Raw genomic sequence first — 144,179 nt, 5'->3', positions numbered from 1 at the left:
AGCTTGTACAGTTGTGCCCTTGGCGTGGATTGAAAGCGTACCAGCTGCAAATCTTGCAGCCGGCTCAGCTTATATGGATGGAGTGGCCTAGGGGACTTCACAGCAGTGCTGTCATGGCACAGTTGAGAGCTTTGCACTACCACTGCTTGTAACATTTCTGTTGCATGGATCAAAAAAGAGGATTTAAACACCGTGAAATTGGCACTTCCCATGAGCTCACAAACCCACACTGTTTTATTTCTGAAGTTAAGGTAAATATGCTGCCTGTGCTCAGTTTATTTTAAAATATTCATAACTAAAACTTAAAACTCAATTTCTTCAAATATAGAAAAGGAAGTACTTCTGATTCAGAATTATGTATTCTTGTTTATGATTTGGAGGCACAAAGTGGTGGTGATAGGGGAACCAAAATGAAGCCCCGGGGCAAATGAAAACACTGGCTGCTCTCATTTTTAGTATGCTGGTGTGACTTGAGGAATACTTCATGTCCCACATGGTTTGACTGGCAAGTCTAATAGTTTCTGCATTAAAGACAAGAGCGAGATGCTGCAATCTGTTCTCTTCTATGCAGAAAAGATGCAGCCTTCCACCTCCTTGCAAGTTGGCCTAAGTTTACTTAAGTTAGAGGAAAAATTCAAGGTACAGGAACAGAACATGTTCCATTAGTAAAAAACATACTTAGAACAGCGCTTGTGTTTCCATACAGAAAAATCTGATTCCCTCCTCAAACAGCAGACCTTGCAAGAACATCCAGTATGTTATGACACGTCAAAGATAAAATGTCTCAGCCACCCTTTGTTCATTCTTTAATATTCTACTGTCCAAGAAAACAAAAATCTGCACAATAGGCTAGTTTATTCTCTTTAAGATTGGAAGTGTTTTTTACTGCTTGGATCAAGCGTCAGGCACAGCAAGTCAAGGTGTAGAGGTTGTAGTTCAGACTCTGAAACTGCCTCAGGCTGTTTGCCCTTGGGCATGTCATGTCTCTGTGCCTCAATCTTCCCATCTGTAAAGTGGGCATCATAATACTTTCTCCACTTCACAGGGACGTTGTGGCTTAATGTTGGTTAAGTGCTTTTAGCTCGTGAGATTAAATGTACTATAGAAGTTATATTATCTTCTTGATTTGAGATTAAATGCTAGGTATAGCAAACTCAGGTCAGTGGCTACTTTACTAATCCAAGGGGATCTGCAAATCCATGAGGATCTGCGAACGGAAAACTGGAAAGTAGTGAAAAACAACATGCTCTATTAACATGTTCGAGGATCTCCTGGGTTTAGTACCTGGCCATTCATTGCAAGTAATACCACGTCCTTAGTGTTTTAACGAAAGAGACATCTGCAACCCACAGCTGTTTCTTGTTGTTTTATAGATTCATAGATACTAAGGTCAGAAGGGACTATTATGATCATCTAGTCCGACCTCCTGCACAACGCAGGCCACAGAACGTCACCCACCCACTCCTGCGAAAAACCTCTCACCTATGTCTGAGCTACTGAAGTCCTCAAATCGTGGTTTAAAGACTTCAAGGAGCAGAGAATCCTCCAGCAGGTGACCCGTGCCCCATGCTACAGAGGAAGGCGAAAAACCTCCAGGGCCTCTTCCAATCTGCCCTGGAGGAAAATTCCTTCCCGACCCCAAATATGGCGATCAGCTAAACCCTGAGCATATGGGCAAGATTCACCAGTCAGATACTACAGAAAATTCTTTCCTGGGTAACTCAGATCCCACCCCATCTAATATCCCATCATAGGCCATTGGGCCTATTTACCATAAATATTTAATTACCAAAATCATGTTATCCCATCATACCATCTCCTCCATAAACTTATCGAGTTTAATCTTAAAACCAGATAGATCTTTTGCCCCCACTGCTTCCCTTGGAAGGCTATTCCAAAACTTCACTCCTCTGATGGTTAGAAACCTTCGTCTAATTTCAAGACTAAACTTCCTGGTGACCAGTTTATATCCATTTGTTGCTGGGGGTGAGGTGTGGGGGGGGAGGGGGGGAAGCGGACAGGACTGGTTCATATTGTAAGGTTTACTGTTAACCGACACTGAGCCAGTTTACAAGGCTGAAAACAACACTTTCAGTGGTAGGATTATTTTTCCATTCCCATTTTAAGCACACTACGTACCAGATGTGCTTTTAGAATGAGCAAAGAGGTCAAAACAAAAACAGCAACTTATGGATGCTTGTTATCAGAGGTAGACACTGAACTTCAAGTCCATTTAGGCTTTCCACTTCCCAAAGGCAAGCAAAAACAACTGCAACAAATCATCTATAAAACGCAGTCAAAAAGGACTTCGTTTAATTAGTGATATGTAAAGACTTTTGCATAGAAAAAGGTTAACAAAGTAATGCACAAAAAAGCAACTAGGTACAGTATTTTAAAAACAAATATTTTAAAGTATATTTTGCATAATGTTTAACATTCTCCATGTTTATTGCTTTCTCCACACAGCAGAGAAATCAAGTGCATAATAATACATGCTGTGTTTTATTTTCTCATAAAATCTCTAGTTCTTGAGTCAATGTATTAAAATATTAGGCTATTTTAAGTCACTGTAATAAAAAAAAAGAAAGCAAAACCTTTAATGCAGCACTAGTTGTCTGGGTACTGACAAAATAATTTACTGATACGCCTTTAGTACATTCATTTTGGTTTGGAATCAAACCCACATTTACAATGTTGGCATGTAAAAAGCCAATTTAAAATAACACCCCCACAGTAACTTCATTCAGACCCAGAGAAATCGTTACCTCCAGAAGTTGACAGTGAAAAGAGCAGAGATCTTGCACGGAATCAGGAGGCTGCTAAAAATAAATGTCCAAATGCAACTAAATAAGTTAATCTGAACTCTTCACAAAATTGAGTCTCTTGTATTGGCATGGATCAACTGTCTTGACTTGTGCATGGTTTTAGTAGGCAGCTACTTCTGTGTGCACTATAAATTCATTGCTTGTACAGAGACAAGCAAGCACCATAGTCTAAGCCATTTAAAAAAAACACAAAGTGCCTCAAGGCTCACAGACAGTGCTGAAATGTTCATCAATCCAAGCGCTGATAAGATAATTGCTTTTACCAGTGCTATGCTAGATGTCACCATTTGGCAAGTCTGTACAAAGAAAGTCAACTAGGTGAGATAAAACTAGGCCTGTCAAGCTGAACATTCTTTCTCAGCAATCCTTTTGGCTAAATAAACCTGTTGGTGTAGAGTTCACTCTTTCCTGGAAATGTATCAAAATGTCTGTAGCTTAATGCAGGATCCTCCCCTTCCTGCTCCCCCCAATCTCTTTATTTCATACTTTCGCAGTGTGATTTGCTTTAGAAAAACGCATATGTATGTCAGGCACTTATGAAACTCAAACTTTTTGTCCAGCCTCAGGAGAAATTTAGATGTGCTATCCCCCATCTGTCTGCCAAATAATGATGCATGGCTAGAGGATTATTGGGTCTAGAGTCTACATATTTCCCAGTAAACTTTTAAATGGTCATGTGGGGTATGATGTTTCTGAACACCACTGTTGCTCACCAAGGGGTCTTAAGCAAAACAAAGAAAAATATACCCAATACTGCTATATGCCCTCTTTGAAGTCTGACACTAGAATAGCTTTACTGTTCCTTGACTGGCTTGCAGGCATCTATAAGGCTGTTTGCGTGGATACAGACCTTCAATCTGACTGAACAGGAAGGACATTGAGTTACTACGGCATGAAGTCCAAAGAAGGCTTGTGTGTATGTATGTGTGTGTGCGCCTTAAAAAGCTCCAACTTCAGTCCCCCAGGGTCGGTAGGGTTTACTATTTCCACCACTACTAGTTTGCTGAGGACTGGAAGCTGCCGATACACATAATGGTGGGCTGATTGCTGTTGCAGCTGCCACTGCTGCAGCTGCACTAGGTGGAAGCATTGGGAATGCTCCAGCAAAAGACAGAGGGAAGCTCTGAGCAGCTGCAGCAGCAGCAGCGTGTACAGTGGCAGAGAGCGAGAGAAGAGAGGTAGAAAGAGGTGGGACACAGGGAGCAACACTGCCAGCAGAGGGCACTCTGAGTGCGGAGTCAGCATGGGCAAAGGTGGCCGTGAGAAGAGCAGAGCCATGAGGAGGCACTTCTGACGCTGTTGAAAGTCTACAAGGAGTGGTGTCAGAGGAATGAAGTCCATTCTGCTGTAGCAAAGTGGCAGGGAGATGGTGAAATGCTGCTGTCCAGTGGTGAGGATGCAAGGGATGATGGTGATGAGCCATTGATGAGGTCATTGCAGCAGCTTCCCTTTGAGATGCACAAGAGCTGAGATGAGACACAAGTCTAACTCTTAGCGGATCAGATGTGTCCAGACCTTCCACTGAGCTCAGATATCTTGCAACTTCAGTTAAACATTCTCGGAATCCAATGCTCATGAAATCCATGGCCAGAGTATGAGCATCAAAATAACCTGAAAGGAAAGGTAAAAGATGCACTGAGTATCAGATGATTTCCTAGCATATCTTAGCTATGAGTCAGCTAGCATGATCCTGGCTAAATATCTGTATCTCCTATTTATGGTCTGAGATTTGGTGGGAGGAAAGTTTGCTTTGTAAATTGTGTGTGTGATTATCTCTGGTAATGTAATATGCTACAGTTGTTCTTGCAACCAAATATTACAATGGAGAAAAATTAAGACCATCAGTGTTTGAGGTTCTTCAAAAAGCTTTATGATGCCTCTCATCTTGTATTGTGGGAAACTGAAATTCCACAGCAAGCTTTTCCATGGTAACATTGACCCAGAGTCTCGGTGTGTGTCTCACGCACATACGCACAAAGTAAGGGTTGAAGATTAAAGGGCTTGTATATAATATCCTGCCTTTTCTCCCCTATGCTGGCATTTATAAAATACTTCTTAAAATCTACCACGTGACAGTTTGGAGACAGTCTTTACAAACTCTGCTAAGTAAATTCATAACGGCTTCATGACATGTGTTATTTAACAGCAAACTAAAAACATCTTGTCATTGCTTCTGCATAAAAAGGTTTTGAATAAAAAATGCTTTATATAAAATGTTGTAATCACTTATTTAAAGACATACTATGTAGGCACTATGGTCATCTGACCTCTGAGGCACTTCAGCAAATGATAGCTGAATCTGTAGCACATTGGATGGAGGGAAAGAATTAAATGGGTATCTTATTAGGTGCCCAAAACATGATAGTCACTTTCTAAACAGAGGAATTGACATTCTCCTTCCCAAAGAGTTTATCATCAAACTCAATTTATAGGCAACAGAATTTGTTTATTGAGAAAACTATTGCCCTTCAGATTCAAAGTAGCTGCCAGTGGGAAATAATGCCCTATGGCAGTAATGCCCATTCAGCATTATACCAGCATGGTATCCCATTGTCAGTCACTTTCAGTTCAAAGCGGGGTAGTTTTTCGCTATATATCTCAGTGGCTCTCAAACTTTTTTTACTGGTGACCCCTTTCACATAGCAAGTCTCTGAGTGCAACCCCCCTTTATATATTTAACACTATTATAAATGCTGGAGGCAAAGCGGGATTTGGGGTGGAGGTTGACAGCTCGCGATCCCCCATGTAATAACCTCATGACCCCCAGCGGGGTCCCAACACCCAGTTTAAGAACCCCTGATATATCTGAATTCGAGTCAGAGTATTTAAGGCAGTCCTCAGGGCCTTTTATTATCTCATGAAGGGTATGACTTCACTGCTGAGTCAACTTGGGCTTTTATTCTGAAGTTGCCTCAGACCCCTTTCCTGTCCACACATAACCCCCCGCCCCCTCCTTTCGTGGTGCTTCCAACCTGGGCTAGTTGGCTTGTCTGTGGCTGTACGCTAAAACCCACGTGAGCCTTTCACTCGGGCTGGTAACCCACCCACTGCGCAGCAAATACACAGGCTAAATCACTCAAGTACTGATAGTTCTCCAATGCCTTCCCACAATTCCCATTGTGCCCAGAAGAATAGACAAGTTCTCCCACAATTCACAAGGTAAGACTCAGAGCAACTCAGGGCTTACTTAAAGAAACACAGATAACCATAGGCTGTGCCCCCAGAAGTCCTAGCAACACACATGGGGGAGTGTAGCACCAGTGAGGACACAGTAACCCAGGAGGGGCTGCTCGGGAGTTCAGATCTGGGTGCAGATCACCTGGGTTAACTATGCAGTGAAGACATACCCAAAATTATGTTAAGGTTGAGCGGAGTTATAAATTGCTGGAAATTGCCATTTCCCGTTTCTTACTTTCCAGCTTCAACATCATTGCAGTGCTAGCTAATGAGGAATAACTGAACACCTTGCCGTGTGTTACTTCCTGCATAAAAGTCTGAGTCTAAATATGCATTATCTGTCTATCGTCTGATATCCAGAGGTTCATGTAACAAGATTAGATTTTGGTCTGGTGAATGACACAGTCTAATCTTGCATTTAAAATAGTCTTTCAGAACAAAATATATATATGAACCATAACGAAAGTTCCTCTGGATCCACTTCCTTTGGTATAGCTGCTGTATAGTGAGTTTTAACATTGGTTTTGTTCTGCACAATTGTTGCCACAAACCTCCTGTTTATATTTGGATGTTTGTGTATTTGTTTTGTCTCCCTGTGCAGATTTCAGTGCTCTTTGGAAACCCCAAACAAATCTCTGACTGGGCTGCCTGTGAATGAAGCCTTTACTCCCACAGTGTTATGAAAGCAAACACAAGCCCAGGGTCAAGTGCTTCTTTTGTCCCAGCAGTTCTTTCCCACGAGTTCAATCCTGACATTAGCATTGATTTCCACTCCTTTAATCTGGAATCGCCTATCATGGCTCGTCAAAGGACTGTTTGCTAAGATTTCCCCAAATATTAGGAAAAAAAGAGTCAACTCCTTACCTTTACCTCCTGTTGCCTGGAGCATCTTCAAATGATCCACTGTCATTTGCAGTATTTCTGCTTTTTCTAATTTTGCAGATCCCTTTGAGATAAGAGGCTCAAATAAATAAAGGCTTACAAGTACTGTAAGCTTTAATTTGGTATACTTTCCATTGAGTTCAGTCTTATGGTTTCAATTTTCCCTACCATTAGAACATTCTCAGCTTAATGCTTTCACTGAGCATCTGCATCCCAGACTTTATTTAAAGACAAATACCATATCACGTCTAGCAATGTGTATGTGTCTAACACATTAGTAAAGAAATAGTGATACTACAAAAAAAATTAACAGTTTAGGAGTTCACAGTCTATTTATGCAACAAAAGGGATCATTATTAAAGATGCATAAATAATAGAATTGCCTGACAAGGCGATTTGCCTTATGAAAGGTATAGCCTAATATATCTGTGGACTAGAAGTCAGTGTGGACATGTCAGATATTACACTGTTGTGCAATGGATTAAGTAGGTGGCTCTTCAGAGATTTGTTCCCACAGAGGCATGGAAATATAACAAATGGCAAGTAATGTGCAATTATTGACAGGACCCTAACACAGCATTGTTTTCCGCTTTTACCAGTAGGTGTCACCGTGTACACATACAAAATAGAATCCAGGAATCGTACAGGGACTTTTTTTTTTTTTTTTTTTTTTTTTAAAGATGACCCAACAATTTTTTGATCAGTCATTTGGATGACAGAAATTCTATTCTCATCCTTTATTGAAACATGGTCATTTCTGTGTATACACATACACTGTCCACATTTTTCTGGGTTAGGAAGAGGCCTTGTTTACAGGACCAGGAAAGACCATCACTGTTAACAGAGAGCACAATTTGCTGTGTCCATGAAACTTGGTTATGCTGGTTCATAAATATTGGAAAAATATAAAATTTAAGTTCTACAATACTGAGATAATTAATTTTGTTTGTAGATAAATTTATGAATATTCTTGTGGCTATTAGCATTTCCTTACACATCTGGAGGTTGCCCAAAGAGCCACCCTCTCTTTTAAATATTATGGGCCAGATCCTCAACTGGCATAAATCAGCAGAGCTATGTTGATTTATGCCACCTGAGAATCTGGCCACGTGAGCCAATTCTTCTCTCAGTTATATCCATGCAACCTTGTTGACTTCAGTAGGTATAAAAAAAATGCACTGATTTCACTGAGGTTGTATGGTGGAAATGAAGTCAGAAGTATATTTCTCTGTAACTAAGTTTTATGACCTACAAAACTGCACAACTGAATCTCCAAAGAACAGAGATTTTGATGTTGTTGTTGTTAAACTAAGACTAATGACCCTTTACAAGTATGGCAATTTCAGTGATCTGAACATCAAGAAGAATATTAAAAACTGATGTTTTGTGGACGATATATCATGGGAAAACTTTAAGAACCCACTATATGCTACTTTTTCCACTTATTAATATTTTTTACTAAGTTAATATGCTCAACACCTCAGTATACCAAAATTTGGTGAATTTGTGACTATTGTTTGTTAGAATTTTATATGGAATTATATCCTGTACTTTTCTCAGTCTTAATCTTTTCCATAGACAGAATACAAGCCGTCTCGATGAGAGAGTGACTAATAGCTCAAAACTGCATGTTGCTGGGTAATTTCCAAGGGCTTTATAGGACTTGTTTTATAATGTTTGTGGTTTTCAAGAAGTAAACAATGAAATGGGACAAACAATTGTTGTCTCTTGCCTGCTTTGCCTAGCTGAAAATGCCTTGGTCATGCCATGTTGCCAGAGTCTATGAAATGGCACTGTTCTGACTAGGAGCTATTAAAGGCATATTGCAGGTAGCACAAGTGCACGATTCCTTAAATGTTAGCTTTTGTTCAGTTCAGAAATAGTAGAAGGCCCAATCCTGGGAGTAGCTAAGCACTCAACTTCCACAGAAATCAATGGGAGTTGAGAGCAGTCAGCACCTTGCAGGATTTGGCTCAGTTTGCTTTTTTTAAAAAAAATGTATTTAAATTACTAAGGGCTTTGTTCTTAAATTTTAGTTGTTCCCTGCTTGTTGAAGCACACTGGTTTAAAGAATTACTTTTGCCATATTTTGAGTTTTGGTTTTATTCTAATATGCCCTAGCATTTCTGTTTTACTGAATATTGGGGTTTTATGGATGTTGACGTTGCATGAAATTATCAAAACAAGTAAGTTGTTGTTAGCTGGGAAGTTCAATACAGATAAAACCTAAGGACCTGACCCATAGCCTACTGAAGTCAAGGGGAATCTTTCGATTGAAGACTTTCTCATTGAAAGTCTTTGAAAATCTCTTTGACTTCATTAGGAGCAGGACCGTATTCCTACAATCTAATATACAGCTACTAACTAGATATTTAAAAACTGAGTAACCTAGGCAATCGGTTTACTTTTTAGGAAACAGGACTCATTACATTATTCTGGATTTGTGAATTTTGTTTATAAGAAAGCTATTTAAAGAGGTGGGAAAGGGGGATTTTGTTAGAAGATTTAGACAGACGGGTAACTGGCACACAATTTTTTAAAAGTATATGGAATAAAGCACATATTTAACAAAACCACTACTGGAAATCATTGAAAGAACACAGACAACATAAACACTGTGACCCTTTAGGGAAAAACAAGCCAAAGAATGGAAATGTTTTTCAGCTTTATGGTGGATTCTGTTTTTAATAGTTTTGCCACAACAAAGCATTTTATTGAAATGCCTGCTTTGTGCCAGATCAGGACACATACAATATTATTTTAATGAGCTTTATAAGAAAACCAACACTGCCAGATGAGATACAGGTATAAAAAAAAAAGAAAAGCTTACTTGTTTTTCAAAGGCAGTTGGCACAAGCCGCCTCAATTCAGATAAACTGTTATTTATACGATCACGGCGCCTTTTCTCTATAATCTATCCCCAAAAAAACAAAACAAAAACGAGTTTATAAAACCATGAAGGACAAAAATCAGAGGACACATGCAAATATTACATGGGAAATTAAAGAAATTCCATACCCCTCTTCTTTTTTTTCTGGCCATAATCTGAGATGTTGTTGTTGGGGAATTTGATCGAATCACAGAACCACTACTTTGCCTGTGAAATAGTAAAGGTATGTCAGGTGTTGCATTACATGACATTATTGTCTTATAAATACCTAGTTGTCACCACATTAAATATTCACAGCTATTTCTTTGTTGTTCTACATGTTTGGAAGAGGTGCTCTGTACAATGCGGTTAAGTCTTTCTTTCTTATCGAGGTTTCACTTTCTCCCTACCCTAGCACAGTGTTTGAACTGGCTGGCAGCTAACTTTGTTACAAGTATCCCTCCCAAAGACTCATCATGGTACCAGCTCAGTTGATTTGGCTTCCACCATGACAAATTCATGTATAACAGTCAGTCAAAAAAATTCAATAAAGAAAACATGCTAGATTCATATACTTGGCTAACACTTGTGATGAAAGATGCTTTAATATACCAACTATAAAACCACAGACTGTGTCTCTGTCGAGATTCTCACATTGGTGCCTATCGCAGCAGGATCCAATTGCCACCTACATAAATAGAAATATGTCCTAATTCCATTGCTTTGTCCAGCTCCAGAAAAAAACAGTTTAAAACATTTGTTTTTAAATCTGCCGCCACCACCACCAAATGTTAGACATTTCATTCTGTCACCAGTGAACAGAAACCATTATGATCTTTCAAAGATACATGAAGAGAGATTTTTCACATATCTGCAGACACAAATGGACTCTGGGACCTGCTTCTCAAAATTGGCAATATCTTTCAACTTTCAAATCCAGCCCTGTCTCTGCAAACCTTCAAATCCAGCCCTGTCTCTGCAAACTCTGGGAAACTTCATCCTCATTTTACACAGGGAGAGAGAGAGCAAGAGCGTGCTTGTAGTGTTCTCTCAGTGACTGGAATAATCACTTTCCAAAAGTAGTTTTCTATAGGTACTGAGGTATTTGAGACTACTTATACGGATCACTTTTCAGGATATATCGGTTATATTTTCAATCCAATCTTTACAAGTAATCATAACTAATTAATTAAAACAGTGCATTTTTCTTTTTTTTAAGTTCCAAAATCTTGGAAATAATTTTGAATCTCACAGGTGATATACAGCTATAGGTAAATCATGGAAACATTTGTGGGAATACAAATTAGATTAAATTATAACTTGACCTGCCTGGTCACTAAAATTCCTAGCAGAACTTGACTAGTCTTTTTTTAAATGGAGATACTAAGTCCAAGTTCATATTTGACATTGGTAGCACATGATTTCATGACTCCATATGTACTGATCATTCAGCTAGTAAAAAAATAATAATCCTGAAACAGATCCTTACAACAGAATACCACCGTCTTAATCAGATGGTGACGGTCATTCCTCAAAACACACAACAGTGGACCAAACACAGTGAGTTGATTTAATTTCTACAATTCAATATTAGCCCTTTTACCATTTCATTTTTCAGATGGTGGACTGTTCAAGTGTTTAAAATTAGATTAGTAGTGAAAAGAATGTACTGAACTTTATTGTCAGCGTGAAGCCTCTCTTGGCCTCCGCCCCCCTTCTATCCACCTATAGGGGTGTGACAGCTTGGGCTCAGGTGAGCAAACTGCTCCGAACATGGGATCGCAGGAAGGTTCTTAATTCTTACTTCAGCCATAATCCCCAACCCCAATCTTTCCCAGCTACTCCCCCCTCCCCACTGACCAGAGGCTGCCTCCAGGGGCCGCGATGCTCCACACCAGAACATTTTCCCCCACAGACAAAAAAAAAAAAAAGATCCCCAAGGCAAGCCCTGAGAAATGGGACACTGGAACTGCCAGCTCACAAGCCCCCACGTGTGCGACATCGCCTGCCTGGGTATTGGCAGACATCCATCCCCCCCAGCGCAGAGCGCCTAGGCGCTGCACCGTGCCAGCCCCTCGCCCAGGGGAGCTGAGAGCCACTCTACCAAAGGGCAAACCCCGTCTGTGCTGGGGACCCCGCCTAGCCAGGGGGTGCAGCAGCCCCCCTAGCCCCAGGTTCTCACCCCGAGTAATTATTCTCGCTCCCCACGTCTATGGTCTCGTCCATGTCGCTGTCGGAGCTAGTTTCCTCGCACGGCCGCTTCATTGCGGCGGCACGGCCCCTGCCACGGACGGGGAGCGAGCACCAAAGCGACGCGTGGCCCCCGGCGCGGCGCACTCCCTGCAGCGCCAGCAGCCCGTAGATCTTCTGAGGCGCTTTCCCACGCCGCCGCTCAGCCTCAAGCGCCCGGGCCCCGCCCCCCGCCTGCCGAAGCCGCGCCCCTTCGGGCGGGGGCCGCCGCCCATTGGAGGAGAAGGCGCGTGAGTGACGGCCTTGCCCCGCCCCGTTCGGGCTCGGGCCAGGCTGGAGCGCTGGGGGGCGGTCCGGCGGCCGCGGAGCGTGGGAAAGCTCGGCGTGCCGCGAGCGCGGTGCTGGTCTGGGCAGCCTGGCCGGGGCTGCACTGAGGCACGTGCCCAACCTGAGGCGGGCCGCTCCGTGCAGCCAGTCACTGAGAGTGTCTCGCTCTTTCCAGGTGCGCTGCTCGCCTAGCCCCCTCCTTCAGTGCAGCGGAGCGCGAGCCTCGCCCCTGGGCCTGGGCCAGAGCCAGAGCACCCAGACCCCGCTCACTGGCACAGCCCGCCTTTGCTTACGCACCAGCAAGGGGATTTGATCCCCCCCTTCCCCACACACAAAGGTGTTTCCGTTCCCGATGCATGATCCGCCTCACCCCGTGGTGCTGGATTAACGCACCCCTCTCTTCTCCCAAAATCACAAACGGATCTCGTGTTTTCCCTTTGCAGGTAGTTTGAAGGGAGGGTTAAAAAATGCAGTCACGGGTCCCGCCTGAACCCGTGTGACTTTGCTGCTTTTAGGCTGCTGTGAGCTGAGGAATTTTTATTGTGGGAAGCTCGATCCTGGTGTTGGGGATTATTTCATCTCTGGGGAGATTTCAGTCTGGGCTGGGCCTCCCCTGTCCTGCCCCTCCCTTCCTGGAAGTGGGGGTGGTGAATTGAGATGGCCAGTAGCTGCTCCTGGAGTGACCAATGTGTTTGTCGGTGTCTGGCATTTTAAAGGACTAGGGAGACAAAAATGGAAGGAATAAGCGTTGTACAGGATTTGGAGGAGGCTGTGAGGCGGTGGATTTACAACAGACGGGGTTTGCTAATACCGGGCACGCGGTTTGACTAGATTTATTACAACATATACCATTGGAAAAATCTGTTTTTCATAATAATTTCAAGCGTATTTTAAAAGTTTGGTGACTGTTTCTCCCCCCTCCCTCCCCCCCTTTTTCCTGAGATCATTGTTCTTCAGTCATTGTTTCGAGTCCCGTTTTCTCTTCGGGGAGAGATCTGGTCCAAACTGGGAGTCACTCAGCATGCTGGGGATTGTAGCGCTGCCAGGTTGAACTCTTTTGTGTCAGTTTTGCAGTGGACAGTTTGACAGCCGAAAGCTGCCTGCGTGAAGCCCAGGGGCACGAGAACTGGCTGCTTCGGATTGGACACACGGAGTCAGTTTAAGAAAAACTGCTTAAAACAGAAATAGCCTTATGCCCAGCCTGGCAAACCGAGGGGAGGGGCGGAAGGGGCTTGCTTTTTTCTGAGGGCGAGAAGAGAGGGAGAGGAAAAGAGGAGAGAAGAGTTGAGGTGGAAGAGAAGTGGGAAGCCGAAGGGAGCAGATGAAAGTGATGAGGGGGAGAGAGAGAAGTGGCTGAAGCTCAGGGGGCGAGTTAAGCTGTCTCAGGCAGCCCCATCCTCCCCCGGCGGCGGGGCTGGGCTGGCTCCTCGTGTGGACAGAAATCTGAAACTTGTCATCCTGGCTTTTGAAATGTAACCGGCGCCAATTACACAGTGTCAGGGCAGGCCGGGGCGGGGAGCGGGGCTGCGGAGTGTGGCGAGCTCCTGCTGAACTGTAACAGGCTCCCTACTAGCGGTAGGTTTTCATCTGTTCAGGGGTCCTAAGTGATCGGGATAGTTTTTAAGCACATCGGTCTTTGGCGGTCCTTGTGTGATAAGACGGGAAACCGCAGACAAGACCCGGATTTGTTGAGCTTCGATCTTGCTTTCCAAGAAGGCTGGAGCAGTTGTACTGATCAGGCTAAAAGAATTAACTGGCGATTAAACAAATATACACACGTTATTCACTAAAGTCTGAATACAGACGTTAAACTAAGTTATTGGTGAAGGGCAAAATCGATATTTTGATTTTATGTTTGTTTACCTCTATTTTAAAGCATAAGAATAACATTAGGCTAAAATATCCCATGGAATAAACGGATTGAAAAAACAGTCGTTTGCTTTTTTTTTTTAAAGTTTAGACTATCACCCGTGATAATCTAGAAAATGTAGTAATGTCTTCTGCATCCCTCCAAGCGTCTTAAAAAGAAGACTACAAAGGATGAAGCAAAGGAAAAGAGGGCCGAGTAATTGCGAAATGTTCTGTTACACCAAAGTGCTTTTTCAAATTAAAAACAAAAGTAAAACATTTAACAATAAGCTGTTTTTCTAATTAAAAATAAAAGTTTGTTTTCCTTGGAATATAAAGTTCCAGCACATACGTACTTATTAATCATTCTAAAGAGAAGCTATGCCGAAGGAGGTTTGTGAATCCTCAAATCAGAAGTCATTACCCCATTGTTTTCTAGAAGAGTGCTCTTTTGCTTTTCTGGGGTTTTTTATTTTAAGATCTGGAGCGGGTGGGGAATATATCCAACGAAAAGAAGAAACATTGAAGCAAATCATACTTGTCAGCAGTATTTAAGGATGTGTGAATAGACCAGGGGACATTGTTGGAGGATTTCCATTCGAAAGTGTACACTGTAATTATTAGATAATTAGAGCCCGTTCCTGTTGTTTTTACCCAAGCAAAATAACCACCCGAGTTTGCTTGGATTGCATGATTCGTCTTATTTAATATATGATTCTACAAACGACTAATTTCCACATTCAGCTAGTCCCCCTCCCCCCTGTACAGGTGATTTTAGGGTGTGTGTGTGTGAGAGAGAGAGAGAGAGAGGAATACACTGAAAGAGAAACCAGCCCCAGCTATTTTTTACTGACACTTCCAATACGTGTAACTGTATCTAGTGACATGGTGTTGCTATAGAGACTAACAAATTTATTTGAGCATAAGCTTTTGTGAGCTAGAGCTCACTTCATCGGTAGCTCAGGAAAGCTTCTGCTCAAATAAATTGGTTAGTCTCTAAGGTGCCACAAGTCCTCCTTTTCTTTTTGTGGATACAGACTGACACGGCTGCTACTCTGAAACCTGTCATGGTGTTGCTGGTCTTCCATGTGGATATTGTTATTGTGTAAAGGAGCTGCGAGATTTCATGCTTCATTGCCCTACAGGAGCATCTTTTTCATAATAATGTTCGACACGACAGAGGCAAGCACCGACAAGAAAAACAAATAGCAGTTCTCAGGGATTTAAAAAAAAACATTCTCTACAATGGGTTGATTTAAGGAAGTAGACAGAAAGGTATGATGGCCTTTCAGGAAAACTGAAATAGTAGGAAGGGTAACGTGTGGAGACTGTCTGAGCTCAATTGAAGGAGGCGACTTAGAAATCTTGGACAACGCTGTGCGTTTCTTCCCCAATGTGCAGTTTTCCAGATTGTTTTTTCCTTTACAGAGCTCTGACAGTTTGAATGTGATATATGTAGACCTGTAGGCATATGGTTTTATGCATTTTAAATCTCTCTGAAACACCGACAAAGAAAATAATGGTTCGTAGGAGTTAGAGCACTTTCAGAACTGCACGAAGCTGAAGAAGTCTCCCTCCAAATAAATGAGACTACTGTTGTTAGACACTCCTGTAGCTGCTTCAGGTGCTTGAGGAAATACTTACAAACTTGTTTTATGGGGGACAGTGTGTTTTTAATAGTTTCTGAAATATTGAGCACTTTCGGCTATTAATTAGTTTCCATTGTGCCCCAGAATTTTGTACATTTTTTTTATTTAATTGGTCAATGTCTCTGGATTTAGACATTTACTCTATTAATAATAGGTCCCTATTGTATTTTGAAAATTTCTATGGCAAAACTTTATTCCGCTGCGTATGTGGAAATCTGGATGAATTCCTTTTTATTTCCCAATGTTGATTAGTTCTATTTACTGTTTATGGGGCTTGTGAAAAAGATGGTATTTTGTTTGCAATTAATTCAAAAGTCTATTGCTGTTGTCCAGACTATTTAGCAAGTCTCTCATTCTGTCATCATTTAAATGGATTTACTCAAGTTTAAAATAGGATAGATTTAAAGAATTAACTTCAAATGCCCCCTTAAGAATAAAGTCCATGATTTAAACCAGCCTTTAAAAAATCGCATTTAAAAATCTAACAGCTCATTGAGAAAAAGTGTATCAGTTTCCCAAATTGCATTGCAGCTAGTTAAAATGGCAACTACCCCATTGCCAAGAGCAAAACTAAAGTGCTGGTTTTGTTTGCTACCGCAGGTATGTGTTCACTGGCATGACATACGCACCCTTGTGCTCATCACGCCGTCCCTCTGCACTACCAGCTGCCGAAGTCGTTGTGAGCAGGCAGGATATTGAAGTGTACAAATAACTCCACACTCTGCTACCAGAGTCCAAGGGCAGGATTCTTGTACATTTCATTGCCCTGCCTACTAGAAAGAATGGAGCCGACACAGGTCAGCATGACATGCGCTCTTATGCTACCAAAGCAAAGTGGGTAGGGTGTCATTTTAGGCCTGTCATTCCAAGGTAACGGTGTCTCTTTGACGGTTAGATCCTGCAGTCCTTATTGAGGGCATGGGAGTCAATCTGTTAGTCTGAGTAAGAACTGTAGAACCAGTCCCTAGAGAGGTGCAGGTCAAGGAATTGTATTAACAGCTCCATCTGTACAATGCATTACTTAACAATGTGTGCCTGTTAATTGCTCCTTCTGTTTCTCTTAGGTCTCAAGGGGAGAGAAATTTTAAGACACTAATCACCACTTTTCTCAGTTAAAAACTTGCTTCATCTCTGTTGTTAAAGATTTACTGCTCAGACCTTTTACTTTTATGTGGTTTCCACATAGTAAATGTACATTGATGGGAATTATTTTGAAATGCAGCAAATATTATCTTCCCAGGGTATTTTTTCCAAGTGGAAAAGTTGCACTGATGTACAAAAGTGTACCTTACTTATTCAATAATTATTTATTTTGCAATGTCAACATAGCTCTTTTGCCAATAACACTTATAATTGTATTAACATATATGGAACTAGAATGGAAAACTAGTTAAGAGATTACATCAGCATTAATGTCAAATGTGTTCTTCACGCTTCATGTTTTTTATATAAACTACATCATAATTACATAACAATATAACAGCCAGCAATGCCTATACAGCTGCCTATTCACAAACAAAAATGTTTAAAAAGATTAAGTTTGAAAATTTGTTTCTTTGGAGTCCTAGTAACACCAAACCAACCAAACAAACAAAACCCCCCAAACCCAGCCCCTCCCCCGCCAACATGACAATTTTTACAAAAATCTACACCTTTACAAATGTTTTAAAAGCTTGGAAATGAAGTGTTGCAAGCCTTAAATTAGCAATAGATTAGTTTATATTTCTAAACATTTACAGCAATTTGAGCATTACTCTTTATACTTGTATGGTTGTAATTTATCCATGCCCTGACCATAGCTACAGATACTAGGAAGAGATGGGGGGAGGTGCAGAGGGACAAAGAGAAAGAAAATATTGCACCCTGACACTTTAGGCATAAATACTCCCTGCTCAAGTGTTTCCCAATTCTGGCCCCAGGAACAGGGAGTTCTTCTACCTGTTTTTTAAACAAAAATGGTGGGGGAAGGAAGGGAAATGGATGTCTTGCTTCAACTATGTAAAAATCAAACTTTCCCCAGGGTGCAAAGTTTCTGGTAAGTAGTACAGACAGCTGTATTGTCTTTCCCCAGCTCCTCCTGATGCTTGGGCCTGGGAACTTCCTGACCAGAGTGGGCAGAGACAGAGTGAGAGAATGAACACCTGCAGGCGAGCTTCCCTCTGCCCCCTCTTTATATCCCTGCTCTCCTCAGCTTCTAGTGAAATAGTTCCCTACCTATTTCAGTGTAGTATGTGTTTGCTCTGTCATTCATGTTGACAATATTCTTGGGCCAGGAAAAGAGTGAGAATAACTCTACAGTCTGGTAGTTAGGGCATTTACTTAGGATGTGCAAGACCCAAATTCAAGGCTCTGTTCCAAGAGCTATTTAATTAGTTATAAAAAGTGGAACAGCTTGGAGAGCAGGACTGTGAAAGGGCTATACTACAATAGCCTGTAGCCTCATGTTAGGGCAGTCTTTTACAAGATGGGAGACATGAGTTCAAATCCTTTCTTCTACCATCAGGCAAAAAGGACTTGAACATGGGTCTCCTAAAGAGCAGGTGAGTACCCTAACTCCCAGGCTAAACCTTATGAGTGAGGTAGCAAAATCCTCTTACTTCTCCAGCCATTTTGTGAATCCTTTCCTTTGCTTTTGTCGAACTACCTGAAAATCTAAACAAACATTTTGGGGTCGACATGAAATGTTCCATTTTGACATTACCAAAACATTTTGAATTTTTTTGTTCACTTGAAACTTTGGTGAACTTGACAAGAATTCATGACAACCTAAAACTGTATTTTTTGGTGAATAAACTGTTTGAAAATTTTCACTCATTTCTACTGTGCACCTTGCAGTGCACCAGGCACACAATTAGATTATAATGGGCACATTTCAACCTCTCTCATGAAGGGGGTTAAGTGCACTATTTCCACAGCAATGCCAGCCAGTCCCTACTGACCCAGTGTGGGAGGGTCTGTACTCAGATTCAAGATCTCCCATTAGTGTCTCAGAGTGATGACCCTAGTAGGCACATAAATACATAAAAAATAATATTTCAGGGACAGTGTCTAGTTAAAAGAGCAAGAGAAACAGGAACAGGGGGAAAGCAATTTTATATAGACAATTGACAGATAAAAGGGGGAGGGAATCAAACAACCAGCCAACCCCCGTAAACACAGAAAGCCAATGGAAGGGAAACCAATAGAGAAGTCAGGTCCAGCATTCTCAAAAGGCGAGCCTATGTTACTTGCCAAATATTTTTATGTAGTTTCATGAGGAGAAATTTTTATTGGGTCTCCAAAAAGAGCTGTGCTGAAGACTTAGAATCCTTATCTTACAAAGCCAAATTCTGCCCTCTGATATGCACAAAAAGGTGAATGGGAGCCACGCATGCACAGCTGAGGCAGAATGTAGCTGTCATAACCATATAGCTAAGGGTAGCCTAGAATTTCTCTTTACCTGTAAGGGGTTAAGAAGCTCAAATAACCTGGTTGGCACCTGACCAAAAGGACCAATGGGGAAAGAAGATAGTCTCAAATCTTGGGGGGGAAGGCTTTGTTTTGTGTGTTGTCATGGGAAGCAGAGAAGCATCAGGTCAGAAAACTCCTTCTCCTATAAACCATTCTAAAAGTCTCTCATATTACAAAAACTGTAAGTAAAAGCCAGGCAAGGCATGTTAGATTTTCTTTTGTTCTGCTCGTGAATTTTTCCTTTGCTGGAGGGAGGTTTATTCCTGTTTTTTGTAACTTTGAAACTAAGCCTAGGGGAAGTTCTGCTGTGTTTTTGAATCTTTTGTTACCCTGTAAAGTTATTTTCCATCCTGATTTTACAGAGGTGATTTTTACCTTTTTTTAAAAATAAAATCCTTCTTTTAAGAAGAAAGAAAAGGAGTACTTGTGGCACCTTAGAGACTAACCAATTTATTTGAGCATGAGCTTTCGTGAGCTACAGCTCACTTCATCGGATGCGTACTGTGGAAAGTGTAGAAGATCTTTTTATACACACAAAGCATGAAAAAATACCTCCCCCTACCCCACTCTCCTGCTGGTAATAGCTTATCTAAAGTGATCACTCTCCTTACAATGTGTATGATAATCAAGTTGGGCCATTTCCAGCACAAATCCAGGTTTTCTCACACACACCCCCCCCCACCCCCCACACACAAACCCACTCTCCTGCTGGTAATAGCTTATCTAAAGTGACCACTCTCCTTACAATGTGTATGATAATCAAGATGGGCCATTTCCAGCACAAATCCAGGGTTTAACAAGAACATCTGAGGAGGGGGAGGGGGGTAGGAAAAAACAAGGGGAAATAGGTTACCTTGCATAATGACTTAGCCACTCCCAGTCTCTATTCAAGCCTAAGTTAATTGTATCCAATTTGCAAATGAATTCCAGTTCAACAGTTTCTCACTGGAGTCTGGATTTGAAGTTATCCCCGATAATGTCACGGCTAACCTGGTGGCTGAACTTTGTGACTTTGTCCTTACCCATAACTATTTTACATTTGGGGATAATGCATACCTTCAAATCAGCGGCACTGCTATGGGTACCCGCATGGCCCCACAGTATGCCAACATTTTTATGGCTGACTTAGAACAACGCTTCCTCAGCTCTCGTCCCCTAATGCCCCTACTCTACTTGCGCTATATTGATGACATCTTCATCATCTGGACCCATGGAAAAGAAGCCCTTGAGGAATTCCACCATGATTTCAACAATTTCCATCCCACCATCAACCTCAGCCTGGTCCAGTCCACACAAGAGATCCACTTCCTGGACACTACAGTGCTAATAAACGATGGTCACATAAACACCACCCTATACCGGAAACCTACTGACCGCTATTCCTACCTACATGCCTCCAGCTTTCACCCTGACCACACCACACAATCCATCGTCTACAGCCAAGCTCTGCGATACAACCGCATTTGCTCCAACCCCTCAGACAGAGACAAACACCTACAAGATCTCTATCAAGCATTCTTACAACTACAATACCCACCTGCTGAAGTGAAGAAACAGACTGATAGAGCCAGAAGAGTTCCCAGAAGTCACCTACGACAGGACAGGCCTAACAAAGAAAATAACAGAACGCCACTAGCCGTCACCTTCAGCCCCCAACTAAAACCCCTCCAACGCATTATTAAGGATCTACAACTTATCCTGAAGGATGACCCAACACTCTCACAAATCCTGGGAGACAGGCCAGTCCTTGCCTACAGACAGCCCCCCAACCTGAAGCAAATACTCACCAGCAACCACATACCACACAACAGAACCACTAACCCAGGAACCTATCCTTGCAACAAAGCCCGTTGCCAACTGTGCCCACATATCTATTCAGGGAACACCATCACAGGGCCTAATAACATCAGCCACACTATCAGAGGCTCGTTCACCCCCATATCCACCAATGTGATATATGCCATCATATGCCACTAATGCCCCTCTGCCATGTACATTGGTCAAACTGGACAGTCTCTACGTAAAAGAATAAATGGACACAAATCAGACGTCAAGAATTATAACGTTCATAAACCAGTCGGAGAACATTTCAATCTCTCTGGTCACGCGATTACAGACATGAAAGTTGCAATATTACAACAAAAAAACTTCAAATCCAGACTCCAGCGAGAAACTGTTGAATTGGAATTCATTTGCAAATTGGATACAATTAACTTCGGCTTGAATAGACACTGGGAGTGGCTAAGTCATTATGCAAGGTAACCTATTTCCCCTTGTTTTTTCCTACCCCCCGCCCCCAGACGTTCTTGCTAAACCCTGGATTTGTGCTGGAAATGGCCCACCTTGATTATCATACACATTGTAAGGAGAGTGGTCACTTTAGATAAGCTATTACCAGCTGGAGAGTGGGTTTGTGTGTGTGTGGGGGGGTGTGTGTGTGTGAGAAAACCTGGATTTGTGCTGGAAATGGCCCAACTTGATTATCATACACATTGTAAGGAGAGTGATCACTTTAGATAAGCTATTACCAGCAGGAGAGTCGGGTGGGGGGAGGTATTTTTTCATGCTTTGTGTGTATAAAAAGATCTTCTACACTTTCCACAGTATGCATCCAATGAAGTGAGCTGTAGCTCACGAAAGCTTATGCTCAAATAAATTGGTTAGTCTCTAAGGTGCCACAAGTACTTCTTTTCTTTTTGCGAATACAGACTAACACGGCTGTTACTCTGAAACCTGTCTTTTAAGAAGCTGACTGATTTCTCTATTGTCCTAAGACCCAGGGGTTTGGGTCTGTGATCACTTTGTAACCACTTGGTTAGGATATTATTCTCAAGCCTCCCCAGGAAAGGGGGTGTAAGGGCTTGGGGGGATATTTTGGAGGAATAGGAACTCCAAGTGGTCCTTTCCCTGATTCTTTGTTAAATCACTTGGTGGTGGCAGCGTACCATCCAAAGGCAAAGAATTTGTGCCTTGGGGAAGTTTTAACCTAAGCTGGTAGAAATAAGCTTAGGAGGTCTTTCATGCGGGTCCCCACATCTGTACCCTAGAGTTCAGAGTGGAGAAGGAACCCTGACAGTAGCCAATACACTTATTTCATTTTTCAGAGTGTGACAGCCTGTCCGGATTGACCTGATTGGACATCTCTGGATAGGCAGTTTGCTCAGCAGCCTGTTGAGATACAGGGAAGGCCCAACACCAGTCCATATACATTGTGTTACATTGCTACAACTACTGGGATGACATGGTGAGATTAGCATATGGACCTGCAGCAACCCTCACTGCTTTTGAAAGTAGAATTTGTTAATCTAAAATGAACAATGGGTTTACATCTTTATGCTTGAGTGACAACTTACAGTATCTGAGGCCAATTATGACAGAAATAAAACAACTATTTGCCATGGGGAATGAAAAAGGTCCTTTACTTTTGTATGTATTTGCTTTAAAAATGCAAAATAACAAGCCTTAGTCTGGATGTTAGGTCTAAAGAAATTAAGAAAAACGTAGAATTAAACATCTGTCTATGAAGGTGAGCCAAAATATCGAGTAAGCTTCTGCTCTGTTACATTGTTGCATCCCTATTGAAATTAAAGGGTTTGCTTAAATGTAACTGAAAGCTTAGAGATCTCTTTGAGAGATAAGGGAATAGAGCATGGTAGGACATTTCCCACCAAAACCTCTATAATTTGTTTCTGCCACATAGAGTGAACAAATCTACTATATTTTCTGAGGCAAAATTCCTCCATTGCCTTTGATGGTAGTTTTGCCTGAGTAAAGACTTCAGGATTTGGCAGTTCATTATGCCTCATGTAACATTAAGCAAAATGTTTAAGGGCCAGTGTCAAAGATTTTACATGAACACCACAGGATGAATATGGTTCTCCTGAGTAATGTGTAGCTCCTAAATAATGGTTCTGTTCTATGCCATGCAGCTTAGCGCCTATTGACTGTACTGGTCATTAAGGGTGTATAGAACCTTTCTGGAGATGGCTTTATAGCCTGTATTTATTGATCTCTCTCACACCCATTTGATATAACTGGAGAGGGTGAGGCAGGATAATTTTCAAATCACAAACAGTGTCTGTCCTACCAGAGTAAAATACAACGCTTTCAGTAAGACCATTTTAGTCATTAAAAAACACAGGACTGTAGTTCACCACTTATTTTTAAGAGTTTATCTTAAATATCAGTGGCATGATATAGCCCAAAGTTAAGATAAAAAGCAAAGACCAATTGTAGATACTACAAAATAGTTAAATAAATATTTTTATAATTTTCCCTTGAATAGCAAATAGTAAAGAGCCTCAAGTTGATACACAAGCATTTTATTACCTTCAGTTTTCCTTTCTTTTATTAAAAAAAATGGTAAAAACAGTAAAAAGTGACAACTAAGACTAGTGAAAGGAAATGACAAACCTAATAGAATATGGAGAATCAAGTTATGCTCCCTGAACTGGTTCTGGTGTGATCACACCTAGAAGACTGAACTCATTTCTTTGCCATCTCTTTACTGGAAAAGTATTGACAAACTGGAAGGGTTGTGGAGAACAGCAAGAAAAAGTATTAAGAGTCTAAAGGGATTGATGTGTGAAGACAGATTAAAAGAACAAAATGTGTGTAGCTTGCCTAAGCAATGACTGTGTGTAGGAGTGTGTGTGCATAAGAATCCACAAATATTTGAATGTGTAGGGAGAGAAATTTAGTGCGATACGTAGGGAGGTCTAGCTAGAACTAACAGATGAACATAAGGGCTGGTCTATGCACAGTTTTTATACCCCCATATCAGTTTAGCAGCAGATACAACTTCCTAGTATGGACTCAGTTATTCTGTGCTTATATTGATATAGTTTATTTACATAAATGTATAGCAGTAGGAAAACTCTGTAGACCAGCCTTAAGAAAGGAAAGATTTAGGCTGAATAACAGGAAAAAAGCTTTGTGACCATGGGATTTATCAGAGTGAAGCATAGCAAGAAAATATTTGGCATTGGCAGGCAGATGGATTAGATAAATCAATAGCTTTTACTTTTATGATTTTATCATTCATTTACATCTCTGCAAGCCCAGTGACTTCAATGGGGTTACCGAGAGCAGAATTTAGTTCCATTGCTGTAAACAGAACTCCATAGCCCGGGCAATGTGTCTTTCAGCTTTTAAATTTTCCATACATAAAATCTATATATTTTCATGGTTTATAATGGCCTTCAGGTTGCTCATTTTCTGGAGGCAGTAAATAGATGGCTTAAGGCTCTTCCAGTTTTCTCATCAAAGGCCAGAAATGCTCTCCCCGCTTGTTGTTATTACTCGACATATGTTGTTGGAAGGACAAGAATTTCTTTTCCAGTCCACACAAGAATGAAGTTTATGCCTTTCTCCACATATGCACATCGTTTCCAGTGACATTAATTGGAATTCAACAGGTAGGTAAAGGAAGAGGAAAGATAGGTCAGTGGTTAGGGTGCTAGCCTGGACTTCGGAGACCCAGTTTCAGTTCTCTGTTATGTCCCAGACTGCCTGTGTGACTTAGGTGAATCCCTTAGTATCTCTGTGTTTTGGTTCCCCATCAGTAGAATGGGGATAATACACTGTTGCTTACTAGCATTTTAAGTCTTTGCACATGAGGGGCAACAGAGCACTGGTTGGTAATTTCAGAGTTTTGTCTAATATTCAGCATGTGTGTTCTGAACAAGTCAGGTCCTGATTCTCCACATCCTTGCACCTGCACACAGTGAGCGCAACCTAGCTGTAAAATGCTACCTTTCTGGCCTGATAGCTGTGTTGCACATGACTACACAAAGCATTGAGCAGTGGAGGTCAGGACCTCAATGTACATTTTAAAATTTCACTGCACATTTACATGATGCTGATTCTTTATTTTTTCCCCTATGACACTGGGCCAATATTTTTTAAAATACCACAGCTCTAGGCACCTAAATAAATGGCCCGATTGACTTTAACGGGAATTGCATTGTGCTCAGCACTTTTGAAAATCAGGCCTAAGGAGGGGGTGGGCTTCACAGCCCAGCTCCAGTCCAACTGCAAATTCAAAGCACTGTCTATGCAGCTATTATTAGAGCACTAATGCGAGCCCCATAAGCACAAGTCTGTTGACCTGGGCTGGGAGGCTTGCTGCTGTGGGCTGTGTAGAAATACCCTTATTTACGTGCCTAACTTTAGGCATTCATTTTTAATAACTCAGCCCTGGATTACTTCTCTTTATAAGGAGCCCTCCGTAAAAGAATTCCAGTAGTTATTGTTGGCACCTGCAAGTGATGATGAAAATGGAGCTCGCCGCCACGCTAGGCAAATAAAAGGACATGCCAAATAACTCACAGCACATCAGTTTGTCACTATGCTTGCTAAGCTTTAGAAACAGAAAATGAAAAATACTAATAAAAAGTAGGTCTAGCACCAAGTTTAAAAGTCTTTACTATGAAATGTTTAAGGCCAAGGTTAATATTTGGACTCAGGGCCAAATACAGACCTGATGAAAGCAGGCATAAGGCCAATAAAGTTAGTGGAATTGCAGCTTCTTTCAGCAGGGCTGAATTTGGCCCAGGATCTTCAGCCAAAAAGTTAAGTTGCTTTTCCCAAACCAAGAGTTTGAAATACTGCCATGAATGGCAAGGAGAGGAGACACATTAAACTAGCCAGCATGGTCTGTAGTAAGGTTCCTTTTATCAAAGATCAGGCAGTTTCCCTCAGGAGAGAAAGTAGTGTGTGATGAGATGTTTATCTCCTTTGGTCTCTTTGTCTTGATTAGTTTCAGTTCAGTACTTAGACTTGCAATTGGCTTGTATGCAGACAAGCATTTGTACAATTCTTTAGCTAAAATAGGACTTGATCCTGCTGTACTTATTCAGAGTGAAATATGTTGATTTTAATACGAGTTTTGTTTCAGTATTATAGAAGATTGGGCATAATGTGTACATATTCTATTTTTTTCCACATATCCTACATAAAAGGACACAATCTAGATATTTTTCATATACGTTGGTGAAATATATCACTTTAGAAATAACTTGAATCTAAACTTTTACTAATCATTGTATTTCTTGTATTTTGGGTACATATTTGCCTTGTTTTTGTACAGTTGTTCATAAATATGATTGTCAAGGTATAGGAAAAAAGACAGCAGTATGGTTAGGTAGGAATATGGATCTGTAGTGCTCTGGAGGAAAGTGATCTGTTATTTGAGCTTGCAGGATGGCCCTCTTTGCTGAAGCCAGTGACTTAAGAATTGTCCATGATTCTTTACAGCCTTTCCCTTCTGTTCCAATGCAAGAGCTAACAAAAGTATGCAGACTGAAACCTTGCCAAAATGTTACACTGCTTTCCGTTGTTCTGTGAATAATGAGTTGCTGCCTGATGGCAGATGCTGATTTAACTAATGAACATTTAAAAGTATTATTGGTAAGAGAATGCTTTGATTCTTGTTAGATCACTATTTTATGTGGTCTAGTAAGAAGGCTTTCCACCTTCTAAAAGCTGGACTTCCTGCAATGATTTCCGAGGACCAGCAAATGAATGCTTGCATTTTCAGAAGAACCACCAGGTCCCAGGGGGTGTTTTCTGGTATTAATGTTATAACAAGTCTTGTGTTCCTCTCCTTTAACTCCATCCCAGATCCCTTGCAGATGGACTTCACTCCATGGAAATTCGTCCCAACAAAATTTCTAACTATCTTTTCCTAGTGAAATCTGGAATCTCTATTCAGTCATCACCTTCCTGAAACTCTCTCTGCTGTCTTTAATACAGTCAATCACACCCTCTTGCTTGAAACCTTGTCCTTCATTTTCGTTTGTGACTTCATTCTCTCCTGGTTCTTTTCTACCTCTTTCATTATTCCTTTACTGGGTTCCCTTTAGCATTCTTCTAGGGGTCCCACAGGACTCTATCCTGGGTCCCCTCCTCGTCTCCCTTTGCATTCTCACTGTGTGTATTCTCTTCTGTTCACACTACCATTCTTTTGCTGATGGCTCACAGATCTTCCTTTCTGTTGATGACTAGTTTCCCTCCACCTAATTCAGCATCTCATTCTTTCTGTCTGACAACTCTTCCTGGAAATGTCTCTCATCCTAAATGCAACATGGCCAAAACTGAACTCCTTATCTTCCTTCTCAAAGCTTCCCCACTCCCCTGCTTTCTCTGACACCACCACCATACATCTAGTCAGTCAGGCTCAGAATTTGGTTGACATCTTTGATTCTTGTCCTTGCTCTTGCCCTAAGCATCCAGTCTGCATCCAAATCTTGCCACTAATTCTTCCCCAAAACAGTTAAAATCTGACATTTCTGTCCAGGCAAAACTCTTGTTCAAGCCCACATCTCCCATCTTGATTACTGTAACTTCCTTCTCTATGGTCTCCCCAGCACCTCCAATCCATTCAAAAAGCAGCTTCTAAGTTCATCTTCCTTGTCAATAGCTCTGACCATATCACTCCCCTCTTTGAATCCCCACCGTCTCCCTCTTTTTCACCGCATGAAGGCCACATTTCTTGTCTTCACCATCGAGGCCCTTTCACAACTCTGCCCCCCACTTAGTCACCCTTTTCTCTTGCCTCCACACCTCCTCCACTAAGCCAATAATGGCTCTCTTGTCTGCCCACTTTTTAGCTTCTCACACAAATGTCTCAGTACCTCTGTATGCAATCCTCCAGGTGCCCCCTCCTGAGGCTACTCTTCTTTTCTTGAAAGTCCTGCTCAGTACCCACTTCTTCTGTGGCACCTGCAAGAAACTGGATAACTGATGCTCACTAGGTTGTGCAGCAATCAGAGGTAGCTGAGGTAATGCAGGGCCCTGAAAAGCAGAGGGTTCTGAGCAGTCACCTATATTACTTGTGCTTAGAGCTAGCCCTGCACATCTCCCAGGCCCAGTGGGCACTCCCCTTCACAGAATAACTCCAGCCCTTTCATGGTTACCAGTGCCACTTCTAATACATTTCCCATACTGCCTTTATTTTAATTCTGGGCTTAGGGGTAGGCACTGCAGGACCAGGATGCTTTTAGGACTAGTTTGCATATCAGGGTCCCGAAGCAGACCTTTCACCTTAGAGCTACCTTTCCCACCAGACACATGGCTTCTGAAGTCTGCGAGCCTGACTTGGAGGTACTGCAGAGGGCCAGATTTTCAGGGACTGAAATCACAGAGTAGTGGCACTTAGACTCAGTCACTTCCCCACTGCTGCTGTTGATTTGGTTGTACATAATCAGCAAGGATTTTTCTTTTCTGATAGGGGAATTCCAAGCATTAACTGCGGCTCTGTTGGTTCTGTCACTGAAGAGGTGAGAGGAACGAGCTCCAGAAACCACACTCTTGCTGTCCTTCAAAAGCTGTTGGTGGGAGGGATGGTGGTACAGGGCTGGTATTCTTATGGCTGCCTCTTTAATTTGCCTAGTCACTCACAGGGGGCAGTGTTTGAGCTGCATAAGAGTGGGTGGCGATGTTCCCACTGTCGCAAATGGTTAATAACAAGAAAAACAAAAGGTTCGATCCATCAAATTACTCAACAAGAAGGTGGAATGACAATCGGTTCCCATGCTGAGAGCAAGGATTGTGCCCAATACAGCATTACAGGTAAGCAAATGTCCTTCCTCCTTGTGTGAAAAAAGTTATCACTTATGTAATGGATAAAAAAGCACTGAAACTGGATTCCCCACTGTCAGCAGGGCCAGTAGATACTCAACTGGGGTCAAGTGCTGACAGCACATTGCAATATGTGCTTCTTTTGATGTAATCACAAAGTTAGGATGAAAGCTTGTTTTGCTTTACTCACTTGAGTAGCCTGTTTGAAGTCAATGGGGTCATTTATGAGACTAAAGTGACCAGGACTTGGTTCTGTATGCACAAGGGGAATGAGGTAAATGTATTTGGATTTTAATACAGTTTTGAACAGAGTGTCTCAAAAAAATCTTAACTCCAAACTAAAATTGGCTTAGATAAAATCACTGCCACGAAGATCGAAATCAGTGAGTGGCCTGTAAACAGAGGGAAAATGATAATGTATGGTGTGGTGTGTGGGAGGTGACTGATGAGGTACTGTGGAACTTAGCGTTTGGACCAGTTTTATTTAAATCTTCATTAGGGATCTGGAAGAGGCAGTACACAGCACACTGCTGAAATACTAAATAATGCACACTGGATAGTACTAAATTCAAAAGAGGTGAAAAGAACAGTGAGGATAGAGAACTAAGGCAAAGGAGACTAGAAAGCTTAGCAGAAACCTGAGCAGAAAATAAAAAAATATTGAGATCCTGTTTGGGAAAATGCAAACTAGTCCATCTGAGGAAAAATAAACCAAAACACACATGGGAAAAGGACACCTGGGGAACAGTCCTACTAAAAGAGGCCTACAGGTGGTAGTGGGCAGCAAACTAGACATGCATTTTCAATGTAATAGAGCAGGAAAAAAAGACCAGTGAGATTTTGTGTTGCATATGATATTATATGCAACACATAATGTATTATGTGATTATGATAAAAAGCAATTAACAGTTCCTCTCTAAGGCTATGTCTACCCTGCAAACTAGGGCTCTGATGCCCCTGCTTGTGTACACATACTCGTGCTAACTCATACCAATATTTGGGAAGCAGCAATAGAGGCCTGGCTTAACCATGCTGAGTACGTAGCCACTGGTCATAGGTGGGTTTGTGCGCAGTGCACCTAAGCCATGCCTTAGTTGCTGCTACCCATGCTACCATGAGCTACGCTGCTATTTATACTCGCACTAGCTCCCTGAGAGCTAGCTTGAGTATGTGTACATGAGCAGGGGAATCAAACCCCTAGCTCATAGGGTAGATGTGGTCTTAGGGTCAGATCCTGTGGTCTGGCTGTGGTAGGGATTAGGCATTAGCTTAGGGCTAGCTGGGGATTGGGCATGTCTCCAGTATAAACTAGAGCAGCATTAGGGCGGCTTTAATTTATGCCTGACTGCCGGCTGTGGCAAAGGGTGGTTCCAGCAGCAGTTGGGGATCTTTGATGCACAGGAGTGGGAATGCCACCTACACTGAGAATTAGGGGTGATATTGGCATGTGAGCCATAACATGCCACCTAAGGATTCCCCTAGACAGTGGAATGCTCAGGGAACCAGATCTACTGGCTTTATTTCTGCTTGGTACCTGGTACTTGGTTCTGTCAAACCACTGCAAAGATGGCAGAATGGGGCAGGAGATCTGGTCCTCTCTCTCTGGTGCACTTGGGACATTGGTTCAGATTTTCAACTGTGGTCCAACTGCAATGAACAAAAGACGGGGGGGGGGTACTATGCAAAGGCTGGTGAGGTAACCTCTGACAGGAATTGCAACTGCATGCAATGTCTTTGGGGACCACACTGTGTTAAGTTTATGAATCACTGTGGGCCAGGGATTGTATGGCACTCCAGTTGGGAGGGTTACCATAGCTCCACCAGGTACCAAAAACAATAGGGGATGATTAAAGTGAATCACTCAGATTGTAAACACCTCCGGAGACGCTAGTGCATACTGGTTCAAGCTGGGTTTTCTGGAGGCCAACAGACAAAGAATGGGCTTTTGATATAAAAAGGATGAGTTCAGACTAACACAGGACTTTCTTTTAATTCAGCAAATTGACAGGACCTTCTGTCCAACGGGGGCGGGGGATTGAATGCTTGCGGAAGAAGGGTTGGACTTCAGCTTACTAGGACCCCCTAGGACTGATGAGTAAGCTTTTAGCATGCATCTAGTCACCTGATTGTTTTATATGCTTTTCTGTAATGCTTTAACCCTAAGAATAAATGTCTTTTGCTTTGTGAAGGCCGGTTGGTAACTGCTATACAGTGTTGCAGCCCCTGCAGAAAGGTTAACCACAGGTGCTGAACTCTGGTCACATCTGCTGGGGAAATCACACTGAGGTACAGATGGGCTGCAAGCCTAAACCCCTGTCTGGATGAGGAGAGACGAGGGGTCTCTGCCCCAGAGAGCTAATGGCAGGGAGTCTGAAAGCTTAAGGTGTCTCAGAGGTGAAGTTAACTCAGAAACTGTGACATAATGATCATGGTTCTATCTCTGTGTATCAAAGCCCTCTTACATATGGTACCATAGGTGGCTGCCTATTTAGGCAATGCCCAGCGCTGCTGCTGCTAAGTGCAAAACTAGCAGAGGGAAGAAGATGTTTTGCCTTATGAACTTAATTTCATCCCCTCCTGCACTATCCAGAACTGGGCTTGGGATTGCTCTTGCTGTTATGAGGCAAAACCCGTAGCTGCAAGTGATAGGAATGAAATGTTTCACTAAGGGAAGGGGAAACCCTCCACTTTCCTCACACATGCATGGAGTTTGTCCCCTTTAGCAAGTGCTCATTGCTCAACTAATCAGGTACTGTAAGCCACAGACATATCTTGGAAAGAAGGGTGTCCAGCTACTAATGCTGCCACCTCACAAGACCAGTTTCAAAGGGGTGTGAACAAACAGGGGTGTAAAAATCACCTTGACATGTCACGGCTAGCTCTTCAGAAGGCTGTTAAACTGGCCACATTTAAAAGCAAAGCTATAAGCAGGAATGTAAAGGGAATATACTGTCGAGAATATAACAAGTAGTGATGTAGCTGTGCCAGAAGTGTATTCCAGTATCTTTTTACAGGCCAGATTGCTTTAATCGAAGGCAGCCTTCCACAGGAAAGGAGTTTTGAGACAGGAGAGAAATAAGATTCTAGTAGGCTTCCAGCGGTATCTCAGAGGAGATTGTATAAGCTTCTATATCACTTTATCCTTTATATTCCTATAGCCACATAGAAGAGAAGTGTTTTTGCATCCAACCCCTATTTTTTTTCCATTAAAAGGCAAGCTTTGTTGTAAGAAAGTTTTATATGCAGCAAAGCAAGAGACGGTTAATATTCAACAAGAGTAACTCTTCCCCCTATATTCTCTCCCTAGATTTAGTTGACTAGTTATTTTATGTGTTCAAGGGGAATAGAGTTCCATCTGTCCCTACATCTTTTATTAACTTCTTGACTTCCCCTCCATTGTGCTGCAGGACTCATTCATTTCCCCTAGGGTTGTCAAGCGATAAAAAAAATTAATTGCGATTAATCACATGATTAATTGCACTGTTAAACCATAAGAGAATGCCATTTATTTAAATAGTTTTGGATATTGTCTACATTTTCAAATATATTGATTTCAATTACAACACAGAATACAAGGTGTACAGTGCTCACTTTACATTTATTTTTGATTACGAATATTTGCACCGTAAAAAACAAAAGTAATAGTATTTTTCAATTCACCTAATACAAGTACTGTAGTGCAATCTCTATCATGAAAGTTGCACTTACAAATGTAGAATTATGTACAAAAATAACTTCATTCAAAAATAAAACAATGTAAAACTTTAGAGCCTACAAGTCCATTCAGTCCTATTTCTTCTTCAGCCAATCGCTCAGACAAACAAGTTTGTTTACATTTGCAAGAGATAATGCTGCCCACTTCTTGTTTACAATATCACCTGAAAGAAAGAACAGGCATTCACATGGCACTGTTGTAGCCAGCGTTGCAAGATATTCATGTGCCAGATGCATTAAAGATTCATATGTCCCTTCATGCTTCAATCACCATTCCAAATGACATGCGTCCATGCTGATAATGGGTTCTGCTCGATAACCATCCAAAGCAGTGCAAACTGACGCATGTTCATTTTCATCATCTAAGTCAGATGCCACCAGCAGAAGGTTGATTTTCTTTTTTGGTGGTTCGGGTTCTGTATTTTCTGCATCGGAGTGTTGCTCTTTTAAGACTTCTGAAAGCATGCTCCACAATTCATCTCTCTCAGATTTTGGAAGGCATTTCAGATTCTTAAACCTTGGGTCGAGTGTTGTAGCTATCTTTAGAAATCTCACATTGGTACCTCCTTTGCATTTTGTCAAATCTGCAGCAAAAGTGTTCTTCAAACAAATGACATGTGCTAGGCCATCATCCGAGACTTCTATAACATGAACTGTATGGCAGAATGCGAGTAAAACAGAGTAGGAGACATACAATTCTCCCTCAAGGAGTTCAGCCATAAATTTAATTAATGCATTATTTTTTTAACAAGCATCATCAGTGTGGAAGCATATCCTCTGGAATGGTGGCTGAAGCATGAAGGAACATACAAATGTTTAGCATATCTGGCACATCAATACCTTGCAATGCCGGCTACAAAAGTGCCATGCGAATGCCTGTTCTCACTTTCAGGTGACATTGTAAATAAGAAGCAGGCAGCATTATCTCCTGTAAAATGTAAACTAACTTGTTTGTCTTAGCAATTGGCTGAACATGAAGTAGGACTGAGTGGACTTGTAGGCTCTAAAGTTTTACATTGTTTTGTTTTTGAGTGCAGTTATTGTAACAAAAAAAATCTACATTTGTAAGTTGCACTTTCACCATAAAGAGATTGCACTACAGTACTTGTATGAGGTGAATTGAAAAATACTATTTCTTTTGTTTGCCATTTTTACAGTGCAAATATTTGTAATAAAAATAACAATAAGAAATAAATAACAAAAATAACAAATAAAAAAGTGAGCACTGTCTACTTTGTATACTGTGTTGTAACTGAAATCAATATACTGTAAAAGCTGGTTTATCTAGCACGTTGGGAAAATGGGGGGTGCTAGTAAGTGAAAAATGCCAGTTAACTAAGAGGAAGGGAGTTTGGATGCAGGAGGGGATGCGGGGCTGGGGGTTGGGTGCAAGCAGGGGTGTTGAAGCTTGGGCTCTGGGAGGGAGTTGGGTGTGGGAGGGAGTTTGCGGCATGGGAGGGGGTGCCAGGTGCCGGATCCAGGTGCCACTCACCTTGGATGGCTCCCTGCAAGTGGCGAACTGTCCTGGCTGCTCCTAGGCTGAGGCGCGGCAGGCGGCTCTGTGCGCTGCCCATGCATTGAGTGCTGGCTCTGCAGCTCCCATTGGCTGGGAACCACGGCACCCCCTTCCTGTTGAAAAATATTTTCTGCTGTCAATGCCTCCACACTAGCCATGATTTATATGTCCTGCCTACTATCACAGCTATGAATGGGACCGGGACCCTAGTATTCTGCAGACTGCAGTTCTATTGCGTGAGACAAATGGAGCCTTTCCCTGGGCATGTCAGTAGTAACTGTGCAAAGCTTATATCAGGTGGAGAAAGCTTTACCTAACCCAGCATAGCATGAAGTTCATGCATTTAGTTTCTTTGCCAATCTGTCACAATTTTTTTTTTTAAAAAAGCAGTGAATGAAAGGAGCAATTCCAGTTCTGTCATGGGGGAACAAATTTTTCAAGCATTCCTTGTGAGGTTGGAGCACTCTGCATTTTACTTTCCTTTGTAAAACACTTTCCTCCCCCCTGCTGTCGACTTGGCTGACTCCACAATTTGTTACACCCAGCAAGTGAGCTAGTCCTTCCCAGAGCCAAACTGGCACTTGGAAAGCCTTTTTTGTTTTTTTTTTTAAAGTCTGTACCCAGTTGAACATCATCCAAAAACCCTGTGAGGAGGAGGAGGAGGTGCAGCACAGAGCAGACAGTGGGGAAGGGGTGGAGAGAGAGAATACTGTAATGCGATTGCTTTGCTGCCGTAGCTAGGATTGGTGTAGAGGCAGGATACTTTCAAGAGTGTTTAAATTGCTTCATATTTTGGGGGTCACTGCTATGTTTTGGTGGTGATTATCCCGATTGCTTCAAGGACCAGAGATTCTAATTGTCTGTCTCTATTGCTGGTTACCATAAACAGTGTATAGAGCGGATGGTGGGAACTGAGAAAAAAGGGAAGGAGAATCAACTGCATTTAATAAAATGTGACAAGTATATATCATATCTACCAAGAAATAAACAGCCATGCCTTCTTAGCACTATGATAACCCAGTTATACAAAGATCAATGTATTCAAGATTTATATCTATAAACTGGAGGGAAGTCACATAAAAAAACAAAAAGCAGTGAAGGACTTCAAGGACTGGTTTATGGGAAAGATTAAAATAGCTAGAAATGTCTGTCTGTCTAGATGTTTATATCACATTCATCACTGTCATGTACTATGCTGCTGGGCCTATGACTAAACTGGGGGTGAGGGATCTGGTAACTGTCTACAAGTATTGCAAGGTTGTAGGCACCAAGAAGTGTGAGAAATTGTTTAGGAAGGTTCAAGGAGTACAACCCAGGAGTAATAGGATGAAATGAGGGAAAAATTAGGCTAAATATCAGGAAATATTCCGCCAAGTGCGAGCTGGTAGATTGTAGCTAGAAGTGATAGAAGACTCGTCACTTGAGTAATTTCAAATAGGACTGGAAGAATCACTCTAGAAAATATATTGTAGTAACAATCCTGCATCAGCAGAGGGACGGTGTAGATGATAAATCATTTTTGTCTGTTATTCTGTGGCAACTCATTACCAGTGTAGTAAAGCACAATAGTACCCATCACAGTATATCTGATTTAGAGCAATGGGGCCCAAGCTATGATGGCCTCTGAGAACTGCAAAAAGATCTGTGGTGCTCCTTCTGAATCAACTATTACCCATCAAGTAGTGGCTCTCCCAGTTCATTGTAGTCCAGTCAATCACTCTCTTAGGCACTCCAAAAGGATTTTTAACCAACTAAATAAAAAAAATTAATAAACAGAAAATCCAAACCAAGCATCTCTTTGCTCCTAGAGTGGCTGCTTTGTGCCTTCCATTGTTGGGTGTTAGTTTGGTGCAAGTTCAGAAATGATCACATTTGCTGATGACACCGAAATTGGAGAAGCATCAGTGCAGACAAACGAGGACAGAACCAACTTGTATATAACTCAGCCTTAGGGGCTTAGGAAGAAACTTTCTCTGTGGGGAAGTTATTCCATAACTGCTGACACAGGGTTTCTGGCACCTCCCTTTGAAGTGTCTGGTACTGGCCACGGTTGGAGACAGGATACAGTCTAGGTGAACTACTGCTCTGTTCCGGTATGGTACTCCCTCTATCCTTGTGTTCAGATTAGAACAGTGAAGGCTGAAGGCAATGAGGGAAAATTTGATTCAAATAAATCAAAGTCCTGCATCTGGAGAGCCCAATTTGGGAACACTTATTCACTTGCAAGCTTACTCACATTTAATAGCTAGCACTTACTCTCACACCAGTAGTCCCACTGAAGTCTAATGTTACACCAATAAGCAGTAATAGAACATAAATTATTATAGTGAATCAAATCTAATCCTTGGTGTATTACTGATCAACCCAGAGAGGAATAAGGAGAAGAAACAGTGGAAGCAAACAGTGGGATCTACAACTGCCACTCATGTTTGGTCAGTGTTTTCAGTGTCCCTTATCACATGATCATTCATAGTAGTGGAATGGAAGTTGGAACAAGTAAGCAGGAGAATTGCTCAGGCTCGACTCCTTTCTTTTCTTTACTCCTCACTACCCACCAAGGGTTTCCTTTGTTTGTAGTCAAGAAGAAAAACAGTTGAGCTGTCACACTGAACATTTCATGTTTCCTCCCTTCCCTATTTTGATGAAGCAGGAGTTACTGCGACCTGAGGGAAAGCTCCATGACAGATGGAAGAAGCTAGTCTGAGAGAAAAGAACAATCAGTCATTTCAGAGCCACTGAATCAAGCTGTAAAAAGAAGGAAGTTGATGCTAGAAGCTTTACAGAAAGCGTTTCAGTAGCTTGCCAGTCCTGCTCCTGCTGAGGTCTGAGAAGATTCTGGAGTGGCCATACAGAACCCCCAGTGTTTGTTGCTAGATTTCCCATAAGGGCCTTCAAAATCTCTGATTCCTGTTAGACACATCCCTCAGGAAAGTGAGAAAGGAGAGCTGAACATGAAGAACTGACTAAGAAAACCCCCTTGAGAGAACAGAAGCTGCTGTCCCTTTTCCTTTTATAATAACAGTAGTGATTGCTTGGTTAAACAAATGGCTAAAGTTGAAGGCCTGATGCTATACTGGCCAATTAACCCAGTCTTTTGCTGTACTATTGTGGACTGACATGTCTTCTAGTCCCCAAAAATGTAACCTTACACTGCGTGCTTCCAGTGAAATTGCAACTCTTAATCATAGAGGGTTAATTCTAAAGAAACAAATCCTTAAATTCTGAGGCCTTAATCCTCTGGCTTTGTAGTTTTGCCACAATAAAAGCTATTACTCTTACTGATCAGACTTCTGAGATCAGGATTATTCTAGTGGTGACAGGGATTAGTTACCAGAATTGATTGGGGCGGGGCAGGGGGGCGGGGGGAGAGGGAGTAGTAGTACCAGACTTTCTCTGTGATAATCATAATTTTGGGGCCTCATTTTTGCTAAAGGGCCCTCAAGCTGGTATCCATTTTTGCAGGTCCAATTAATTGCACCTTAATTGTGGATCAATACTACTAGTATGTAGACATCCATTCCACAGCATAATATTTTCCTCTTCCCATTTCCTAACCTTTACCCCACACCATGACCTTCCTCTGATTCATCTAGTTATTTCTGTCTGGAGAGTGAAGTCAGAATGTAATCTACACAGTAAATACTGTCTGCATTGCTGAGTACTATCTATGGTATTTATAGGATTCCAATCACCATGTGTGGGAGAATGGTATAACAAAGAGGGAATACTCCTTAGCCTGTGATCTAGTGGTGATATACACCTTTGGCAACCTCTTTCCCAAAAGCACCGTTCTTCGGGATGTCCTGATTTCGACTATCTCTTCTTAGTGCAGGCTTGTCTTCTTATAGGAGCTGTTTTCCCAACATGATATCCTCAGGCTGATCTTTAGGTTGAGCTGAGCCAACCAGCTGCAGGCCTAAAGTATCCATTTTGCAACTGGCTTTTACTCACTGCATCTTAAGCCCTTTCTTATTGTTGAGGAGATGGCACTTTTCTCAAGACCCTTTTGCTTACAGTGCACTCACCTTCTAAGAAGTTCTCTTGAACACTGAGAACTGCCAGTCTACTGTACCTCCCAGGGTGAAGGAAGGAAGAGATCTGTGGATTGGTGGAAAAATTCAGCCGTATGTATTACCTCCCTGCTCTGTGATTTGCACAGCCTGCCTGTTGGTTTCTGGATTGATATTAAGATGTTGGGATTAACCTGTAAAGCTCTAAATGGTCTGGGACCTAACAGACCCCTATCTAAGAGACCCCCTTTCTCCCTGTGACATATTGCCACAGTTTTGGTCAGCAGAAGTGCCTGACCTAGAGCTGCACTGGTATGTCAGATAGAGGGGGCCGTTGGCAAGATGTTCTCTGACAGGGCCCTGAGGGTAAGTGTACACTGCAATAAAAAATCCCACAGCATCGAGTCTGAGAGCCCGGGTCAGCTGACTCGGATTCACAGGGCTCAGGCTGGGGTACTAAAAATAGCAGTGTAGGCATTTGGGCATGGGCTGGAGCCTGGGTTGTGAGACCCTCCCATCTCCCAGGACCATTCACTGGTTCAAGTGCTCAGAGAATTGCCTTCTCTGTGCTCTCTTTCTTGCTTCAACATACTAAAGAATGAAAGATGCCAGTCCTCAGCTCCCAAAATGCAGTGATGGGGTCAAAGAGGGAGTGGATGGTAAGGTGCACATGGAGGTGTCTGTGTATGGGAGACACAACATGCTGTTTGATTGCAAAGACCCAGCTAGAGGAGGAAAACAAAAGATGTTCTCACACTAGCTGAGATGTTAATGGTCACCACAAGTTTATTGGAAAATTAGTTGGAAGGAGACAGGAGGAAGCCAGGAGCCCATTTAGCTTTTGCCAGAAGTTTCTTTATACTAGGTTCTCTTTATATGGGAGCCATCCTGTGCCAGTTGGTAGTCTGAAAGCATTTCCCCATACATTTTTTAGGAATGCTGGGATCTTTTAAGCTGTCCAAGAAACACAAAGCCCTGACCTATGAATATTTTATAAAAACTTATTTCACAAATTCTAATTGTCACCTCATGCCCATATTCTTCATAGAAATATGCTTATGATATGAATATGGCATAACTAAGTTGTATTTGATGCAAGATGGGTCTTGCAAGATATCATTGGAACAGTTATGATTTACCAAATATGATCATCCTATTTGTGCATATATCATTGCTGGACCTGAAGTTAGGACTATGAACTCTGTATCAATTGCAAAAGTGTTTGCATCTGGGAAATGCCCACCAGACAGGAGGCAATCAGACTGAATGGGCCATTAGGAAGAACAATAAGACTTTGAAGATACTAATCTCTCACCTTCCTGAGACGTTTCCTGGGTTGCTGCCTTGACACTACAGGGTCAGATGATCGTGTCACCTGGTAGTAGATCCCCATCTTGGGCTTTCAGTGTTTTTGCATTAAGAGGGGGTGGGGGGTTAGACTCGGAAACAAAAGATTCCCACCATATGTAAATTCTATTTAAGACTGGAGAGTGAGTTAATCACAGTTGCCAGTTCTTCATGGAATCCCCGCCCAGGGTGACTGCTGGATACTCCTAAGACTGATCCGGGGAGAAGGACTGGGACCCACACTGAGAAAGGTCAGTCTGTGAAGGGTATACCTGGAGATTTAAGCTGCAAGCAGTGCAGTTTACCTTCAGAAAACTCTGCAACCTGCATAAAACGAGATTTAGCTTGAGAAATTACTATTTGTAGCCAATTTTTGTAATGTATTAAGCATAGTTTGTGTGTTTTGTTTTATTCGCTCAGTAATCTGCTTTGATCTGTTTGCTGTCCCTTATAATCACTTAAAATCTGTCTTTTGTAGTTAATAAACTTGTCTTTGTTTTTTATAAACCAGTTTGTACAATTCATATCTGGTGAGGCCTTACTTGTGTGTGTACGCTAGAGAAGGCTTGAGGGCTTGACACAGCAAGGACAGGGTGAGGAAGCCCAGGCTGGTGGAACGGGTGGGCTCTGTGGGCCCCAGTATATCAGGTGACATCCCAGACAGGGGAATCCAACCTGTCACACTAATGTTAAAATAAACTTCTCTCTATCTCTTGTGATTTTGTTCTGCTTTTTTAATGGTGAAATGATTATAGTTTGTTTGTTTGTTTTAGTTTTAACTGTGGCTGTCTTCATGTTATAGGAACATGAGTTCAGTTGCATGAGAAGAGCAAACCAACTCATTTGAAACTATTGTATTTATCCCAGCAATTGTGCAGATTTCAGCAAGCCGAGAACAGGGAAAAATTCCTTTGAGAGTTCAACCCCTATGTTTATGTCCTTTTCAGGCATTTCCTATCTGTCCTTATGAACTATGCAAATAGCTAGGAAGTATCTGGTAATGAATAATCTAATTTTTTTGGACATCAGTTAGATGAAAAGCAATCCCTAAGAATTCTCCTTACACTCATAAAATTTGCAATCGGCTGAGCCATTGACAACAAAGACAGCAAATTAGACACAGTTCAGAAAAACCATATATAAGTGACCCTAACCTTAAATTCCTTTTGAACAGTAAAAAATTAGTAGAACTGGTCAAAAACTAGAATTTCCATCCTGTGGGAAATTGATATTTCTAAATTTATTTTTGTCCTGAACTGAGACAAAAAGTTAAAATATCAAAAATTTTCACGGAACAGAAAGTTTCACAAAATGATTCTATATTCCAGAATCAAAACACTTCACACTGGTTTGTTGAACTGAATCAAAACATTTCATTTTGACTTGGTTTGACATTAATCTGTGTTTGCCTGGGCTGCTGCAGTGCCTCCTGGGAGTTGTAGTCTAAATACCACATGCCCCGACTCTTTTCTATTGGCTGAGCTCCCTGGCCAGACTACATCTCCCCTGGTATGCCATTTGATTGTCATGATGCACCACACTGGTTCAACTAGGGATGGAGATTGTAATGCCTCATGGGTGATATAGTAGAACCAGGTAACCCAGCCCATAGAAGAACTGAGCATGAGGCACTCAAACTACAACTCCCATGAGGTCCCCTGCAGGTTTGGTAAATACAGATTAGAGTCAGACTGACCTAAAAAACCCCCAAAACAAACCATTTAGATACAGTTGAACAAACTGAAAGACTTCACTTTGGGTTAACCAAACCCGAAACAAAATATTTTGTTTAGAATTTCCCAATGGAAAAATTTTAGCAAAATTGAAAATTTCTCATGGAAACTGCATTTTTTGTTGCAAAAGTATTTCAATAGCAAATTCCCACCAGCTCTAAATATAACAATCTGTTAATAGGAATGAGGGAGAAATCTACTTCACAAAGAAATCTTTAATGTATAATCTTTGTCACAGAGATACTACCCCAGTACACCGCTTCCTGTCAGCTGTGCCTTCCACAGTGTCTTCTTAGGACACAGGAGTGACCTAGCCTGCTCCCCAAGTCATGCAACAGAGTGCAACCTCTTTCAGGGCCTCACAATCTTAAAGTCCAACAGAAAATAGCAAAACAACTGTATCTTCAGCCCAGCTTGGCTCAGCTGCTGGCCTCCTTCTTTGCTGGCTAGCCCCAGCTGCAATAAACTGTCCTAACACCAACCTCAGTTCTTGGGCTTCAACCTTACCATCCAAGGGCTCTTACCCAGGGCTTTCAGGCAGGCTGTACTCCCTGATCAGATCCTGCTTCCATGTAGGCTCCTTTCCCACTGCAGGACAGCCTGCCTGTTCTACTTCACCTACCACTGCATCACTGCTGTGCATCCTTCCTCTTACACTCAGTCCTGCACTGGTGTAGTGGGCTAGGCTAATTGAACAGGGCTGACTGGCCCAAGGCTTCTGTTACACTTTATTAATTTGCATTTGTTATTTCCAAAGATATTTTTATTTTATATTTATTTTACAGTAACATGCTTGTTTTTCAGAGTAACAGCCGTGTTAGTCTGTATTCGCAAAAAGAAAAGGAGGACTTGTGGCACCTTAGAGACTAACCAATTTATTTGAGCATGAGCTTTCGTGAGCTACAGCTCACTTCATCGGATGCATACTGTGGAAAGTGTAGAAGATCTTTTTATACACACAGAGACCATGAAACAATACCTCCTCCCACCCCACTCTCCTGCTGGTAATAGCCTATCCAAAGTGACCACTCTCCTTACAACGTGCATGAAAATCAAGGTGGGCCATTTCAAGTACAAATACAGGTTTTCTCACCTCCCCCCCCCTTTTTTCCCCCCAAAAACACACACACAAACTCACTCTCCTGCTGGTAATAGCTTATCCAAAGTGACCACTCTCCCTACAATGTGCATGATAATCAAGGTGGGCCATTTCCAGCACAAATCCAGGTTTTCTCACCCCCCCACCCCCATACACACACAAACTCACTCTCCTGCTGGTAATAGCTCATCCAAAGTGACCACTCGCCCTACAATGTGCATGATAATCAAGGTGGGCCATTTCCAGCACAAATCCAGGTTTTCTCACCCCCCCACCCCCAACACACACACAAACTCACTCTCCTGCTGGCAATAGCTCATCCAAACTGACCACTCTCCCCACAATGTGCATGACAATCAAGGTGTGCCATTTCCAGCATAAATCCAAGTTTAACCAGAACGTCTGGGGGGGGGGGTAGGAAAAAACAAGGGGAAATAGGCTACCTTGCTCACTTTGGATGAGCTATTACCAGCAGGAGAGTGAGTTTGTGTGTGTATGGGGGTGGGGGGGGTGAGTAAACCTGGATTTGTGCTGGAAATGGCCCACCTTGATTATCATGCACATTGTAGGGAGAGTGGTCACTTTGGATAAGCTATTACCAGCAGGAGAGTGAGTTTGTGTGTGTGGTTTTTTTGGAAAAAAAGGGGGGGGGAGGTGAGAAAACCTGTATTTGTACTTGAAATGGCCCACCTTGATTTTCATGCACGTTGTAAGGAGAGTGGTCACTTTGGATAGGCTATTACCAGCAGGAGAGTGAGTTTGTGTGTGTGGTTTTTGGAGGGGGGTGAGGCGGTGAGAGAACCTGGATTTGTGCAGGAAATGGCCCACCTTGATTATCATACACATTGTGAAGAGAGTGGTCACTTTGGATGGGCTATTACCAGCAGGAGAGTGAGTTTGTGTGTGTGGGGGGGGTGGAGGGTGAGAAAACCTGGATTTGTGCTGGAAATGGCCCAACTTGATGATCACTTTAGATAAGCTATTACCAGCAGGAGAGTGGGGTGGGAGGAGGTATTGTTTCATGGTCTCTGTGTGTATATAATGTCTTCTGCAGTTTCCACAGTATGCATCCGATGAAGTGAGCTGTAGCTCACGAAAGCTCATGCTCAAATAAATTGGTTAGTCTCTAAGGTGCCACAAGTCCTCCTTTTCTTTATGCTTGTTTTTGTTTCTCTGTCAGTTTTCAGGGGCAACCATGTCCCTGTCAAATCAAGACATGTCAACCAAAATATAGAGAGATATACCATGAAATAATTTTTTAACTCTGTTTGGCAGGGATATTAAATGTAACATTCACAAAGCTGACATTCATTGTGTTTGATCAACAGTACCATTTAACCAGTTCTAATAACAATTATTTGTGAATACACGTGGTGAGTTCACTTTGCCGGTACTTGTGGGAGGTCAAATTATTAGTTTTCCATGCATAGTGGGGTGACTGACAGTTTAGTCATGAAAATGTTTGCAAATCTAGGAAATGTCACCAGTTTTGGCACAGATCATTTGTTTTAAAAAAGAAAAATCACAGCAGATGTGAATTACTGGGTACTTTATTCTCCCGTTTTTAAGAATTTCAGTCATCCAACAGGGAACAGAAACTATACCAGGTGATTTAGGAGACCTGTCATGCACTATGACTAGCAAATAGTCAAAGGGAACCATTTGGAAACAATCCATAGGCTGAAATTTGTTTGCATAAACTATTTGATGAATATTTATAAATATGAAATAAATGTGTAGAAATCAGGCTCACCTTGCCAACAGAAAAGCATGCAGTATTCACAGTCAATATTATTTGCAATAAATTTTCAACTACCTGAAAGGGGGTTCCAAAGAGGATGGCTCTAGACTGTTCTCAATGGTAGCAGATGACAGAACGAGGAGTAATGGTCTCAAGTTGCAATGGGGGAGGTTTAGATTGGATATTAGGAAAAACTTTTTCACTAAGAGGGTGGTGAAACACTGGAATGCGTTACCTAGGGAGGTGGTAGAATCTCCTTCCTTAGAGGTTTTTAAGGTCAGGCTTGACAAAGCCCTGGCTGGGATGATTTAACTGGGAATTGGTCCTGCTTCGAGCAGGGGGTTGGACTAGATGACCTTCTGGGGTCCCTTCCAACCCTGATATTCTATGATTCTATGATTCTATGATTCTAAATAATTTGACCAGCTCTACTTACTATGAACACATTAATGTAACTCATGGAGTATTTTTCTTGTTTTCGTCTCGGATTCAAGACCACAAATTTTTCAAATATGTTGGTAAAAAATGTTGCCTTTTTTCTCTTACTAAATTCTACTCTGCTCGTGCAATTGATATCATGTGGCCAGATTTTTGTTCCTCCATTGGAGCCCAATTGTTGTTTACAGGACTCCATGTGTATGCAGCAGTCTGCCCACATTCCGTGAATTTCACAACCAGGGCCTAAAGTTGTAAAGTTCTGGAATGGATCAGTGAGCCCCGTTCTGCTTTCATTGTAATCAATTGACTTCAGTGGGAACAGGATTAGGGTCATTATCTGCTAGCATAAATGTGATTGAACTGTCTAGAGTAATTTACTGTAACAAGGAAACAGTGATGTGCTGTAGGGAAGAAGCTATGGAAATTATTCTCTTGGGACCTGCATGCTTAACTTTACAGATGAGCAAAGCATATGCATAAGTGTTTGTTGAATTGTATCCTAAACTATTTTCCTTGGCTCTAGACAGTCAGTAACTTCCCAGATAGGGAATGTTTCTATCCCCTCAGGCAGCAGAAAGTCTGTAATGATAGTTAATTAAACAAAAGGGAAAAAGAAGAAGAGTAGGTAAGGAGGGCTATCCTTTCACACAACTATTTAAAGAAACTGATAGTTTGAAAAGACTGCTGGAAAATAAGAACAGCAAAAAGCTTTATGAAGCTGATTTTGATTTATCATTTCAAGTCTGCAAAGCAGAGACAAGGAGTTAATTGTCAAACAAAATTTTTATAAAGCTGGATAATGTGTTAATGAGGCCAGTTATTTTAAAATGGCATCAACATGTTACATATTACATTGAAAAACATGAGGGTGAATAGCTGGCCAAAAAAATTCACTTGGGCCTCTTTTTTTCCATGGGTAAATGTAAAGTCTGTGATCTTTGTTCAGCAGAATGATCAAGAAGTGAGGCTTCGGCCCAAGTTAAGTTACCATGAACAGCAAAATCCAATAGGAATAGAAGTAATTTATTCACTAAAATCTGATAATCCCTTTGGAATTTTTCTTAGACTGACAGAACTTTCATCTTCAAAATCTCTGTGACACAAATGCCACTCGTGTGTAGATTACAAAATTAAAAAAACAAAACAAGACAGTTAAGATACTCGTTTACAAAAAAGTAGCAGCTTAGCAGCTTCAAAATTAAGGTCAATACTCCATCTTTGGGCTCTGATCCTGCAAAGATTTATGCAGATGCTTCACTTTATGCACTGACTTTCCACTGTGGCTAATATCCTGAAGCCAATAGCATTGGCTTCAGTAGAGCTAGGATTTCACCATTTGAGTAGTCCCATTAAAGTTAATAAGACTACTCACAGTGCGTAAAGTTAAGCATGTGCATAAGGGTTTGCAGAATCAGGGCTTTATTTTGAGCCATTGGGAGAATAAGATCAAACGAAATATAGAAGACATAGCAGCAGGAGTTAGAGGAGAGGGCATTTGAGTGTCAAACACTTCAATGCTGAGTTTCCTGGATTTGTCAGGTTGTTTGACATCATCAGTATAACTAAATATTATGGGTTTGTTAAGCCCTGACAGTGTGCTTAGTACTATAGAAGACATCAAATGCAGAGAGAATCTGCCCCAAAGACTTTACAGTTTCTCAGCAAGGCAGACCAAGGAGATGGGACACACTAGAAAGCAGAGGATAAATATACAGGAGGATATATTTATATTTAAAACTTAAGTATCTTATGTTATATTAACTAACTTCTCCTGGGCAACAAAGCAGTACTGAGTCATCAGGAGAGCTGTGAATGAAGAGAAGGCACCAGCATTGTGGAAGGGCCTCCTAGCTCCAATCCATGCACTGGGAGAAGCCTAGAAGGCATGCTTCTGGCTGGGTGAGAAATAAATGAACAGGGCATCCTGGCCGATATTGGCAGAGTACAGATGGTGGGGGAATGATTCACTACAAGGCAAGGTTTGAGAAGAAGACTAAGGCAGATTTATGTTGTCTTGTCATGTAGGAATTTGCATGGGAATTTTTTGGGCATCTATGTCACTTGGTATAGAAAGGCAGACCTTTCATGTAAGATTATGGAACATTTAGGGCTAAAGTCTACCCCAGGTATGTGCAGTGGGATTCCATTTCCGTCAAGGACGGTTGCCGCATTCATCTGGGTCTTGAAAATTCTCTGCCCTCTTCATTTTCCCTTCCTCAATACTCTCATTTATACACATCATGTTTAAAAAGAAATCATGTGAGAAGTACCTACTTGCTCCCCCAATTTATTATGCTCCTTCTGACTAAAACCACATTCTTAAATATCTCCGCTTATTACTGAAAAAAACCCAAGAGTAAGAGTGCACATTATGATCAAATGATCTGAAAAGTTTTGATTTAAAAACAAAAACTGAAGACCCCTACAGCTGGAGGTCTGTTTCATTGGCTTCACTGGATGTTGGATCATAGATTTTAAGGCCAAAAAGGATCATTTTGGTCATCCAGTCTGCCTCCTGCATAGCAGGCCACAGAACCTCACCCAGTAATCTCTGCATGAGGCCCATAGGTTCCATTTGAGCGAAAGCATCTCTTTAGAAAGACATCTAGTCTTGATTTAAAAATTCAAGTGACAGAGAATCCACCACATCCCTAGGTAAGTTGTTCCAATGGTTAATTACCCTCACTGTTAAAAATTTGCACCTTATTTCTAGTCTGAATTTGTCTAGTTTCAGCTTCTAGCCATTGGATCTTGTTGTATCTTTTGCTGCTAAGTTAAAGATCTGTCCGCGATCAGAAATCTCGACTCCATATAGGTATGTGTAGACCATGAACAAGTCACCTCTTTAACCTTCTCTTGGATAAACTAAACAGACTGAGCTGTTAAAGAAGAGAGGGAAAACACCTGAGCTTTAAATAGAGAATTAGATTTTGATTTAAGTTTTGTAATATCTGTTAAAAATGTATTTGCTTCTTGGCTAATAGCAGCAGAAAGTCAACCTATAACCAGTTTTAGGCATCATCAGAATGGGAATTTAGACCCTGGTCCTGAGACATGTGCTGGGCCACAGGGGTTGAGCTCTTACAATTTCCATTCTGACTTCTTATAATAGAAATAAGCATTAACTGATGTTAATGTACCCAATGTAATTATGATAAAATAATTTTGCTAGGACTATTTTCCAACATTGTATCAAAGAATTCCTATTTACTCCTATACAAGCAATCTTGCAACCTCTTAATTTTGCTTCCATGGTGCTACAAACATTAAAATATATAAGATAATTTGATTATGAACACCTACAAAATATTACACATCACCTGGTATTTCTTATCCACTCACGAGTTATTACAAATTTTGGAAGTAATGTACAATTTTGATGACATGAAATCTTGATTTTCAAATTGTATTTTAATGGTAACACTGAGACTGATGAAAGCGATGAAGTTCACAGTTATTCTGAAACTCCATCTTTAAAGGTCTTCAGATGCATTAATTAAGCACGTGCTTAAGTGCTTTGCAAGATAAGGGCCTTGGTGTTCCGTCACTTGAAGGATTATGGCCCTTGATCTTCAGTTGGATCAAATGTTTTCCTTCTTGTAAACTGAGTACATTTAATACAGAAATCATGAACACAATAATCTTGGAACTCTGCCAGGCCATTATTAATGAATCTCCTTTCAGAAGAGAACAGCACTTCAAGGTATGTAGGAGAAAATCACAGAGTCATTCTCCCTTCATCCCATCCCAGCAGCCAAATATGCCTCAATGGGAAGAGTTACAAGATTTAAGAAATCAAATCTGATTTTCCTTTTAATGGGTTTGAGGACGGTGTAGAGGTATTTTATATACAGGATAAGTTGTATGGACAATAGGTGAAGAACTTCATGGAAATTAAATGCTTGCCTAACTGGCCAGATTTCTGAATTTTCCTCTGCAAGAGTTTACTGCTTGCATATTGGTTAAATGCACCTCTTTCCATTTGAATGTTTGGCCCAAAATGTTTTCCTGGCTGCCAAAACTTTGACAGGAATATAAGTGTCCTAAAAGAATGCACTTTATGGGAAAAATGTTCCTTTTGTACCCTGAGATTAAACTACTGAAGGTGAACAAAGAGGAAGACATGTCTAGAAATGCAGAAATAAATTGAGTTAATTAAGAGAGCTCCCACTGCCCCCCTTCATGAAAGTTATTATGCTTTTGAAACACTGGAGATGGTTTCACTGTGAATTTGTGAGGTTAGGATACAGCTGGGATGCTGAGACTGTGGGCTGGGTGGTATGTACAGAATGTGTTTGATCAGTTTCCCCACTTGTTTTAGATAGAGATGGCATAAAACAAATGTGGTAGAAATAGGCAAAAGGGATGAGCAGGTTTCTGTGGGATAAGACTGAACTGATTTACATTTCTGGAGAATAATTTTTCTGTTCATATATTATTTGCTTCAAAGACTTCAGCGAGAAGACTTTTCTAACCTCTGTAAATAACAGAGAAATAATTTCAGTGCTTCCAAAATCAGGCTCAAACTTTACAGTATATTGCTTGAGATTAGTCACTAGCGCTTCCGTGAGAGCATTCTGGGTATTAAAATGCAGGTGAGTGCACCAAACCTTCCATTGTCATGCCAATAGTATTTTCAGTAACATACACACCAATGGGTACCTTAGCATTACACACATGCTAAATAAATATGCTCGCAGTGCTTTGATCAAATAGCAGTGTGGGTGAGCCAGAACTGAGTACATCCAACAATAAGTAACTGGAGATAAATAATAATTCCAACTGCATTCCATTAAACCCTCCAGCACTAAGGCTACCAAATAGGTAAGTCTCCCCTTTAGCCCAATTCATAGACAATGGCTCTGTGGTGGGGTGGCTTGAAGGGCTTAAAACAGCCGTGGGAGAGGGCTGAAAGGGAAAAAGCTGGGCTGTTTGGGAAAACAGCCACAACTCTAGCCTGTGTAAAAAGAAAAGGAGGACTTGTGGCACCTTAGAGACTAACCAATTTATTTGAGCATAAGCTTTCGTGAGCTACAGCTCACTTCATCAGATGCATACTGTGGAAAATACAGAAGATGTTTTTATACACACAAACCATGAAAAAATGGGTGTTTATCACTACAAAAGGTTTTCTCTCCCCCCAAACCCACTCTCCTGTTGGTAATAGCTTATCTAAAGTGATCACTCTCCTTACAATGTGTATGATAATCAAGGTGGGCCATTTCCAGCACAAATCCAGGTTTTCTCCCCTCCCCCCGCCCACAAACCCACTCTCCTGTTGGTAATAGCTTATCTAAAGTGATCAGTCTCCTAATTAGTGCCCAGCTGGCCCTTATAAGAGGACAGTGGGCCAGAAAGAGAGACACTCTCTCTAGCTACATGGAGAGAGGAGGACCTGGCTGCCTGAGAGGGCCAGGGCCAGGGCCAGGGCCAGGGCCAGGGCAGAGGGAGCTGGGGAGCTCCAGCCTAGCAGAGCTGCAGGCTGAGGTAAAGGCCTATGAAAGGGTACTAAGGCTGCAGAGGAGCTGCCCAGACCTAGACAGAGGCAGCTAGTCCGACCCATCCCTTGCTGATGATGAGTGGTACAGACTGCAGTCTGCCCCAGGGAGCAGGAGCTAGACGATGACTGACAGTAGTCACTAAGGCAAGGGAGGGATAGGGGGTTGGGGGTTCCCCTGAGAGGGGAGACCCAGACTGAGGGGGTACTGCCAGGGGGTAGAACCCTAATCTAGAAGGGCACCGGGGTCTGGGAGGGGCACGGGGCCAGCGGCAGGCAAGACACCAACTGGCGGAGGGTATTCCTGGCTCAAAAGAGCTAATTCCCTGGACAACCAGCAGGAGGCGCCACAGCAGTGAGTCATCGCCCCATGACAGGCTCCCTCATAAATACCGTATGTCTTATAAGAATGAATCCTTTACGTTGTTCTGAAGTACGCTACAATCATTCTTTCATCTCTTTCCCTGGAAGTTTCATTCTGATCATTTGATTCCAGAGCCATTGTGGAAGGATTTATTTTTGTAAAGGACCATGGACAAACTTGGCACCACATTCAAATGTAAAACCACATTAAAAATAACAGATGTAAGATGTTTTCCAATGTTTGCAAGCTCTCCTGCCAGTTGCTTTTTGTGCCATTCATATAACACTATGGATTGATTTTCATTCAATAAATATGTGATCAAACATGAAGGGAATAACTCAAAACTGTTTAAAGAAAGCAAAGAAGTTTGGTTTTGTTTGATAGATTTCGTGACCTGATCAGACTCTACACGTTGAAAACGGGTACGTGATTAAACGGGGGACATTCTAATTTTGTCTTGTGAACTGCTCCCCCAAGTTCTGTCTCTCATCCTGGAAATAATATTTTTTGAAAATGTGAGCTCCATTGAGGTTTCTATGGTGATAACAATACTCATTAACCTAAGGAAAAATAAGCAATCAAAGCTAGAAGGCATCAAAATCTTTTGTTTGTAGGAAAAGACAATACAGCATTTATAGCTGCCTGCCCTCTTTTTTTGTATCCCTTCACTCTGGCTTGGGTTCAGCAAGGTAATTAAGCATCTGGCTTACCTTATTCAGGGAACAGATTAAGTTTCTTGCAGTCTTGGGGGTCTGTAGGTGGTAGCCGAAGTCAGCTTGAGTAAATAATTGTTGGTATTAGAGCTGTGAGATTTTTGAAACAAAATACTTGGAACTCCACGATGAACGCAAAATACTTTGAGTTTCACTCAAACTTTTCACTAAGTAGGTCTCCACCAGTATGTGGTGCACTAGAACTAGATAAGGCAGAGTTTCATTCCCTGCTGTTTTCTGTAGATCATTTGTGGTTGATTGAGCAATTGCTGGTGGTCCATGGAGAGCTGAATTTTCTGGGCCCATGCAGAAAGAGGGAACAGGTAACAGAATACCAGTGGATTAAGTGGGGGAAATGGACTAACTTTGCTTCCTCTACCCCCAGGGGACATAAGGCTTGCTGGCTAACCGCTTTAATTATCGGGATGGCAAGGAGGGCAGCCATCAATCCCCTGAAGACTGCAGAGTAGAAGAGCGTGTAGCAAGCCACCAGTTCCCTCTTAGTCTTCCAAAAGACAGCATCAGGTAACGGTTGTAGGGGAAAGCGGGATAGGATTTGTGCCACTTTCCTCTCAAACCAAGTGAGACCCATCTGTTTTGCAGGTTTCATTTGAATAAACATATTCACATCAGCCTGAATTGCAAGGTACTAAAACCATGCAGACTGAATTCATTGAAACCCACTGAACCAAAACCAGCAGATTTCCCACAGCTTCAAATGGTCTGCATAACACAGAGAGCAGAACAAAAAGAAAAAGCAGAAAATATTGTGTAAGTTCACATATTTCCCTCTAAACCTTCCTGTATAGGTTTTATTGAGGCTGAAGCTTTAACACACTGCTTACAGCCCCACTGTTGATCTGTGTTAGACTATTAGGGCTATACTTTCCAGTTGCTGATTAGCTTTCTGATGTGCATTCTGGATAACCTAATACTGGGAGAGGTGGAGCTATTACCAATGGCAGAGAAAAACACCTGAAACTAAAAGTAAATTACTGCCCTGGATGCCAAAATGATGGATGTTTTGTTCTAAAATCTTCTTAAAGGAAATCTAGGAGCTGAAACATCAGGCTGTTTGAAATTCCTGAAAATAAAGAGATCACACTTTTGTTATCCATTCTGTCCTGAATAGAAATGATAAAGACGATCCCATTAGACGGTCCCAAAGACCGCCATTTCCGGGGTGTGTGTGTGAGAAAACCTGGATTTGTGCTGGAAATGGCCCAACTTGATTATCATACACATTGTAAGGAGAGTGATCACTTTAGATAAGCTATTACCAGCAGGAGAGTGGGCTGGGGGGAGGTATTTTTTCATGCTTTGTGTGTATAAAAAGATCTTCTACACTTTCCACAGTATGCATCCGATGAAGTGAGCTGTAGCTCACGAAAGCTTATGCTCAAATAAATTGGTTAGTCTCTAAGGTGCCACAAGTACTCCTTTTCTTTTTGCGAATACAGACTAACACGGCTGTTACTCTGAAAACAGTCCAGAAGAAAAGTGTGCTGTGCCTTTGGGAAGAGCTTTCAAACGGAGGATGATGAATTTACCATCCTATTTCCAGCCAACTTTAGGGTAGTAAATACCCTTTCTGGGATTATGTGAGAGTTCTCAGATTGTTTAAAAGTAGTAAAGTCCGCCAGCAATTTAGGAACTTTGAGGCAGAGGCGATTTTGAATAATAAGTAACTGTATTATTTGTGTTAGGTTCTTTGCCTGATTTAAAAAGAAAAATACTCTGGTGCATTAGGATTTAGTTCCTTTTAAAGCAAGTTCCTATGCCATGCTCCTTGTCATTTTCTCTTTGGACTTGTCCTTTCAAAGCTTAACCCCCAGCCTCCAAGAATAGGGTATGAAGGTTTGTTGTCTACAAATTAGCCAGGGATAAATTTATTTGTGAGTGGCTGAGCACCCTGTGTGACTGCAGGTATTGCATGAGCCCAAAACTTGGCCAGGCCATGTTCACCTGAGGTGAAATTGTTTTGGTAAATTTGGGGTTTAGTGAAATATTATCCTGAGGCTTGTGGGCTTTGGGGGGCATGATATGTGGTACTTCAGAATAAGGCTTTTAAATAGAGGGCACCGTTTTCAGTGTACAATAGGGAGGGTAACAGAAGTTCAGTAGTTAGAATAGGAAACTGAGAATCAAAACTTCTGGTTTCTCACACTGTCCCACTCACTTTGTGACATTGGACAGGTGACTCAATGTTTCTGAACTCCAGTTTACCATCTGTAATAACTGAAGTGCCCAGAGGCCCTGACCAGGATGGGCGTGTCAGTGTGCTTAGGGTATGTCTACACTACGAAATTAGGTCTAATTTATAGAAGTCGGTTTTGTAGAAAGCGGTTTTATACAGTTGATTGTGTGTGTCCCCACACAAGTGCTCTAAGTGCATGTAGTTGGCGGAGTGTGTCCACAGTACCGAGGCAACCGTTGACTTCCGGAGCGTTGCACTGTGGGTGGCTATCCCACAGTTCCCGCAGTCTCTGCCGCCCATCTGAATTCTGGGTAGAAATCCCAGTGCCTGATGGGGCTAAAACATTCTCACGGGTGGTTCTGGGTACATATCGTCAGGCCCCCGTTCCCTCACTCCCTCCGTGAAAGCAGGGGCAGACAATCGTTTTGCGCCTTTTTTCTTGAGTTACCTGTGCAGACGCCATACCACGGCAAGCATGGAGCCCGCTCAGCTCACCGTCACCGGATGTCTCCTGGGTGCTGGCAGACATGGTACTGCATTGCTACACAGCAGCAGTTAATTGCCTTTTGGCAGCAGGCAGTGCAGTATGACTGGTAGTCGTCATCGATGTAGTCCTGGGTGCTCTTTTAATCGGGCACCTGGGCAAACATGGGAGTGACTCAGCCAGGTTATTTCTCTTTTAAGTTTCGTCTCGTGGTGATTCAGTCCTACCGGCAGCGCACTGTCTTTTAACCTCCAGCCAGCAGAAGATGATGGCTAGTCGTCATACTGCACCGTCTTCTGCCGAGCACCCAGGAGATGATGACGGCTAGCGGTCGTACTGCACAGTCTGCTGCCATCAAGATGTATAAAGAAAGATGAAGTGGCTCAAAACAAGAAATAGACCAGATTTGTTTTGTATTCATTTTCTCCTCCTTCCCTCTGTGAAATCAACGGCCTGCCAAACCCAGTTTTGAGTTCTATCCTTGAGATTTTGAGTTCTATCCTTGAGGGGGCCATTCAGTTTCTCGCAAAGCCACCCCCTTTGTTGATTTTAATTCCCTGTAAGCCAACCCTGTAAGCCATGTCATCAGTTGCCCCTCCCTCCATCAGGGCAACGGCAGACAATCGTTCCGCACCTTTTTTCTGTGCAGACGCCATGGAGCCTGCTCAGATCACTTTGGCAACTAGGAGCACATTAAACACCACGCGCATTATCCAGCAGTATATGCAGCACTGGAACCTGGCAAAGCAATACCAGGCGAGTAGGCAACATCAGCGCAGTAACGTGAGTGATGAGGACATGGACACAGGCTTCTCTCAAAGCAGGGGTCCTGGCAATGTGGGCATCATGGTGCTAATGGACCAGGTTCATGCGGTGGAACGCCGATTCTGGGCTCGGGAAACAAGCACAGACTGGTGGGACCTCATAGTGTTGTAGGTCTGGGACGATTCCCAGTGGTTGCGAAACTTTCGCATGCGTAAGGGCACTTTCATGGAACTTTGTGACTTGCTTTCCCCTGCCCTGAAGCGCAAGAATACCAAGATGAGAGCAGCCCTCACAGTTGAGAAGTGAGTGGCGATAGCCCTGTAGAAGCTTGCAACGCCAGACAGCTACCGGTCAGTCGGGAATCAATTTGGAGTGGGCAAATCTACTGTGGGGGCTGCTGTGATGCAAGTAGCCAACGCAATCAAAGATCTGCTGATATCAAGGGTAGTGATCCTGGGAAATGTGCAGGTCATAGTGGATGGCTTTGCTGCAATGGGATTCCCTAACTGTGGTGGGGCCATAGACGGAACCCATATCCCTATCTTGGCACCGGAGCACCAAGCCGGCGAGTACATAAACCGCAAGGGGTACTTTTCAATAGTGCTGCAAGCACTGGTGAATCACAAGGGATGTTTCACCAACATCAACGTGAGATGGCCGGGAAAGGTACATGACGTTCACATCTTCAGGAACTCTGGTCTGTTTCAAAAGCTGCAAGAAGGGACTTTATTCCCAGACCAGAAAATAACCGTTGGGGACATTGAAATGCCTATATGTATCCTTGGGGACCCAGCCTACCCCTTAATGCCATGGTTCATGAAGCCATACACAGGCAGCCTGGACAGTAGTCAGGAGTTGTTCAACTACAGGCTGAGCAAGTGCAGAATGGTGGTAGAATGTGCATTTGGACGTTTAAAAGCGCGCTGGCGCAGTTTACTGACTCGGTTAGACCTCAGCAAAACCAATATTCCCATTGTTATTACTGCTTGCTGTGCGCTCCATAATATCTGTGAGAGTAAGGGGGAGACGTTTATGGAGGGGTGGGAGGTTGAGGCAAATCGCCTGGCTGCTGGTTTCACACAGCCAGACACCAGGGTGGTTAGAAGAGCACAGGAGGGCACGGTGTGCATCAGAGAAGCTTTGAAAACCAGTTTCATGACTGGACAGGCTACGGTGTGAAAGTTCTGTTTGTTTCTCCATGATGAAATCCACCGCCCCTTGGTTCACTCTACTTCCCTGTAAGCTAACCACCCTCCCTTCCTCCCTTCGATCACCGCTGTCAGAGGCAATAAAGTCATTGTTGCTTCACATTCATGCATTCTTTATTCATTCATCACACAAATAGGGGGATAACTGCCAAGGTAGCCCAGGAGGAATGGTGGAGGAGAGAAGCACCAGGAGGGGTGGTGAAGGAGGGAAGGACAAGGCCACACAGCACTTTAAAAGTTTAAAACTTTAAAACTTATTGAATGCCAGCCTTCTGTTGCTTGGGCAATCCTCTGGGGTGGAGTGGCCGGATGGCCGGAGGCCCCCCCACAGCGTTCTTGGGCATCTGGGTGAGGAGGCTATGGAACTTGGGGAGGAGGGCGGTTGGTTACACAGGGGCTGTAGCGCTGGTCTGTGCTCCTGCTGCCTTTCCTGCAGCTCAACCATACGCTGGAGCATATTGGTTTGATCCTCCAGCAGCCTCAGCATTGAATCCTGCCTCCTCTCATCACGCTGCCACCACATTTGAGCTTCAGCCCTCTCTTCAGCCCGCCACTTACTCTCTTCAGCCCACCACCTCTCCTCCAGGTCATATTGTGCTTTCCTGCACTCTGACATTGTCTGCCTCCACGCAGTCGTCTGTGCTATGTCAGTGTGGGAAGACACCATGAGCTCAGAGAACATTTCATCACGAGTGTGTTTTTTTCGCCTTCTAATCTTCACTAGCCTCTGGGAAGGAGAAGATCCTGTGATCATTGAAACACATGCAACTGGTGGAGAAAAAAAAAGAGGCAGTGGTATTTAAAAAGACACATTTTCTAGAACAATGGCTACACTCTTTCACGGTAAACCTTGCTGTTAATATTACATACACAGCACATGTGCTTTCGTTCCAAGGTCACATTTTGCCTCCCCCCACCACGTGGCTAGCCCCTCACCTCCCCCCCCCCCCGCTAACAGCGGGGAACATTTCTGTTCAGCCACAGGCAAACAGCCCAGCAGGTACGGGCACCTCTGCATGTCCCCTTAAGAAAAGCACCCTATTCCAACCAGGTGACCATGAATGATATCACTCTCCTGAGGATAACACAGAGAGATAAAGAACGGATGTTGTTTGAATGCCAACAAACATACACTGCAATGCTTTGTTCTACAATGATTCCCAAGTACGTGCTACTGGCCTGGTGTGGTAAAGTGTCCTACCATGGTGGGTGGAATAAGGCTACCCTCCCCAGAAACCTTTTGCAAAGGCTTTGGGAGTACATCCAGGAGAGCTGCAAATGCCAGGGCAAATTAATCATTAAATATGCTTTCTTTTAAACCATGTATAGTATTTTAAAAGGTACACTCACCAGAGGTCCCTTCTCCACCTGGCGGATCTGGAAGGCAGCCTTGGGTGGGTCCGGGGAGGACTGCCTCCAGGTCCAGGGTGAGAAACAGTTCCTGGCTGTCAGGAAAACCGGTTTCTCCGCTTGCTTGCTGTGAGCTATCTACAACTTCATCATCATCATCTTCCTCGTCCCCAAAACCTGCTTCTGTGTTGCCTCCATCTCCATTGAAGGAGTCAAACAACACGGCTGGGGTAGTGGTGGCTGAACCCCCTAAAATGGCATGCAGCTCATCATAGAAGCGGCATGTTTGGGGCTCTGACCCGGAGTGGCCGTTTGCCTCTCTGGTTTTCTGGTAAGCTTGCCTCAGGTCCTTAAGTTTCACGCGGCATTGCTTTGGGTCCCTGTTATGGCCTCTGTCCTTCATGCCCTGGGAGATTTTGACAAATGTTTTGGCATTTCGAAAACTGGAACGGAGTTCTGATAGCACGGATTCCTCTCCCCATACAGCGATCAGATCCCGTACCTCCTATTCGGTCCATGCTCGAGCTCTTTTGTGATTCTGGGACTCCATCATGGTCACCTCTGCTGATGAGCTCTGGCCAGTGTGGCAAGCTGCAGGTGACCATGCAAACAGGAAATTGAAATTCAAAAGTTCGCGGGCCTTTTCCTGTCTACCTGGCCAGTGCATCTAAGTTGAGAGTGCTGTCCAGAGTGGTCACAATAGAGCACTCTGGGATAGCTCCTGGAGGCCAATACTGTCTAATTGCATCCACAGTACCCCAAATTCGACCCGGCAAGGCCGATTTAAGCGCTAATCCACTTGTCAGAGGTGGATTAAGGAAATCGATTTTAAGAGCCCTTTAAGTCGAAAAAAAGGGCTTCATCGTGTGGACGGGTGCAGGTTTACATCGATTTAACGCTGCTAAATTCAACCTAAACTCCTAGTGTAGACCAGGGCTTAGTGCTGTAGAAATGTCAAAAAGACAATATAAATGGTAGAGCTGGTCTAAATTTTCCAAATTTTGAAATTTGGTTGAAATTCTTTGTCAAAATTTTAACTAAGAAAAGGAGGATAAAATTTCATGAAAATTTTAATAACCTTTTCTCCTTTTTTACCCAGTTCTAATAAATAGCATGACACAAAGAGGGTATAGAAAATAACTGAGTGAGGAGGGAGAAGGGAAGAGCGACAGTAATAAGACCATTGGAGATTTTTACCTATTTGCTACAGGGTGCTGAATATAGTTAATTAACATAAGTAATGTATTTCAAGATCCTTGGATAAAACGTGCTATGTAGTAGCAAGGTACAATTACTTCACTAGCTAGCTATCATCTTCTCAATTGGGGCTGAGCCACAGCCAATGGATGAGGGGCAGTCAAAAAAAGCACTTCAAAGTCACCCTCACAGCCAGCATAAAAAAGTGCAATATTGAGAAACTCATGGGAAACCCAAGCCCTCAACCAACCAAAATGGAACAGGAAATGGAGAAACTGGAAAGGAGTAAAGAATGCGCCACAGCCCGACTCAACAATCCAGATCTGCCCCATCCACCGGGAAATGTCTGCCCCAATTGTGACAAGATCTGTGGATTCTGGATCAGTCTCATTAGCCACCTGCAGATCTCATTAGCCACCTGGCTATCATTTATGGAAGACAATCATCTTTGAACTCAGAGGGATCGCCAACACATCATCTTTTATCTTAAGTATTCAGCTTCTTTTACTGCACTTTTGATGTGAAAGTTCCACAATTGAGTTCATGCAAAAAAAGAATAAACACACCTAATAATGAAATCAATAATTGTCTGTTTCTCAAGAAAGCAAAACACCTATTTGGCCTGAGAATAAAGATTTAATTGGCTTGACAGACTTCCCAAAAATAGAGGATAAAAAAATAATTAGCTAAATCCAAAACAGAAATGGGTGCGAGACAAATCTCTGGAATAAAACCCTTAATTCCGCTTGCTAGAAAAGTCTGGATCTGGGTGCAGATATAAATGTTGTGACTGACCACTACGAATTGAAATGTTGTGGCTGACCACTATGGACTGGATCAAATCCTAGATATTAAGAACCCCAGACTTTGGTACTTTGTGTCCAAATTTTGAAACTCAAGCCCATCTTTGTCCTAAAGCAACAAATTTATGGCCTAATTTGAGGAGGTGATGAGCACTTGTAGCTTCTATTGGTTTGTGGAGGCTGATAATCCCTGATTAGTGGTGTTCTATTAGGATAGCCCAAGAGTGCTTCTAATAAAATGTTATCTAGTCTCTGCAGTTGGACTGGGCCCTCTGCTTCCAGGTCCCTGCACAACCCCCTTTTCCCATCTGCACTCTCACCACCAGACCTACCAGCTAGAACCCTATACTTGATTCCTCATCAGGATCCTCACTGATTCTTAATGCTACTGAATTCTGTTACTGCGTTCTCCTGTACCCTACTTGGAATGTGGCACTTTGGCTCTACTTTCTGGTTTCCTGATCCACCCTATGCTCTGAATGAGGCAGGGTCCTGTATGCGATCATATCATAAAGGTTGTAGCATAATGCATACACACAAGGGGTCCGAATTAAAGTTGTATGGGCAACCTTATTTATTGAATTTTGAATATTTGACTTTGCAACCTTAACGTTCTTTCTCTGTATGGAAACATGAGGGTCCATCTAGTACTACAAGCTGTACTGACACACCACAGGTGACTGGGAAATGTATTGATTTGTTCCAGACTGCACTTTACTTATCACTGTCACTTTCATAAGCCAGCATTTTAATGCTTGTTTGCAAATAGCTTCGGCATGTTACAAGCCACAGTTGTGTGTAAGTATATCTGTGTATGCCGGTGTATCGTAGATAGAGATGTGTGTATTATACCAAACATTCAAAAGGGCCACTTAAGAAACTTGAGATTTTATTTCGGTTTTGGCAACCTGATAAGTATTTGTTTTAGCTACATTTTTATAAAGTAACAATGATATCAAGACTTTTGTTAAATTAACCACAAGACCAGTATGAATTAACTATGGCTTTCTCAGGGGATATCCCAAGACTCTACTCCTGCCAAAAGGCAATGTTCTGAAATATTGCAGGGATTGGGGTCCTGCAGTGCATCTGATTTAAACTTCTGTCAGACACTAGGGTCTGGTACAGTCCTGTGTAATTTAGGATTATTAACTATTCTGCAGTGTCCAGTAAGTGGCATACTAATTTGGTGTCCCTATTCTAGAGATGCAATGGACACTTGAATATCTAGCCCTGGATGTTTTAGCAGATGCAGTAGAGTTTATATTGCATATACATTCTCTTTTACCATGTAGAATTAAGGTTCAGTATTAAGAACTACTAACACAGTAATACCATACAAGGCCAAACTGCTCTCATTTTGTGAATACCCATGCAAATCTATATTTGTTCAAAAGTATGAACAGAAGTGACTTGTTCAAGTCCTCTACCAGCTTATAAAAGTTTCAGTCAACCAATCCGGTAACAGAAACAATACCGCATAAGTTAGGTGGCCCATCACACAGCACAAATAGAAAATCCTCCCATGGATAATTACAGCAAAGCATTAAAGAGCAACCTGTACTCAGAAATTTCCTTCCATAAATTATTTAATAAGTTAACGCATAAAACCTACAGTCTGAGAATAATTTGTGAACACAAGCCTAATTTTTTTTATTATTAGTGGTCCAACTCTAATGCTGAGTCAACAGTTAGGCCATTTAGATTCGTTATTTAGGTCTGTTCAAATCATGTCAGACGCCAAAGGTCCCTGAAACTACATGGAGCACAGTGAGGCTCTGTGCAAATCTTGGTGAACTCCTCTGACTCACATCTCACAACTGAAAATTGCCAGATCCCAGCATGCCTGCAGCCTTTGTTATGGATATGCAGAGCATTGCTGCTGAAAACAAAGCTGCTGATGATCCTTAATTGGAGCCAGCCTGTGAAAAGTTAGAGAGTTTGGGTGCTAGTTGTGGCAAACCTTATTTCACCATGCAGGAGACTGTGGAAGAAGCAGAGTGGAACTAGATCCTGCATTTTAATGCAAGGAAGATGAAGATGAAATGGGAAAATAGAATGGGGGGGAGGGGAGGGAGGAAGAGTGCAGTACAACAAAGCAGTCTCATGGTCAGGTATTTATAATCTTTTCCCCCCTCTTCCATAGGCCCATCCCTTTGGTTTGAGCTTCCCTTGTCATATCTACTTAGACTGTAAGCAATTTGGGGCCAGGATTGGTCTTGTACTGTAAACACTTAGCATATTTTGGGGAGCGTAATATATAACAAACACATCTACAAACATAGAAGTTCATATTCTCTCCTGTAGCCTTGGTCTCCTAAGGGAAGATAGGCATTGCATTGTGGAACTCCACACACATCTCCTTTCCTTCCCTCCCATGCCAACAGGGGATTTGAGTGGGGCATTAAGGCGGGTGTCATATTTCATGATTTTTTAAAATATAGATACTTTGTTATGTATTGTACGTTTAAAACATTCATTACAAAAAATAATGAAGCTTTGTCTTAAGAAAATATCCCTGCCATTTTGAAATGTTTGGAAAGCTCAGTAAAACGTCTGGTCAAAAAATGAAGTAAGTCAAAAAACCTTTGCACTCAATGTGGCCAAAATACTTGGCTGGAGGGGCGGGGGGGAATAGGATGTGGTCAGGTAAATCAAGACAATGTCATCATACGCAGACACATGGCTGCTGAATTTAAGTTGCACATGGAGCCTAAATTCTGACATTTCCTAATTTCTGAGCATTTGACTTTGCAGCCTTCAGTGTACTTTCAACATAGGGGTTTTTTTAGGTGCAGCATGTCCCTCCTCTGGCTCATACGCGGAGGCGCAGCCAGGTGGCTCTGCATGCTGCCCCATCCTCAGGCACCACCCCTTCAGCTCCCATTGGAGCACGTAGGAGCCGGAGTGGGGCCATGCCAGCTTCTGGGAACTGCATGGCCTTGCCCCAACCCTGTGCCCTGGCTGGAGCGGGGCCGAGCCACGTGTTGTAGCCTCTGACCCAGTGCCCCAGCCAGAGTGGGGCCAAGCCACATGGTGTGGCCCCAACGCAGTGCCTCGGGTGGAGCGGGGCCGAGGCTTGTGGGCCAGCTTAAAACGGCTAGCGGGCCGGATCTGGCCCGTGGGCCATAGTTTGTCCACCCCTGCACTAGACACTCATACATTAAACTTCAGAGGTCCCAGGTTTGATCCTGCCCACCGACAACTGGGGTCTGTTGGCATTGCAACGACACATAATTATTTTTTACAGCTGTTATTGATTTTTTTTTCAAAAGCTAGACAAAAGTAAAAAATCTATTTTTGCTGTTTCCCTTCTTGGGTGATAGGTGAAACTTGACAAACAGGCCTGGCATAAGTGTGACTGCGGCTGCAGATTTTGTCTCCAGGATGTAGTACGCTACCATGTAGGAAATGGATAGGAATGGGCCAAAACAGCATCTTGTATCTCCACAATGTGTAGAAATCAGGAGGAATTATTTGAATTATTTCAAAGAGCCTGTAGGCATGTGTGACAAGTGTGTACTCAGCAGATGACCTTAGGTCGTGGTGACCTTGTCAACAGCAGAGGTTGAGAGTAAGGAATACCGTGGAGAGATTGTTAAGAATTACTTATTTGTTTTACTGTGACACAGCTTTGTGGGGGAAAAAACATGAAAAAAGTCATTTTCTTGAGCAATTTTCCCAATGTTCTAAGTTGATACTTGATTTTTTTCAATATAAGGCACTAGGCACTGATTTCTATGATTTAACAAGCAGATACTTGGCCTAGTCCTGCATGACTTTCACAGGCAACGCTCCCATTACAATCACTCAAAATTTTAACTAAGTAGGAGTGCAGGATCAGGCCCATTGTAAGGAAAATAACACTTCCCTTCCAAGTCAGTTTTGTTATACTCCCCTTACAGCATCTCCTGGCAATGATTAGAAGTGGGAGCATCCTGTACCTATTTTTTAAAAGGACAGTCCCCGCTTCTATGGTCTCTAGACTTCCTCCACACCAGATCGGAAACACAGCAAATCTGAAAGCTATTGTTTGGTATGTCGAATCCGGGTCCCTTTACCTCCAGCTGGTGGTATAAGAGGAGAGAGTGAGAGATAAACAGCGTGTGTGTATGTGAGAAGGTTAGAAGCCTAAATAAAAATTGATAGAAATAGTGTTGAGCCAAGAAAAGGAGTAAAGGACAAAAACAGGAGTGAGAGTACAGTCAACTACACTTAGCCCCTAATCATGCTGGATGTTCCCCTAAGAACATAAGAATTGCCATACTGGGTCAGACCAATGGTCCATCTAACCCAGTATCCTGTCTTCTGACTGTGACTAAAGCCAGGTGCTTTACAGGGAATGAACAGAACAGGGAATCATCAAGTGATCCATCCCCTGTCGTCCACTCCTAGCTTCTGGCAGTCATAAGCTAGGGACACCCAGAGAATGGTTTTGCATCCCAGACTACCTTAACTAATTGATCAACCGATCCTCCATGACCGTATCTCGTTCTTTTTTGAACCCAGTTGTAGTTTGGCCTTCACAACATCTGCTGGCAATGAGTTTCATAGGTTGACTGTGCATTGTACAAAGAAGTACTTCCTTTCATTTGTTTTAAACCTGCTGCCTATTAATTTCACTGACCCCTAGTTCTTGTGTTATGTGAAGGAGTAAATAACACTACTTTATTCACTTTCTCTACACCATTCATGATTTTATAGACCTCTATCATCTCTCCCCCCACCCCCGCTTAGCTGTCTTTTTCCAAGCTGAAAAGTCCCAGTCTTTTTAATCTCTTATGTGTGGCATGATGATATTTCCTGTCTTACCTATCCCTTTCCTAATGGTTCCTAATGTTCGGGGGTAGATCCTGGCAGAGAGCCCCATGGAAGTCAAGGGGGCTCCGTGTAAGCACAAGCATATGCCCAGGAGGAACAAGTTGCAGGATTGGTACCTGAGAGGGGAGTAATTAAAATATAAACACCCATAAGAACTGAATAAATGAAGCAGAGGAAATACAAATCAAACAGAATAAAAGGAAGACAGGGAGAATAAAGACACTGCAAGTGTCCTAAATACAGAATGGGGGAGAAGAAGAACAGTTAAGCAAAGTGCTCTGTAACTGACTTCCCATCTAGGGTAAGTCACTTATTCAATCTGTGCTTCAGTTTCCCCACATCTAGAATGGGGTTAAACTATTTGACATCTGTGAATGAAATGTTTGGATTCCTGTTAATATTTATTAATGAAGACAGAGAAGAGGAACTCAACTGAGGTGGAGTCGTCCTTGGGAAAACCAAGTCAAGGACAGGTTTATAACAGAAACCAGTATACAGCGTTAAGATGGCAGGTGGCGGGGAGAAGGGAAAAGGACAGAGAACAGTAAGAAATGTGTAATAAATGGGAGCCTAAATGACAAATAAAAAAAAAAATCAAAGTTTTTACCTATTACTAATGCTGATATATCTATCAGAATGTTAATATTTTCCCTGCTATATTGACAAAGGTTCTAATCACTGACGAGTTAATCAGATCCTTTCATTGAGTTCTTGGCCATCTTGAACTGTTTATCCACCCAGATTTCCCATCTCCAAATTGTGTGTCATAAGGTCTACATGTTCTCTATCTGTGATGGAAACTCTCCAGAAAGCAGTGTCATGGTATCACATGAAACAGCCAGGTCCAGAACTATTATAGCAAATGTAATTACAGCCTGACAGTCTTGTGTTGTATAAGTGATGCGTGTGAGTATAGATGAATGTGCTTCAGAAAGCAGTTTGTCTGGCAAATTCTTGATCCTTCATTTGTGTGAAATTATAAATTTGTGAAAGGGTTTGTAGTGGCAACAGCTGACAATTGTCATAATCTCTTTCATCTTTGACATCACTGGAAAACACATGGCTTGTTTCTGTTGCAAAATCCTAATGGTGGCTGTCAGTTGTTTGAAACTTCTCTGTGGCTGGCTATTGATAAATCTTTCTTACCCTCCTTGCAGTATCTAATTTCATCACCATCTCCTATGTAGTTACATTTTGTAATCTGTTCAATGTGCTTATTATTTGTACAGAAGTGACTATGCCTCAAACTCCACTAAATCATTGTAGAATTTGACTGTACTAGATTACAAATTTGGTTGAATTTTAGATTATATAGGTCCTAGATGATATGTGGTTCTGTTATAGCAAGGGTCCTACCAAATTAAGAGCCATGAAAAATGCATCACGGACCATGAAATCTGGTCTTTTGTGTGTTTTTACCCTATACCAGGGTTCTCAAACTGGGGGTTGGGACTCCTCAGGGAGTCACGAGGTTATTACATGGGGGATCATAAGCTGTCAGCCTACACCCCAAACCTGCCTTTGCCTCCAGCATTTATAATGGTGATAAATATATTAGAAAAGTGTTTTTAATTTATAAGGGGGGGTCACACTCAGAGGCTTGCTATGTGAAAGGGGTCACCAATACAAAAGTTTGAGAACCACTGCCCTATACTATACAGATTTCACAGAGAGACCAGTATTTCTCAAACTGGGGGTTCTGACCCAAAAGGGAATTGCAAGGGGAGGTCACAAGGTTATTTTAGGGAGGTTGTGGTATTGCTACCCTTCTTCACTGCCTTCAGAGCTGGACTGCTGAAGAGTGGTGGTTGTTAGCCGGGCACCCAGCTCTGAAAGCAGCGCCGCTCCCAGCAGTAGTGCAGAAGTAAGGGTACCAATAACACAACCCCCCCACACAATAACCTTGTCACCCTCCCACAACTCCTTTTCGGGTCAGGACCCCTACAATTATAACGCGGAGAAATTTCAGATTTAAATAACTGCAATCATTAAATTTATGATTTTTAAAATCCTATGACTGTGAAATTGACCAAAATGGACCATGAATTTGGTAGGACCCTATTTATAGCCACTGAAAAACTGATGAGTGGAGCCTATTCAGTGGCTAGCAGCTAAAATGAGATACAAGAAGACATGTCCAACTCTAGGGCTATATGTGGATTTCTGTGGGGCATTAAATACTGATTGCGATGACTAAATAGCATATCTGACATCCCCTTCCACTAGTAGATTGCACAACTCTGATAATCAAAGTCTGGAATATGTTATGAGTAGGGCTCTGGGTGTGTCATGGAGGTTGCGGAAGTCACGGATTCCGTAACTTTCCATGACCTCCGTGACTTCTGCAGGGGCCAGTGTGGCTGACCCCAGGGCAACCACAGTCTGCTGGCCCCAGGCAGCGGTCCCTGGCTGCCGGTCAGGGCAGCTATGGTCTGCTTGCCCTGAGCAGCTGGTGCTGCTAGCACTGCGCTCCCCCACAAGCAGCAGCCCCTGCTTTTTGCCCCCGCCCCTCAAGATTAAATCATGTGTAATTTTAGTACAAGTCATGGACAGGTCATGGGCCATGAATTTTTGTTTATTGCCCGTGACCTGTCCATGACTTTTACTAAAGACACCCAGGACTAAATCAAAGCCTTAGTTATGAGTTTTACTGTCCTGGTTGCATATAGACTTAGCCATGCCAATAATTTGAGGTTAAGCATTCCAGTCATCAAAAATTTGAATTTAAGCTATAAAATTTGGCAAACCTATGAAGAATGATGAAAGCAGTTGCCTTCCATTCTGTTGTATATAGGTTCTTAGATTGCACTCATCACCATAGTATCTGAGCACCTTTCAGAAGTGCTTTCTCTGATCCTCTCCCCCTCCCACTCCCTGAGGGAAAAATTTGTGTATTTTGTTTTCTTCGGGATTTTATTTTATGTACATGTTGCCGTGTGTTTGTTAGACAAGGCAGGCTGAGGAAGTGCACCTTGCATTTGAAGTGGTCTATGATAGTCCTTAATTTCTGTTGGAGTTTGTTCCAGCCTCAGACTGCCCCCCCAAGAATGTTCTTTCTCCTGCCCAGATGAGCTTATGATAGCAGATGCCATTGTGCCTGAGAGAGGAAATCATTGAGCATGGTCTTCATCCTGGATCTTTAGGCAATCTTTTAGATATGCTGGGCGCAGGCCACTGAGCATCTTTAGGAGTTTGCCTACACAGGAATACTCAAGAAAATTAATCTGAATTAACAAGAAGGGATGAATTTAAAGTGGATCCATTAAACTGCATTAAACCCCTGGGTGAAAATTTCATTCAGATTTCAAGTGGCCTTAATTCAGTTCCAAAGTGAACTGAATTAAGGACACTTTAATTCTATATAAGAGTGTCCATTCAGGGGTTTAATGCAGTTTAACTAATCTACTTTAATTTCATACCTGTTGTTAATTTGATTAACTTTCTTGAGTGTTCCCATGTAGACAAGGCCCAATTAAGACTGAGACCTTGAACTTGAAAGTCTGTGGGAAGCCAGCATAGGAAGCAGAGGACAAATCTAATATGCTTGCGGACACACCTATGCTACTGAGACATTCTGCAGTGTCCTGTACTAGCTGAAGTTTTGTAAGGGCTGGTAGTTCCCTACCCAAGTATAATGCATTTCTATAGTCCCGACAGAAACATGTATTACTGAGGCCATGTCTTCATCTAATGAGATGGGACAGAGACTCCTAGCCAACCAGAGGTGACAAAAGCATTTTTCAAGAAAAAGATGAACTGCAAAACTTCTGTGTTTGAACTGTGATTAAATATACAACCTGAATTTTATTTTACAATACTTAAAGGACTCTAATTTTTAGCAGTAAAATCCCCAGAGTTGACAACTGGTCCCTGTTTTACATAGCAAAATAGTCCATGATTAGTATTGTGGGAATTCACCAGAAAAGCTCAATGGCAAATTATTCTCATTGAAAAGAAGAAAAGGAACCCACAAAAACTAGACAAAAATGCAAAGTGCCTTGCAACAGCACAATAATTTGGGATCCAGCAAAGCATTAATCTATGGAAAGTGATATTCCAGCAGTATGAGAATTTTTTAAATTTGCAATATTATTTTAGAAGAAAGCAGCAGTACTTTTGTAATGTCAAATGGACACAATTTCATAAAGATATGGGCAAAATTGGGTGGTTTTTGTTTGGCAAAACCAAGGTCAAAACCAGAGATGGTTCAGATTCTTGATCCATTTATCTGGAAACTCTCTTAATCACAAAAGTTTGAGGATTCAACTATCTGGTTCCTGTTTGCTCGTCTTTAGTAGAGCTGCTACATAATTCATTTTTCATTCACTGACAGTTGAAAAAATTGGTTTGGGCCAAACTGAATCTGAAAATTTTTGGTCAATTGAAAATGTTGGTTTCAGAGCATTATTAAAAATCTTCTAGATTCACTAAACAACCAGAGGAGGTGGTGCTGCCCCCATCATCTTTAGCCCAGTGGCTAGGTCAGTCAGCTGGGATGTGGAAGACTGGGACATCTTCCCTCTCCCAGGTGAATGCCATAACCACCAGGACATTGGGTATTCTGGCCTGGGTCTCTCTCAGCCTCTCCTGTTGAAGCTGTTCCACTTTGTATAAATAACTAAACATTAATTAAAGCAGGGGGACTGGCACCGGGCTATAGTCATTCTGTCTGTCTGTCTGTCTCTCTCTCTCTGGCCTAATGAACAACTTCAACAGGAGAGATTGAGAGATGCTCCCGAAATACTCTAGCTGGGTGTGAGGCACTCTACTGGTAGAGGGGAGACCTGGGTTCCATTCCCTGTCCCACAGTGGAGATCCAAACCTGGGTCTCCTACATACTAGGTGAGTGCCCCAACCCTGAGCCAAAAGCTATAATGGGGGCACTGCTATCACCACCACCTCTTCTGGCTGTTTTCTGAATGGTGCCTAAGTCCTGTGGTGAATCTAGCCTGAAAAAAAATGTGGGTTTCAAAACTCTTCTGTGAATTTGTGTCAAATTTACAAATAGTTTCAGGTCAATGGAAACTGCCTTTTCCAGTGAATAAACTATTTATTCATCCCTCCAAAAATCATATACAGCTTTAGCCTTGAGCTAGGAAGGCTAGCTCAGCAAAGTAATTTGTTCCCTTAAGGCACATAATAAAACAGAGGGAGAAGGTGGGTGAGGTTTATTGGGCCAATGTCTCTTGGTAAGAGAGACAAGCTTTCGAGCCACGCAGAGCTCTTGCTCAGGTGTGGGAAAGGTACTCCGAGCGTCACGGCTAAATACAAGACTTATGCTAAACAATCTGTTCCACCTGGCATTTAGCTGTGACGCTCGGAGTACCTTTCCCACATCTGAGGAAGAGCTCTGCGTGGCTCAAAAGCTTGTCTCTCTTACCAAGAGAAGTTGGCCCAACAAAAGATATTACCTCACCCACCCTATTTCTCTACTGTCCTGGGACTGATACAGCTACAACTGTACTACCTATAATAAAACACCATCTTAACTGAGAGATACTGCAGTGGTCTTCTGGTTAAGGCACAAGACTGGGAATCAGGACATATTGATTGAATTTTGGCAAGTGATTGAATTTCTGTGTCGCAATTTCCCCATCTATAAAAAGGGGATAATAGAGCTGGTATAAATATTCATCATGCATTTGCTTTTCTCTTGGGCGAAATGTGCCAAGTGTGTTGCCAAGTTCAGGAGATTTCAATGCAATCTGAGCAAGTTTACAAAATGTTGTTTCAGAATTTCATATTAAATATTACTCATTATACAATGAAAAGTTGAAATGCCACTTCTCCCCCCCCCCAGGTTGTTATCATTGGTATTACTTTCAAATATCAATTAATTGGGTCATGTCATGTGAGCTGCGTAGTGAGGGGCTGAGTGATCCTTTATATTTTGTGTACCCCAAAAATCCCATTGCAGAAATATAGGATTTAGTCCCAGATTGTGGCCATATTGATTACTATAACAGTATGCTCATAATTAAGATGGGAACAACAAAATTGCCTGGAAATATTGCTAAAGGTAATAATTAAGGGTGTAACGCCACGAGGCGGTGCTGACTGTTTTTATCTCCCATTAATTTCAACTCCGCTCCTGTCCCCAGATTACAGGGTTACAGTTTAAAAAAATATATACTGCTGCAATGTTACTAATGGTAAACGGCATTCAATGGCAACAAATGACATTAATGCAGCTTTAAGGTTGCTTGGTGGTAAGTCGTCCCCTTGCAGAATGCTGCGTTGAGCAAAAATCAAATCTCTCAGAACCAGGAAATGCACCGTTGAGGTTGCCCAGGCAACCTTAACTCTGCTTTCTTTCCGCAGTGCCCCAATGTGCCCCGTTAACACACATGACTTTACTCTGCTAGTCTCAGAATTGTACAAGCTCTTCATCTTCTTTTAGAACCCATCCATTCTCACCCACTGGATTCCATCTAATACTATTAAAGGGGGGAAAAAAGTTGCCAAGGCCACCTTCCCTCTACTCTCCCTGAGTAGTGCCCACAATGTGCGCGCAGTACATACTTACACCGGCCCTTGGCCCTATAAGATTCAGGAGCTTCCAGAGCCTGGCATATCCTCACACACTTCACCAGCTCCCCAGAAAGAATACCACACACTTACAATTTAAGAACCACTTCACAGCCCCCTTACGCTTACAGGATACCATCTCAACCTACACTTTCACTTACCCGTCATGTTTCAGAGTAACAGCCGTGTTAGTCTGTATTCGCAAAAAGAAAAGGAGGACTTGTGGCACCTTAGAGACTAACCAATTTATTTGAGCATGAGCTTTCGTGAGCTACAGCTCACTTCATCGGATGCATACTGTGGAAATTGCAGAATACATTATTATATACACAGACACCATGAAACAATACCTCCTCCCACCCCACTCTCCTGCTGGTAATAGCTTATCTAAAGTGATCATCAAGTTGGGCCATTTCCAGCACAAATCTAGGTTTTCTCACCCTCCGCCCCCCCACAGACAAACTCACTCTCTTGCTGGTAATAGCCCATCAAAAGTGACCACTGTCTTCACAATGTGTATGATAATCAAGGTGGGCCATTTCCTGCAGAAATCCAGGTTCTCTCACCCCCTCACCCCCCTCCAGAAACCACACACACAAACTCACTCTCCTGCTGGTAATAGCCTATCCAAAGTGACCACTCTCCTTACAACCTGCATGAAAATCAAAGTGGGCCATTTCCAGCACAAATCCAGGTTTTCTCACTCCCCCACCCCCATACACACACAAACTCACTCTCCTGCTGGCAATAGCTCATCCAAACTGACCACTCTCCCCACACTGTGCATGACAATCAAGGTGGGCCACTTCCAGCATAAATCCAAGTTTAACCAGAACGTCGGGGGGGGGGGGGAGAAACAAGGGGAAATAGGCTACCTTGCATAATGACTTAGCCACTCCCAGTCTCTATTTAAGCCTAAATTAATAGTATCCAATTTGCAAATGAATTCCAATTCAGCAGTTTCTCGCTGGACTCTGGATTTGAAGTTTTTTTGTTGTAAGATAGCGACCTTCATGTCTGTAATCGCGTGACCAGAGAGATTGAAGTGTTCTCCGACTGGTTTATGAATGTTATAATTCTTGACATCTGATTTGTGTCCATTTATTCTTTTACGTAGAGACTGTCCAGTTTGACCAATGTACATGGCAGAGGGGCATTGCTGGCACATGATGGCATATATCACATTGGTGGATGTGCAGGTGAATGAGCCTCTGATAGTGTGGCTGATGTTATTAGGCCCTGTGATGGTGTCCCCTGAATAGATATGTGGGCACAGTTGGCAACGGGCTTTGTTGCAAGGATAGGTTCCTGGGTTAGTGGTTCTGTTGTGTTGTATGTGGTTGTTGGTGAGTATTCGCTTCAGGTTGGGGGTTGTCTGTAGGCAAGGACTGGCCTGTCTCCCAAGATTTCTGAGAGTGTTGGGTCATCCTTCAGGATAGGTTGTAGATCCTTAATAATGCGTTGGAGGGGTTTTAGTTGGGGGCTGAAGGTGACGGCTAGTGGCGTTCTGTTATTTTCTTTGTTAGGCCTGTCCTGTAGTAGGTGACTTCTGGGAACTCTTCTGGCTCTATCAATCTGTTTCTTCACTTCCGCAGGTGGGTATTGTAGTTGTAAGAATGCTTGATAGAGATCTTGTAGGTGTTTGTCTCTGTCTGAGGGATTGGAGCAAATGCGGTTGTATCGCAGAGCTTGGCTGTAGACGATGGATCGTGTGGTGTGGTCAGGGTGAAAGCTGGAGGCATGTAGATAGGAATAGCAGTCAGTAGGTTTCCGGTATAGGGTGGTGTTTATGTGACCATTGTTTATTAGCACTGTAGTGTCCAGGAAGTGGATCTCTTGTGTGGACTGGACCAGGCTGAGGTTGATGGTGGGATGGAAATTGTTGAAATCATGGTGGAATTCCTCAAGGGCTTCTTTTCCATGGGTCCAGATGATGAAGATGTCATCAATATAGCGCAATTAGAGTAGGGGCGTTAGGGGACGAGAGCTGAGGAAGCGTTGTTCTAAATCAGCCATAAAAATGTTGGCATACTGTGGGGCCATGCGGGTACCCATAGCAGTGCCGCTGATCTGAAGGTATACATTGTCCCCAAATGTAAAATAGTTATGGGTAAGGACAAAGTCACAAAGTTCAGCCACCAGGTTAGCCGTGACATTTTCGGGGATAGTGTTCTTGACGGCTTGTAGTCCATCTTTGTGTGGAATGTTGGTGTAGAGGGCTTCGGGGCGGAAGGTGAGAAAACCTGGATTTGTGCTGGAAATGGCCCAACTTGATGATCACTTTAGATAAGCTATTACCAGCAGGAGAGTGGGGTGGGAGGAGGTATTGTTTCATGGTGTCTGTGTATATAATGTCTTCTGCAATTTCCACAGTATGCATCCGATGAAGTGAGCTGTAGCTCACGAAAGCTCATGCTCAAATAAATTGGTTAGTCTCTAAGGTGCCACAAGTCCTCCTTTTCTTTTTACCCGTCATGGAAGCACTAGAATCTTCTCATATTCTGCAAGGGGACAGTTTACCATCAATCAACCCTACCTCTGTCTTAACAGAGTTGGTTTTTTTTTTTTGCCATTGAATTTCCTAGTTTTTTGAACAGGAAAAGATATGTTGTCAACAGTCATGTTGGCAGTTGTACATATCATGTGCTGCAACTTGCATTATGTGCCAGCCCAGCTTCCCTCCACAGTCAGCTGGGCCCCCACCAGCCCTAATTTAGCATACCTCCCCAGCCATGCCCCGACCCATTCACTACATTCCCCGCCCCTCCAACTGGCCTCCTGCCTGCTACTGTACCCAGACTCCCTCACTGCAAACGGGGAACATACCTGTTGTCTTCACTCCCTGGTATACAAACATTTCTACTGCTGTTACTTCCCCTACCCCTATAGCCAGGCTCCCAGGCAGTGCTTGGAGTGAAGGACAACTAAGTGTACACTTCCAGCTCTTGTTGAACTGCAGGGTTTTCCCCCTACCCGCCTTATCATCTGCCTTGAATGCCTTCATAGAATCATAGAATCATAGAATATCAGGGTTGGAAGGGACCCCAGAAGGTCATCTAGTCCAACCCCCTGCTTGAAGCAGGACCAATTCCCAGTTAAATCATCCCAGCCAGGGCTTTGTCAAGCCTGACCTTAAAAACCTCTAAGGAAGGAGATTCTACCACCTCCCTAGGTAACGCATTCCAGTGTTTCACCACCCTCTTAGTGAAAAAGTTTTTCCTAATATCCAACCTAAACCTCCCCCATTGCAACTTGAGACCATTACTCCTCGTTCTGTCATCTGCTACCATTGAGAACAGTCTAGAGCCATCCTCTTTGGAACCCCCTTTCAGGTAGTTGAAAGCAGCTATCAAATCCCCCCTCATTCTTCTCTTCTGCAGACTAAACAATCCCAGCTCCCTCAGCCTCTCTTCATAAGTCATGTGCTCTAGACCCCTAATCATTTTTGTTGCCCTTCGCTGGACTCTCTCCAATTTATCCACATCCTTCTTGTAGTGTGGGGCCCAAAACTGGACACAGTACTCCAGATGAGGCCTCACCAGTGTCGAATAGAGGGGAACGATCACGTCCCTCGATCTGCTCGCTATGCCCCTACTTATACATCCCAAAATGCCATTGGCCTTCTTGGCAACAAGGGCACACTGTTGACTCATATCCAGCTTCTCGTCCACTGTCACCCCTAGGTCCTTTTCCGCAGAACTGCTGCCTAGCCATTCGGTCCCTAGTCTGTAGCGGTGCATTGGATTCTTCCATCCTAAGTGCAGGACCCTGCACTTATCCTTATTGAACCTCATCAGATTTCTTTTGGCCCAATCCTCCAATTTGTCTAGGTCCTTCTGTATCCTATCCCTCCCCTCCAGCGTATCTACCACTCCTCCCAGTTTAGTATCATCTGCAAATTTGCTGAGAGTGCAATCCACACCATCCTCCAGATCATTTATGAAGATATTGAACAAAACCGGCCCCAGGACCGACCCCTGGGGCACACCACTTGACACCGGCTGCCAACTAGACATGGAGCCATTGACCACTACCCGTTGAGCCCGACAATCTAGCCAGCTTTCTACCCACCTTATAGTGCATTCATCCAGCCCATACTTCCTTAACTTGCTGACAAGAATACTGTGGGAGACCGTGTCAAAAGCTTTGCTAAAGTCAAGAAACAATACATCCACTGCTTTCCCTTCATCCACAGAACCAGTAATCTCATCATAAAAGGCGATTAGATTAGTCAGGCATGACCTTCCCTTGGTGAATCCATGCTGACTGTTCCTGATCACTTTCCTCTCATGTAAGTGCTTCAGGATTGATTCTTTGAGGACCTGCTCCATGATTTTTCCAGGGACTGAGGTGAGGCTGACTGGCCTGTAGTTCCCAGGATCCTCCTTCTTCCCTTTTTTAAAGATTGGCACTACATTAGCCTTTTTCCAGTCATCCGGGACTTCCCCCGTTCGCCACGAGTTTTCAAAGATAATGGCCAAGGGCTCTGCAATCACAGCCGCCAATTCCTTCAGCACTCTCGGATGTAACTCGTCCGGCCCCATGGACTTGTGCACGTCCAGCTTTTCTAAATAGTCCCTAACCACCTCTATCTCCACAGAGGGCTGGCCATCTCTTCCCCATTCTGTGATGCCCAGCGCAGCAGTCTGGGAGCTGACCTTGTTAGTGAAAACAGAGGCAAAAAAAGCATTGAGTACATTAGCTTTTTCCACATCCTCTGTCACTAGGTTGCCTCCCTCATTCAGTAAGGGGCCCACACTTTCCTTGGCTTTCTTCTTGTTGCCAACATACCTGAAGAAACCCTTCTTGTTACTCTTGACATCTCTTGCTAGCTGCAGCTCCAGGTGCGATTTGGCCCTCCTGATATCTTTCCTACATGCCCGAGCAATATTTTTATACTCTTCCCTGGTCATATGTCCAACCTTCCACTTCTTGTAAGCTTCTTTTTTATGTTTAAGATCCGCTAGGATTTCACCATTAAGCCAAGCTGGTCGCCTGCCATATTTACTATTCTTTCGACTCATCGGGATGGTCAGATATGTGTACAGGGGTGTGATGAAACTAAGCTAGCATGCTTGCCTGGGCACGTGGGTAAGAATACACCTTGACCAGTGATGTAGCAATGATACAGTAACCTGCCCTCGAGTCTACATAGTCCTCCACTATCTTTCCAACAGTTCCCTGTCCCTGTCCCTTCCATTCTCCTCACTTTTCTCCCACTTGTTCTCTATGGACCGGAAGATAGCTGCTGTTTATAGACCCTTGTTCAGTGTTTAACCCTCCCTTATCCACATGCTCTGTGTACTCACTTTGCTGCAGCTCAGCCCTGTCCCGTCATTTGAAAATGTCCACACCCCAGCGTATGGCCATGTTCAGTGCTAGGTAACATCTCATGAGAGCACACCCAGGAGCACAACTTTAGCAGGACCTCTAAGAACATACTTTTATACGAACATCTCAGAGGCTGGCATCCATCAGATAGTGGTGCAGTACAGGGAATGAATCAAACATCCCAAAACCCTGTATTGTATGAGCTGGAGCCTGTTTGCTAGAACCGGTGGTTAAATTTAGAAGCCCTTTTAGAACCGGTTGTTCCACGAGGGACAACCGCTTCTAAATTTAACCGGCCAAAAGTGGCGCCATAGGCACGGAATCCATGGGTGCTCCAGCCCTGGAGCACCCAAGGGGAAAATTTGTTGGGTGCAGAGCACCCACTGACAGCTCCCTGCCCTGCCCCCGGCCCCAGGTCACCTCCGCTCCACCTCTGCCTCCTCCCCTGAACGCGCCGCCCTGCTCTGCTTCTCCGCCCCCACCCCCAGCTTCCCGCGAATCAGCTGTTCATGCGGGAAGCCGGGGCAGGCTGAGAAGCAGGTCGCGGCTTCCCGCTCAGGCCCAGGGAGGCGGAGGTGAGCTGGGGCAGGGGGGCGCGAGGAGGGCCGCCCATGCTGCAGCAGGTAACCCGGGGGGGGCACGCAGTGGAACGCAGGGGTAAGCATCTCTGGGACTCCCCACCTCGCCCCCCAGCAGGTGCCCCTGGCTCTTAGGGGCGGGGCGGGCACCCATTACGGTAGCCCATGAGACCCTCCTGCCCAGTTCTGGGGGCAGTCAGGGGACAGGGGAGGGGCGTGGAAGGGGCAGGGGTCCTGGGGAGGCATCAAGGAATGCAGGGGGGTTGGATAGAGCAGGAGTCCCAGGGGGCGGGGGTGGGCAATGACCCCCTCGTGGGGTGAGGAGGGAACCCGTTGTTAAGATTTTGGCAGCTCATCACTGACTGTATGGCCAAAGGCTCAAAACAGCAGGTCTGGTAATGCTCCACTATGAGGAGCTTGCCACAGAGCCATTCCTCTCACATGACATCCTCCAACAACTCAAAGGTCTCATTGTGAAGCTAGAGGAAGAAGAGATGGGTGTGGCAGTGGATGAGACTACAGGGACTTGCAGTCCCAGAAGCATGCTCTTGAGTTTCAAGCCCCAGATCAGCCCACCTCACAGGATGGGTTAGTGGATGCTCTGGGCCCATTCTCCAAGAGCCTGTTTGGGAATGGACCCAGGGACCAAATGGGAGAGAGTGAGAGCCTGAAGGGAGACAGCAGAACACATGTGTGTGAAGCCATGCAGACACATGCAGATGTTACAGTGGAATGGTGGCTCTGGTTGTGTTTGAGAATGGTTGGAGGGTGGAATTCGTGACAGGGCTGGCAAGACAAATCCCAGACAGGGTCTCTGTTCCAAAGCACTGACAGTGTTTATATTTGAGAGAGAGCTCCTCTGGCCCCTGTCCTACAGAGGTACCCCATCTCCAAGAAACACGGAGGAGTCAGAGCTTTTAATGTTTCTGTGCCATTGTAACTGGGCAGGCTCCTCTCCCACCCTGGGGTCCCTCACAAGCAGTCTTGGCTGCCTCCTGATTGTCAACACCTCTGTGAGATTTTTATTTATGTTGCCTCCACCAAACCACTACCACAATCCTTGTGCAGCACTTCTACCTGCAGTGCCCTTCAATCCTCAGCCCTCTCTCTAGGAAGAGGAAGTGATCTCACCAGTCAGAGACCTAGATTCCCTTGGGGGCCGCTAGCTCTCTCTGTTCTCTTTGCACCTCCTTCCTGTGCTTTTTTACTACCTTCTCAGCTGATGAGATCATTAGCCCCTTTTCCCCACAGTCTGATAAAGTAATTAAGTCTTCTGCCCCTCAATCAGGGAACTAGTTAGTGCCTAAGCGACCAGGGTGCTGGGTAAGCTGCTGTCTCTCAGCACTCTGTCACACTCATACAATACATGTTTTCTGGTCAGCCATGAACCCTCCAATTTCCTGATTAATATTCCTCCAGCACATGATAGCTTTCATATGGTCACTATAGCAGTTATTCAGCTGCTCATCCGAATCAGAGAGAACTATCACAGCTGTGGTCCAAATCTGCTCTCACACATAGTCTGAGATGTACACCAAGAACTAGTCCCACATCATTGCTGCCTGAGTGAATCACTCCAGTGGCTGGTAATTGAGCAAAACACGATCCCAATGCAGACAACCTCTCCCCTGCCCGCCCCAAGTCAGCTTTTAGTCAGCAATCCATGTCATGGTCATCCCCATGTACTCCTTGCTCTCCTGCAACCTCATGAACCAGGAAACAGCCAGAATCAACTCTGATAGCACACATATTTCTTTCCCCTCACCTTCGCTATCAGTTCCAAATGTCTGCATTACGTGTCTTTGGAAACACCACATTAATATGCCTTGAGATCAGGAAGTAGCCACTTGCCCCCTCTCCACTCCTAGGGAGTAGTAAAACAGATTTTCTCAACCAATTCAAGGCTTGTTTACCACCTATCCTCATTTTCCCACCCCCTCTCCCTGTCCCCCCATCCCTTCCTCTCCCAAAGTCTTCTGGCTCCGGCTCCCTTCCGTGCGATATAACAACATGTTTTGTTAGACCGGCTTCTGAATGTGGGGCTCACATTCTCTCACTCACCCCCAAGTGCTCCTTCCTGGTGTCCCATCCATTCACTCCCTCTAACCTCCACGCCTCTCTCACTTGAGCCCCCAAACTATTCCTCCTCCCCTACTAATACCTCTCCTAATAAGCCCCTCCCCTTATTCTCCTCTGCCCCCAAATACCGCTTCCATTTTAGGAAGTATTTCCATGTCTAAATCCCCACCCCGCACAAAGACTTTGATTTACATTCTCCCCTGTCCAATAAAATTGCCACCCATCACTCAAATTGTAGCAACCTCCTGCCACTCCTTTTATCATAAGTGGGGGCTTGTGATTAATTTATCCTTCGTTACGTGAATTCACAGCCAGCAATCTCATTGAAATCTGTGGTTTATCTAGTCATGAATAAGGCTAAGATTTAGTCATGTATTTTTAGTAAAAGTCATGGACAGGTCATGGGCAATTAACAAAAATTCACTGCCTGTGATCTGTCCATGACTTTCACTATAAATACCCCCTAACTAAATCTTAACTGCTGTGGGGAGCCCCAGGGCACCACTTCTCTGGGGGGCCTGTGGAGCTGATGGCTGGCCTTGCCCCGATGGTGGGGGCTGACTGCTCCTGGACACCCCACTGCTCTGAGGCCCCCAGGGACCACTGCTGCTCTGGCACCTTGGGATGGAAACAGACCTGCAAATAGACAGAGGACTATTGCTATTTGATATTCAGACAATGAGTAGTGTTTGGTGGAGGGATGAGATGGCATGACCAAGGAACTATCTATCACCTTTGGAACATTCTTACCATTGGCTGGGTAGGGAGCTAGAAGGACAACTGTCAAAGTTATTGGAAGGGTGGATGTGTGTTTTCCTCTTGCTTTGCATATATATTTTGTTGCTGGGTTTTCCTGAGTTTATGATTGTGTTCCTTTCCCCAGTAAAGATTTCCATGTTTGTACACAGTCTTGAAGTGCTTGTAACTGGGAGATTTTCTGTAAAGATCAGTGGGTCCTACCATACCCACACCACTACCCAACAGCTCTACTAGTGAAAAATTCAACTCCTGTCTCTGTGGCCTAAGATGTCAGCCTCAAATCTCTCCTTTGCTGTGATATCTACAAAAAACCTGACAATGTTTAGGCTGTTGGTGTGCTGAGACCACTGCCACCCATATGGGCCAATACTGTGTCATTGTTTAATTGTATTTCCCCATCTGTCTGTATCCAGCTGTTCTCTTGTCTTATACCTAGATTGTAAGCTACTTGGGGCAGGGACAGTCTTTTTGTTCTGTTATTACAGTGACATGCAGAATGGGGTCTTGGTCCATGACTGGGTCACCTAGGCACTATGATGACATAAATAAATAATAAGTATCAACTCTTTCAGAAATAGACTTCCAAATGTAGGTTTAAGAAATGGATCAATTTTTCCCTCAAATTTAAATAAATTACTCCTGCTTTTGTTAGACATATTCACACCTTAGTGAATTAGTAAAAATTCCGTTCCTAAATATAATGCCCCCTCAAGCAAAACTAAAAGCAACCCCCCCTCCCCGCATTTTAAGTAGTTTTATATTTTACTGTGATTATTTTGAAGATCACCGTCTGCTGGCTGTCTAACAAACGTAGAACTTAATTTTCTATTCTCCTGCCCCACCCCATGTTCATTCTTTTATTCATTGTAACAATATATTCTTTGAAGTTTGTGTGTCACACCTTTAAAATGAATGCTGGAGGTACTGCAATAGGTCAGCATGTGCTGATTGCGACTTTCATTGTAATCTGCATCCCAGTTTCTCTTGGGAATATTTGACCTGAGAATTCACCTAATTTATGAGAGAGAAATCCCTTCACAAAGGCTGATGCTGAGCATTTATGGCACCCAGATCACTTTTTGTGCAAAGAATTCAATTCACAGATAATCTAAAAAGTGATGGAAAAGCCATTCAGCATCTCTGAAGCATGGCACTTCTAGTGTACCATAGTGTTCTGCACAGCAACATCCTTTAATGCACAGCAGCATGGTGCAATGCCACTGATGGGGTCCCTGGAACCGGGGCACTGCTGTGCCTCCTTAACTCTCCAGTCTAGGCTGTCTCTCAATGCTTTGCTAGTGACAAGTCGCAGACCCCTCCAGGTGCTGTGATCACTCAACACAACAGCATGTGGAGCCCCACACCCAGCTAGATTGCATGAATGCTTCCTGAGCCACTCAAATCACAGAGAAAGGCACCAGTAAATCTCTCAAGCAACCAGCCTTCCAGAAATGTAATATACCATGTTTCCCTGGTCAGAAGCCTGATCAGTGCAAGTTTATTACCCAGTCCACCCCTCCCTTGATGTGGAGAGGACACACACTAGCCTTTGTAAACTGAGCTGATATTTCCCAAGCACGTCAACCAAAACACATTGTTTTAGATAAAATATAAAACAGATTTATTAGCTACAAAAAGATAGATTTTAAGTGATTATAAGTGGTAGGCACAAAAGGTCAGAGATAGTTACCAAAGAAAATAAAAGGCAAGTGCGCAGTCTAAATCTTATTAGGCTAGGCAGTATTTAGATCAAGCAGTTTCTCACCCCACAGGATATTGCAGGTAGGTTTCAATTTTTTAATACACAGGCTTCCCGTTTAAGCCTGGGACCAATCTCCTCAGTTCACGTCTTTGTTTTCCCTGTGTTTTTGTTGCTTCCACCATTGGAGGGGGAGGAGAAAAGTAAAAGCCTGACACCACTGTCCCCTATTTTATATCCTCGGTCTACGTGCCTGGAAAACACTAGCCCAGACATGTCCTGGTGGGCTTTGCTGAGTCAGAGTTAAGCAATCCCCCAGTGTGTGATGCTTGCTCAGCTCCTCTCTTACAGCATTGTAAATCCCTTGCTTACAACCCCCCTGCTGATTAATGGTTGTTTAACACGCTCCTGGGAGTGGATCACCTCCTTTGTTGTCACTGCCGAACCGGTGGTGGATGACTCAAATTTACAACATATTTCAGTAACAATACAGCAAAATCTCGACTTCATACACACTAATGATATACATATTTTGACAGAAGAATGGGTTTGAGCAGATCATGATCTTTCATATGATATCTTACATGCATGCTTTGTATGAAATATATCATAATTATATGACTTGGTAAATATGGGGGTTCCAGGGTGCTGCTTTGAGGTACAGAGTGCCACAGCCACACACAGTAATTCTATGCAGGAAGCCAAAATAGAATTCCTCAAATCAAAAATTCAATATACTAGAAAGTGAGCACAAAATGAATGTAAAGCTAGGTTAGGTTCCAAATATTTTTTTTAAACCCACCACACTGAATGAAATAAATTTATAAACTTATTTAATTATATCTATGACTTCTTTAAAAAACCAAACACTTCCCTGCAGCTCATCATCATAATTACCTCCTCTGCCAAAGCACTAAAGCTCAGATTCAGCAAGGCACACAGTGCTATTGATTTCAATATCCCTCTCCTCCCCCGCATTCACCCCCTTTCTCTCCAATTTTATTTCAATAGGATAACTTACATGCTTAAAGTTAGTTACATGCTTAAGTGCCTTGCTGAATTGAAGGCTCAGAAGAGAGGAAACACCATGCACCCTCCCCTAGTGTATCCATTTTGGAGCATCCATAATTTGATTCATCCATGCTTCACCTACAAATAAGCCATGCAACACAGCTGAGGTATAGGTGGAAGACTAAACCTTTGTGCTGTTTTTTTCTCATTGGTTTAGTTATTCATTTTCAGCACACAGGAGTTAGCTCTTCGGCAAGTCCTTTGAATGACAAGTTTTCAGAGTGGACTCACTAATTTGACGTAAATATTCATGATAATACCGCCTAGTAATACTAGCAGGTGTTCTGTAGCCTCTTTTGGTAAGAAATTAAGCCTTAATAATATAGGACACCCCCTCCCCCACCCCCAATGCTCTGCTCTCAATTCTTTGCTGAGAAGCCAGACGAGACTACTTGTTTGTGTGCAGACACCAACCCACCATAGGGATGTGTGAGGGATAAGAACCTGTTTGGAGTAGAGATTATAAATACAATCAGCAGAATGTGAATTACAGTTCTGCTGACTGGTGAAATGAATGAATGGTGAAAAGTATATTGGGGGCCAGATACTCAGCTGATGTAAATCAGCCTAGTTCCATTGATTATATTAGAGCTACGCGAGATTACATGAGGTGAGCATTTGACTAGATACTTACAAGACATTATCAATTTTAAATAATCCCAGGTGGTGTTAGTGACACAGGTAAGGATATTTGTAAAGATATTTGTATATCATTTTTAATGTGGCAGTGTCCCTTTAAAGTGAATTTCCTATTTGGTTACTAAATGTTTTCTAAGTTATTCATGACAGTACACATCTGGTCTCCAGCAGGCATGTATCATAGCTTCAGGGTGTGTTTACTAGTAACCAGGGCCAGATTAACCCATCAGTGGGCTGTAGGCAAACCCACCACCCTTCTCTCAGCTGGATCCCCCATCGGCACTCACTGTGGCTCCCTATCCAGTGCCTGGATGATGGTGGTGAAGCTCAGGCTGCTCTGGTTCTGGGGCTGGAGCCAGCCCCAAAGCAGTGGTGAGCAAGAGCAGCACTGGCCAACCCACTGCACGCTCAGTTTTGGCCCCGCCATCCCTCCACAAGGATGGTAAATGGGGGTGGCGGCAGAGCCAAAATTGATTTAGTGGCTTAGTGACGTGGTGCACAAAGGTTGCAGCGCTGCTCAGGTTTGGCCCTGCAGCTCCTCCATTATAATAGAGGGCCTATGGGGACAAACCTGAGTGGGCAGTGAGGGGGCCAGCATTGCCCTAGGGCTGGATGCTGCACCAGTACCCGAACAAGGCCAGTCGGAGCTCAGGCTGGACTCCCCATAAACTGGGGCTGTGGCTTGTAGCTGAGTTGCCTTAGCCTTAATCTGTCCTGGTTAGTAACTAACATGTTAAACACACAGAAAGACCTGCTGAAGTGACACTTCTGTTTTAAACTGACTCAGCAGGGGGAATAAAAGAGGGAGGAGTTTCAGCCATTTCCCCTCATTTCTCTTCTTTTGTGGACATCTGTCTTGCTAGTCTTGCTCTTCTTGATGAATTGGGTGCTTTCACAAGTTGCTAGTGTAGCTTATCCTTGTGAGATGGGTGGAACCAATGGAGGGGAGGGACCATAAAAATACAAGGAACCAGTGGCAGATTTAGAGATAGTGGGATCCTGTGCGCAGCTTCATTTTTCGGGCCCCTCCTCTCGGGACCCAGCCAAGAAAAAGAACATTCTCTCTCCCACACCATTTTTCATTCTTTTTTTCTTCCTCCTCCTCCTATATTATAAGTAACAGGAAGTAAATGAAAATAAAGTGAGGTACCTTGATTGGGGTAGGGGTGCAGCAGCGGGTGCAGGGGGTCAAGCTCTGCAAGGGAGTTTGGGTACTGGGTGCAGGATCTGGGCTGGGGCAGGGGGTTGGGGTGTGAGAGGGGGTGAGGGGTGCAGGCTCTGGGAGGAAGTGTGGGTGTGGGCTCTGGGCTGGGGCAGGGGTTGGGGTGTGGCAGAGGTCAGGGGGGTGGTGCTTGGGCGGTGCATCTCCCAAAGGGGCCAGCACACCGCTCTGGCAGCACCTCCTAGGCGGCGGGGACAGAGGGTGTCTGTGTGCTGCTGCCAGCAGGCACCGCCCCCACAGCTCCCATTGGCTGCAGTTCCTGGCCAATGAGAGCTGCAGAGTCGGGGGCAACATGGGAGTTCCTGGCCAATGGGAGCTGCAGAGTCGGTGCTCGGGGCGGGGGCAACATGCAGAGACACCCTCCCCGCAGGGGCCGCAGGGACATGCCGGCTGCTTCCAGGAGCAGCGCGGCATGGAGGGAGGGAGGCAGCCTGGGCAGGGAGCCACCTTAGCCCTGCTGTGCTGCTGCTGGCACATCTCTGCGCGCCCCTTAGGGGGAGGGAGGCAGCAGGTCTCCATGCGCTGCCTGGGGTGGGGGCAGTGCACGGAGCTGCCTCCCCCCACAACCAGGGGCACGCAGAGACGTGCCAGCAACCGGCCACTTCCGGGAGGGGCCTGGGGCCACCGGCCATGGCATGCAGGCAGCCTGCTGGCCTGAGCCCTGCTGCGCCGCCAGCTGGGACTTGGGGGCAGGTTGTCAGATGAGATTTGTCCTGCATTTTGGGAGCTCCCCATCACTGGGGGCCCCATGCCACCGCACTGTGTGTTTCACGGTAAATCTGCCTCTGCAAGGAACAGCTGAATGCTGACACAGCTAAACACATAACAAGGAGGGGGGTGCCGTTCAAAGGGTCAAAACAAGGGATCCAGAAGGAAACGCTGAACAGAGAACCCCAGCACATGGTCCAAGAAATAATCCAAGAAATCAGTGGTGCTGCCTAGAGCAACTCTGCCCAGACGCAGGAGATGACCAGGGAATGGAAATAGGTCCCACCTCAGAGAACCTTCCTGTTCACAAGTTGCTAGTTTGGTGGGCCACAGGTCAGATCTCCCAGTAGTAAGACAAGGCTCCCCCATGGCGCTGGGCCAATATGACGGAACCCTTTAGGGTTAGCCTCTGTGGGGAAATGTAAGTTCAGTTTCCATACCCATTTAATCCTTGGCCTCTCTGCTGAGGATGACAACCTAAATCAGACTCTTGATTAGAGGTGAACAACTAGGAGCCCAGGACTAGCCATACCAGATTGGCTCAGTGGCCCAGCTAGCTGCACCAGAGCTCCAGCATTGGTCAGCACTAGATGCTTCAGAGACAGGTGCTAGAAAGGCCACAGTAGGCAGGTATGGAATAACCTGCCAGCCAGGAAAATTTCTTCCCAATATCCACTGTCAGTTTGGCTTTTGTCCTGACACCTGAGCATTCACATCCCTTTTGAACATTGTTTCAGTCCCTGTGACTGTAACTCTGGATGTTTTTATGATCTGTATAAGTGTCCAGTCCTTCTTGGAGTCCTCCTAAACTCTTGGCCTCAAAGATACCAATGGCAATGAACTCCACAGATTGACTGAGTGTTGTGTAAAGCTTGTCTTTTTGTCAGTCTCAAACTTGCTGCCTTTCATTGGATGTTGTCATAAATATGAAGGGAAGGGTAACCACCTTTCTGTATACAGTGCTATAAAATCCCTCCTGGCCAGAGGCAACATCCTGTTACCTGTAAAGGGTTAAGAAGCTCAGCTAACCTGGCTGGCACCTGACCCAAAGGAACGATAAGGAAACAAGATACTTTCAAACCTTGGCAGGGAGAAAGGCTTTTGTTTGTGCTCTTTGTTTATGTGTGTGTTCTCTCTTGGGACTGAGAGAGGCCAGACAGAAATCCACCTTCTCCAACCCATCCTAATCCAAGTCTCCAATATTGCAACCAGTATAGGAAAGCCAGGCAAGGCAGATTAGTTTATCTTTTGTTTTATGTGAATTTTTCCTGTGTTATGAGGGAGGGTTATTCCTGTTTTCTGTAACTTTAAGGGTTTGCCCAGAAGGGGATCCTCCGTGTTTTGAATATGAATACCCTGTAAAGTATTTTCCATCCTGATTTTACAGAGGTGATTCTTTTACCTTTTCTTTAATTAAAATTCTTCTTTTAAGAACCTGATTGATTTTTCATTGTTCTTAAGATCCAAGGGTTTGGGTCTGTGTTCACCTGTACAAATTGGTGAGGATTATTATCAAGCTTTCCCCAGAAAGAATACCACATTACACCAAATGTAATGTACGGGGGACAACCTGTATCAGCAAATGTAGAACAAGGGGGCCACATGTGTGTGTTTAATAGTCCACTTGACTGCTATACTACAAACTAGTTTGTTCATGCCTGTTAACTGCTCAAGCAAAAAGTACATCAAGATGGAGTTAGAGTGAAAGTACAAATCAGTAATTTAGGGCAATTCAAGCCTTTAACATAATTTTGTGATTTGATTTCTTCCTTTTTGTAATGTTAATATATGATATACTTGTGTTATCATGTCAGGAAACATAGAGGTAGCCCATTATATTTAGTTATCCAAGTCATTATGATGTATTCTGTCTATGAATATTAGACACAACATGCATGATATATAATAGACCCAATAGTACCAAATAAGCAGTAACCAATTCTGAATGGTTAGTGCACATGCACATATTAGATGCTATAAAACTCTAATATGTCAGATGTTTTGTTGACCACAGAATGCAATTAACTCACATCATGTACTAATTAGCTGCAAAATCTTATTTTAAAAAGACTTCCTTTTATAGTTAGTGCAACACACACAAATCTGAAATCAGCAAATACTTGACTTTGAAAAGGGTTTTAACAGATTAATTTTTTTAAAAAATGTTCCCTGACAGATTATGCCATATTCCTGACTGAAGTGAATTTCTTATATGAACACATTTAAAATTCCTTTAAGATGAGTTTGCAGTGAAGGACTATAATAATGTCAGTTAGGGGGTTGATTTAAAACAAAACAATATAGTTATACTGGTGTGGATGCTGTTGTACTGATATAACAATGCTTTATATCGGGATGCCTTATTTCTCTTCACCTACGGGAACAAGCTATACTACTTTTACACTGATATAACTGCATTTACACCATAGGGATTTTGCCACTTAACTATACCAGGAAAATTTAAAACAGTGCAACTTGTGTGTTTAGTCAAGGCTGAAAGAGTTGAGAGCCTCTTAACAATGTCAGTGTCCCCAAGAATCCATTACTTGTGTTTGAGAGTTTTCTGTGCAGCAGCTAAGTACAATTACAGAAAGTGAAGATATGTTATGTCAAAGGCAAAACACAATTATGAGACATGTTGTGTCATTAATTTTTAAGTAGATCTCCAGGTTGGCATGAAGCCAACAGGAAGATCAGCCTAAAAATCTTGGGCATGATATGGTTCTTGGAATTAAATTTATGGGATTAATTGTGCAAGGTGGACATCACAAAGAAATGCACTTTTCATGACATTTTTGAAACAGCTAGACAGCCTTTTCCTTCTGGTTATAGCATATTGGGCTGTGACCCGCTCAGTGCTCACAAGCTAAGCATGTTCAGAACCAATCAGCATTTGGAAGGGACACCACCAAGGAAAACCTAAATACTATACAGGAAGTGGGTTTTTGTTGAGAATGAATTAAATGGCCACACTTCCCTGGGAGTCAAAACTGAACCTGTGTCTCAACATGATGGTAGGGGGCTGTCTGCTGTTGGAAGTACCATTGTTCAAAGGGACATAAGATGTAGGTCTCAGCCACCAGTGTTCATTATTAAAGATGCCATGGGACTCTTTGTATAACCCAGTGATCTATCTACATTTCAGTCTGAGAAATTCTATTCTGCTAGACTAGGTTCTTATAGCAATTTTGTTGGGGTGTAATATGCTACTGGTCCATAATTGTTTTATAGTGTTACAGCTTGCCATTATAACATTTGTCACATTCCACCACAGAAGTGATTGCATTTCAATGGTAAGTGAAATAATTTTTTGTCCATGTAACATGTAAAGTGCTTTGAGGTTCTTCATGACTGTGAGAGTGGCCTCTTCCCACACACTCCCTCATGGCAGCCCTGCAAGTGGCCCCTCATATCAGTTTCTCTGTTGGGTAACCCCAAGGACTCCACTTCAGGCTCTTATTTAAACCATACCCTTCTCCCAGTAAGCATCTTCTGTCTCTGGGAGCTCTCCTCTCCTACCCTTTACCTGTCTGACTCCTGACTGACTTTTTAGAGCCCCCAGGTGCTGCCCCACCCTATCAATTGGCCTGACTGAGAGCACCAGGACTGGAACAGGAATGCTGAGCCCACTTTCATTTAATGGACCAGCTACCCTGTTTAAATTATTTAAAATGCTATATTTTGGAAAGATTATATTGTTGTTGTTCTTTTAGGCTCCAATCAGGAAAGAACTTAAGCACATGCTTAATTATGTCTCACTGAAGTCAGCATGATTGAAGTCTAGGCTAGGGATTTAGCATGTGCTTCAAATTAAGCACATCCGGAAGTGCTTTCCTGAACAGGAACCTTAATATTTGGGAAAGCACAAAAAGTGAAATATGGTTTTTGGCCACTCTTGACAGTTATTTAATGGGAAGCATGTTTGAAAATGGCCAATTTTATCATGTTACTTATTTTATCTGTGCTGTAGTTTATGGCACTATGGACCTAGTCCTGCACTGAGGAACACATGGGTGCGGTGGTTCACCTATGCAGAGCCCCCAAATCAGGGCCTTGAACAGTGACAGGTGACAGATGTGTATCATATTGCTTTATGCACTACTGGAAGGCACTCAGAAACTACAGTGATGAGTGTGGTATAAGAATCTAAACAGAATAGAATAGAAATAGAATAGTAATGTTGAAGATCAGTATTAGCCTGAAGGTGTAGTGCGTGCATCAACAATCGCAGAGAAGGGAAGGGGAGTGAAAAATCCATGATAAGAAAGTGAGAAGAGACTAAGAAGCTCTCTTAGTGGAATTTTAATCATGCAGATTCATCCTTAGGGTCCAATCCTACAGTCCTGGAGTAGTCCCTCTGCATGTAGTCCTGTTGGTATTAATGGGCCTACTTGTGAGAGTAAGTTTTTCAGGCCTTTATTACTTGAGGTCACAGTAGAAATAAATCTAACTAAGGACTAGACCTCGCAGACCAGATCCTGCAAAGTTCCCACTGGATTCAAATATTTTAATTACAATCCATGCGCCTACTGTCTCTCTTTATTATGAACAAGTAATCATATTTTATTATTCTACATTATTTCATGCAGGGAAAACAAATTTATTGTAGCCTTTTTCTTCCTAGTTTTACAGTTGCCCCAACTGACTACTAAAAGAAAACCCAGATGAATGTGTTTTGCCCGCCTTCTATACCAAATGACAGAGGTAGCTCAGTTTCAAAAGGAAAGGTAATGTCTGGTTGTGCTTATAGGCTTGATTTTGTGAGGCTGACCTTACAATCATTCCTGTCTCTCTAGGATCTTTTACAGTGCCCATCCCTATGTTATTGGAAAACCTTGTGTTTTTATTAACATGAATACAAGAAGCTCTCTGTTTCTCTCTCCTTTCCTTTCTCATTAGCAGAAGGGTGTTGGCATGTTTGTTTTCAAATGTGTGATCTATGTGGGGTTGTTGAGGGAAAGCTAAGCCAGTGGTTTGCTTTGTACATTTTGTTCTGAAGACGCTGAGTTTTGCAGTCATTCTGATCTCTTTGCTAAGCAGGTTCCACAATTTGTGGCCAGTTGCTGAGAAAACTCTGCTCACAGAGCAGAGGATTCTCACTCTCAGGGCTGACAGTTCCATTGTTACAGAGTAATGGAGTTGTCTTGGGGAGGTTTTGATCACATAGAGTGGGGGCAGGCCCTCAAAAAAGTTGGGCCAATCTCATGAAGGGCTTTGCCAATGAGCACCAAAACCACTGGTCTATGTCAGGATGTACCACAGAGCATCAAAAATATACCATAAAATGAGTAAATAATGTTATAAAATATTGTTGCTATTTCTGTGCATTGCACAATTACCACAAAAATAGCTTTCCACCACTGATTTCAGTTCAACAAAAATGAATAGAGCACCAATAGCCATGAGACTGTTAGTATGAAATATACTTTGCACTAATCTCCCCAAGACTAGGAGGTCACAAAATGGGAATGATGGGAATGACCCAGTTTATAGGCTAGCACATGTCACTTTCATTGGTGAATGGGGTTGCCAACCCTCCAGGATTGCCCTAGAATCTCCAGAAATTAAAGATTAATCTTTAATTAAAGAGTATGTCATGTGATGAAACCTCTAGGAATACATCCAGCCAAAATTCTAGCTAACCAAGTCTATGCTAGTGTCAGGAAGACAGGAGACTCTCTTCATCTATGGATTCCTCAACTACATTTATTTGCCCAGAAACAGAGTTGGCCATTGGGTTTGACAAAGCATGTGGCCACTAAGATTCTCTAATTTGAAGGAAATAGTAATAGACTTTAATAATAGTAGTAGTAATAAACTTTAATTTAGTTTTTAAAAGTCAATTCTAGCCCTTTTCTTTGTGAACCCTTGAAAATGTACCTGTCTAAGGCACTTATATGGCCCCCTATTACCATAGTAGCTAAGCACCTCACAATCTGTAGGGTATTTATCCTCACAACAGCCCTTGTGCAGTAGGGTAGTGCTATTATCCACATTTCAGAGATGGGGAACTGAGGCACAGAGGGACTAAATGACTTGCCCAAGGTCACACAGGAAATGTGACAAAGCACATCTCCCAAATCCTAGGCTACTGGTCTCCCCACTGGACCATGTTCCTCAGTGTAAAGTGGTATAGTTTGATAGCTTGAATAGGAGCCTTCCTTTCTGCCGCAGGAGGCTGGGGAGAAGGAATCTAAAATCCCTCCCACAAACACACCTTTTCTGTCAAAGGAGTCAGGGCTTGTCTACAATTAAAACACTACGGCTGCGAGCTGCGCCATTGTGGTGCTTTACTGTAGACCCTGTAGGGGTCTACTGTAGGCGAAGGTAATTCCCTTCCTTGAGAGGCAGTAGTTAGGTCAAGGAAGAATTCTTCTGTCAACCTAGCACTGTCTCTATGGCAACTTAGGTTGGCTTAACCACGCTGCTCAGGGGTATGGATTTTTCACACCTCTGACAGATGTAGTTAAACCTAATTTTCTAGTGTAGACCAGGCCTCAGTTACATTTGGGGTATATCCCAAAGAATCATCTCACTGCTCCTCCCCAGATTTTGTAAGCCAACCCTGTGCATAGTGGTGGAAAGGTAGGCCCTGAGTCAGCACAGCAAAGCACTAAAGCACATGCATAAATGCTTTGCTGAATTGGGATGGTTTCAGTACCAGATTTTTGAAGGTATGTAGGTGCCTAAATAGGCAGTCAGGCACCTAGTGGAATTTTTAATAGCACCGAGGCACCTAGCAGCCATTGAGATCAATGCGCTTTGCTGCATCAGGGCCGTAGTAGACTGGAGTCAGTTATGGATGGGGTCTGCAGGAGGCAAAATAATGGTTTGCAGGCCTGTCCAAATATGTAAAGACTGGCCTTGTGTTCACCTGGAATTATTCCCAGAGTGAGGTTTTGTGCACCCCTGGCATTGACTTGTGGTCCTGATAACTTGTGTACTTGAAGACTGCATCTGTATGGTTTTAAATGACTGATAATATACTGCTGCTGAAAAGTCATTTACTGGTGCTGGTGCGATGCCCTCCCCTGCTCCTTGTCACTCAACCACTAAGTTTTTGGAAGCTTGCCATGCCTCTGACAGCCAGTTCTTCGCATGGGAGCAGAGTGCACAGCACAATAAAATCCAGGAGAAGAGGTGGGATTTTCATATTTTGCTCTGATGTCAACAGCAGTAATCTTCAAAAGAGGGACCCCCCTCAGGGAGCTGGATTCTTCCAGGAGGGACCACTCTTGCCATTTAATCAAGCCTGATTAGGGTAGCACAGAGCTCTTTCTTCAGGCCAGGCCTGTGTGCACCGACAAGGCGCCAGGGCCTCCCGCCCACGATCCTCATTAAAGAAAAATAGCAACAGCAGAAAGACTGTTTACTTATTTGTAGTATCTCAGCAACGGCGACTCTATCATCTGTTTTTGCTTTGGTGATTTTTATTAAAAGAAATGCCACATGCTGCCACAAGAGTAGCAAAATCCCTCTTGCTGGGGGTCAGAGGGTATGCTGAGGCTGCAGACATAGGGGCTTCTGCACCGCTACCCTGTCAGACTTCACCTGGAAGCTCAGGGTGCCAGACAGTGATGATGATGGGGCTAAAGTAATATTCAAGCCATATTAGATGGTGAGATCTCTGGAACAGAGACCTTGTTGTTGTTTTATGTCTGTCTAGGGCACATGATACATACCTGGTATGGAATCTTCAGGTGGCTATTCCTTTCTTCATTTTGACATGACTTTTGTAGCTTGTTTTGCCAATGAAATCTTAGTGAATTGTAAAACACCAGGCAGAACTGTGGTGCAACAGCCTGTAAATAACGATCATCAGTACATCTGCCTGTTCTAGAGAGTCTGCTAAGCTAGGAGGCATTATTCTGAGTTTGACTGGTAGAGAAAATTGAAAGCCTCAGAAAGAGGGTAGGAGACCAATAAGTCTCTTATAGTAAGTAATGTTATCTGGAGAGGATGATAGTCCAGAGTGATAGAATTGAACTTCTTCATAGAAGCAATAGCTACATGATAAAGGAAAGAAAAGTCATATTCTTATATCTGTTTATTTATTACAGTAGCACCGAGGCCCTAACTGAGATTAGGGTCCCATTGTGCTAGGCACTGTCAAACACATGGTAAGAGACAGTCCCTTCCGCAAAGAGCTTACAGTCTATGTAGATAAGACATAGGGTGGGAGAAATCAGTGTTGTCATCCCCAACTTACAGATGAGGCATGGAAAGAGTACCTGACTTGCCCAAAGTCACAAGTCTCTAGGAAAGGCAACAACTGAGACTAAATCTCCTGAGTCCCAGGCCAGACCTTAACCACAAGACCATATGTCAGAAAGACTTGGAAGAGTATCAGAACTGTGGCACCAACCAACTCAAAAACCAGTCAATCTAGGAGCAAATTGTGTTTCAGTCACAATGATACACTGGAAAGCTGCTGTCCCCATCTTACTTCCTCATAAGCCCTACTCTACCACATGGAGTTTACAGACTTCTTCATTCTTTCTTACCATTATATTTTCAGTCTTTGGTTATGGGACTGCACTGATCCAGGCTGTTGGATAAACTCTGGGTGTCATTCATGAAATGTACTGGCTTAACTGGGGGTGCATGGAGCATGGCAGGAACTGTATCTGAGCAAAGGAAAAACTGCTCATAAATTATTTCAAAGTTGTTACTCGCCTGAATGAAAACACCTCTAAAGCTCAATGGATGGTCATAGAAAACTTTGAAAAGAGATCCCTCTGGCTTTACAGCTTTTCCCCCCACCTGCAAAGCTAATCCTCCAAAGCAACCAGTTGTGACATAAAAGAAAACAAGGAATACTTTGGAAAAGGAAGAATCAGTAGAAGCCAATAAACCCTTAAGAAACAAAGATCTCACTGGCACTGCAAATCTCTTCAGGTCAAAGGAGAAATTCAGATAATATTGATCGAATTGTTGCTCCGATATGAGGGCCTGATTTTCATGTGTGGCCATATGCACACATGCAAAAGGGGTTTGCATGTGCACATGGCTAGCTGAGGATCTGTGGAGGCACAGGATCACTAGCCTAGCTAGCCACGTGCATGTGCAAATCCCTGATTTGCACACGCACTGCAACATGAAGGTGTATGTGGTTACTGAATATCAGGCCCTCCTTATACTCCATAAGGCACCAGCACATTTGAAATGCCCCATGGCACTCCCTGCTTTACTGTATTATCCAGCCAAAATAGGAAAAATATAAAAAAAAAGTTTGGTGCCCTAGCAGCCCCAAGTGCTGAACGGTTGTCTTGAAATGCTACATCAACAGCACTTCACAAACAAGGCCATTATTTTTACTGGCTGCAGTTCTCGAGCTAATGTTGACAGTTTAGTTTACAATAATACCTTTACTACTCTTGACCAGAAAGAGGGTCAAGTTCTGTCCTTGAATGCCGTGCTCTCAAAGGCTGGAACCTTTGAGAGTTAGCGAGTTCTGCGTTGCAATCTCATAAAGTCAATCATACAGAAGAACATTCTTTTGGTGAATTAATATTTTCCAGGGGATTTGAGATGAACAGGCATGGTTGTAATTATTTCTTACCGTGTTTATTAGTGAGGACATATGGAAAGATTAGTTTCAAGAATCTTACTCTTGGACATAGTCTTCCCTTGGGGATTACATCACAATTCCCCCCCCCCTCCCAGGTTTTTTCCCCCCTTTTCTTTTCAATACATCAAAGTTTAGTGTAAGAAATTTTCCTTGGTAACGTATACAGATAGTGCTTAGCAGATCCTTCAAAATATGCATTGTTTAGAGAGAGAGGCTATGCACCATCATAGAAAGGATTTAAGAAAGGGGGGAGGGGTGGGGACTAGTCCTAAAAGCTAGCATGTGGAGGGAAGTTTTAGGCCAAGAAAGAGGGTTTGCCATGGGTTAGTAAGGATATGCTGCTGCTAGTGAAGTCTTTAGGCAGATGGCCAGGCTGGCATGAAGCAAGCAGTGGCAGCAGGATAAGGAAGCTGTGAGGAAAGTGTACACAGGGAAAGCTGGAGATAGAAATACAGTGTATGTCAGTGGAAGAGAAGTGGGTAGTGCAGAAGCAAGTTAATGCAGCCAGCACACAAATCTGTCTCGTGCTGCCACATAGCTCCGTGGGAAAGTGCTTTTAGGGGACGTTTGTTAAAATATAGAGAGACAGTTTTGTGGAACCACAGTTCTACAAGCACTACAACTACAGCACAAACCAAACTTTCATTAGTGGTATTTCAGTCCTAGAAATGTAACAAATATCTACCTCAAACTCTTGGCTGCTTGCAGCCATATCACCACCAGCTATGATCTTGGCATACCTGGTGTAAACTAATCATGGTTTGGCAGTGGCACAGTCGGTACTTGGGTCAGTGATCACCAAGGAAAGCCCAGATACTACGCAAAGTGACGTTCAGAAGGGGATTGAAGTTTGAACCAAATACTGGTGTTAGGATGCTCTGTGCCACAAAAGCTGCTGTCTTCAGTGTAACATGACTTTGCCATTTGTGGTCACTAAATATCCTTCAGTTTGTTTAGAAAATGTAGGGCCGTGAACACTAGTGCTGTGGCCGTATTCTGCGTTGGGTAACTACTTTCAGACTACCTAATTTCTCCCAGCAGTTCCGATAGAATACAATATTCTTATTCTGAACTGTTGTGCGGTGTTGCTTTCCTTCACCACTGCAGGGACAGCACTTCAGTAGGGAGGCAAAGTGATTCCCGTATCTGATTTATAAATCCCTTGCTCAAAGGTTTGAAAATGCCTTGGGATCCTTCTGCTGTGCAAATGTGACATCATTGTATTTAAAACTGCTCGGTTGCCAATATGTATCTGGTCTCATCAGTCAACTCTCTTAAAGAATTTATGGATTCTCTCCATCACTGTGGCTCAACTCTCACTTGAGAACTCAAACTATTGCAAAAGTCAATCAATCTTGAGAGCTCCAGCAGATGAGTGCATAGGACCAAGAGAGCAGGTGGGTAGAGGAAGGAATGGAAAAGATCTCTTGTCTTCCTCTGTATACTGCGCGCACACATGTGTGCGTGAACACATGAGCATCATTTCACAAGGATAAGCCACCTTCAAGATGCTCACAAATAATTTACATAGATTTTAACCTACAGAGAAAAGATGATCCGGGGTTAGAGTGCTAGCTGAGGCTTGAGAGAGCCAGGTTCAATTACCTGCTATGCCACAGACTTCCTATGTCATAGTCTCGCTGTGCCTCAGTTCCTCATCTGTAAAATAGAGTTAATAGCACTTCCCTACCTCACAGGGGAGTTGTCAGAATAAACACATTAAAGATTGTGAGGTGATCAGGTACCACAATAATGGGGGTGTAAACTGGGCCAGCCACCTTCCATGAACCCCTTTGTGGCCTAGGGTCATGCTACAGGCAGCCTGTCTCAGTTTCCCCTCTTGAACTACTCAAGAAACTCAAACACTTTTGTCCATTCCCATCCCTTCTCAGGTTGTGCTTTATTAAGTGAACAAACATTCAAAATAAAGTTCTGAAGTCCAAACAAAGATTTCTCTTCCTCCTTTCTTTGCTTTGGCCTACCACTCCTAGGCCTTACTTGGCTGGGGTCTCACTCCTAGATCAGCCTCACTCTTAGCAATCTCTAATCCTTGAACATATCTCCCTTCATTGCAGCCTCCTGCTGTTCTTTATGGTACAATCATCTAATCTCTCCCATGGCTCATTCCATAATCAGGTTTGGCTAATGCCACACCCGGCCTCCAGTCCTTACGGGGTGAGCCACCCTGTTACAGGGAGCCATGTAAGTACTATAGAGAGATAACTTCCCTTTACTATTTGATATCTATAGTGCAGTATTCAAAAGCCTCAGTTAGGATTGGGATCCCATTCTGGAAGGCACTTCACAAGCACATACTGTTTGAAGAGTCAGCCTGTGGCCCAATAGCTTTCAGAATTGCAATGTCACTCCAGTATAGTTTACCAGTTATACTTGGAATGTCTAAACAGAGTCCACATGTTGGCCTTTTTTTCCAGAATGGAGGTAGCCTGTGTTGTTAAATATCTAAGCACCACTTATTTTTGCACATTGAACCAGGTTGCAAAAGCTGTAGTTTTACTAGAGATATTATGTGCCCAGAGTTCTTGGGTCATGATAAAATCCATGAGCAAGGTTTTTAAACTGGCTAAAGATTTTCAGTGCCTCAATTTTAGGGTGCCCCCCTTGAGACTGCTGAAAGAAGCTTGATTCTAAGAAAGTCCTGAGCACCGACCCTTTGAAAATCAGGCCCCTTTAAGGAGCTTTAAAATAGGCAATCTAAATTGGAGGCACCCAAAAACACATCGTTTGTGAAAATCTTGATCCCCTAATGATGGGGAAGTAATGCTTATTCCATAGAATTTATTAGGGCAATAAAGTAGGATTTTATGTCAGATATACAGTGCATGTGGTAATGCACTGCCTTCCCTACACATATCCATATGTCTCTTTCTGCCTTTGTAATGCAAGACAAACAGGCTAGTCGCTAATGCTCTGTATGACATACTATGCAGAAAAGCTGCAGCATAGCATAGCTAGACAAATTTTGAAGGCCCACTACAGATCCTTGTGCTCTTTTGCTGCCCTGTATTGTCACTGGGGCTCTGGTGGAGAGTGCTCCTGTGCTGGCTGCTAGAAGAGTGATTCATTCCCATAGCCTCCTTCCCTTGGATGTCACTCAATCACCCTGTGAGGGCGACAGACAAAGGCAGTGACAGGGATACTGAATCAGAAAAGCTCTTCTCCTTTCCGCCACAGTCTCTCCCCCTCCCATTTATGCAGGCACTTTTTCTTGCAACACCATCAGACGAATGCTTGAGAACTGGAGTTAAGCATGTATTAGTGCACTGGCACTGAACTACTTCCTCCCCCCATTAGTGCCATGTTTACCGCAGGGCTAAAGCAACGGTGGAACTGTCTTACAGAATGATTACAGTGTAAAGCAGAACTGCATTTTCAGCATTGACTCTACACCTGTGGTCCTATGGCCGTAAATACTATGGCAATGGGTGCCTTCACAATCGGTAAGAGAATGGTGTATTGTGGTGCAGGCAGGACCAAGAAGCACAGAGAGATACATGTAATTGCAATAGAGGTAAGTGCTTTAACAGTGAGAACCTGGAAGTGGCCCATATACTCACTATTACTTGTGTGTGTAGGGAGAAACACATAGTGTTAACTCTTTAAGTGCCTTTCAGCATAGATGGATAATTCCCCTTTTAGAAATATAAAAATGTGTGACTCTAAAATGTTAAGTGGAACAAGATTTTATTGATGTGATTTTTAGAACTAAAGCTATAGGCCAGATCCACCACCCTGGGAAAGTCCCTTTTGTGCTGCTCTAGCATGTAAAAGAGATTTACAAGCTGCCCTAAGGAGGCACCTGGAGATTCCCCTGACAAAGGGAATCCCCCAGTGCTGGAAAGTGCATGGTGCCTACAGTGCTTATTTATTTAGATATCCTAATAAACCCTCCTATGAGTTAGGGAAGTACTATTATTATCCCCATCTGACAGGGGGAGAAACTGATACATGCAGAGATTAAGTAGCTTGCCCAAAGTTACACAAGAAGAGATGGGAAGTGAATCCGGGTCTCCTAATCTTTCAGGATCAACTTCCATGTGTTTCACTATCCAAAAGAGAACAGAGGGAGATTGCCCAGTGCTGCTTCTGACACGGTTAAATCATCCCCCTAAGATGGTGTTGGTGTGATGATTCAAGCAGGTAGCCTAGGGAATTAGCGGTCCTCAGCAGGTTTTCAAGGCACACATCTTCACTTGCTTCTGAGCACCAGAGATTTTTCAAATTTTTTCCCCCTTGGGATCTGCATCTCTTGAAGCTGACATCAGCATCCCAAGTAATCACAAAGACAAATGTCAGCAGTGGCTCCCATTGAAGAAAGTGAAGAGTAGTGGTAACCACTTGTTTGGAACTCGGCTAACTGGGAGCTCCTCTCCATTTGAAGCTGAGTCTGTTGCATCAAACTCTGGTTTTCTATCAGCTGCTGGGACTGGTTGTGATGCATTCACTCTGAGAGTCATCTCAAACTCACTCAGAGTTCGTTCTCCTTCTATCTACAAATTCAAGCAGCCAAGGGAAAGTATTTTCTTTTTTCTGAAGAAAACATTTCAGCCAAAGATATGATGTTCTTTGGTTCTGGTCTCAGTAACACTGCATGACCTGGCAAGAATTCCTTGTTTCCTGTATCAGTCATTCCTTGGCCTTATTTCCAGTAGAAGAGAATATGCCCCTACCTCCTGCATCCTACCTCCATGGCTACCAGAGCCTTCTTGTCCCCTCTGTGCTTCACAACATAGCTGTGGCAGCAGAAGACCATATGTTTGTCAGTTTAATTACTCTCACATTTTCACATAAAGTTTGAATTTGTGTTCACTTATGCAGTGAGAAACCTTTAATTGGTTATTCAGATAGGGTATTATTAATTATGTGTTTTCCCCCTTTCTAAAAAATCATTCTATTTGTTCCAGAATGTGCTGGTAATTTTGATGGGGGAGTTCGGGAGATGGAGCACAACGTAATTCAAGACAAAAGAGTCTATTCTGATTACTACTCCATTGTGTGGCAGAGCAAAACATTTCAATGTGGTTGAGACTGAATTTGAATCAAGGAAATACAAGTTGCAGGTAAAAAAATGTTTTGTAGTCATTGAAAGTTGAGGGTTAGGTGGGAGAGACTGGTAATTAAGTGTCAAAGTTTGAGATGTCATCACAGCCTGGAGATGTTTGTATAGCCTTAATCACACAGTTTTCCTATGTTGTGGTTTATATATTTGAAGAGTATAAAAAAGTACACATTTTAACAAGAAAAAAACCCTCTGTTTGTTTATTACAGTCACACAACAACTGTCTCTGCTCTTAGCATGGTTTTTTTTTTGGAGAGATTTTGTTTATTAGAGAACAAAGGGAAAGCAGAAAAATAAGGATTAAACTTTTCAGGTTTTTGAATTTAAAATGCTCTTTGATTTCCAAGCTGGTTATGATTAACAGTATTAACTGTTTCATTCCCTTAGATGAAAGGGGACATGGCGGATGTCTTTCACTAGTCTTTTTAGCAAACTTAGGCTTTGGACTAATGTGTGTCAGGTAAAATTTTGTAGCCCAATTCATGGGGGAGTACTGGGATGGTAGCAGTGAGTTAACTGAACAAGTCATCATATAGCTGGCTTGAGTATATCCACCTACTGCAGTTCTCTGGGATGCTGTAAACATACTGTAACCTTGGGGTGTTCTCATACTTTAAAAGAAACCCAATCTTATTACTACGAGTCAGTCATGAAATATAGCTCTCTGCTGACATCCAAGCCATGAAATATTTTGCTCATTGGCAGTAGAATTCCTTTGCATACCCTTAAAAAAACCCACCTCTGTCTAAAAAGGGACAATGGCAAGTTAAACAAGTAAAATAACCCACTCCCTTTGTGTGGCATTCACTCAACATGAGAAATGGGTTAGCCCTTTGTATGTGAATATTCTCTGTTTATCCATGCCTCAAAAAATGTTTCTATTTAACTGCTACCTATTTCTTAGTGAATCAGTCAGTGCTAGTGGCACTCATTAATCTCAACTGAAACAATGAACAAGTGTGTTGGCAGAATCTGGCCCTAAGTAACGTATCAGTAACATATCAGCCTATTAGTAGAGGGTGTAGGAGGGAACCACTTTCCCTAAGACCTGTGCCAATTGTTAAATTAAATTAATAATTCATTGACAAACCGAGAGGCGTTAATCAACTGAATGAAACCTTTTGGATGCTCAGGATGTGTAAACAAGGTAGATTTTTGAAGAATTCATAGAGATAATAGCTAGAGTAACTTTTAGCTGAGTATTTGTAGGACAATAAAGGGACAGATGATGGTGAAAGCTGTCCATGCATGGAATTCCAGTGGTTTATCTGGGAGTTCTGTGTGCAGACCCAAAGTTGCTGTGAGTAAATCTTGTGATTGGGGAGAAAATGGACATAGGTTAATACCATATTGGGATGAAAGAGTCAAATCCTGAGCTGCTGTATGCAAGACATGACTTTGTTCACTTTAATATGCAGTTCATAAGATAAAGAATGTCACTGCGAAGGTTAAATCATGGCTGGTGCTCATGAACCTTTCTGTGGCAAATAGGAGATGACAATGGAAAAGCAAAACTTGTATATGAAATTGATTCTATAATTATTAAAGTCTGTACTAAAAGTTCAAATATGAAGAATTATTTTCTATTCTATACCTTAGGAATACAGCTGTTGCCAGATCGGATCAGACTCATGGTCCATCTAGCCCAGTAACTTGACCCAGACAGTGGCCAGCACCAGATACTTCAGAAGAAAGTGCAAGAACCTTGTGTTAGGCAGATGTGGGATAATCTCCCACATTGGTCTATTCTGAATCCCTAGTATTTAGAGATTGACTTAACCCCTTAATCATAAGTCTTAACAACCCTTCCAAAAGTTTAGCATTCACTTTTATAACTCCCTGTATTCTTCTTATATAACAATCCCTGTATGAATCTTAACAGTTGTCTTTTTACTTTCTTAATATTACTGTACATTGATCAGAAATTTTCACTGCACTGTTCTGACTGGTACCCAAGTCTTTTTCCTGATGGTTACAGCTGATTTAGAACCCTGCAACATGTGTAAGCAGTTCAAATTATTATCCTTCTAATGTGCATTACTTTGCATTTGTCAACAAAGACTTCTGCCATCGTGTGGCCCATTCCCCAGCAGTAAGCCACTCTGAAGCTTCTCAGTTTTCTCTGGTCTTGAGTAATAATCTTGTGCCATCTGCGAATACTGATGCCTCATTGTTCACCCCCTTAATTATATAAACCTCGCTGGGTTTAGTAGAGAGAACCGTGGATCACCCTACTGCTGATCTTTTGTCATATTGAAAATTAAATCTTCATTGTTCTTTTTTCTCTTTTTCTTTCAGCCAGTTTCTGATCCATAGCAGAATTTTATGTAGCACTAGGAGAGCATATTTATGCAACATTGTTCTATTCCATTGACTTAATTTTTCAGTTAACATTCTTGCACTACTGTATTATTATTCACAGGTTGATTTAGAGCAATGGAGTTTCATGTGGTCTTCTGATATGCAAGGTTCATTGCCCAGTGTCTTGGCAAGTCAGTTATGGCAGTTGATTTATATGTTGGATGTTTCCTTTTACGTCATTCTTCATATTTCCTCCCACTTAAACTCCTGAAAGGTTCTGTATTATTTTTTAAAGAATGGCTGATAGCAAATGTATCACTGTAGTTACAAAAGAGAGTCCTACAATTATAATTTGGCTAGACAAAATACAGCAAATAAGAGACATGCCTTAATATACCATCCCAGGGTTATTTGGAGGACAGAGAGGCTTTAGCAGATCTATGGTATATAAACAAGAGGCACGCTGCAGCCCCAAACTAAAATACAAACATGTAATGATTCTGGTCTTCCAAGAAAGATCAGCCATACCAAACCTCTTCAGTGTCTGCTCATGATGCTACCAGGATGTCACTTTGGGCTCTGTGAATAGGTTGGTCCACCTGTATGTCTGCCTGGTTCTTGCTTGCAAGTTGATTATTTTGAAAAAATACCAGCCTGGTATCCTAGTACGAATGTAAGAAGGAACTCTTAATATTACTGTGTTACTTCCCGAAGTTGACCCCTGGGTTATTTCATGCATAATCTGTCTTGCTGTAAAATGTATCAGCTATTTCACGACTCTTTAGTTTGTCCATTAGTCTCTAATATAGAACTAGCTACATCCAGTTGAGAATTGGCTTAATGGTCTCCCTTCAGCAGCATACATGGCTTACTCTGTACGCCAAGATACTTGACCTATGAAAGTTGGCTTGCAGTTAGTAGACAGCAACCGGGTCAGGATCAGTTCAAAATAAATCATTAGTCAGAAATTGTAACTCACTGTGCTGCACTTGGTGCATCCTTCAAGGCATATTTACCAATTGTTGTCATTTCTTTCTTCCATGGGTTCCAAAAAATTCTTAGGCATGCTAATTAGTACTAGTTTTGCTACAGGAGGACATTTGGCTTGAAAGTTTAATTTAATATTATGCTTTGATCATAGAACTCCCATTACAGGATGCCCCCAAGAAAACGACATTTTTTTTTTGCATATTGATTTAAATGGTAATGCTGCTGCTTAGTTGGAACAGAATTTAGCTAGTGCCAGATAGTTTAGTGGTAAGAACCAGATGTTAAATAAGTGTGAAATTCTAAACTGTAAATTAAGTTATAGGTAAGTGAACTTCGGTGATATTGGTTAAAGATTAAAGCAGCAGTCCAAACCAATCTAACCAAGTAGTTCCTGATCATAGATCTGCCACTGTCTGGCCTATCACTCCCTGCAAGTGAAGATACAGGAACAACAGGGGCTATTAGAGCATTAGGGTCTTCAAATGGTTCCACTATAGCTCAGCAGCTGCTCCATGAGCTTAAGCATCAGGATTCCTTCCTCCGTCAGCCTCAGTAGAACCTTCATACACGACATCCAGCATCAGCTCGCTAGTTTGGCTCAGATGAAGAATGTAACCCTAAGGTCCTGATCCTATAAGCATGGACACAAATTCAGCGCAGTGAGTGACATCCTGCCCCTGTTAAAGTCCATGGGTAAAACTCTCACTGACTCCACTGGGGCCAGGATATAACCCAATGGGATTCCTCTTGTATAGCAGCTAAGCACATATTTAAGTGTTTGCAGAAGCCGGGCCTATGCTTGTAAATTCTTCCTCTCTCTCCTCCAGATTTTTTGAAGACGGCTGGCCCAGGGGTATTGTTCATCTCCTTGGAAAATTGAAAAACAAATGAAAACTTGACGATGCTTTGGATCCTTGTTGTTAAAAAAAAAAAATCCTTCTTTCTATTTAAAAACAAGAGGTGTTTTTTTGGTACTGATTTTTACGTAAATTTTACTACCAAGAAATAAACAGCATTGATTTGACTGAGCTATTACATGGTGTGTCAGTTCTCATCATACCCTTATGTGGCAGGTTTTATGAATAAAACATGGGCAGTTGCTTTACGGGAGAATGCTACATCTTAGCTACCCTAAACCCGCCATCCTTGAAACAAAAAGCTTTGAAAAACAGGACCATATTTCAATCCAAGATATACAATATACTTTTCAATGAAGTGGTAATATATCGTTTTTAGCTAAATAACTTTCTTCCCTCTCCCCCCCGGATACTTACGAGAAAAATATGGCCTCTTAAACTAAAGCACACTTCAGTCAGTCTCCCTGTGTCCTCTCTGTGCCAGCAGCCACAGCACTGCTTTCATCTTGGCTTCAAAGCGTGGTACTGGAGGGTGGGGGAGGGGATGCTAATGCAAGAAGGGGAAACAAACAAACAAAAAAAGGGAGGAAAAGAAAAATAATATTCTACCTTTCCAATATGAGCTTTGCCTGCAGGAAGGCTACAGTGCATGCTGTATTCACACAGTTTTGCACCGTTGTGCGTATATATATATATTTTGGTTATTACCACTTCCCATGCTGGGAAGATTCTTGTCATCTCTCACATATTTTATCCCCAGAAAAGGCTGCCCTGCCCTGTGCTTGGTGATTGAGGCTGTGCCCCCGGTGTGCCACACTATCAGTGGTTCCCAAGGCTGCCTAGCCTGGGAAAAGCTGCATGGACACATTCCAAAATCAGCATTACATGCATTATTGTTCTTACTCTGCCTGATTAGAGTGCACACAATGAAAACAACAGCAACAGCCTCATTTTCTAACCCGCCTCCCAACACAAGGCTGCTCCGAGTCTGTTTTTTTCCCCTGAGTCTTCATAAAAAAATTAACTGTTTCGCTGCTGCAGGGGTCCCAAATCCCACTGTCACTGAACTGCTGTGTTCTTGATTATTCCGCAAGGGTTTCCAGAGATTATGGGGAAAATTTTCAAAAGTGCCTAACTGACTTAACAGAGTCACTTTTGAAAACGGGATTTAAACACGTGGTTTAACATCTGGGCTGAATACACGAGTGGAGCGTGCTCCGATACGACGGTGAGGAGTGTGGCATAAGAGCTCACACAGAACAGCGTGAAGCTTCTCCTCCTAAGAGCCTATTTCTTCATTAGATGCTCTTGTGCTGCGTGACACATGCAGCAACTCAGTTTTTCCACCTGCCTTTGTCTAATGCTATGTTTCTTGGTCCATTGTAGTCTGTTTCCATGCCAGTGACCTCATTCTCAGTGGTTTCCTGATATGTCATCTATTGTCTTCCTCTTTTCCGTCTTCCACCACATGGTATCCAATGAAGGGCTTGTCTAGGAATACAGCTCTTTGACATTTGTACAACATACCCAAACCACTTCAGCCTTCTTTCTTAAATAATTGTCTCTACAGTCTGTTGGCCAGTCCTTTGTAACACATCAGCATTGGTTACTTTATCCCACTAGCAGACACCAATTATTCTCAGCAAGCATCTCTGATGGAATGCGCTATGTTTCCTATTCTAGCATTTGCCAAGTTTCAGGAGCCTATAACAATGTGGTTAGCACAATGCACTAGATAACTTTTTCTTGGTTCTTGTATGAATTTCATTTTTCCAGATATTTGGCAGTCTCAGAAAAGCTCCACGTGCCTTCCCCGTTCTTGCTTTCATCCCCTTATAGAGTTGGCCATCAGCACTGCTTATGCTTCTGAGATACACAAACTCATTAACCATGCGGTGTTCTTCACTATCAATCACATACACACCATCATTGCTGACTCCTCTTTCAATGATCATGAGTTCATTTTCTTTTGGCTGATTTTTAATCCTACTTTGGCGGCCTCACCTTGGACATTGATAGGGCTCGTTTTCATGGCATCGTCATCTATGTCCAACAGAACCATATCATCCGCAAAGTTAAGATCTTGAAGTCTTGGAAGTCTAGCCTGATCTGCCACCCGAGAGAGGTGCCTGGTAGCATAGCATGCCCCAGACCTAAGTGCCTATCTCACTTTTGAAAATGGGATTTGGGCTCTTAAATCACTTAGCTGCTTTTGAAAGTTTTATCCTGTATGCCTCCAGGAAGCTGCTGGTAGGACAGACTTGGAAGGCTGATGAAGAGAAGTGAAGGTGCAATCCCTATAGATAAAATATGGGAGACAGTATGCAGTATTGTATATACTTTACATGCACCAATAACTGTAATAAAATGTTTGTGTAGAAGTACAATACTACATACCGTATAGTGTTTCTTGTATTTTATATATACACATATATACTACATACCATTATGAGTACATAGATAAACAGACAAAATTGGATACAATGTAGATTTTTTTTTCAGGACATATTTTTATGTTGTTTTTATACCACATTGATAGTACAGAAAGGCAGTGCCTGCACCATACAAACTCTTTCAGAGAAATGTTGCTCTCCCAGGGATTACAGTTGCAGTTTGGAAGGAATATTCTCTTCAGCAGGATGCAGGTAGTGAGGCAGCTTTACATATTAAGGCCTCTGCAGAGGTCAAATTGCAACTTGTTTTCAATCATTGAGAATTTGTGAGGTTATTCTTGTGTTCTGTGATGGACTTTCTTCTTTTCATCTCTAGGGCTGCAACTGTTTATCTTGAAGCCACTTGAAGCCAGAATAAAACTAATTTTCCTTGCCTTGAGTACTTTTACAACATGAAACAAAAGGCGTATGCAGATACACTTAATACAGATTAGAACGCTATCTGTTTTTGTTGTAGTTGTTGAAGTGTGTTACGGCCAGAAATGTGATTCTGTCAAAAGAAAATGTTAAGCTTCTTTATTTTCCATCAGTGATTTCAGTGTTGCATTTGCTAAGCTTACAAGTCCAAATGAAATTGTTCTAACTTCCACCCCGGCCAGTTTACGTTGGGATTTTAAAATCAAGTTGGTTATATTTTTTTCTCCCCCATGTATCATCATTTCCAATAAGGATCTTAGAGCCTGACTTTAGCTGGCAATGTTGTTAGTTAGTTAGTATGGTATAAGGCAGAATATAGTCTGGTCTTCAACAACTTGACTGACTCCACCATACTGAGAGAAATAACATCTTAGTTTTCTTAGTAAACTAAATCATAAAGGGCACGTCTACACTGAACCTGGGAGCCATCCTGGATCCATAGACTTGTGCTAGCGGGGCTTGTGCTAGCTCTCTAAAAATAGCTGTGCACATGGGGCTTTGATGTTGTGGCTCGGGCTGGAGCTCAGGCTCTGAAATCTGGGAGCGGAGTGCTTGAGAGCGCGAGCTGTAACATCTCCATGGCTATTTTTTAGAGCACTAGCATGAGTCCCCTACCATGAGTCTGTGGACATGATCTGGCAAACTTGCTTCTAGATGCAGTTAGGGTGGCCACTCGTGCATTCCCAGAATACCAGACATGCTGGAAACTCCCGGAACAGCATGGGCCCACCCCTGCTGGCGTGACGTCACATGCATGGTGTGTGCAAGATCATGCCACATGGGGATGCCATTTTGAAGAGCACACTGCCTGGCGCCCACCAATGTGACCTCACCTGCACCATGCACATGAGGTCATGCCAGTAGGGGCAGAGTGCTATTCAAAACAGTGGTTCCCTTAAGCCACCCAGCAATATTGTTAATCTATCCAACTATACTCTTAGCCCAGCAGAAAAATCTGTCCTATCTTGGGGCCTCTCCTTCTGCCCCCACACCGCCACGAACATGATACAGTTCTATGGTGACCTAGAATCCTATTTTCGACGTCTCCGACTCAAGGATTATTCCAACACACCTCTGAACAACATACTAACCCACAGAGACCTTCCTACCAAGACTACAAAAAGAAGGATTTTGGGTGGACTCTTCTTGAAGGTCGAAACAACAGACTGGACTTCTACATAGAGTGCTTCTGCCGACGTGCACGGGCTGAAATTGTGGAAAAGCAGCATCACTTGCCCCATAAACTCAGCTGTGCAGAACACAATGCCATCCACAGCCTCAGAAACAACTCTGACATCATAATCAAAAAGGCTGACAAAGGAGGTGCTGTCGTCATCATGAATAGGTTGGAATTGAACAAGAGGCTGCTCAGCAGCTCTCCAACACCACTTTCTACAAGCCATTACCCTCTAATCCCACTGAGGGTTACCAAAAGAAACTACAGCATTTGCTCAAGAAACTCCCTGAAAAAGCACAAGAACAAATCCGCACAGACACACCCCTGGAACCCCGACCAGGGGTATTCTATCTGCTACCCAAGATCCATAAACCTGGAAAGCCTGGACACCCCATCATCTCAGGCATTGGCACCCTGACAGCAGGATTGTCTGGCTATGTAGACTCCCTCCTCAGGGCCTACGCTACCAGCACTCCCAGCTATCTTCGAGATACCACTGACTTCCTGAGGAAACTACAATCCATCGGTGATCATCCTGAAAACACCATCCTGGCCACTATGGATGTAGAAGCCCTCTACACCAACATTCCACACAAAGATGGACTACAGGCCGTCAGGAACAGTATCCCCAATAATGTCACAGCAAACCTGATGGCTGAACTTTGTGACTTTGTCCTCACCCATAACTATTTCACATTTGGGGACAATGTATACCTTCAAATCAGCGGCACTGCTATGGGTACCCACATGGCCCCACAGTATGCCAACATTTTTATGGCTGACTTAGAACAACGCTTCCTCAGCTCTCATCCCCTAATGCCCCAACTCTACTTGCGCTACATTGACGACATCTTCATCATCTGGACCCATGTAAAAGAAGCCCTTGAGGAATTCCACCATGATTTCAACAATTTCCATCCCACCATCAACCTCAGCCTGGACCAGTCCACACAAGAGATCCACTTCCTGGACACTACGCTGCTAATAAGCAATGGTCACATAAACACCACCCTATACCGGAAACCTACTGGCCGCTATGCCTACCTACATGCCTCCAGCTTTCATCCAGACCACACCACACGATCCATAGTCTACAGCCAAGCTCTACAATACAACCGCATTTGCACCAACCCTTCAGACAGAGACAAACACCTACAAGATCTCTATCAAGCATTCTTACAACTACAATACCCACCTGCTGAAGTGAAGAACCAGATTGACAGAGCCAGAAGAGTACCCAGAAGTTACCTCCTACAGGACAGGCCCAACAAAGAAAATAACAGAACGCCACTAGCCATCACCTTCAGCCCCCACTAAAACCTCTCCAATGCATCATCAAGGATCTACAACCTATCCTGAAGGACCACCCATCACTCTCACAGACCTTGGGAGACAGGCCAGTCCTTGCTTACAGACAGCCCCCCAACCTGAAGCAAATACTCACCAGCAACCACACACCACACCACAGAACCACTAACCCAGGAACCTATCCTTGCAACAAAGCCCGTTGCCAACTGTGCCCACATATCTATTCAGGGGACACCATCATAGGGCCTAATCACATCAGCCACACTATCAGAGGCTCGTTCACCTGCACATCTACCAATGTGATATATGCCATCATGTGCCAGCAATGCCCCTCTGCCATGTACATTGGCCAAACTGGACAGTCTCTACGTAAAAGAATAAATGGACACAAATCAGACGTCAAGAATTATAACATTCAAAAACCAGTCGGAGAACACTTCAATCTCTTTGGTCATTCGATTACAGACCTAAAAGTGGCAATTCTTCAACAAAAAAACTTCAAAAACAGACTCCAATGAGAGACTGCTGAATTGGAATTAATTTGCAAACTGGATATGATTAACTTAGGCTTGAATAAAGACTGGGAGTGGATGGGTCATTACACAAAGTAAAACTATTTCCCCATGTTTATTCCCTCCTTCTCCCCCTCCCCCCGCTGTTCCTCAGAGGTTCTTGTCAGCTGCTGGAAATGGCCCACCTTGATTATCACTACAAAAGGTTCCCCCGCAACCCCAGATCTCCTGCTGGTAATAGCTCACCTTACCTGATCACTCTCCTTACAGTGTGTATGGTAACACCCATTGTTTCATGTTCTCTGTGTATATAAATCTCCCCACTGTATTTTCCACTGAATGCATCCGATGAAGTGAGCTGTAGCTCACGGAAGCTTATGCTCAAATAAATTTGTTAGTCTCTAAGGTGCCACAAGTCCTCCTTTTCTTTTTATATTTAAGATCAGACTCCTATAAAGACTATTTCCTCTACTAAAATCACCCAGAAATATAGGCTGGAGTTAACTGTTACTTCTCTTTCAAACCAATTCCAGTGATTGTGTCAGGTACTTGTTTTGTCCAGCAGTCTCAGTCAGAGGGATGTTATAGTCCATCACATTATAATTTTCTAATTTTAGCTGGGAGAAAGTCTCAGACTGTTCTAGAGAGCTTCATCGTTAGGCTTTTAATAAAACTAATTAAACTGTGGAACCAGTTCATGAAGACAATATTAATGAAGCTCCTGCAGTATAACCTCCCCCACACAACTATTTCAGTGTAGTCAAATCACTATAGTCATCAAAGATTTATGTGGTGACATATATTACAGGAGGTTTTGGTATTTCTAGATTCATGGCTACTCACCAGCCCATTGATCAGATTTGCATTAGCTTACTGCCAAGCAATTTCTACACTGCAAGCACTTACAGGGAAGTGGCACCTAATTCCCTTTGTGGATCTGGGCTTTAGGAGCCTAAGGGTTTGTCTATGTGGGAAATTATACCAGTATAATTATACTACTATGGTTAAACCTCTGTAGTCAAACCTATGTAGATCCCTGTGTGGGAGCTTTTATTCCAGAATGAGAGTGGCTTTTTTGAAAACCATTTTCAAAGCAACATAACCTAACTTGCTCCTCCCCCGCTCTTATGCTGGAATAGCAATGACCCTTCTGCACCTGCACCATGACCCTCTTACACTGGAATAACAATGTCTATATGGGAGTTGTACCAGTATAATTAATGGTGGTTTAAATTCATACCTTACCTTATGTGCCAGTATAACTTTCCATTTAGGCAAGCCCTTACTCTCCTTGAAAGTCAATGGGACTTAGTCTCCTAAATCAATTAGATGCTTTTGATAATATTATGCTAAATCTATTGAAGAGACCAAATTAACTGAGCACAGATTTGTACAAATTTGTGTTTACAGAGATGCCCTCAGCATGAAATGTCTGATTAAAGAAATAAAATTGCATCACGGCCTAAATGAAGATTCACTTACAGGGCTTCCAGGCATACCTACGCCAAACCCTTATACTAATGGCTGAGTTGCCACTTGGTGTAAAGTATCCACTTCACACAGGACAGATTGCTATGGCCTCCTTTGGCATAAAGCCATCCCACAGCTGTGTGTTACCTGAACATACTTGGATTAAGTTTCTGTGGCCATGGCAGCCATGTAGTCCCCTCTAATTATTCTGTTCACATGACAGCCATGCCCACTATGGGATAAATTCTGACAGATTTCAGATTACAAGGCAGGTTCCTTTCTCTTTTTTTGTGAGGAAGGCATATTGGATCAATGTGTAGCTGGCCTACAAATAACTGAAAAGGCCTGATTGCGCAGGGCAAAGTTTGTAAGTACATAATTTGAAATTATAATGTATATGTCATCTGCCGTGCCTATCTCGTGAGTAAACGTGTTAAATTAACTTGGAAAAAGAAGATATACCTGCCAGCCACAGTTGTTAGTCTTAATCTTTCTCATTTAATTTCCAAGCAAGCCCTTTCTCATCTCACACATTATGCTTAGAAAGGGGGAATGGGTGTACTCCATGAATCCGGAGATTCTATGGAAAATCTGACATGGAGCAGAAGGGATGTGTTATTGTGTACATATTGTAGGTTTTAACCAATTAAACCCTACATGACATGTTTCAGACTGCTTTTCTTCCTATATGATACACAACAGCTGAGTTCAGTGGAGGCACTCAGGATAATAAGGATCAGGGTCGTGCGTTGGAATAAACTGAAATACATACATAAATATAAATGCAGTGGCAGAAATGACAGGTATGGCACAAGACATCAGCAGGAAAATTAGAACAACCACCAAGGTGGGTCAGGAAGAAAGCGATTGACAGTTTGTCTCATGGAGACATGCCAGAGAAACAGGAAAAGTTGGTACATCCTGAATGAGTTGTACCTTCTGCTCTCAATTTATTCCGTGGATTTGGTAAAGTGGTTGGGAGATTGAATGTGAGACCTGAGTGTCAAGAAGATGCAACAAGGATGCAGAGGGAAAGCACACAAAAGCAAGATGATACTGCAGGACATTTGAAAGCAGGATGACTGGTGAGTAGCAATCCCCAGAATCTCTTGAACCAAGTCTCACATCACGGAAGTACTCTAGGCTCTCTAGAAGGTCTTCAGAAGAGGATACTCAAAGTCTCTCTCAGATGTTTGAGAGGATACCCTGAATGTGACAGTAGCCAAAACCCAATGAATGTTATTTATTAATTATTAATTAATTATTATTATTTATTATGAATCATGTTTATCATGGAAGTGCCTAAAGGTCAACCAAGAATGAGGCTTCACTGTTCCAGGCCCTGTAAAAAAAACCAAAAAACCAAACCCAAAACAGCAGTTGTAGACAATCCCTATCCTCAAAGATCTTATAAACTAAAGAGTCTTGCTACTGTATTCAGACAAGACAGACTTGCAATTTATAGTGATTCAGATGTTAAGTAACCTGAGCATTATGAACAAGAGAAATGAGCCATCCTGAAAACACACAGAGGAATTCCAGAGGTGTACATTTTTATCCTACCTACAAACCCTGGGAGGCAGGACCTCTAATAAAAGTGAATAAGGCAAGAAATTAAGTTGTCAGCATTTCTCAAATGAGTCTGTTCCTGAAGATCCTTTTGAAGATATGAATACTGGGTACAAATTGTCTGAACACAAACCCCAAATAACTTGCCCACAAATACCGATAACATCTGCAACACAGTACAGTATTTCATACAATGAAACCAAGATGACCTATTCAGCAAACATAAGGTTTAAAGACGTGTCAGGCTTGTAACTACAGTCTATGCTTTCCTATGATTACGTATTGGTACCATCAAAATGTTCAAATACCAGATCTTTCTTTAGCATCCTTAAATGCAATGACCCATCATTAAAGCTCTGTAATTAGGTCTGTAATGAGTCAAAGTCTCTTGTAAATGTTAAAGGTGGTGATGGATTTACGTCCACAATGTCCTCCGTTTTTTTCCAGGGAAGCGTCCCAAAGTTTGGATGCTATCCAAACTTAATTGTTCACTTCTTGGTATAGAATTTGGGCTGTCAATTTTGGGATAACAGGTTTCCTCTCAAGAAGTCCAGTGCTCCCTTGCCTTGTTAGGATTGGAAAACGTAAGGATATCTTTTCTAGCTGTGTTTCAGTATGTTTGCTTCTGAGAAAAAAAGAAGAAAAAGAATAAGAAAATAGTTTATAAAATAACAAACTAATTTTCTCAAACCTCAGAACAGCTTCAGGTTCAGTTTTGTGTGAAGGATCAGGTCTTTCATTATTTTATTTGAAGCAGTTCACCTATCCTTAAAAAGCAGTGTGTGCTGTATTTAATATTACCACATAAAACAGCGGTTATGGCCACAATAAAATAGATATGAAATTCAAGGTGCTGTGCTTTTTAAAGATATGATGCAGCCTCAATACACTTGCAGGCATAAGGCTCTCTCTCTCTCTCCGCCCATCTATCTATCTATCTATCTATCTATCTAATGTTTTTATTAGTGGGGAGGAAAAAATGAAATGCATTGAATTGAGAAAGCATTCTGGATGGACACACTGGAAAAATAGGTATTTTACTACCAAAAGGGAATTGTTTTTTCTGACAATGGGCATGTAAGTGTCTTAGCTGAAAAGATGCTGACCTGAATAGACAATCAAAATGCTTCGTGGCTGTTAAATGAAGAACTCATCCTTCTAATCTTTGAGTGGGAGAGGAGGCATTTGTTTGAGAGTCACACACACACACAGAGCAACAAAATTTGATTCAGAACAATATCTAATGGATTGAAAAGAAAGCAATGGGGTCTTTGCAAGAACGACAGGGAACTATTTTCCATAGTTCATTTTAATGAGAACAATAAAATGGAGACATCAGACACCAGGAAATAACCTGAAGCATGTTGATCTGGATATCCAGAAGAAAGTTTATAGAGAGGTCCAAGAGAGACAGAAATGTTCCAAAGATACTCATCATTATTGAACTCTTTTTATGGATATGTGCTATAGAGTTTAATTGGAATGAAACATACAGGGTTCTGTAGAAATTAATGTTAAAATCTACCATGTGGAATTTAATTGAGAACTGTACCTTGATGATATCTTTTTTTTAAACTGAGAATTCATTAAAAAAATCTGAGATAGTTTTAAATTAAACTATAATTAAACTGTGACAGGGTGTGAGTAGCCTAAGGCTGACTCCTCGTTTTATGCACTTAGGTCTGGTGTACACCACAGAGTTAGGTCGACACAAGGCAGCTTACATCGACCTAACTATGGAAGTGCCTGCACTTAAATTTTTCTTCTGCTGATGTTACTGCCCAACTATGCCAACTTAATAACCCCACCTCCACAAGTTGTGTAGCGTCAAGGCCAATGTAGTTAGGTTGACACAGTGTCAGTGTAGACACTGCGTTGCTTATATCAGCTGTTACTGACTTTCAGAAACCATCCCACAATGCCCCACACAGACAATACAATCAATACAATCGCACCTGGTGAGGACGTGCACCGCTGACACAAGGATCAAAGTGTAGACATGCACCAGGAATACAGTTACTGCGATGGCTGTATGCCAACATAAGCTAGGTCAACTTAATTTTTTAGTGTGGACGTGGCCTCAGTAAGTGTTCCCACATGAGCCAAAGTGATGAGATAATTGATTAAGTACCAGGTGATTAATCAGTCAGCAAGGGGATTCAGCTCCTCAGCTGAGGATGATTAAATGAGTGTCAGGAGGAGGTTGGAAGGCAGAAGGGCAAAGGAGCCCAGGATCTCAGAGAGATGAGATCTCTCTTCTTCCCTGTGCCTTGGTAGTAAGTAAAGGCTTGGGGAAAAGCCTTATGAGGTGGGGAATAAACACTTGTAAAGCATGTTGTAAACCAGACATTCTCAAACTGGGGGGCATGCCCTCCTAAAGGGCATGGAATGGGTTGGGGGTGGGGGGCCATGAGACGATTTAGGGGAAAAAACTTACTGCACATATTCAGAGCTGGGCAGCTGGAGAGCGGTGGCTGCTGGCCAGGTGCGCATCTCTGAAGCCAGCACTGCTGCCAGCAGCAGGGGAGAAGTAAGGGTATACCATGCCACTCTTACTTCTGAACTGCTGGTGGTGGTGATGCTGCCTTCAGAGCTGGGAGCCTGGCCAACTGCCGCTGCTCTCCCCTCTGCCTTCAGAGCTGCCTTTCTACCCACTTTTCTAGTGTCTCTTGCTTTCTCTTCATCTGTCTTATTGTTTATTTCTACAATGCTTTGCATTTTTATTTATTTATTAATTTATGTCTAGTAACACTATCATTTTGACTCATTGCTTAACAAAGAGGAGCACGGTTCATGGTCTCCTTTGCCCTATGACCAACTTGCCCAGCTTGATCCAAATTTACATTCTTCTTGCCTACTCATGGTTAAGCATTTAGAGTCCATTGGTGCAAAACCTCACATGTAGGGGGAAGCAGCAGATAGTGCTCACTACTCTTCCCTGGGACACGTGTACACTACAAACTTAAGTCAACTTCAGGTAAGTTGATGTCCAGCCGCCACAGTAATTAAGTTGGTAGTGTGCATCCATACCACACTCTTTGTGGTATGGCTAGCACCTCTTACACTGATGCAGAGAGCAGTGCACTGTGGGTAGCTACCCCACAGTGCAACTTGCTGCAGAGGGTTTTGGGAAGGGCCTGCAATGCCTCATGGGGATCAAAACATTCTCATGGGGGGACTGGGAACATGGCTTCAACGTCCCAGGATGCAGTTTTCTCCCTCCCCTGATTTCAACTGCAACCCAAAATATTTCTCACCTTTTTTCAAAAGTCTGGCGTAGCTGTGTGTATGTCATATTCTGAGAAGCATGGACCCCGCTCAGCTGTACACTACTGTTGTGAGCATTACGAACACCACGCATCTTATCCTGCAGTATTTCCAAAGCCACAAGAGGAGCGGCTGCACGGAGCATTGCAATGTCCTTCAAGCAGCTCTTCTGGAAGCCATAGAATGAAACAATACCTGGTTGCTGCTGGCAGTTGAGCAGCAGCTGACCATGGTGGAGCATTGTTTCTGGTCCCAAGAAACAAACACTGAGTGGTGGGATCGCACCATTATGCAGGTATGGGAGGACGAGCAGTGTCTGCACAACTTTCATATGCACAAGGCCATGTTCCAGGAACTGTGAGCAGTGCTCACCCCAGCCCTGCAGTGCAGCAATACTAAAATGAGAGCTGCTCTGACAGCGGAAAAGCGAGTGGCGATCGCTGTGTGGCAACTTGCAATGCCAGACTGTTACCGGTCAGTGGGGAATAAATTTTGAGTTGGTAAATGCACCGTGGGGGCTGTTGTGATCCAAGTATGCAGAATCATTAATCAGCTTTTGCTAAGAAAGGCTGTGTCTCTGGGCAATGTGCAGGAGATACTGGATGGTTTTGCTGCCATGGGGTTCCCTAACTGTGGTGGGGTGACAGATGGCATGCATATGCTGGCACTAGACCACCTTGCCTAAGAATACATAAACAGAAAGTGATACTTTTCAATGGTGTTGCAAGTGCTGTTGGATCTCTGGGGCCTTTTTCCTGACATCAAAGTGGGATGGTCAGTGAATGGGCATGACGTGCACATATTTAAGAACACAGGTGTGTTCAGAAAGCTGCAAGCAGGGACCTTCTTTCCGGACCACAAAATAACCACTGGTGACGTTAAAATGCCAATAGTGATCCTGGGAGACTGTAGCCCAGTGGGCTAGCTTGCCTTTATTACATTTACTGCTTTGCATTATATTCAGCAGTAATGCAAGAAACCTACAGGCCTGTATCCTGTAAGACATTAGCTTCAGCAAGTTAGCATAATGCTTGAGGCCTATGCATTTTGAACAGATACATTTTGCACAGATAAATCGCCCAATGGAAAACCCCAAGTATTTGGGAAGCCAAAAATAGAGCTTAAGGGAAAGTTCTGACCACAGGTACATGAGTCAACCACAGAAGTTGTCCTGGAAATGAAATGACATACTTAACAGGTACATGAGATACATCTAAGGCCAGCCTGCTTGCTTGCCTATATATCTTTTCTTATAAGTTTCTTATTTTCTTATGGGTTTGATTATTTGTTTTATTATAATAGGTTTATAGGTCTATATTATCGTATATTTTGGCTGTAACACAAGGGACCTGCAGGTAACATCCCGTATGTTGAGCTAAGGCAAAGTTAGCATACATATGCTTGGGACCTTTCACCTAGACAGACGGTGAAGAGCTAAAGCATAAGGACCATGTGTGGCTGCAACCTTTAACATAGAGGATGTGTTAAAACCGGTTGGCACAGGAGGCTTCCTAAGTTCATACCCTTTAAACTTAACAGGTACACACAACTTGGAGCTTGGAAAGAACCAAAATAACCAGTTAGGACAGAAATAACACATGTGATACCTAACCACAAAAGGGCCATGGTAACAAATGGATGTATATGATAATAAGTTGAGATCATTGATATACTAACCTATAGGAAAAAGACACTCCAACATTAGTAAGGTGAGGAAATACAAATAAGGAAAAGGGGAAAATCCCCTACTAAATATGTATAGAACATGGTGGCATCAACATAACGTATTATAAAAGTGGCATCCCAGAGCAGAGGTGGTAGGAGTGGGAGATGTAGTCCTTGGGAGGTGCCAGAATGATGGCCACTGGTGATGATGGGGAAGGTGATGGTGATGAGGAAGATGGTGGCTAACATGTCAGGGTGTTCTACAGGAGATGGTGTGAGTCTATGGATGTGCAGATGTACATTCTGTAGTATCTCTATGTACCTTACTGAGTTGGGGTGTTTGTGACTTTGCTAAATGTATTAATAAACTGTATTTGTAAACACAGAGGAGTACCTATAGTGTGAGAGTTGCAACTGTGTACATCGGGGTTCCCAACTATATAATAATTTGAATAATAGTGGGCCTGATCTTGGGGCAAGAACCTGTCAATCCTCAAAGTGATAACTGGGGATTCTTAAGTAATCAATATAACTAATACATAATCTAAAGACTGGGCAACAGAGACCCAGCCTACTCATTTCTCCCATGGCTCATGAAGCTGTACACTGGACACTTGGACAGCAGCAAGGATCAGTTCAACAATAGGCTCAGCAAGAGCAGAATGGTGGTTGAATGTGCCTTTGGCAGTTCAAAGGGCCGCTGGTGCAGTTTGCTTACTAGGGGTGTGTCTATACTTGCAGAGTTTTTGCTCTGTAAGTTTCACCGGTGATAGGGAACCGGAGAAAGTAAAGTGCTAGTTTGTGTACTGACTCAATTCCTCAGGTGTAAGAGAGTGTTTACATTAGCAGCACTTCCATTGCTGATGAAAGCAGTGCTCAAGGGCAGCTATCCCACAGTGCAGCTCTCTCCATTTTGACGATGGGTCTTGTGGGAAGGGGTGGGGGAGGTGATCGTGGTTCCTGCACAGCCTCCTCTCCCCAAACACTGATCAGCTCCAGTAGCTCAGCATTGATCCAAGCAGGGGATCATTTGCTCCGTGGAGCAGCCATTGTCACTTGGCCACATAAGTGAGCACTTGCCAAGAAAACAGGAAGGGGAGTTTCAAAGTTCCGGAGCTTTACAGGGGCAGGAGTGGATGTGTGTTTATCTGGCATCAAAGCAGCAGAGCTGCTGGCCAGAGTGGTTATCCCAAAGCACCGTGGGATATCCTCAGGAGGCTAAAAGCTGTGTAAACAGGAAGAATGTGTCTTCACTTGCACATCACCGCAAAAGCATTACAGGTAAGAGCTGTATGCCTCTCGTGGAGGTGGTTTTCTTTTTGCGGTGAAACTTTTGAATTTCACGGCAAAAAGTCATTTGCAAGTGTAGATGCTCCCATGGTTTTTGCGCAAAAAAGGGACTTTTTTCACTTTAAATGACAAGTGTAGACATGCCCTAGGTTAGACCTCAGTGAAAGCAATATCCCCATGGTTATAGTTGCCTGCTGTGTACTTCATAAAATCTGTGAGGCAAAGGGAGAGAAGTTTCCACAGAGGTGCGGTGTGGAGGTGGATCGTCTGTCTGCTAATTTTGAGCAGTCAGATACCAGGACTACAAGAAGAACTCAGCATGGAGTACTGTGTCTCAGGGAGGCTTTGAAAATCCATTTTAGTCATGACCCACAGTAATGTGCACTGCTTCTCTGTACTGTGTCTTCCATAGTGTGAACCTTGCTGAGACTGCTGGGTTTTTGTCTCCAGCACCTCTCCTCTGTTGCCTCAGGTTCCCTGTCCCTTCTATTCTCCCTGTTTTAAATTAACAAAGATAATTCATTCAGAAGACATGGACTTTTATTGCGCAAACATACTGAACCTTAAAGAGCACAAATAGTATTTAACTTTGGACACATGGTGGAATAAAATTGGGAGGGGAAAAACACATTAATTTTGTCTTTAAAAGCACAGTGGCCTTTCCTGTCACACATCATTGTATGTCCATCTTTTATTCTTAGGACTCTCCCTTTGGGATTGAGGGGAAGGGATATTGCATTTCCCCCCCTTGCTTCCTGGAATGTTTGGTAGCAGGGAAATACGGCGATGTTGGAATGCCGTTCTGCAGGGACTGCAAAGGGAGTCTAGCCTCAAGATTTTTCTCCTGTTGGTCACCCAGATGCCTCAATATGTCTGTTTGTTCCTTCAGAATCCCCAGCATCTCCTGCTGCATGCCACGCTCATGCTCCTGGGCTGCTCTCCTGCTCGCAATGCCCATGTCCCATTTTTCAGAGAGAGAAGTCTCCATGCTCTCTGCTTGGTGTCTGCTGTCCCAGAGGCATTCATTATCTCATTAAACATGTCATCATGCATTCTCTTTAGCCTTCATCTTATGGGGGAGAGCCTCTCCGCCAGTGTGGAGGAAGAGCTGAAGGCTGCACTTTCAGCTGTAAGCCATGGAAAGCACAAAGCAACCATTATCAGTGCAGACCCAGTGTCTAGTGCAGAGTTGCTATATAAAAATCACTCCCCTTGTTTTACAGAAGTTTAAAGCAGAACATTTTCATTTACACAAGGTATTTATTGAACCTGTTTGCTGTCCCAGACATGGTGAATATGGCCCTGGGGCATGGGTGCTGAACCATCAGCAGTTTGAGTGGGCAACCCACCGCGGGACCAGAGGTGGGCAGGGGGCCAAGCCATCTCCTCCTTGTAACATGGACATTATCTGGAGATTGGGGGCCAGTGCTGACCTCCCAAACTACAAGCCTTGGCAGAGGCTGTTCTGGAGTGGGGGGGTGGTGGTGGTGCTCGCGACAGTGAGTGGGCACCACAAAATTTCCCTTCTCTCCAACCCCGCCCTGGTGCCAGTGCTACTAGCTGTTGCCTGAGGCTTGCAGTTACGAAGGTCAGTGATGACCCCTGCCACCCAAACTATAGCCATGTTTTGGAAATCGTTACTGAAGGGGTGGAAAATCACAATGAGGGGGTGGGGGAAGGACCACATGCACTATTGTTTGCAGTCCAAGCAGTTGAAATGAAAACTACCACCATTTCCCCTAGGTGACCCTATACGATATCACTCTCCTGAGGGTAACAGAGGCAGCAAGCGTCCAGGTCCAGACTGGGTCCTTATGCCGCTGTGCTCGGTACTACAATGATGCCAACTGAATTAATACTGGAGTGGCGTGGGAAAGTGTCCTACCATGGTGGAAGAAATAAGGCAGCCCTTCCCAGAAACCTTCTGCAATGGATTACAGAGTACCTCCACAAAAGTTTCTTGAAGATCTCTGTGGAGGTTTCCTGGGCCATCCCTGTGTACATAAACAGTCTTTTTCATGGGGCACCCTTTGCCTAGCTGGTACGGACACTGGGAAGCAGATAGCCGCTCTACCTCACCATGTTCATTTTAATTATAAATAGAATACCAGAACACGTGACCCCAAATATTACTTCAAATTGCATATTCACCAGAAGTTCCTTCCTTGGCATCACACTCAGCCACGATGCTGTTTTGTGACTGACTGGACTGCTCCGGGGTTACAAACAGCTCCTGGCTCTCCAGGAGAATGGATCCCCCACTTGCCTGTTTCCCATTTTCCTTCTCCTCTTCTTCTGCTCAGTGTTGCCTGAGCTGGCCCAGGACTCCGACACCTCAGAGTTATCCACAGTGCTCTTGGGGGTTGTAGTGGGGTCACCATTGAGAATTGCATTCAGCTCATTGTAGAAGTGGCATGTCTGTGGTGCTGCACTAGAGTGGATGTTCACCTCCCTTGCCTTCTGGTACACCTGCCACAGTTCCTTGATTTTCATGCAGCTGTTTCATGTCCTGGGTGTAGCCCTTCTTCCTCATTCCCCCTGTGATCTGCTCATAGATGTCTATGTTTTTACATCTGAATCAGAGCTGTGTCTGCACAGCCTCTTCTCCCCACAGACCAAGAAGATGCACCATCTCCTGTGTACTCCCGGTTGGAGTGCATTTGAAGTGTGGAGCCGCCATGATCAGCTGGGCAGGCAAGCTCTCCACACCAAAAAAATGGAAACTCAAAAGTTCAAAGGCCTTTAACAGGGGAGGGGCTGTTTCCTGTGTACCTGGCTGCTGGGCAGTGGAGTTGAAAACATTTACCAGAGCAGTCACAGCGGAGCATTGTGGGATACCTCCTGGAGCCCAGTTAAGTCGATGTAAGCAATGCAATGTCCACACTGCCTCTGTGTCGACCTAACAACATCGAATTATGTGCTGCGCCTCTGGCGGAGGTGGAGTAATTAGGTCAATGTAGCAATGTAGGTGGAAGGGACTGGTAGTGTAGACCCACTAATTATTAGGTTGATGTAAGCTGCCTTGTATTGACCTAACTGTGTAGTGTAGACCAGGCTTTAGACACAATGGGTCTGATCCTCAGTTGTTTTAAGTGGAGCTACACTGCTTTAGATCAGCTGAGGTTCTGGCCCAATATCAGTGACTGTGACCTAACTTAACAGATACACCACCACCTACTTGTGTGTTGAGAAAGCAGAATTCCATCCCCCTGACTATATAACAGTTCTTTCAGGCAAAGCCTTTCTACTAAGAGTTTGCTCTCAGGGGCAGGATCCCTTAGAATTTAGGGCTCAAATTAACCTATATTAATTATTCATGAAAAAAATATGGACTCTGGCTTTTTTGAGCTCTTCTCACATTAACAACAAGGGCCTGATTGAAAGTCCACCTAAGTCAGGGAGTGTCTTTCCATTGGCATCAATCAGGTCCTGTATTTGCATCTAAAAATCACAAAGCATCAGTAGATATCAGATCTCCTTGAGTGGACATGCCTCATTCTTAATCTAGAACACACCAGTTCTAGGAGGTGTACTCAGTTCAAAGATGTACTAAACTGCTCTATGTTCCTCAGTCAACACCTTTGACTGCAGATAAAATGGCACGTGCTACTTTTGATACATCACCTTGTGTAAGTTCTCTTCTCATCATACATTTTTAGGACAGAAAAATAATTCAAAAGCATTTGGGTCAAAAGCATTTAAAATATGGTCAGACATCAGCAGATCATGCCTCAACTAGGTTTTATAAGTGGCATGCCTGTTTGATCCACAATTCTAACCATGTAAGTTATTTTATCTCCAGATATAGATAAAGTAAACTCCAAAAATAAAACAAAATAAAGCAAAGTGCGATCCGAGGCCATTGGTCCATAATCCCATTGATAATGGCTCCCAAGGGACATAAGGATCACATGCGGTCTTGTAGTTTGGAATGTAAGCTAATGATTGTGTACAAGAAACAAATCCTCGGAATGTGTGCTCTGGTGAAAATACACACGGCTAAGAATTTGATTCTAAAATCTCAGTGGTGTAGCATGCTTGGGGAAGAGAGAGGAAAGCTGCAAGTGCCGCTGTTCTGCTTCTAGTTGTTAGCATATTTATATTTGATCTCCCAGCATTCTGGATTAACTTTCACTGCTGACAAAAGAGCAGCTTGAACTTTATTTTTACATCTCCTATCCACACAATCATAATAAATAGAACACAACCTGAAGGATTCTGGACTAACTGTAGACAACTGAACCCACCCATTAAACTTCCAAATCACTCACTCACATTGTGATTGGCTTTCAAGGCCTGTCTAGGTCATATTATGACTCCTTTATTAGTGTTTAAGGTCACCAAGAGACATGCAAGTGCATCCTATATCAGGAAGTGTCGTACGTCTCGGGAGTGAAATATTTGGCTTTTAGTACAAGCTGTGGCTATGACTCGGAAATCCAGGGAAGTGAGTTAAATGCAGACAAGCTCCAGGCGCCACTGCCTCCACACTGCCTCACAGGACATAGAATGGACTAGAATAATAGAGGCTTTCCTGCCATTCTCAATATTATGTTGTATTTCAGTCCCACTGAGTTCCTCGAGGCCATTTTCCATTCTGCCCGGCTGACCACAGGCAGTAATTCAAAGGAAAAGGCTTTCCGAAAGGCAGGTACACAGCACGAGAATGTAAAACAGTCTGATTTCATATTGGTGCCAGACAATTGCTCCTGCAGGAAGGCAGATTAGAAGCCCTTAGTGTACACATTCTGTTAGGTGAGTGCAAGTCTGTATGTCTGTGTGACTATGCAGCAGATTTATTGGTTTATTTATCGGCACTGGCCTGTAATTAGACTTGGCAAGCATGTGTGTGCACCCGTGTGTACACATGCACACACAATCACACAATGTAAACCACACCCCTACCCCAAAATGACTAACCACAAACAAAGACTACTTACTATCAATGGAAAGGGAAAAGAAGGCAGGAACTGTAGCACACAGATCCATCTCTCCACCTCTTGAAATCTTCAGATCAAGACTGGATGCCTTTCTGGAAGCTACGCTTTCACCAGACACAAGCTAGTGGGCGCAACGCAGGAGTAATTGGACAAAATTCTGTTGCCTGTGGAATAGAGAAGGTCATACTAGAAGATCTAATGGTTCCTTTTGGCCTTAAAAATCATTGAAACTATGAAATCTCACATATATTTTTGTGCCTTTTGGTAGACAATGTCACAGCTTGCCTAACTTTCCTTGCAGTCATTCCCCAGCCCCATTGGTAATATTTTGTGGACAGTTAATGTGGTTCAACTCCAATGTACTGGAATAATAATAGTAAATGCCTAGCTCATATATAGTGCCTTTTCATCCATGGATCTCAAAATGCTTCACCAAGGAAGTCAAATATCATTAACCCCATTTTACAGATGGGGAAATTGAGCCACAAGAAGGTGACATGAATTGCTGTTCCTTTTATATAGAATGATTAAAAAGAGCTAAAGGAGAGACAGCTGCTAGTAAATATTGATACAAAAAGTGAAAGGAAGCACAATGAGTTTTCTTCAGTTACAAGATAAAGTAAATAATTATGCTACGTTAGTATGTATAACAACAAAAAGAAAAAAGAAAAGGAGTACTTGTGGCACCTTAGAGACTAACCAGTTTATTTGAGCATGAGCTTTCGTGAGCTACAGCTCACTTCATCGGATGCATAGCATATCGTGGAAACTGCAGAAGACATTATATACACACAGAGACCATGAAACAAAACTTCCTCCCACCCCACTGGAGAGTGGGGTGGGAGGAAGTTTTGTTTCATGGTCTCTGTGTGTATATAATGTCTTCTGCAGTTTCCACGATATGCTATGCATCCGATGAAGTGAGCTGTAGCTCACGAAAGCTCATGCTCAAATAAACTGGTTAGTCTCTAAGGTGCCACAAGTACTCCTTTTCTTTTTTCTTTTTACGAATACAGACTAACACGGCTGTTACTCTGAAACCTATAATAACAAAATTAGCCTTTGTCAGTAATACACACACCCAATATAGACAGAAACAGACAAGGGCACACAAACACCAACAACAGTTTCAGTACGTAAGGTTAAAAGGTTTTCAGGTCTGTTTTTGCTATAGTGCAGTTGAACTTTTGTGAAGAGTCTGTGAAGTATTCACTAGCTGCATAAGAAAGAAAACAAATGTTTATCCTATTAGCAGAGGAAAGCTATTAAGAAATGATTCCATCTAAATGACATAGATAAACTAAAAACAGAACTACTGTTCTAAATCTTAAAGAAATATTATATCATAATGAAACAAGAGAGAAAATAACACTGTATTTAATAACTGGAACAGGAATGACTTCTCTATGGTTGCATAACTGTTTCCATTTATAGCATCCTGCTTTCAGACTTTCATTACTTGTAGAAACTTTCAGGCTAAAATTTTTCATATTTGGTCCCTGCCAAATTATTAGAGAGAAAGAGAGTGCGTGTATGTAAATTTAAATGAAAACAGATTTTAAAAAACCATAAAATGTTTTGTGAAAAATGTTCAGATTTTGAAGTTCTCACCATTTTGGGGGGTTCCAGACAGAGCCATTTTCTGTTTTTCACAAAACTTCAAATTTTTTACCAAAATTTTTTCAAAATCATTTTTGAAAACATTATCAAAATTTTAAATGAAAAAACTATGTTTTAGTGGTAAAACTTATTGGTAAATATAACATTTTGAAAATGATTTTAATATTTTTTTTGATAAAAATACAGATTAACTTTTTTTTTTTGCTAAAATGGAAAATTTTGAAAATGTTGCCTATTTCCCCCCCAAAAAAGTTCTGTTTTTACAAAAGGCCATTTTTAGGAGAAATTTCCATGCACAAAAATTTCAGCTCTAGGTTCATTTTTTGTTGTTGGCGTGTGTGTGTGTGTGTGTGTGTGTGTGCGTGCATGCATGTATGCATGCACATGCTTAAAGCATGATGAAAGTGGGAAAAAATGACATTCCCTCTATGCACAAGGGAATGAGTTAAGGTTGTGCATGCAGCCTTGACTTCCTGGCTTCTAAGTGGTATGCCATGCAACTTTAATCTTCTATTAATGCACTTATGTGTGCAATATAGTGTATATAAATACAAGGAGAACTGTGGGTTTTACAAAAATCTCAATTTTGCCCTGAGGCATTTCATCCCAGTTGAAAAAAGAGTCAGGAGACAGGTCAAGCTCGTGGCACATGTGTATACATATGCACATTTGCATTACACTTCACATCTATGTCTTGCCTATCTATAAAAGACATTACCTCACCCTCATTCTCTCTCTCATAGTCTTGGACCAACACCCATCCTTCCACTGGCTAGCATCTGAGCATACCTGCTCATCTACTCTACACTTCTTAGCTGACAATGAAATGTACAAGACTCCAATACACCAAACACTTTTGAGACTGGGATTCATGACAGTACCCTCTTCATCAGTGGAGAAGAAGATCGGTGTGATTTGTTCATGTCAGACAAAGCAAATTAATAGTCTAACTTTAGGCCTACCAATTTTCACAATGTCCCTTAACATATCAGATTATATTTAATTACTACTGTTACCACAATAAGGGAAGCCCTGTAGGACTCATCAGAACTGTATGTTTAGAAGAAGGTCTAGGGTAAACAGTACTGTTAGCACATGTAGGTTGAGTTGGACTTTTGAGAACATTTTGGGAAGATTTTCAACTTATTTCATGTATGTTTTTGTGCCTGGATTCCTGTTTCTCTCTCTGGCACTCTCCCTCTAGGGAGGATAGCAAAAATATGACTAGGATAGTGTTGCTATAATGGGTATGCTGGGGGCTTCCTCATTCCCTCTCCCCAAAGAATAAAACATTTTGCCAGTGTAGAACTTGCAATCTCTCGTAAGCCTGAGGTGAGTGGGAAGGGTAGTGTGCAATCTGTCTAGCTCATGAAGCTCTGAGATCAGTAGTATGACAAACCTGGCTGGGCACTGTCAGACATTCATGGAAGGCTTTCACGCTTACTAAGCATTTCCTTTAGCAGCCACTGTATGTCATGCCTGGGCTCTATGAATCTGTTGGAAGATATTTACTGCCTGTTTCAAAATACCAGTGCAAGGCAGATGAAATTAATTAGACATTTCATTTTGCTGCTTTGCTATCTAAAATTTCAAATGGAGGCTGACAGAGGATACATTTCCCTCCATATAAAATATATAGGTTATATTATGAGTAGCCTAAACATTAGCACACGGTACAGTGTCAGCTTACATAATAAAACAGAGATTGCAGTAATCCTGCATAAAGTCTACTTTGTATGTTGAGAAGTATTATGTAGCAGGGTCCAACATGAAAAGAATCATGTCTCTTATTCCACCACTCTGGCCACGTACCACATTTCTTTACTGGAAGACTAGTGTTCATCATGTGTTTAAAACTAAGAGTGGGAGAGGTTGGGACATAACATTCTTGGGAGATGACACTATAAATAATACTGTCTTGCTTTGCCTTTGTGTAGCTAGTACATCTGGAATATTATCGTGTGAGCAGAGAGTGCATGCTATAGTTAAGGTTGAGTTCCAGCTTTCATTTAATGTCCCTTTTTTCAGCTTTTCATAACTTTCTCAAACAAGTAGGCTAGACAAGTAGACTCTAAACTAGGAGACATACTCATAAGGGTTCCAAATTCCTCTCTGCCTCTTCCCCTTCTGGAGAGACACTCATCAATAGGCATCAAGCCAACAGCTCTACATCAAGGAATGTACAATTTCCACAAGTGTATAGTGTTGGATCAAGAAAATTACAGGCTCTGGCAGTTATAGGGCTCTGATTTTCCCCCTATCTTTTATTAAACAAATAATCAAGGACATTCCATGCAAAAACTAAGGTAGATAAGAATGGACTTTATAGAATGCAGACTGGCAGCTTCTCTTCATTTAGAGAGAAACATAAATGTTGGTATATGCCTGGCTCTGTGCATGTGCGTGCACTTGTGTGCGTGTGCATATGCACGCACACAGGTTAGTGACCTTTTGATTTCTATATACAAGAATCATGTACATTATAGCAATGCTGTTATTCTAAAGGTGTCACATCTCATGCCAGGATTCTTGTCTTTCCTCTGTCCACTGTGTTTCAGTGGTTACGTCAGAGACCGGACACTCTTTTATCAAAGACATGTTTATGGTTTTCACCCACAACAATGATCTTTAGTGGCTTGTATTTCTGATTTATGCTAAGTCACTGAACTGCATATGAGAAATGTGTTTCAGTAACTGGGCTGGCAGATCTATAGTCTCAGTCCAGGGTGGCTGGCATGAGCCAGACATTTCTGGTATCCACTGTGTCTGTCCTGGAGCCCTTGCAAACTTTGAAGACCAATGTTATCGATGTTAGGCTGAGGTGGCTACTGACGTGAGCTCTTGTACACAGGAACTGGGCAGAGGCCAGTTAGTTGAAAGATGCTAGTGAGATCTTTTATCAAAGGAAACAAATGGCATAATAACAATGTTTTTGTTAATTTCTCACAAGTACTTTACGGCTCCACGGAAAGTGGAACGTTGACAAAAATCTTGAAAACAGTCAGGACTTGATAATAAATTGCAATGGTGAAATTTTTTTTTTCCCCCTTCAGTGAAGTCCCTTTTCTTTGGGAACATTTTCTTTGTGGTTCAGCAGGACATGGAGGCTGATGGTGCATTAAACCATATCACGTTGGTGAGTACGCTTTGCAGCAAAATCACTACAAAGAATGTCCAAACCTTTTGTTTCCTTACCACATTGCTCCCTTACTTTTCTCTCTTTCATCTGTTCCCCAGGCTTGCCTCCCCCACGGGCGGGCAGTTCTAGAAAAGAGTAAAAGAATCCAACCCGTAAACGGAGACCTTAAAAACTGAAGTTAGAAATGAGAAGGGAATTTCCCTTTACACTGTAAGGTTCTTTGATGTTCTGACATTCCACTGAAATGGTAACACTTCAAAACTTGGTAAGCAGGGAAGCACTAATGGTGAAGTTCAGGAGGGGCTAGGGGACCGAGAAAAAATTAGTCACTGCTGAATCTTCCCAAAATGCAGGGAGAGAGACTAAACCAGAGAAAAACCCTCACTATACTGTGGTAGGAAGGGAAGGGGTGCGTGTGTATGAGATGGAGAGAGCGAGCGAGAGAGACTAAGTGTTTCTTATGCTCCCTCATCACTTGGAGGAGGATAGAAGAAAGGGTGACCATACGACACACGTGCCAGCCCTGCTCCCACGTTGCCGTCCTGAGGTTCCTCTTAACAGGAATATAAGGTTGTGCACATTTTGTACTGCAGACCCAAGTATGTATGAAGAGCTTTTAAAACCAGACTATGGATTCTGTTTACAGGAAAGTTCACATGAGATAATAGCAACAGTGACAAAGCAAAGGAGAGAGAACATCTGAGAGGGTGAGGTTGGGTAGGAAGTTTATGTAACCCATGTGCCTAATGGGGAGATATCTCTTTAAGAGACCCATGTGGTGGGTAGGAGTGAGTTGTGTCTGGGTCATTGTTGCTAGGCAGATTTAGCCTTCCACATCCAAAAACACCTGAATGTTTGGTGGGGTAGTTTGGGGTATACTCCAATAGGTTTCCTGTTACTGGGAGACTCCATGAGGGTAGTCAGGGCACCTGCTTTACAAATGGCCACATGCCCTGTGTGAGTTGGGAGAAGCTGAGTCCAGGAGCAGAAAACAGGCTGTTTTCCCTAACTCTGAAGCATTTTGCAGCAGGTTAGTGATATTATTAACCCTCTAACAGGGAAGCATAGTCTGCTCGGTGACCCCATCCGGTTCCCTCCGTCTGACCCTTTGATTGAGGGGAAGAGCGAGAGACCCCAGCCCCAGCCGTTGCCACTGTGGATACCATCATCACTGTCACCTAGGAGGGGTCCTATCACACGTGGGTGTTCGTCCCCCCGACCCCCAAACCGCCAACCCTGCAGCCGTGCCCATCTTGTCGGGCACTCTCAGGAGAGGAATAATCGGTGACACTGGGCGTGGCACTAGGTAACTCGAGGGGGTGGAAGACCACGAGTGTCGAGGAAGCCCCCCGGCTCTGGGCCCAGGCTAGCCTGAACACTTCTCCCTCCTGAAGGCTGCTGTGTTATACCTTGTGTTTGCTTTTGTTTTGTTGCATATGTAACCCTTCTGCCCATCAGAGTTGGCAGCAACAAGGGCCGGGTTCAATATCTAGGGGATCCATTCCAATAACACAATGCAAACCGGCTCGAGCCCCCACCCAGTGACCTGGGACAAATATATACCACCCCCACTGGGCGCCTCCAAGAGGCAATACTTCCCCTCTCGCAAGCACATAGTCTGAGTGTAGCAAAAAGCCTTTTAATAACAGAGAGAAACAATGTGGCATTATGTTGGGGAAACACCACCAACAGGATTCATAACACAACCCATGAGCAAAAAAAAAAAAAAAACCCACCCCAAGCAAATTGGGGCATGCCCCTTTCCCTTTGGTTCTTGAGTCCAGCAACCCCAAATCACCCAAAGTCCCAAAAGTCCAATGACCCAAAAGTCTCTGTCCCTGGTCAGGGCAGCCCCAGAGTTCGAAAGTTTATCTGCGGAGCTTTACCTCCCACCCTGGGTGGAGATGGGACGGGGGTAAGAGGCACCTTACATGATCTGAAGCTGACCGCCCCACAGCTCCATAGGCCTTCGCTCCGCTTCGCTCCACTCCGCTCCGCCAGCTGCCCCACGAACTCCTTCGCTCCGCTCCGCTCCGCGGCCCACAAGCAGCTCCCGCCGTCTCACGAACTGCTCCGCGTCCCACCAACAGCTCCTGTCCACAAGGCACTCCAGCCGTCCCGCAAACTGCTCCACGATATATCTTCAGGCTCCCCCACTACTTAACACAATGCTCAGTGATTTCAGCTCTTAGTCAGTTCAGCTCTTTGGTGAATTCAGCTTGTAGTAGGGGATCCTCAGTGGTGGTGCACTATTAGTCCAAAGTGAGCTCAGCAGCCTGTAACTAGACTGCTAATGAAATCAAAATTAGCTCTGATATTCCACAGTGGAGAGAGGAAGAAGTGCAATTAGCATGTAAGGCCCTCACCAGGGGACCCATACCACCAAGTATTAATACTTGTCCCCAACCTCTCTCAATTCACACAGTTTTGGAACCCATGACCCTTGCCTAGCGAGTGCTACTAAGTTGATGGTGAGTCCCTCCATCATAACAAAAGGCCAAGTACAGTTCCAAGCACAGTTCCCATAATCAGGGTAATAACAATTTATTCTTCCTGCCCCAATAACAGAGACACTGGGGATCCCACAGCAGCCAAAGTGACCATTTGGGCAGCTATGGCCTCAGTCTAGGCGGGGTGGGTGTGCCTATGCAAATGAGATCGGCCCCTGAAGTTTTTTTTCCCCAACTTGCCACACCTCACCACCAGATGTCAGGGTGGAGCTCATCCTGACACTGCCTACACATAGTTTTGCTTTATCTTTTTTGGTGATTCTTTGTAAGTGTTACACAAATAAAATTCTTTTCTGCTTCAAAAAAAAAAAAAAACAGGGAAGCATAGGTAATGTTAATAATTGCAAGGGGAAATTAGGAGGGAAAATAATTTCTTCTATTTTAATTGTATGCTTTGAATGTTGTTTTGATTTTAGCCAAACTGTTCTAGTGAAATTGTCTCAACAAGTGCGATTCATCAACTTTCCTTTAAATGTAGTAATGGGGAAAGAGTCATTTATATTTTGCTATTCTCAGTTTTTGTGTTTTCTTGTAACAGGGTTGTTTTTTAAAAATCTACACTTACCTGATTAATCAGTGAGCTGAGTGGCTAACAGTGATTTCAGAAGAGGAAGGGTCTGCATGGATTCCAACTGAAGATTCCTGCAAGCAAGTGGAGGGAAGATGTTGTTTGACTCAGCAGACTATAGATTTGGTGATGAAAGACTCTAACTGAGATTCAGGTGAACTCAACCTAAGCTTCTGGGTACTCTCAGTTTCTTCTCACTATTTCTGTGGGGACTGAACTGTTGAGATTTTAATTTGTTTTCTTTATTTATGTATAACTGTGAGGATAATCTATGTGCATTATAAAATAGCCATGTTATGTTGTAAAAATTAAATTATTATTTATCATAAGATTTTTATAAAATATTTAATTAAATTAATTTCTTTAGTTCCTTTTGGGATTTGAATGTGGGGAGGTTGACCCTGTGCAATCCTTGCTGAAAATCCTTAGAGATTGAATTCTTGGTCTCCAGCTACTTTTCTGTGGGAATTCAGGTTTTTTTAGGCACTGGAGGAGGGCAATGAAGTGAACTCTAGCCCACCCAAAGGTTACATTTACTGATGTGCTTTCCTCCCTAAAGTCTTGTTTACATGGTAAATTGCTGTGTGGCAAGCTAGGGTGTGAATCTACAGTGCACCAGCTCACTGTGCAGTAATGTTCTGTGTGGACACTGTTTTGAAAGTCCTGAAGTGCAGCTTGGCATACAATACTTTCAAGTAGTAGTAATATGCCAAGCTGCACTCCAGGATTTTCACTGTGCTGTAGCAGTGTTCACATGGGACATTACTGACCTGCGAGCTGGTGTGCTGTAGTTTCACACCCTGGCTTGCCCTGCGTTAGCTTGCCATATAGACAAGCCCTAAGAAACGCTGTTTATTTTCTCAGGAAGATTAAACATAGGGCACTGTGTTTTCTCTTCACTGGGAAACTACATTTTTCCATAAGGTGGGTTGCAAATGTTATCATGAATTTGTAAGTGCTTGTTATATGTCTGCAGGCTGGCAAAAATCTAAAACATTAATATTTTTTCGGGAGAATGCTATTCTCATGCCCTGATGACTTTTATACCTCAGGAGTTTGGTCCTCCATGTGAGTGTTCCTCCTAAGTGCTGATGAGATCCGGTCTCTGGTGCCCTTGAAGAAGACTTGGTTTTCATTTTTAAAAGGAAAAAGTATGTTTCTAGCCACTTTCCTAGTATGGGCTGCACTTCTCTAGGATGAAGCTAGCAAACTGAATGGAACTTGGAGAGAGGAGCACAGGTTGCAGGAGGGAAGAGTTTGGAGGAGACACCAAGAAGTCAGGCTTTGTGTACATGGCTGGAATGCTAACTGCAGTTGCAGCACCTCTGTAAATTGTTCTTTTAATAAAGAACCAGTTTAGTTTTAGAAACAGTGTCCTTTCATGTTATTACCTGGTATGTGGTACATGAAACAAAGGGAGCTAAACATATGTACACCCTCTCACACACGTTTTATGTGAAGGAATCGGCTATGTTTCCCAAAGAATCACCATTCTAGCTGCTGCTAAGACAGCAGCTGTGGCACGTGTATCTCCCATTGCTGTGGTAGCCACTGGCAGGGGAACTCCTTTTCTGCATCCACTAGTGCTACTTAGGAGCTCATTGGGTATGCACAACTTTGTTCCTGCAACCCCAGCTGCTGACTACTCCAGCAGGGCATGAGGAGCAGGATGAAAGGAGGCGCGGCGCAGCAGCAGTTCCACTGAGTGGGAGTCCCACAGTGTCTGCAATCCAGCTGTCTTGCCACTGCTGGCTTTCTGTCCAGCCTGGAATTTGAAAAGCCTGTACCAGTGGCCTCCAAACTTTTGAGGGTCACATCCCTCCCTTTCCCTAGGCCTCTCTGCCCCCCTGGAGCTGGGGCCAGGAGTGGGGCCCAGCTCGGTGGGTGGGGGGAAGGCAGACAGGGGTAAGGGTGCTGAGGCCAGGGGTACAGCTGGGGGTGGATCTGGGGCCGGGAGGTGGGAGCAGGGCTGAGGACACAGCCGGGGCAGGAGCAGAGCCACAACTGGGCTGCAGTGGAGGCAGGCAGCTGAGCCTGCATCCAAGTATGGCTCTGCTCCTGGCCCTGCTCCCATCCCCAGCCTCAGCCCTGGGCCAGGAATGGAGCTGCAGCCAGGGGCTGAGGCTAGGGGCAAGGCTGGGACCTGCGCTGAGGCTCAGGACAGAGCCAGGCGTGGGACCGGGAACCAGGACCGCAGCTGGGAGTGGGGCATAGTTTGGTGGCGTTCCCTCCCCACCCATTTGGGCGCTGGCCCAGGCCCACTGTGCCTCCCAAACCATTCCTCCATGCCTCCCTAGGGGGGCACATCCCCACACTTGGGGACCTCTGGCCTGTACTGTGAAGGAGCATGGGGCCTTGTTTCCATTCCCCAACTTCTTCCCATCACCGAGGAATGACCTACTTCTCACCCACACATTTCCCACTTCTTCCGGAGAAGACCCAATCTGCCACGTGATCCCTCACACTAGACAGGGCAGGTCACCAGAAGTAATGTAAATTCACCCACCTCAAGAACCCAAGGAGGCCCATTCCCTGAATGGATATCCATGCTACTACCAGAGGGGAACCACTCCCCACCTAACCAATCAACAGAGAGCTGTAGGCCAGAGGAAGGTCTGCCCCATGCTGCTGCTTTGATGAACAGCTGCCAGGTAGGGAAATTGTCCAACTCCCCCCCCCCCACTAACCGCCCCCCTCAGGAAGTGAAGGACATGACTGAGAGGGATGGGGATGCATGAACTGCTGGATTTTCTTGGATGGGACTGGAAACTTGGATGGACTTGGGGAGAGGAGTATGGAATTGATTATGTGTTTTGATTTTTGGAGAAGAAAACATGTAGGGGATTCTATGTGTATTGCTGACTGGGGGTTAGAAAACTTTGGGGAAGACCCTACCTTCTTAAAATTTAGGCCGCAGATCACTGTTCCTAAGTATATCCAGGTGTGTAGTTATGTGATCAGAGTGGGCTAACTTTCGTGTATGGGAATGTGTGTCTTGAAAGTGCATGACCTGTACTTTTACATAATCTGAAATAAGAAACTGTATGGAAACATGAAAATATACAATTAAAAATATCTTTCAGATATTTTACAAGCATGTCAGGCCCATCTGCGAAGGAAGCAGATCCTGCCTGAGATCAACTTAGATTTATACCTTTGAATATTTGTTTTCGTGCCTCATGACACTAATCCACAAGGTTTTTTTTTTAACTTACTGGCATTACATGTACAAAGTATAGTGTAGTTGGTAAGACAGAAGATCTAAAATAAACAGCAAAGATAGAAGAAAATTACTTCAATAGCTTATTTATGGACTCAGAGAACTGAAGTAAATAAACGAGTTGGATAGAACCAGTATGAACACAAATGATTCTCTAGGCCAAAATTAACTAGGCTGATTCAATTTAAGTATCTTTTGTCTTACATCTAGAATAGCACTGAACTAAACCATTTCATTTGCAATGCCCTTCAGGTATTTATCCCACATTTCTCTATACAGATCCCAGAAGCAGGTGGATTCTGGGAGACTTTGAAGGGCTAGCGGTGCGCTGTGGGACATCAGTGTAGAACTAGTGAAACTCTTTCACCTATTCCACATGCACAAGGGCACTAGTACAGTTCAGACTGAACCAGTTCATAGCCTTGTTGAAAACAGCTGGCTACAAACAGGTCTTAGAGTACATATAAACTGGTTAGAGCACTTGGATGTTTTTCATGAGTGTTCTATGTGGTTCAAATGGATCTGAAAACAGTACATTTCTCCAGTGTAGGCCAGGCACATAATGAGTTAGGTTCTGACCATTATCACATGGGGGCTTCATGAAATTTCTTGAATTAATACCTGTTTTTTTTCTTTAAGAAGTCATTGGGGACACCATAAGTGGGATGTTGCTGCATAATGAGGACATCAGGAGAGACAACAGTGAAAATACCTAGATGCCCCAGCTATTAACAGTTAGATTTTCAGGGGTTCTCTAGGTTTCTCATGCTCTCAGGATGATGGATGTGTAGGAAAGGTAAACTGCTCAGCAGTCTATCTATTTATGCCTGCAAAAGAAAAGCATTGTTGCAGTTCAATTTATGGTAGATAACTCAGTCACACTGGCACATTATGTCACCCCTGGCAAAGGCTGTGGGAGTGATATTTCTTCTGACAAAGGTCTGAGTGCTAGTTTTGGTAGTGGAGGCAGCGAAACGCTGCTATAGGCCCTGATTCTTCTCCCACTGAGGTCAACAACAAACTGCCATTGATTACAGTGGTGCAGCATCAGGCCTATATAGAGTGTGGCACATATGAGGATGCTGATAGGCTGTCTGGGACTAATTTGTATGGTGTATCAGTGGCATTAGGTACGTAAATTTGATCACCAATAGAATTGTAAAACCAAAGACATAGAAAAGACTGTGGTAGAGGTCCTGCATAGTACTGACTTATTACTTACCCATTTGATATTTTCTGTTCTAACAGATGAGATATGTTGGAAAGTGTCTGCTTCTGTGAAATAACTGAATTATCCTATCAATAGCGAGATGTCTCTGAAGACTCAGTAAAAGGACACTTTAAAGAATGTGGAGTTCTTTAGTTATCCAATTAAAAGACTAAAACTATGGCTTATTGACAGGGCCACACCAAACTCATGATCCATTTTGGTCAATTTTACGGTCATAGGAATTTGAAAATTGTAAGTCCATGATTTCAGCTATTTAAATCTGAAATTTCTCAGTGTTGCAATTGTATGGGTCCTGACCCAAAAAGGAGTTGTGTGTATGTGTGGGGGTTGCAGGTTATTGTGTGTGTGGGGAGGGGGTTTCAGTACTGCTACCTTTACTTCTGTGCTGCTGGTGACGGTGCTGGGCGGCTGAAGAGTGGTGGCTACTGGCTAAGAGCCCAGCTCTGAAGGCAGCAGCACAGAAGTAAGGATGGCATGGTATGGTATTGCCACCCTTCCTTCTGCACTGCTGCCTGCAGAGCTGGGCCCTTAGTCAGCAGCTGCCACACTCTGGCCACCCAGCTCTGAAGGCAGCAATGCAGAAGTAAGGGTGGCATGGGATGGTATTGCCACCCTTAATTCTGCGCTGCTGCTGGTGGGGCACCACCTTCAGAGCTGGGCACCTGACCAACAGCCGCTGCTCTCCAGTCACCCAGCTCTGAAGGCAGTGCAGAAGTAAGGACGGCAATACCGCGAACCCTTAAAATAACCTTACAACCCCTGAAACTCCCTTTTGGGTCAAATCCCCCAACTTGAGAAATGCTGGTCTCCCCCCATGAAATCTGTATAGTCTTGGGTAAAAGCACAGAAAAGACCAGATTTCACGGGTGGAGACCAGATTTCACAGTCCGTGATGCGTTTTTCATGGCCGTGAATTTGGTAGGGCCCTACTTATTGATCATCCAAAATTGCACAAGGATACACCAGAGTAATTGAAATTGTATGGCTAACCAAATCTGCCTCTCTTCCAATCAGGGCAAGAGGAAGGCACTTTGTTAGGCGCACAAACATCCTCTGATTGTACTTTTAATGAATGTGTTACTGATGTAGAGTATCCATAATGTGAGATGCTGAAGGAAGAACTGCAGAAGGAATTGGAACAGCAACAGAACACTGAGGCAGTGGGCTCTAGGAATCCTGCACCATTGTAGTCAAGGGGAATTTGGCCTTTAATGGTAGTAGGATTGCATCCAAAGTAACTGATAGTTCTTTATTATCACCAGGATATTGTCCCCAGGAGCAGCATTTAAAGTTAAGTGTTTGCTTAGGTGTATGAAAATACTGGCAGTGGTTAAAGCCAATATGGTTGCTGATCTTCTGCTGGAATTCATTCACATTCAAAGAGATGTAAAAAACACTCAGTGAGATATTGTTTGCTGGCAAGTATACCATCATGTTTGTTGACTCTATGACAATTCCACCTGTGAAAGAGAAACCATTTTCTAAAACGGTAAGCACTTTTGTTACACCGAAGAGTACAGGCAATATTGAATGTTAATTCAGGAAAATTCTTCAGCTATGTAAGGGCAAGGATCATGGAATGATTTTGAGTGATTTGTGGACTGGATAGTTGGCCACTTCCTCTTTCTTTAAGTAAGCTCTATGGTCAGAAGCCCTCCTGAGTAGGGAGCCCATTATTGACACCAGTTGGTGAATGAAGAGAGGCATGGCCCAGAGCTGCTTGAGAACTCCAAAGGGACAGATGCTCCATAGAGGAGAGAGCTCTTGGACGGCATTTATTGGTGATCAAGGGAGAGTGAGGGGACCAGGCCTCATTTGCATTTCAGTTATGTGACAGTTTGAGGTGTTTTGCTTTAAATATAGTTAATTTTTGAATTTGGGGGAGATAAATTGCTATTATGCCTGTTGGGAAAAGAAAGGACAAGAAAACTGCACCACGTGTGGCTTGTGGGTCATCCCAACCAAACTGTAGTCAGGCACAGTTGAGTAGGAGTGCCTGGTCAAAGCAAAAGTGAGCCAAAAGGGAGGAAGGAAGGGGAGGTTTCTTGCCTTGGTAGTAAGGATTATGTTGAGGGTAACTAATGCCAGTGATTCCTTTCTGAAGACTCAGCACAGAGCTGAGCTAAGGCAGGTGACACTTCTGAAGTGTCTCAGGCCAAAGTTGTAGATAGCAGCAGCTAAGCTGAGGGACTCTGGTGCAGTTCCCCTTACCCAGCAATCAAAGCTGAAATCACCTCAGCTAGGTCAGGTGGTAGAGCCCCGGGAACTGTCCAGGCAACACTTCCCTTTGGGGCTAGATTTGGACCTGCTTGGATTTTTGGACTCCTCCAATCTTTGACAACAAACTGAGTGGAGAAGAGGGAAGTGTCTAGAAGACATTGGCCACTCATAGCTGTGAGAGGAGGACAGAGGTTAAGACTATTGCCAAGACACCCTAGGAGGCATGAGTCTTCCCTAATCGACTTTGTTGATTTATTAATAGCCCTGGGTGCCACGTACAGGTTCCCAGGCCAGGTTCCTTGGCAAGGGCTTGATTCTGTGTTATCTGTGTTTTCAGAAGGTTCCCCTAGAAAACTGCACCCAGGCTTTTTTGCTGCTGACACTCCCTGGCAGAAGGGTGACACAAATCAGAACAAAGAGACATTCCCTATAAAGGAAATGCATCTGCACAAGCCACCGAAATACTGTCATCTATGTGTGCGACAGGTACCTCTCGTATGTGGGAGGTCCTGTTTGAAAGCCTGTGATTATGTCAGTACTCTGAAATTGTTAGGGCTTATAGACTCATTGGATGCTTTTTCACTGTACTAAGAACCATTCGTATAAGAGGGTATAAGAGCAACATTTCAGGTAAGGTAAATGATGTCTCTAGGGCTTCAGGCCTGGCAGGAGGTGTGCAGGTTACAAATGCACATGATACAGGCTTCAATACAGAGAGAGACTGTAATTCCCATTATTCCGATTACTGAACTTAACATTTTTGTTTGAGGTTTTAAATAATTGGAAAAGCAGATTAATAGAAAGTGGCATAAAATGTTAGAGTAGCTTCTTTTAGAATGGAGGATTTATTAGACTGCATGTTACCAGAAACAGGAAAGGACTTCATAATTCCCCTTATATTTTCAGTTACATAGTTTTGCCACAGAGGGGAAAAAAAGACAAATAGCTCCTGGAATGGCTGATTCAGACTATTTTATTTCTAGACTGTCAGTGAAAAGTGATTGCACGTAGAGTATATAGAAGCTTCCATAGTTTGAATAAAACGAACAAAAATAATTATAAGGACAAATGGGCCAAAACCTCTGATTTCCCAATGAAAGAGGAATAAGGGAATAGTAGTGTACACCAAGAACAGTGCTTCCCTTGCAGCCAGATAGTTGCTCAATATATGTTATAGAGTTTCTATTATACCCTTACAAGACTATGGGCCTGTGATGCCGTGTCCACACCACACAAAGCAGAGCAGGTTGTTAGGACAATTAACCTGACAGGCTGCACCTGGGAAGAGCCAGGGACTGAAGGGCTGATTGATGATGAAGCCCAGCTGGGCAGAGCCAGTCTGAGCTTGTACAAAGCCTGCAAGCTGAGATCAGAAGAGGGTTGCTGAGGCTGGAGTTGCTCCCTGGGAGATGGGTCTTGTGTGTGAGGCTAGCAAGATGCCAAAGAAAGAAGCAGTTTACAGTTTCTTCCTTGGAGGAGAGAATTTGGGCTGGTAAACCCAGAGTACGGGGCTAGAAGATAGAGAAGAGCACAAGGAAGGAGTCCAGGAAAATAGCAACAAGGTCTGGGAGCAAGTATCCTATAGCTGCTAAATGTAGGATCGCTGGGCTGGAACCCAGAGAGATGGATGGGCCCAGATTCCTCTACCAGCTGTTGATAACGTTGCACAGGTCCTGGCCTTAGACTGGAAGACCGTCTAGTGTGGCATGAGGAGTTTGGTAGGCCTCTGGTGCTACAGAGGGGGAGGACTATACACTGGTCTGGATGGAGGGCTCAGGCACAGATTGAGAGCACTGCAAGTCCTGTAAAGCGAGGAGGGATGTCATGTGAGCAACCATCAGAAAAGAGGTGTCTGACCTGAAAGAAGCTGATCCCTAGATGTGGCCACAGGACGTATGCTAGTGGTGAGTGAGCCCCATGGCAGGGCCATAAACTTGTCTCGCAAGTAGTGTTAAAGAAATTGCAGTGAGGAAGGAAACTTTATAATTTGCAATAGACCCTAAGTACAGAATTATTGGCAGAAAATTATATACATCAAAACAATGACTGGAATGGGAAATATTGAGTTTTCCCCTCTACAAGGTTGTTTTTGGACAGTGTAAACAACACTGAGATAGTGAATGCAAACACATGCACATGTTTGTAAAAATGTTATTTTTAGCAAGGAACCAAACTACAGTAAAAGCTTGGAAGCCTGAATCTCCTGTGAATTGTAATTGGTTATGGCGAATCTAGTATATGGTAAAAATGGACTTTGGATATAATTTTGAGTGATTTAGGAGTGTAATTCTCAGTTTATAAAGTAACCTAGACACTTAGGAGCCTGAGTCCTATGTTCAAAAAGCTTTGGGGGAAAGGACATAATGAAAGTAAATGAGAAACTCTTAAGTCACTTAAGCATGTCTGAAAATTTTCTCCTGGGGAGTCTAAATTGTATTGACTTTTGAATGAGACTTGGGGCTTCTGAGGGATTAAGTCACTCCCTGAAATGGGAAATAGGTGCTTTTTGAAGAGTTTGCAACTTGAAACCTCTGTTTGGTTTAAAAAAAAAATGTAAAGACTCCTTTCTTACATCACTTGGCAGAACACTGTCAAACCCTGAGGGAATTGAACACACAGACTACTCAGTTTGAAATTTTGGACTAAACTTTTTTCTCTTTTGGGAGAAAAAAAAAAAACTTGTGAGTGTTAGTGGAGTCGAGTGGAGAACTCTGAATGTCCGTTTCAGAATGGACGTTGCTAATGTTTGGTACTGTGGCAGGCAATGAGATTTACTATTTTATTTTGGAAGGGAGGGTTGTGCAGTAGTTGTTCACTTTGGTCAACGTGAAAGTCATGAGGCTACTCTTGTGAATAGATGCTCAACTGCTGTTCTTTGTTGTTCAGATGCCTTATTTAAGCTCTGGTTTGGCATATGGTAACCTGAAGACTTCTTGATGCTAACTGGCAGAGGGGTACATAAGAGTTACAGGAATCCCTTGGATCTGGCATCTACTGACTAGTCCACCAAAGAGTGTCATGCAAGGTCTCTAATGAAAGCTGTGTCACACTGGTCAGAACCATTTTGAGATGGATGTACAGAAAACATGTGAAGTTATGTCTATGCACTGAAAATTATGTTCTCTAGGTCCGAGTTAATGCAAGTCACCAAAAGGTGATGCACCCACCCCTGATAGGAAGTGGGGAAGACACATTTATCTTATTCTGGCTAGTCATGTGCAAATTAAGTATTGTATAGTTCACAATGGATGCCCATTTACAGTAAGGGTCGCCAACTTTCTAGTCAAATAAAACCGAACACCCTAGCCCTGCCCCTTCCCCAAGGCCAAGCCCACTACATTCCCCCTCCTTCGGTGGCTTGCTTCCCCCCCTCCCCCTCACTTTCACTAGGTTGCAGCAGGGAGTTGGGATGGGGGTGCTGGCTTTAGGGTGGGGCTGGGGATGAGGGGTTTATGGTGCAGGAGGGGGATCTAGCTTGGGGGGTGGGGCTGAGGGATTTGGAGTGCGGGAGTAGGCTGCGGACTGAAGCAGAGGGTTGGGGTGCAGGGGAGGTGACGGCTTTGGGCTGGGTGTGTGGGCTCTGGGGTGGGGTCAGGGATAAGAGGTTTGGGGTGAAGGAGGGTGCTCTGGGTTTGGAGGGGGCTCAGGGCTGGGTTTGGGGCATGGGCTTACCTTGGGTGGCTCCCAGTCAGGGGAGCTCTGATATTGTGGCTTGCCTTGGAAGCGGCCGGCAGGTCTGGGTCCTAGGTGTGGGGGTGGTGCAGGAGGCTCTGCAGGCACTGCCCCCACAGCTCCCATTGACCGTTTCCCAGCCAATGGGAGTACAGAGCCAGTGCTCAGGGCGGGGGCAGTGTTTGGAGCCCTGTGGACCCCCCATTTTACAGCCAGACCTGCTGTGTGCTTCTGGGGCACAGTGTGGAGCCAGGACAGGTAGGGACTAGCCTGCCTTTGCACTGCAGCACCGCCAACCGGACTTTCAATGGGCTGGTTGGTGGTGCTGACTGGAGCCACCAGGGTCCCTTTTTGACTGGGTGTTCTGGTCGAGAACTGGACACCTGGTGACCTAATTTACAGTCTCAGCAAAAGGCTAATCAATAGATTGCTTGTGCAAAAGGGAAAAGCCAAAAGCAGCAGCGGTAATAATGAACTTTTGGAAACGATACCTGGGGTGCAGGTGAATACCCAGTTATTTCTTCAGTCTGTGAGGACAAGCCACTAGAGGTTTTATGAGATGGGATCTCAGCCAAACTGGTGGAAAATGCCAAGAAAAGGAGGTGGGATAAGCTATCTTGTAGGCAACAGGGGAATGTCTTGTGAGTTAAGTTTAGGATCCAGAAAGCATGTTATAAAACACAATCATATGCAACCATTTGTTACCAATAGTCTCGCTCTATTACTTGAACCTCTGTTCTTTGATAAACTTATTCCTGTTTTCACTAGATTATAGATAACAGATTATATATATTTTTAAGTGCTATGTGGAGTGTAATCCTGACTTGAATCTTGCAAGCTGGTGCGTACGTTATTCCCAAGGGAATAGTATCAGAGTTCTGTGCATGTTCAGTAGAACAGGGGCTGGGCACTCCAGAGGCAAGTTCTCCAAGCGTCCAGGTTGGTGTGTGCCTATCGCTCACCTAGAGAGAGAGCAGGGCCTGCAGAGGCTTGGAAGGCAATGCTTCTGTTGCTAGAGGCTGGTAGTTTCAGGGAGCTGATCCCAGCAGGCACAGACAAGGGCACTTCTACTAAGGGCAGATGTGAGGCACCTTGCCGCCAACCCTGGCTACCCCGGGAAAGCATCATGCATGTATGGAGCAGGGGTGTTACGATTAACCAAGGTATCAGAAAAGGATTTTCGAAAGCACTAGGCATTGATCTTCAAAAGGAGAAGAATTAGGTCAATGCTGATCGTTTTTGAAAATTTCAACCTAGATGTCCAAGTAGAATAACCACCATTGCCAAGCTGCATGCAGCTTGGGTATTCATATTTGTGTAAAATGGATAATTTAACTTCAATAAAACCCCCAATTTTTTTTTAAAGAAGCTGCTGTGACTGTAGTGTGCTACTGTGCAGGGCTTTCATATGGAATGTGGTCATGTGGATAGTGTCATGGGTTATATAAGTGTTGAGTGTTGGTTGAGGAAATTGCAATTACATTTGACAACATAGTGGAGAATTTGTGGAGTTTGTCACGTCTCAATTAATGTGAGATCTATGTGAATAGACAAGTTTCCTCTTTGTTTAGCCTGTGCAGTGTCCATTCCTAAATCTCAGGGTTTGAATTTGTATTCTCCATTAGTCAAATGTACTTCAGGTAAGTAAATCTTCATGTTCTAAGAAGGCAATCTTACACTGCCTTCTTTTATCCACATAGCATAACCATTTACTTCTGTAATATTAGCTAGATGGGTACATAAATCACTCTCAGCTGCTCCAAGTGTTGTAACCTGCATTTTCTTTACCAACAAGCTCAGAAACAATAGCCTGTCTAGGCTTGGCAAATGTGGGGGCACACACATTTTTCTAGTCTTATGAGGAGAGAACTGCAACCAGTAAGGGACAAAGTGACTTTTGAAGATCTGTTAAGCTAAGTGCATATTACTGTTAGTTCTGCTTATCTCTTTTCACTAGCTTGATAGACACTTCTTGTACTGGACCTTCTCAAGCTTACATGAAACAAGCATGTAAGAGTAAGGGAATTGCAGTTTCAGGGAAATTGACAGTTCTTCTTACCACCTAGAATGGAAAATGGGGGCTAACTGAGCACAGGCGAAGACATTCTAATGTGCCGCAGGATGCTCCCCCCTGACTCCACTCCAGGCCCTGCCCCTACTCCACCCCTTCCTCCAAAGCCCTGCCTCTTCCCACCCTGCCTCTTCCTGCTTCATTCCACCCCTTTCTCTGAGCTCACCCTGCACCCCATGGAACAGCTGAGCTGCAGTGGGTGTGAGGTGGTGGTGGGGAGCCTGTCGGTGGGTACTAAGCAACCACCATTTTTTTTTTCTCCCATGGGTGGCTCCAGGAGTTGGCACCTATGACTGTGAGGAATAAGGAAGCAGCTCTAGTGAGTTTTATCTTGCTGCTAAAATCCCAGAGAGAACTGCATTATAAGTCTATATTTGAAGTCAAGCTGCATGTAACACTGCTTGTAACAGAGAACTGCATTCTTCTCCTCTGTCTGCCTTTTGTTAACTTAATTCCTTAAATTTTAGCAGGATTGCGTTCAGAGATGCAGGTGAAAACTAGAATAGAATTCTGGACGTGTAGAAGGACACTTTACATCTTCTGTACAAGTTTGATGCAGCTGGTAGAAATACATTAATAACAAAAACTAGTATCACACATTTTAAGCTGTAGTTTTCCATAAGGGGCTGTGATGAGGGCACTCACCTCTAG

The 144,179-nt window shown here is 43.2% G+C and overlaps 1 protein-coding gene and 1 long non-coding RNA gene across 2 annotated transcripts; one reads left to right on the top strand and one right to left on the bottom strand.

Moving 5' to 3' along the window:
* Nucleotides 1-2,316: 2,316 nt before the first annotated feature.
* On the bottom strand, nucleotides 2,317-12,155 carry HEY2 (hes related family bHLH transcription factor with YRPW motif 2). Its single transcript, XM_074948374.1, has 5 exons — nucleotides 11,936-12,155; nucleotides 9,903-9,981; nucleotides 9,715-9,798; nucleotides 6,867-6,948; nucleotides 2,317-4,436 (listed from the first exon to the last, which is right to left on the bottom strand). Exons 1-5 carry the CDS (start codon nucleotides 12,016-12,018, stop codon nucleotides 3,763-3,765), a joined length of 1,002 nt encoding a protein of 333 aa, XP_074804475.1. The 5' UTR covers nucleotides 12,019-12,155; the 3' UTR covers nucleotides 2,317-3,762.
* A 16,331-nt stretch (nucleotides 12,156-28,486) lies between these two features.
* Nucleotides 28,487-128,212, top strand: LOC141983977 (uncharacterized). Its single transcript, XR_012638594.1, has 5 exons — nucleotides 28,487-28,790; nucleotides 30,797-30,894; nucleotides 98,907-99,062; nucleotides 127,951-128,033; nucleotides 128,135-128,212. It is a non-coding gene; the product is annotated as an uncharacterized LOC141983977 (long non-coding RNA).
* Nucleotides 128,213-144,179: the final 15,967 nt, after the last annotated feature.

This window comes from Natator depressus, chromosome 3 (genome assembly GCF_965152275.1).
Source record: "Natator depressus isolate rNatDep1 chromosome 3, rNatDep2.hap1, whole genome shotgun sequence".
NCBI classification, from domain to species: Eukaryota; Metazoa; Chordata; order Testudines; family Cheloniidae; genus Natator; species Natator depressus.
Note: the sequence above shows the minus strand (reverse complement) of the source record. Positions and strands in the feature narration are given on the sequence as shown.

Bases quoted from the DNA above. Each gene is read 5' to 3' on its own strand.
- HEY2 (XM_074948374.1), bottom strand. From the start codon at position 12,018: ATGAAGCGGCCGTGCGAGGAAACTAGCTCCGACAGCGACATGGACGAG. The intron at 6,949-9,714 runs GTAAGCTTTTCT...CTTATCTCAAAG, and splicing joins CAACTGCCTTTGAAAAACAA to GGATCTGCAAAATTAGAAAA. The intron at 4,437-6,866 runs GTAAGGAGTTGA...CTTTCCTTTCAG, and splicing joins CCAGGCAACAGGAGGTAAAG to GTTATTTTGATGCTCATACT.